A 143,822-nucleotide genomic window follows, 5' to 3' on the forward strand; every position below is an offset into this window, starting at 1 on the left:
TAACACGAAGATATACATGATGCCTTTAAAATTGATGCAAATAATGAGCAGATAAATAATGCTCTAATCTAATAAGTAATCCAAAGCTAGTTGGATTCTGTCTTTTCAAGCCGTTGCGTAGTTTTTCAATTGTTTACGCTTGGCATTCCAATTATGTGATCTAGGAGTCGTTGTAACAGGTGTTCGTGCTGTTGATATAATCAACAAAAATAATGTTTGAAGAAAGTAATTACTTTGCCTTCAAACGGTAAGTGTCGGAACTTTTTAACACCTTACGTTTTCCAAAGGACTTTGTGTTTCTATGAATAAATTAAGTCATATCAGTTCATTCTCCTATATTGCTTTAGTTAAAAAAAAGCCTAAAGGGTTCCTAGAAATTAAGATATTAAAGCCCTTTTCGTTAGAGGTTTAAATTTAAAACACTATGTTCAGGCACCCTCTTACTCCGCTGGGACGTATGTACATCATAATCCAAGGGCATCTACTAGAGAAGAGTAAACGGTGCATATGTATTGTTTTGTGGTTTTCCTTCTGGGGCCATTTTTTTGGGGGGGGGACTACACTACCTTTATAGTGAGGGTGCATGTAAGCCACTGTTTTTTTGCTGCGGGTTTCTTTTTGCGACATGCATACCTAAGGGCATACGGGGGGCACAGTTGGAACCACGTCACTGCTACTGTTATCGTCGCCAAGTTATTTTCCTTGTAGCGATTTAGTGTAATTTGCACAGTATGTCTAGTCCAGCTGGGTTCGACTTGCGCTAAGGCTTGCCTTTGAAGATTATTTTTTATGACTGGGCTAAAAATGCATACGATGTCGGCCACATGATTCTTACATTCCTTTTATGTATTATTATTCATTGATATGTAATTAGCAATGCATATTAAGTCATGTGGTATTATTCAGCCAATGACGTTGCGCTATTCCTTGCCATGTGATTTAACCGAGTATATCAGTGCGGGAAATTCCAATTCGGGTCAGTCTTTGTTAAACGCCGTCGGAAGCTGAAGACTGTAGGTTCACTTGCGTTTTCTTCATGTTTAAGATAGAAAATGTGCCCATAATGTGCATTTGATATCACTGTGTATTTATTTATACCTTTTCTTACGCGACTTTGGAAACTTTCCAAAGTCGCGTAAGAAAGTGTTGCTGTAAGGCTTACAGCAACACTGTTGTGTATATTTGTTCGTAATTTGAGGCGATGTTTAGAAGTTGTATCGTCGTATTCTGCACGGGCGTATGCACCTAAACGGGATTGTGTGTGTTTGTACATAAACATATATTTACCAGTTGTGATATGTCATTTGTGACGTTCAATTTCTTATAGTTGCTTGGTTTGTATTTTCAGCACCAGAATATCGCTGTAGACCCTGAAACCTCTCGCTAGCCCGTATTTCAGTAGCCATCTTGAATAATATTCACTGCGTGTATTCCACTTAGGGGTGTCAATCCTGCATACGATTTGTAAGTGTATAATTGAAGCATACATTGTTATGATACATGTAATGATGTGTGTGTACAACTGACGTAGCGATTAATTTATCGGATATTGAAGATGTTGTAAATTCATTTGAAGGTACAACTGCTGGCGACAAAATCTTGTTTTGGTAAAGCGGCAAAATCCTTGAATTTTTATAGAAGATTGTATGCGCGGTTAAAATGTAGTTTGGACTGAATTATAATTGGGGTTTAATTTCTTATACTTATTAAGTTCTAATCTATTTCAATGTATCAATGTTTAGTTATTTCAGTTTCACCGATTCCTCATGGAATTGTGTCATTAAACCAAGGGATTGGCATCCTACGTCACCGTATTCCATTCTTTGGTGCTTTTGCGTACACGTCAGTGACAGCCACCGAAAGGCCAAAAGTAATAACAAAGCTGGCAGAATATTTCAAAGGCGTGTAAAAAGCCACAACAATGTAGCAAAAGATTTATTTGACAATAGTGCTTTGGTTCCCCTTCACACCTGTAATTAATGAGGCTAAGCCAATCAGCACACGCCAACTTACTCGACAAACCTGTTGTAGTAACGCCTACTGCACGAAGACCATACGGGCTCGATCTGAGTCGCGTAGCGGGCCATGATGTGACCAGAAGGCGGACAACTATTTCCGTCGTTGTCGTGACACATGCCCAGACTGCGGTGAAGATTAAAAAAAACAAGATATTGGCAAGTTACATTTTGCAATGAGTGCTTTAACACTATCCTCTAAGTGCCTTAGTCTTGCTGGCTATTGCAGTGGGATATTATCGGCACTTAAAGATGACACTTTGAGTTTTAAGTCTAAGAGTCGCTACACTCTGTTTTTGTTTCAATAAAATTGTATGTGAAAAACCTTAAAGCTATTGTATTTTAAGTTCAGCGAAGCCACTTTTTGGACCAAGTCGAACGGGCCCGAGAGCAGCCTTTCCTTTGCTACTGCTGATTTCATAGTGTGAGTGATGTGAGATATGTATCTTTTTGGTTTCCAGCCACAGGTACCATCTTGAAGCAGTCTAAAGAGGGCTTATGGAGAGAACTTTCCTCTTTACATTTTTGAAGGTTGTAAAGTTATTGAAAAACATTGCCTTCTTAAGATATCGGCATTACCAGCAAAGAAGCCGAAAGCTGCCAGGAGATAGGAAGTAATTGTTTCTTGGGGGGCAATTTTTCGAAAAAGGCATTCTTTTTCTTTTGGTTTCTTGTCCTTTTCGCAAGTTCGCAATTTTCAAGAGAAAATTATTTTCGCCTCATTACGTGGGTATTCGATATATTCACTGCTGAAATGAAACATTTAATGATCAAACGGATATTTAATATTCAATAGGAAGATATACACGCGTTAAATGACATTGATATTTTCATGCGTACCTTGCCTGAAGTGATGATTATCATATGCACCAGTTTGGGAAGGAGGTTTTTTCCAGCCAGTGAATCGAGTTGAAGGATATTCTTGACCTGTTTCAAAATTGATGTCAAAGGTTGAAATTGTTTAGGCTGTTCCTCTATCTAAATGCAGCTTCCATATTAGACGTGATATCTGCTATTGTGATTGTCTTTCACTGATATATCAAGTGCCTGAATGATATAGGCCTATCTTTGAAAATCTTAGAGACCTGTTAGTCTAAAAAAATACATCTTGAAATAAAATACATCTTGAAAATAGGTCGCGGTTCCCACTGCTTCATTTGACTCGGACCGGCCAGCCGACCCCGGCAAGCTCGGTGGTCGAGTGGTTAAGACATCTGCACTAGTAAGCAGGAGGTCGTGGGTTCGAGTCCCACCCGAGTAAGCTTGTGAGGTTTTTTTCGCAAGTTCTCGGACAAGCACTGAGCATACAGTGTTTATTAATATACGTTGGGTAAGGGCAAACCCGTTATATATAATTAACATCTCCCCAACGCAAAAAATGCGCCAATTCTTATTGTTTTGCACCCGGCCGCAACTGCAAAATAGGTGACCAATTACAGGCGTGTTTCCGGAGCCACAGCGCGACCCCCAAAACACAATAGAGTTCACAGAGTTCATGATTCACAGTCAATAGGGGGCTCCGGCGGTGCATGCTCCGGCGGAGTCCTCAGGCACCGGGGGCGTTTGTTACAAAATGTTAAAATGCTTTTTCTTAAAAATTAAACCCGTTTTTAGATGCTATCTTTAAAAAAAGACATTTCCAAGAACTAAATAAAATTGAGACCCAAGCTCCGAACCGTTTGTGGCTGTTAGGTTCGCCCGCTTCCCCCTACACAATGAGCCATTGTTGGTGATATCTCCTGCAACTAACAAAGCCGTCTCATGGCGAAAGGTTGCGGGCTCGTTTTGGTGAAAATGTACCCCTGACAGAATTTACTGCCTGAACCTGCTAATTAAGTAACAAAATGATTCAGTGTTACACCTAATTTTGGGACTCAGTGTAATTCTGGTTACAAATGAAATGCTTTGGTTAAACCTCAGTATATTTATGGAACGTTACAGAGCCAAATGTCAATTTATTAGAACAACAACTGATAGAAATGATTGGTGCGACATCACAGATGTCGCAACACTGTGTGATCGGTCTCTGAGACCTAGGATACACGCCTTGCTATTGCCGTGCTGGACTCGAATAATTCAATTGCTTAAAGTTCGCCGTGGCAACAGCACGGCGTTTAGTGCAATTCGGCTCGCCGAATTGAGTTATGAATAGCCGTGGCACGACACTGTTCTATTTCAGTTTGGCGTTTAGCGCAACTGACGTGCAATTACTGTGCTACTGCTACACTCATTTTAGTTAAACTCGTCACGGCAGGAGCACGCCACTTCATCCAGTACCGGTACCGCGTTAGAATTGGCGGACATAAACGCAGTGAGCCACCGGATGTCATGTATAAACTTGATTTTGCTATGATTGGGTTCATATACTAAAAATGCCGTTGAATAAAAGAAAACAAAAACAAAGAAAAACACTTGCTTCCGAAAGGACCATTACCCCATGATGTACCAAAGCTGGACCAATGATGACCCCCTGTACCAAAGCTGGACCATTACCCCCCTGTACCAAAGCTGGATATCCCTGTTGTCTTTTAACACTAACCGCCAAGTATATTGTTTGGCTTACAATACTCAATACTACAAAATACTAAGTAGAAGTCTGAGCCTGAAGGACCTAGCGCTACAAATTACTACTTCTGGCTGGGTTACTTCCATAAGGCCATGCATTTATAATGCCACAGCACTGTATGATACATTGTCTTATCTACATGTATTGTATCTTATGGCTTCACAGAACAATAAGGTCATGTCCACTTACAAGCGACAGTCACTTTAATTGAAACTTCTGATACAAAGCTAAAATCTGGACGAAAAATTTATTTTTGAACTTCCATACGGTTGGTTTTAAGAAGAAGGTGATCTGTGACTCACTGCTACCTGTACTATGTGGTGGTATACTTCCAGTCAAAGCAAAAGCTCTTGCAAAAAGATTGCTTATGGGAACTAAACATTACACTCACTTCTAACAGGGCAAGAGGCACCATTTTGCGGTTTATTCTTGTTGGCAACGTGAGGGAGACCACGCCCAATGTCCCTCTTGTAGGCGTTCTCATCAACCAGTGGTTCAATGTACGTAAGCCCAGAGGCATGATATGCAATCGCCATCTTTGAGAAAACGACAGACAATAATCTTTAGTGTCTGTGCTGTCTTGAATAAATTTGATCTTTTTGGTCTTTTTCTAAATTGATTGAATTTTCCTTTAAATCTTTGGACATCTTAATGTTGTGCGTGTAAGACTTCCACAAATGTCAGCACCTTGATAAAGTGCCAACATTTCTCAATGTGTCAAGTCTTATTTTAGCTGCATCAGTTCTCAATATTCATGAAAATACACGGTCGTTTGTAATTTATACACATAATGCAACGAAACTGTAGAAAAGCACTGACGGACTTACCAAACCTTCGCAAATGTTGACAGACACGAGAGAGTCAGCTTCCCCGACGACTTTGCCGGTGTAAATACAGTCAGTTTGGACAGGCTCCTTGATGATGCCCTCATCAGTGTAGTACTCGGCCTCGAGTCCAGGTTTAATGCCACTGTCGTCGTGCTCCACTGTCATATGCATGGACGGTCTCACCAAATGCATTGACGTAAACGTCGAGGTACGAGGCTGTAATGGCACTACGACCCACACTGCGCTTGGTGTCAGCAGTCACATATTCCGGATATACTATCTCGTACTCAGAGGCTAAATATGGTAGGTCATACAAAATTGCAAGTCATGTTAATCCAATATGCTCCGTTAGAACACAGGGTCTGTGTTTTGTAAAAGTCACTTAAAACAATTGCTCTTTAGCCGTAAAAAAGAAAACTCACCTTTGTCGTCGCTGTCAACATCAAAGTAGCGCTGAAGTTTATCCTTAGAGAACCTGTGGTTTGGCTGTAGATAAAAACCTCGTAAGGCTATCATCTCACAACAGATTTGTTGAAAGATTTTGTTCTTTGCCCAACTTTGTCCTTCTTGCTCAACAAAAGCAAGTTTTCACCTGCAATGATCCCATTAAATGGTCTCACTATTCTAATAACCCCCCTCATTCCTAACAGGTAAATCAGAAATCACGTGCAATCGATTTTTCGGATCGAATTACAGCGCACGCGCCGGAGGACAATGAAAAAGAACCGCTAAGGGGCTATTTCGGGGTCCAACGGAAAATACCCAATACAGTAACCTAGGTCTTAAGACAAAATGGCTGACCTCTAAAACGGAAAACAGAACTCGTTTTTAAAACCAAGTGCTTCTAATAAAACAAATTAAATGAGCTTTCGAACGATAGAAAGCAATTATTAAAGATATCACACACAGTATTGTTTGAAGCTACAATCGACTGGAACGTGACGATTTCGTGTCGCAATTTTATACTGGAGTGAGAAAAAAGATGGCAACATAAATGGCTTTTGGCTTGGCCTATTGGAGAGGATTTATTGAGGGGTTCCATACAACGAATGTTTCACAGTTATCGCAATGGAAAGAATATTTTATTCACTGACATAATGAATGCTCCATTCTACGAGGCAAACCATTCCCACATAAAAAGTGTTTTTTGCATGATTTAACGTCACGATTCGCAGCCACAAAGCTAGGATACCACTAGCTGTCTACCACAGACTGAAAGAACTGGGTATCTGTGCTGTAAAACCCACACGACGGGGCCGTAGATCATGGGCCTAGCTACAGAAAAGAATAATTGGCATGTACTAAACAAAAGAGTAAACAGCCCTCGGGACAACATGGTTCCAATCCTACCAACCTTGTGCATATTTCAGCTAACACCAAGCTCTCATCAGACTGTATATCTTAGGAATGCCCGGTCAGTAAAACGTAAGACAGCTATGATTCACGATATGATCGCACAGAACAGCATTGACATTTGTGCTATTACAGAAACATGGTTGAGTGGTGATCATCGTGATAACCATACTCTGGCTGATCTTAAGAACACCCTGCCTAACTTTCAGTTTCATCACATCCCTTGCGTGAACAGGGCTGGAGGAGGGGTTCTTGTATGCCTGAGAAAGGGGTTCCATGTTCGTCGACATGAGATATCAGTTTATGATGCCTTTGAACACATCGACTTGTCCAGTAACTCGCCTTCTAATGAACCTCCCCGTCTCATAGTTGTGTACAGACCTCAGAGATTGCTCAACAAAAAGCCCACAGCTACACTCTTCATGCAAGAATTTTCCACAGTGCTGGAACATATTGTTCATGATGCCAGTCAGATCATGATAGCAGGAGATTTCAGTTTCCGTATTGACAATCGATCTGACAGAGAGGCGTCAACATTTTGTGACCTCCTTGAATCTACAGGACTGAAACAGCACGTATCTGGCCCAACACATCGTGAGGGCCATACACTGGATCTTCTCTTAACAAGATCTTCGGACTCTTTTATCTCCCACTTGACCATAAGTAATTATATGCCATCTGACCACGCCTGTGTCATCTGTAAGTTAAGCATTGGTCGCCCCGCTGCAGCTAACGTGAATGTCCAGACACGAAAACTCCGTGACATTGACTTAGATGCATTCCGTCGGGATATTTTGAATTCTCCAATGTGCTCATCCCCTTCCACAGATCTTGACACATTGGTTACTCAGTATGATTCTAATCCTCACTCACAAATGCATCCATGGTTCAGCACCAGCATACCTCCGTGAACTTATTCAAGTATACGAGCCACAAGCACCCTCCGTTCTAGTTCAACATTGCTGCTCAGTACACCTGTCACTCGCACTAAGACTTATGGATATCGATCATTCAAGTATGCATCACCATCGCTGTGGAACTCTCTCCCACACCATATCAGAACTGTCAAAATGAAAACGAATTTAAGTCACTACTTAAAACTCACCTGTTTCATTAATTGCTTTATTTCATAATATTACTGTGAAGCGCATCGAGATGTGCTATGTGATGCGCTATATAAGAAATGTGTTATTATTATTATTACTGAAAGGCCACTGTATTAAAATCTGTTCCCAACAGATATGTCTGGCAGACATATCCAAGGGGGAAGTCTTTTACGAACTACGCTAGGCATACTGGAAAACGTACCACTGGTGGTCTAGCAAGCGCCATTGCAGCGAAGTACAAGAAGAGAGAAGCTGACAGCATCATTGTGTTCTACGTCTTGGAAACCGGCAATCAGAATGAGAGACGTGTGTCTCTGCACCGGTCTTTTCAAGATTTTCCAGCCAACCCGGCTGTTTCAATTTGTTTCAGTATGATATTAACGGAGGGTTAGGAGAGCCTTTGACACATTTATCAAAACAATCCATCTGATTGGAAACATCATTGAAATGTAATATAGGAACAAAAATAAGGCCTATGACTACAGTTGAAAATAACTTTTAATATTGACGTACCTGCAAATTTCATGCAATGTTTTACACTTCGTTCTTCACTTATCTTTTGAAGAAGACTGACATAGTATATAGTTTAAAGTTATACTTATTTCACGATCTGTCGTATAGGAGTATCCTGGGACCAGCAAATTAAGTGTTCAATGTCAGGAAATACTTTCCGAGAATATAAGTTCCCGAAAATATCCTTGTTTGCAGACATTGAACCTGATATTTAATAACCAACTCATTGCAGTGTCCTCATTTCTCAGATTATATTGCCTTTGTTTGGTAGCATGTTTTTTTTAATGCCACCGGGCCAGGTACGTCGGACAGAAGATTGCGTCTCCTGTTTTCATCCATGCAAGCATTACCCAGCATTTAAAATCATTTCAGTCACGAGCCCAGAACAGGTTACCTAGGCCTATTCGGGGGAAGAATCTGATTGTGCAGGAGTGCGGGCAACAGCGCACGCCAGAAGATGAGACAATCTCTTAAACACCATTCAAGTTTGACATCTGGTAAAACAAGTTTCCTCTTGTTTTGTGTTTTCTTGCACTTCAATAATATATTTAAAACTCTTAGGAGCACTGAAACGCCAGACAAAACATCAACATTAAAAATCCTTAACCAACGAACACGATTTAAACAAATGTAACCGTCCATTATTGAGGTCTTTGATCTAGACTAGACTCGGGTAACGATACAAGTCCAGTGGTTTTAGTTTTGAATTGAAAATGGAACGATTAACCTCGACGCATGAAAATGAGAGTCGTTACATATTGAAGCCATGCACAATTAAAAATTTTAAATGAAGGATATGCTGGTAGTACCTTGGACATTTTTTTTATTTCTATCTGTAAACACTTCGTTACCTCATTATGTTTTAGTTCTATTATTTCTGAATGTTCCCAAGAATATCTTCGTTTTGCGGCTAACGAGTGCTATTTGCCTTTTTTTCTCCAGTTGGAACGCGTTCATCTGTGCATCAGAAAAAAAAAACATTCCCACGAACGACCCAAACACGGGCGAGATTTTTTTTTTAAGACGTGTCTTATTTTGTCGTAATGCTAAACCGGCCAACAGTTGACGTTTGGAGGCGAGACAATCTCTTTCTACAACTTGAGCATGGAAATACTGAACAAAAAACCTAAACAGAGTGTGGCATTTCGAACTTTCGTTGAAGTATACAGCCTTTGATCCACACTTCAGGAGCGACTCATCAAGTCAAGTACTTTTATCTTTGAAACAAAATCAAGAATTGTGGTGTACTACAGAGACACAGGCCTACAGATAAAGAACATTAACGTTGTTCAGGACTACTGTTTTGTTTGTTTTTGGTTTTTTCCCTTAGTCAATTTTTTGTTCACTTTCCAGTTCTTTTGTTCTATTTAACTGCATGACAAGGTCCTTTTATTGGATTGTAATTGTCTTGCTTGAACGCGTGGCTGTGGCTTGAAGTGTAAGTGACATACGCTATTAACAGGAAACCACGGTTCGCTCGCTACAAGCGGCGAGATGGCATGATTCCAGGGTAGAGACTCGTGCAGTCGTTTTCATTCGTCGACAAGCCAGCAATAATAGCTACACTGCGCTGTGAAACTGGAGAATTACTACGCGTGCGACAAGTCTACTGAATACGGATTGCTCCATTATCCGATTTCTTGAAGAAACATAGCTCCGTTGATTTTTCATCTTATGCCCCCCCTAATGTTTACAACTTGATGAAGGGATAAAACATCTAACCGTATTCCATGTGAACTGAATTCATCAATTTAACACATAGAAAAACATTCCGTGTGGAACAAGGGGGGGGGGGCTACTTGGAGGGGACAGAATTACTTGAATGTGAAAAATATTAAAGTGCAAGAAAACACAAATCACGAGAAAAACTTATTTTCCAGATGTTAACCTTGAAGGGTGTTAAAGAGATTGTCTCATCTTCTGGCGTGCGCTATTGCCCGCTCTCCCGCACAATCAGATTCCACCCTCAAACAGGTGACCTGTTTTGCGCTCGTGAGTGAAATGAGTTTAAATGCCGGGTGATCTTTGCTTGAGCGGATGAAAACAGCAGACACAGTTTTGTTTCCGACGTGCCTGGCCCGGTGGCATAAAAAGGAAAACCTGTTACCAAACGAATACAATGCACCTTGAGGAATGAGGACACTGCAATTAGTTGATTATTAAATATCAGGTTCAATGCCTGCAAACAAGGATATTCTTGGGAACTTGACACACTTTGCATCCAATAATTACCAGTGACATTGAACACTTAATTGGAAATTCATTGCTGGTCCCAACAGACTCCGTTGTTTCAGATCGTAAGATTAGTACATTTTTAAACTACATACTATATCAGTCGTGTTCTAAAGGTAAGTGAAGAGCGAAGTGTAGAACATTGCAGTAAATTTGCTGGTACGTTAGTATTAAAAGTTATTTTCAGCTGTAGTGATAGGCCTAATTTTCGTTCCTATATTACCATTTAAATGATATTTCCAATCAGATGGATTGTTTTGATAAGTGTGTCAATGGCTCTCATAACCCTCTGTTAATATCACCCTGAAACAAATTGAAACAACTGGGTTGGCTGGAAAATCTTTAAAAGACCGGTGCAGAGACACATGTCTCTCATTCTGATTGCCGGTTTCCAAGACGTATACCACGATGATGCTGTCGGTTTCTCTCATCCTGTCCTTCGCTGCAATGGCGCTTGCTGGACCACCAGTGGTACGTTTTCCATTATGCCTAGCGTAGTTCGTAAAAGAACACCCCCTTTGATATGCCTGCCAGACATATCTTTTTGGGAGAGATTTTTATATAGTTGACTTTCAGTGACGTTAAGTCATAAAAACAACAGCTCTTATGCTGGGAATGGTTTGCCTCGTAGAATGGAGTATTCAGTATATCACTGAATAAAATATTTTTTCCATTGCGATAACTGTGAAACACTAGTTGTATGGAACCCCTCAATAAATCCTCTCCAAGGAGGCCAAGCCAAAGACCATTTATGCTGCTGTCTTTTCTCACTCCATCGTGAAAATTGCTGTGTTCCAGTCAATTTTGGCTTCAAACAATATTCTGTAATACCTCTAATAATTGCTCTTATTGCTTGAAAGCACATTTAATTTGTTTCATCAGCAGCACTTGTGATTTTAAAATGAGTTCGTCAGTAGCGAGAAGAACAGGGGATCTGTGTTTCCTTTTTAGTTGTTAGTCATTTTGTCTTATGTCCTTGGTTACTATAATGAGCACTTTCCGTTGGACGTCAAAATAGCCCCTGAGCGATTCTTTTGCATTGTTCTCCGTTTCAATCAATGGCGCGTTATTTGCGATATTCCTATCGGGAGTGAAGGAGGTTTTATTAGAATAGTGAGACCATTTAATGTTGTTATTGCAGATAAAACCTTGCGTTTGTTGAGCAAGAAGTACATTTTATATTCGGCAAAGAACAAAATCTTTCAAGAAAGATCTGTTACGATAATATCCTTGTGAGTTTTTATCTACAGCCAAACCACAGGTTCTCTAAGGATGAACTTCAGCGCTACTTTGGTGTTGACAGCGACGACAAAGGTGAGTTCTCTTTTCCAAGACTAAAAAACAAATGTTTAAAAGCACTTTTACGAAACACAGACCCTGTGTTCTATTTGGACATACTGGATTAACATGACATGCAATTTCGTCTGACCTACAATATTTAGCCCCTGAGTACGAGATAGTATATCCGAAATATGTGACTGCTGACACCAAGCGCAGTGTGGGTCGTAGTGCCATTGCAACATCGTACCTCGACGTTTATGTCGATGCATTCGGTGAGACTCTTCATATGACGGTGGAGCACGACGACAGTGGCATTAAACCTGGACTCGAGGCCGAGTACTTCACTGATGAGGGCATCATCAAGGAGCCTGTCCAAACTGACTGTATTTACACCGGCAAAGTCGTCGGGGAAGCTCACTCTCTCGTGTCTGTCACCACTTGCGAGGGTTTGGTAAGTCCATTAGCGCTTTTCCGCATTTTCGTTGTATTCTGTGTATAAATTACAAACGACCGTGTATTTTCATGAATATTCAGAAAAAAATGACTGACGCATTGTTGAAAAACTTGTGCACTTCATCAAGGTGCTGACATTTTTGGAAATCTTACATGAACAACATTAAGACGTTCAAATATTTAAAGGAAATTTTCAATCAATTTTGAAAATGACCAAAAAGATCGAATTTATTCACGACAGCACAGACACTAAAAATTGTTCTCTGTCGTTTTCTCAAAGATGGCGATTGCGTATCATACCTCTGGGCCGACATACATTGAACCACTGGATGATGAGCACGCCCACAAGAGGGACATTGGACGTGGTCTCCCCCACGTTGCTTACAAGGATAAACCGCAAAATGGTGCCTTTTGCCCTGTTAGAAGTGAGTGCAATGTTTGGTTCCCATAAGCAATCTTTTTGTTAGAGCTTTTGCTTTGTCTTGACGTATATCACCACAGGTAGCAGTAACACATTAGCTTCTTAGCCTTATAAAAGATCAAAAATAAATGTTTGGTCCAGAATTTAGTGACTGTTTAACAGTAACAAATATGTTTAATAAAGTCGATGATTAGCAAAACCATTTAGATCCCTAAGCCCACGCCTTTTAAGTAGCAGTTATCCAGTGAAAGTCTTCCCGTAGGCCTAAGTATGCGCCGTATGGTGTTCGACCTCAGTAGTTACACGTGTACCGGTAGCTGGTCTGAGCCTTGGCCTTATGTAGTCATTTATACTATGACCAAGTTCTGTTTTAACGACTGAATATTAAGAGACCAAACCCAGAATCATTGTGGTAATTGTGTGGTAAGTGTGCTCGTTGGTTCTATATTGCTAGGTTATTCTGTCTTCCTCTAGAACAAACAAAAGGGTAGAAGGGGGTTTTCCCCACAGAATGCATAATGAATGAACTCCGTCAAATGCGAATCCGTTTTCACAACACCTTCCACGTTGAGTCCTCCAGCTATCGCTTCATATTATCAATAAAAGACAACAGGGATATCCAGCTTTGGATAGCGATTTCTTTTCTTTCTTTTTGTTTTGTTTTTTGGTTTTTTTTCAGCAGCGTTTTGAGAATAGGAACCCAATCCCGGCAAAATTGAAAGCAAGGCGTATAGCAAAGGTGTCAGTGACCAATCACACATACCGTGTGAGTGTGATGTCGCGCCAATCATTTCTATTAGTTATTCATGTAATAAATCGAAATATAGGTTTAACCAAAGCATTGCAAACTGTAACTAGAATTACAATGAGTCCCAAAATTACGTGTAACCCTGAATCATTTTGTTTCTTAATTTAACGGTTTGGAACTTCGGGTTTCAGGAAGCTTTATCAATTCGGATGCTTCTTAATTCCGATGCATTGTCGATTTGGATGAAATGCAACTTCAGATGAAATGCACTTAGGGAAATTTCATTTGCATTTCAAAAACATGTCAAGTCTGTAAAGTTTCACTGAATCTCGAAAACATGTCAGGACTGAAATATCTTATTCGGTCCTGGGAAATGACTTGTTACAGATAACATCTAAAACCGGGTTTAATTTTTAAGAAAAAGCATTTTGACATTATTTCTACTTTGTGAAGACAGCTTTTGCACATTATAATTACATTTTACATGCGACTCCTTTTTGCACTCTCCCCGTCCTCAAAAACTAATATTTTTAAGCACATGCACCGCCAGCCCAACTTTGCAACATTGATTGGGGATACAAATTTCTAAGATGCTTGTGCAGTAAATATCCTAAGTATAATTCATATTGTTTTCTTTATCAAGCATTTTAACAGCAGAGCCAAGTTATGAAATGTTAGGTAAGCTAGCAAGCAATGTCAGGGTGACAAGGAAAAACATCGTCCTTATTCCCCTGGTGGTTTTTCTGAAACAGAATGGCTCCATGTTGTGATGGGAAAGAAAAAACAGAAGAAGCACATGCCGAGAGTGAATTAAACGTAGTCTCATTTCGAGCGTTGCCCTTCTACCGATTGAATTACGTAGCAAAGTACATTACAACAAAAAAGGGGTAAACTGCAGAAGAAAGTATTTTCTCGTTTTGAGATGAAATATGATGTCTCCCCCCCCCAAATGAAACCTTTATGGTTATGCCACGCAGTTACAATAGTCTTTGCAGTATAAGGGTACTTTCTAACAAAATTCTCTGGTCAGTATTGCCTAGCATTAAAAAAAGGTTAACTTACATTCAGTTTAAAACACAATGATAGCGGATAATTGATAAAATAGACATTATTCGGTAACTGTCAACTTTTGGAGAGTTGATTGTAAACACAATGTTGGTTTAATAGAGATTAATATTCGACAATTCTTGATCAACAAGGTTCAGAGTGCATTGAAGGAGATGTCAAGCCATCGGGGACCAAGTATCTAAAGCTTGCTTTTGTTGGCGATGTTCTGTTGTACAATCTACGCGGAAATTCCACCCTGACCGCTCTGACAACGGTCTTCAACGCGGTAAGACTTCTATCTGACCCATATCATCTCTACAATACTAATTAAATGTTTTTTGGAATCCTGGGGTCTTCCTTTGATAGTGACCAATCCTGTAAAGGCAAATACGTTCTGCCTCCTCAAGCTTTTAGACTTCACGTTGCTCCTTTTTTACTCACGATATTGTTTTAGATTTGGAATTTTGTAGTTTAAATGTCAGCCGATTTTGGACAAACAGTTCTCTAAGATTTTCAAAGATATATCATTCAGGCCCTTGGTATATCAGTGAAAGACAATTACAAAAAGCAGATATCACGTCTAATGTGGAAGCTGGATTTAGATAGAAAAACAGCCGAAACAATTTCAACCTTTGACTTCAATTTTGAAACAGGTCAAGAATATCCTTCAACTCGATTCACTGGCTGGAAAAAACCTCGTTCCCAGACTGGTGCATATGATAATCATCACTTCAGGCAAGGTACGCATGGAAAATATCAATTTTTCTTAACGCATGTAGATCCTCCTGTTGAATATTAAATACCTGTTTGATCATACAATGTTTCATTTCAGCAGTGAGTGTATCGAATACACACGTAATGAGGCAAAAATGATGTTTCTCTTGATAAGAGAAAAAACAGCAGGCAGGATCCAGACAGAGTCTACAGTCAAATATAACTATATCAGAAACACCAAAGAAAAATGTGGAATAGGATATTAACATACCACCTTGCTATGGAAGCCAAATCCTAGCCAGCTCAGTGTTAAAGTACTAACTGCCAAACATCTATTTTCTTTACAGCCTGAATACGACACCAGTTGGAATCCGTATCGCTATTTACCAAGCGCTGCGGAATGGCTGGAGACGAAAAATTACCCGTCTTCTGATGATCGTCACTGGGACAATGCTGCTATATTTAGCGGGTAACTTGCTGAATTACTGGTCAGCTTAAGTTATTTAAACCGTGCGTAAATAAAGCGTGAATTATTTGGGTAAATGAATGATCTTTTCCCACTGCAAAAACATTGCAAATCCCTACATGGTTTAGGTTTTGGGGAACTCTAGGCGTATAGGCCCTTAAAACGCCCATAGGTGGGGCGGGTTAAACCCCAGGCCTGCTCAAAATTATAATTCTTCCTACTCGTGCTTGTTTTGCACCCTTGCAGAATGCCCTTCATTTACGATTTCCTTGGCCTAGCATATATTGGCGCTTGTGACAGCAAAGATGCAGCTTCTGTTTCGAGATTCATCAGCTTTGACGAGGCCGCCACCACGGCTGCTCATGAGATTGGACACAAGTAAGCTCCTTTTAGAAGGTCTGCCAGCATTTGATGACCTCATCATCACATGAGGTCTATAATTGTCTAAGTCACTTCCCTTTCAAGATATCTGCAAGGTTTGAACTCAGTTGGACATATACTTCAGGTGATGTAAAGTTTTAAATAGTACACATTTAATGTTTCTTGACTTGTCAACTGATGACGTCATTATCACATGAGGTCAATATTTGTCTAAAGCACTTCCTTTCCAAGTTATCAGCAAGGTTTCAACCCATTCAGACATGCACTTCAAGAAATACATCGCTTAGAAGCGTGTAACTTAAATGTCACGTGACATGATTATCTGATGACGCCTGCATCACATGAGGTCAGATTCGTGTATAACACTTCCTTTTCTAAACACCTGCCAAGTTTCAACCCAACCAGACACGCACTTAAGGAGATATATTATTTTAAAGGATGCACCTTTAATGTAACATGACTTGTCACCTGATGACGTCATCATCACATGAGGTCAACATTCGTCTAAATCACTCCCTTTTCAAGATATCTGTAAGGTTTGAATCCAATTGGACATTTACTTCAGGAGATATAGAATTTGAAATAGGGCACTTTTAATGTCACGTGATTTGTAACCTGATGACGTCATCATGACGTGAGATCAATATTCGTCTAAACCACCTCTCTTTCAAGATATCTGCAAGGTACGAGCCCAATTGCACATATACTCTTCAGGAGATTTAGTTTCATATAGTGCACGTTTAATGTCATGTGCCATGATCATTTCATGACGTCATCATCACATGACTTTAACTTTCATCTGTAACGCTTCTCTTTCTGGTAAATACCTACCAAGTTTCAACCCAATCGGAAAAGCCCATTAAGATATAGAGTACTTCAAAGGATGCACCTTAAATGTCACGTGACTCGTCTGCTGACAACATTGTTATTACATGAGGTCAGTCTTCGTTTTCGAACCTTCCCTTCCTAACTACCTGCAAGGTTTCAACCCAATCAGACACATGAGGTCAACATTCGTCTAAATCACTCCCTTTTCAAGATATCTTCAAGGTTTGAACCCAATTGGACATTTACTTCAGGAGATTTTGAAATAGAATTGGAAATAGGGCACATTTAATGTCACGTGATTTGTAACCTGATGACGTCATCATGACGTGAGATCAATATTTGTCTAAACCACCTCTCTTTCAAGATATCTGCAAGGTACGAGCCCAATTGCACGTATACTCTTCAGGAGATTTAGTTTCATATAGTGCACGCTTAGTGTCATGTGACATGATCATTTCATGAGGTGTAAATATGTAAGGTGTATTTTTGTCGTTGGCGCTTCATATGGGTGAAGAAGTAGACCAGTTACGCACTTGGTGCAATAGAATCCAACGCTTTACCTATCATATTATAGGCAATATGTCCTTTTTCCTATTACAGTTGATTTTCTACAGAATTTCGAAGAGTAAATATACTTTTTGTCATAACTTCCGTTCTGATGACCTCTCCGGCCCAAATTTTACACAAATGATAACAGGGTAAAGATTACCATCCACATCAATTTTCAGACGATTCTGACAAACCCTGTCACAGACATCTATTCCAATTCATTTTTCAGAATTTTAAACCTGTCGCTAGAGGGCGCTCGACAATTACGTGACGTCTTCAGAACATGAGGTGAAGAATACTATACCTCGACCAACTAACACCGTGGAAAGCAACTTGATACCTATTACATGTACCACTTTTAATTAAACAATAAGCCCACTTACGGTTTCGACCAGAAGGAAGGGCCAAGTGATTTGACACACACGAGATGAATCGAAGGCGAAATTTTACTGCGGCATTTGCCATAAACAGAATGTTGTGGGAAGCCTCAGTTGATTTTATATGATTTTTAATATTTAACGTAATGTTAAATATTAAAATATTAATAATAAATCACTTTAAACGTCATCATGACGTCATTATTTCAGTTCTATCTTTGCTTCAGGTCTTTCCTGGTGTAGCTTTGGTGACCAACGAAGATTGCTAAGGTACCAAAATGGTGCCTCGAAAACGTGTACAAAGACAGTGGACTGAAATTAATATTCAAATTTCCATTGTAAATCACTTGATCATGTCATCGTGACTCCATTCGTCTTGAACCAACTATGCTTAAGGGTCCTTTGTTGATCAAAGTTTAATGAATTCGAAGATCCAAAGTTTTAAGGGACGAAAACGTGTACAAATTATATGGGCTTTTGGCAGACGTGAAAGAAAAACAAGAGGTCTGTGTTTGTACAACCGAACAGAGGGCTTTTCGGTCAATTCAAATCAGTCCTATCAGATGAACAACACAATTTTGATATTTTGAATGCTGGGTTTAGGCCTACGCGGAATAGATTGAAGATAGTAACCTCAGCCGAAGCTTCAGAACCGCCCAGTCATTAAGAACGATAACAGTCTGTAGAAGTCACGTGTACTGCATTTACATAGAAAAAAATATGACAAATTACTGGATATTTTTACTCTTGAGTATTTGTTATCAAATGAAAGGGAAAGTTTCCCCAGTTTTCTCTTTCGTTTTTACAATAATTCCCGGCTGAAGTTAAGAGTCCCCCAATAGGATGGATAAAAACGCGTTTTGAACAACGTGTGAAAAAAACCTATGGAGAAAAATTTAATATTCAAATTCCATATTAAATCCTCTTATGATGTCATTGTGAATAACTTATTCTAAGACCACCCTCAGATGACTGGGGAGGGGGTCTAAAGGTCTGCCAGATCTGAAGTCAATACGGTGTATAAAACTGTCGAAGTCCCGTCAGAAATAAGTCTGCATAAAATCTATGGAGAAAAACTCCACCTTTAAATTCTTGTCACGGGATTTGTGTCAGAATAGAGAATTTTTCCCAAATATCCTGGATATATGTGGAATTGATCAAAGAAGAAAAATTTGAGAAAAAATCACATGATCATTTCATCACTACATGAGTGTTCCAGGACCATCTATGCATAGGGCCCTTCAGTGATGTAAGTTTGAGGGTGATCCATACATGCAAATAGACTAAAATGATGGATGGAAAACGTGTACAGAGTCAATAGAACAAAATAAATATTGAAAAATCAATAAAAAAATCACGTGATGGCGTCATCATGACGTCGTTATTTTGATATAATACTTCGATAAGGGCTCTTACTAGATGATACTTCGGTGACAATTCAATTTTGCAAATTTGCAAAAAACAGTTATTTGAAAAACGTGTACAAAGTCAATGGGACGAAAAATCAGTAATAAATCACATGATGCCATCCTGATGTCATTGATCTAGGAAAATTTATGCATACGGGCCTTTTATTGGTATAAGTTTAGTGAAGATCCAAAGTACTTAGGCACCAAAGTTGAGGATGGAAGAAACGTCCACAAATTGAATGGGCTTTTGGGAGAAGGGAAGAAGACGAAGAAGCCGGGGAAAACAAATCAGAGCAAAAGGGATTGCCATTTTAGCAACTTGCGAAAAAGTAAAACAAAAATCACAAGAAAAAGAATGCCTTATTTCAAAATGCTAGAAAACTAAAAAAGGAACAAAAAGAATGCCATTTTTGCAAAATGCGAAAAAGACCCCCACCCAAAACAATAGAACAGAAGTAATGCCCTTTTTTTGCAAAATTGCAAAAATGGAGAAAACAAACAGAGCAGAAAAAATGCCTTTTCCCCAAAACTGCCAAAAAAAAAATCTCTTCCGGTTTCTTTCAAGTTCCTGGTAGTTCCAATGTCTTAAGAAATCGATGTTTTAATTAGTCCTCACTAGCCCTCTTTAGACTGCTTCAAGATTGTACCAGTGGCCCGAAACTAAAAAGATGCATACAATTCTCACATCACTCACACTAAGTGAAAATTAACAGTAGCAAAGGAGAGGCTGCTCTTGGTCCGAAAAGTTGCTTCGCTGAACTTAGGTAAATCATTTTAATAGCTTTAAAAGTTTGTCACATACACTTTTATTGAAACCCAGGAAGGTATTAAAAAAATGTGGCAAAAACAAAGTGTAGCGACTCTTAGATTTAAAACTCAAAGTGCCATCTTTAAGTGCCGATATCCCACTGCATTAGCCAGCAAGACCAGGGCGCTTAGAGGATAGTGTTCATTAAATCCCTTATCGCAAAATGTAAATTTCCACTATCTTGTTTATATTTTTTGTCACGTCAGTCTGGGCATGTGTCACGACAACGAGGGAAATAGTTGTTTGCCTTTTGGTCACGTCATGGCCCCCTACGAGAATCAGATCGAACCCATATGGTCCTCATGCAGTAGACGTTACTACAACAGGTTTGTCGAGTAAGTTGACTTAAGCTAATTGGCTTAGCCTCATAAACAGGCGTGAAGGGGAACCAAAGAATTATTTTCAAATAACCTTTTTGCTACGTTGTGGTGGTTTTTTACACGCTTTTGAAATATTTTGCCTGCGTTGTTATTACTTTTGGCCTTTCGTTGGCAGTGCCATGGTTCCTATTGTGCCCCCTCCGGTATGCCTTTAGGTATGCTTGTCGTAAAAAGAAATAGGCAACAAAAAACAGTGGCTGACATGTACCCTCACAAAAAAGTATCGTAACCCCCCCATGATTCCTTTGGATTATGGTGTACCTACGTCCCAGCCGAATAAGAGGGTGCCTTTCAAATTAAACCTCTAGGGAAAGGTGCTTTAATATCTTCATTTTTAGGAACCCTTAAGGCTTTCTTTAACTAACGGAATATTGGAGAATGAACTGACTTAATTTATTCATGATGATTATGTCGACAGCACGAACACTTGTTATAACGACCCCTAGATCACGTGATCGGAATGCCAAATGTACATCATTGAAAAACTACGCAACGGCTTGAAAAGACAGAATCCAACTAGCTTTTGAATACTTATTAGATTAGAGCATTATTTATCTGCTAATTAGTTGCATCAATTTGAAAGGCATATGTATATCTTCGTGCCGAAGTTTCCTCAATTCAGGTTTTGTGTATTTGAGTCAAGATTTAACCTTAGGTTTCAAAACATTTCATTTAGACCTCGTACCTTTCAAAGTTGGTTAAATTACTTCTCAATTTGCAAAGGGTACGCATGAATAGTTAAATTTGTTTGTTTTTTATTTGTTTTTGTTTAGTTCATCTAGGATTTCTATTATTAACGCTAAAAAGATACTGATCGGGAACAGCCAATATGGTGACGATCACCAACGCTGTCTCTTGGCCATTTACCACTAGAAACAAACCGATTGGAAAGTCACACTCCTTACTTTTGGCATGGGACTGCGTAATAATCCTTGAATATCCTTGGAGAAAGTGAATGGCAGCCTCAATCAATGTCCCAAAGTGTCTCCGTTGAAAGAACGTATTTCAGCGCCCTCTCCGGATTCAGTCATAATTGCCCAATTGATCTTTGTCCAATCACGTTGCTCCCCCACAAATCCTTTCTTAATGACTCCTTGTCACCCTGTACTTTAGTTATTAAATTAGTAGGTTAATTACAAATACCATCTGTGCGTGGATTATGAAAGTGGTACCTTTTGGTTGATCTAAATATGACATTTTTGGGTTTTCTTGTTATTATCATTGTTAGATTGGGGGTTGTAATGCATATCATAATGTACATGTCCCATTATACATGTATGTATTCACAATCGCAGGGGCATACATTTGCAAGTAGTAGAGAACTGACAGTTCTGGATCACACGCCCTTTTCGCCGTTTTTAGCAAAAACCCCTGGGTAGTACATCGACTCAAAAAATCGGGGGAATCCCCTAAAAATCTGGAATTCCAGATTTCCCTGGGTACCTCATCGACCCAAAAAATCCGGCTCTAAAATACCGGGCGAATATATACATTCTGAGCCAAAATCTCTTTTACCCATCACTCGCTACGCTCGCTCACCTTTTGACCCCGGCTGACTAAACAACTCGTGACTTACACAAACAAAAAGGGATTTCCCCTTGCTACAAGTCTCGACTTGCCCGACCTGAACTCTGGACCTCTACTTAAAGCATGGCTCTGTTCACAACCGCCTTAAGTAAATGCTCTTTATATAAAATAGTAGTATAAAAAAAACATGTTGAATAAAAATGATAAAAATTTTAGAGATCTATATATAAATAGAGACATGAGCAACCCACAACACCGGCCTCTACTAACGAACTTTATTCGATTTAAGAAGGTGTTTTTGGAAGATTTTATTAAACGGTATAAGATCCCATTACCGTCACCTAGGCGCAAATATCATACACGATCAGAGCTAATAAAAGCTATCAGAGAGGATCAAAAACAATTTAGATATCTCCCGCGTCAGTCATATCGGCAGCTGTTGAAAACGGTACAAAAATATAATATTCCTTATGCAAACAAAGACAGATACGTCAAACAGGACTTTATTGATGCGATTAAAGCTTATACACAACCTAAAGAACTCGAGGAAGTAGACATTAAACGTATAAGGCGTTTTAAAGATAATTTTCGTAATTGGGAGTTGATTCCTCGCTTCTATGAAGACGATTTAATACATTTTTTTGATTTTTACAAGCAGTTGATAGAGAAAACAGCGTTAGCTGAACTCAAAGAAATCGGGAGTTACAAATTACAAACACATCTTAAAGTGCAGTTTAGATTGGAAAAAATTGACGGAACGATTGACTACGGCACCTTTCCCTTTCAGAGTGATCAAGACGTAGTAACGAGTAAACCAAGCGTTAAAAATGCACTTGCTAAGCAACGCGAAGAACAAATCGAACAGGTGGAGGCTCATACACAAAAAGGCTCGGGGTGGATCTTTGACAAAGTTGTCGCTTTTTACATCAACGTGGTTAAATATAATCCAGTCGGTTCTTCTTACATTCCGTTGCCTAAGGAACTGTTAGACAAAAAAGCAATCATAAATGTCCAAAATAAAGATCAAGAATGTATCCGATGGGCGTTGAGAGCAGCTTTGAAGCTGTATTCAGACGGAGTCAAAAGTCAGCTAGAAACAAATCCAAAATATAAAATAAATAAGGAGCGACCTTCGACTTACCGGTCAGAATCGGATGGTTTAAATTTTACAAACATAAGCTTTCCAACACCGATTTCACAAATTCCACGTATCGAATCGCAAAATAACTTGGCGATCAATGTGTTTGGTTATACCAAAAAAGACGGTATTTACATTCTGCACAAAAGCAAGCGGCCAGAAGAACCAATCAATTTACTTTACTTTACCCGAGATGAAGACAACCACTACTGTTGGATTAAAAACTTTTCTCGGTTGACGGGTGACATCAATAAACACGACGGTAAAAAATACTGGTGTTTCAAGTGCATGACACATTTCCTAACTGAAGAAAAGTTAGCCAGCCACAAAGAAGATTGTCAAGGCTTAAACGTTCCTACATGTAAAGTCGAAATGCCAGTCAAAGGCGAGAATATACTCAAGTTCAAAAATTATAAAAATAAGCAAGACGCGCCTTTTGTCATTTATGCCGATTTTGAGTCTGTTTTAGAAAAATTACCGCTGACTGACACAAACACGGTGAAAACACAGATTCACAGGCCTTGCGGATACTCATACGCAGTCGTCAGATGTGATGGAGTTTGCACTAGCCGAAAAACATATAGAGGCCAAGACGCGGCTGTAGATTTTGTAGAATCACTTTCTCAGGAAACAGAGAAAATAAATGAAACGTTTAAAAACAAAGAGCCGTTGATTTGGAACGATCAATTACAAAAAATTTACGAAAAATGTAATAGATGCTGGATCTGCGAAAAGTTGATAGATCGAGCAAAAGCGGATGAACGAAGTGAGAACGAACGAAGTGAGTATGAATCTCACTGTCAATGTGATATTCCAAAACCACCTGAGACAAAAGCTGACAAAATTGCTTTCTGTCATAAAAATGAAGCTGGGTTCAAAGAGTGGAAATGTTTAGATTGTGAAAAGCCCATCAACAATTTTAGAAAAGTTCGCGATCATTGTCACGTGACGGGGAAGTACCGAGGCCCAGCGCATGCTAGTTGTAATCTCAAGTTAAGAATAGTGCCCGACCAAACACCTATTCCGGTTATCTTACACAACTTGGAGAAATACGATGCGCACTTGATTATGCAGGGTGCTCACGAATTTTATGGGAAATCAATTAAGTTGATCGCTAAAAATACCGAGAACTACATTTCGTTTTCTTTTGGCCAACTCAGATTTTTAGACTCCTTTCATTTCATGGCGGCTTCGCTAGATCGGTTGGTTAAAAATTGTTCACCAGATGATTTTAAATTACTTTGTGAAAGGTTTCCAACGAGGACGAGTTTACTTTTGGAAAAGGGAATTTATCCTTATGAGTATATCGATTCCTTTGATCGATTTCAAGAAACAAAACTCCCACCAGTAGACGCTTTCTATAGTTCTCTGAAGCAGGGAGGGATAACCGAGCAAGAATACGCTCGTGCGGAAACAGTATGGGAAGCCTTTGGCTGTCAAAACTTAGGTGACTACCACGACTTATATGTGGAAACGGACGTGCTATTGTTAGCGGGTGTATTTGAGAACTTCCGGAAGGTATGCAAGAAGAACTACGGCCTTGACCCAGCCAACTATTATACGGCGCCAGGCCTGTCGTGGGACGCCCTCTTAAAACACTCTGACATCCAATTGGAACTACTGACAGACATTGACAAGCACTTGTTCTTTGAAAGGGCCAAAAGAGGTGGTATCTCGAGTGTGGGCGCAAAGCGATACGCGAAAGCTAATAGTCCAGAATTACCCGACTACGATCCCAATAAGCCAGAGTCACAGATCATGTACCTAGACGCAAATAATTTATATGGCTGGGCGATGAGCAAATATCTACCCGTAGGGGAATTTACCTGGGAAACAGACTTAGAAAAATTTAATTACTATTATATCCAAGAGTTACGGCTAACTGACGACTACGGTTACATGTTTGAGATCTCTTTAGATTACCCGGAACGTCACCATGACAAACATAATGACTTTCCACTTGCACCCGAAAACATGTCGGTACCGAACGAATGGTTTTCGAGTTACCAACAGGATTTAATTGGTACTGGTGAAGCGAGTACGAGCGAGCGGAGCGAGCGAGTTACGACCGAAGGGAGAACGAGAGTTGACACCTCGGTAGACAAACTCGTGGCTACTCTCAACACCAAAGAAAAATACGTGGTTCACTATCGTACATTGCAAAAATATCTCAAACTAGGGTTGTGGATCAAAGAAGTTCACCGGGTACTGCGTTTCCGCCAAAAGCCGTGGATGAAGAGCTACATCGATAAAAACACAAAATTGCGCAAGAAAGCAAAAAATGATTTTGAGAAAGACTTTTTTAAATTGATGAACAACTCGGTCTTTGGCAAGACGATGGAAAATGTAAGATATCGAATTGACGGCCACCTCCTAAGGGACGAACAAGACGCCGCCAAATACAAAAAATTAACGTATAAACCGAATTATAAATCGACGGTGCCATTTGGGGACTGTTCTCTTTCGTTTGTGGAGATGTATCGAACCAAAACAAAATTAAATAAGCCAATCTATTGCGGGGTAAGTATTCTCGATATCTCAAAAACGTTAATGTACGATTTCTACTACAACGAACTAAAATCAAGTTTTGGTGAAAAAGTAAATTTACTTTATACGGACACTGATTCTCTATTAGTTCAAATCGAGCAAAGCTCTGACGATTTAACTGGTTACCTAAACGAAAAGCGCCATTTGTTTGACTTTAGTAATTATCCACCGGGTCATCCGCTTTACAGCGTCAAAAATAAAAAAGTCATAGGCAAAATGAAAGACGAGTTTGGCGGTAAAACAATTTTAGAAGCCGTTTGTATTAGGCCAAAAATGTATTCGATCTTAACTACCGATCAAAAGCGAGCGTCAGCGAGCAACGAGCGAAGCGAGTATTACCGAAGCGAGTACTTTTCTTTAAAGAAGGCAAAAGGGGTTTCCAAAGTAGTAACTGAGAAAAGCTTGACCCACGAGATGTATAAAAGATGCCTATTTGAAAAAACGCATTATTGCAATAAACAACAATTATTTAGATCGGATAAACATCGGGTGTTCACGATCTCTCAGCAGAAACTTAGTTTATCACCGTTGGACACAAAGCGCTATATATTGCCGAACGGAATCGATACGTTAGCTTACGGGCATAAGCGAGTGCAGCGAGCTACGAGCGGAGCGAGTATTACTCCGGTAATTCGGTGTCCTCGGGTACTACCTGAAGTTCCTCTTTGACGAAACTCCTATTCGGGCCGTTTAATAGGTAGTACAATGTTGGGCCCGTTTTGACGCGTTTTCCTTTCACTCGTTTAAACTGACTAGTTCGCTTTTCAATTTGGTAGACGTCCACGGACCATATCGGATCTGTTGCCCTTCTGACGGTGCCGCCCTCTTGCTCACCCGGGTAATAGAGGTACCTGACGACTGCGTCTGGAGGAAGTTCTCTTTGGGTAGTTCTTACAGGTGTACTCGGTTCTTGGTTCACTCGCTTTGATTTTATAGCTTCTGCAGGAACGGCATCTATTAACCGCGTTTTTTCCTCGTTTAACGATTTCACGACTTGAGGCAAACGTTCTACCCATTCCACGTTTCGCGCACCTACGTTTAACATCTCTTGAGCGTATTGGTGGCCAAATAACCTTTCGGCTAAAGTACGGTTAAACCTTTCTACGATTCCTTGAGATCTGTGTACCCCAGGTTCACCCACTTGAATTTGTACTTTATTTTTTGTCATTAACTTTTTAAACTCACCTTTGAATTCAGATCCCGAGTCTACCATTACGAATTTGGGCCATGTCAGAGGTGATCGCGAATAAATCTTCTTTATTGCTTCACTCACTTGTTCGGCGGTTTTACTGGTCAACGGTTCTGCCTCTTTATACCGCGAACCCACGTCTACCACGGTCAAAGCGTACTTAAACGTTTTCCTTTTAACTCGGTCCCAGGGTAAATACAAAACGTCCATTTGATGCGCGTAATTAGGTTCGACCGATTCTGATTGCAACATTGTAGGTCTGGGTACGTAATGTGGTGCGGGTAAGTATATTTGCCAAACGGCCTGCTTTTTTAGCCACTTCCTAATAACTGATTTGTCCGCACCGGTCTTTTCGTGTAGACGATCGACAGCACTTTCTCCTCGCCAGTAGCCTTGCGGGCTGTAAAACAATTTTGAAAATTCTCTCTCCATTTTAAAATAAGTTACACAAAGCGGTAAGCCAACAACCCAACTATCGCAGTTCCACCTATAATCCAAACAAACTCGCGAATTTTTTGATCTTCGGAAGGCTCGTAAAAATCGGACAACTTAGGCTCTGGCGGTAACGGGATAATACTCTTACCGGTCAATTCTGAATACTCCCGCAACGCTTCGTCCACATTTACAAATGTTTGCTGACTCGCGCGTTCTTGTAGCATTCGTTCGTTCAAAAAGTCTAGCAGGTGCGTGCGTTTTTGTTCCCACTCTTGTTTTGCTTGCTCCAATTGTTCTAACGCGAGGTCGTGACGCTTTCGTTCTTCGTCGACTTTACTTTTTGATAAACTGTCAAATAAAAAATTTGAGCCTGTGAATGCCAAGGCGTTTACTATCGCCCCTCCAACCATCATTAAAGCACTAGCCATTTTTAAAATAAGGTTAAATTAAATATGGAGTACGAGCGAAGCGAAGCGAAGCGAGCAACGAAGCGAAGCGAAGCGAGTGTTACCGAAGCGAGTGTTACCGAAATTAAAGATAAATTAATCGAGATTCAAACCGAACAGGTAGAAACTCAGCTAAAGATCGACGAAATCGCCCATATGTTAGAGGGTGAAAAATATGAAGATCTGTTTTTTGCAGCGGGTTTAACGTTAGTTGTGTTTTCTTTTCTTTTTAAAATTATAAAATAAGAATTGTATTATATAAAAGTAAGATGTATACCAAAAAGCTTAACCCGAGTCGCAGACTTAAAGTTCCTCGCGCGATCAAAGGTGAGCGGCGTGAAGTCACCATTACGCACAACCCGAGTACCGTAGACGCGGGTCACACGTTAAACGTAAAATTCCCAGCCCTAGGCACGGACGAAGTCATGGTACCCGGTACTGCAAAGTTGGCTTTTAAACTCGATCTCGACGGTGCCTCGGACGACAACCGGACGGTTTATAACAACGTGGCGAGAAACCTGGTGTCGGAAATAAATGTGAGTCTCCAGGGAAACAAAATCGTAAGTTACTATGACGCGGACGTATTTCACAATTTCAAGGACAATTGGTTACCCCCGTCGCAGACCAAAAATATGGCGTATTTTGGTTTGGAAAGAGAAAACGTAGCTAAGATACGTCTAGGGGCCGACGATGCTAATGCCGCCGCAAACGATGGTAAGGACAAAGCAATTGCTGACGCTTTTAAAAACAGGTACGCGATTCCACTAGACACGCCTATGTTAACGGATCATACCCCATTTTATCCTTCGTGGTTTAAAGAGCCTCTGACGTACCAACTAACTTTTAACCGACACGACAAAGTGGTTAATTCGTCAGATACCGCGGCTGAATATCAAATTTCAGATCTGACCCTGGAATACGAGGTAGTCACCAACCGAGACTTGGCCCAAACCTTGAGAAACAAGAAGACGATGTATTACCTTTTTGACCGGATTCACTCGTGGAAGAAGCAAGCGGTAAACAAGTCAGACACGCTGTGGAACATCAGCATCGACCAGAGTATTAGAAGCCTAAAAGGGGTGTTGATTTTATTCAGAGACCCGACGATCAAAAATCCGCAAAAATTCTATAATCCGCACATCACAAAGACGGTTGTCACGGTCGAAGGTAAACCAAATCAATTGTACTCACAGGGTCTGTTTGAATATCAACATTGGAACGAAGTTACAAAATATTTCGGAGACTCGGATAAAGAATTGGCTAGAGGAGTCGTCTCGGACTTATCCTTGTTGGGAGTAGACCTAGCAGACTACCTAAAAGATAAATACGGGCTTTGGCTCGACTTCAGAAGTTCCGACGACAATTCCGCCCATGGATCGGGCAGACCTCTCGGTGGAGGCGGGGACATATCTATACAGATGGAACGAACGGCCGAAACCGCGGGACCGTTGACGATGTACGTATTCCTGGTGATGGACTCTCAACTAACGGTGGAAGACGGAAACTTTAAAAATCTTGTTTATTAAAAATGAACGAGCGAGTGGAACGAGCGAGTTATGAGCGTAGCGAGAACCAGATGTTTAAGAATCCCCACTGCGCCTTGATCGTGGGCAAAACTGGCAGCGGGAAGACTAACTGGATCTTAAATCTTTTAGAGACAGAATACCGATTCACCTTTGAAGCTATCGTCATTATATGCCCAACGCTTTTTAAGAATAAAACGTATTTAGAACGACTGTGGGTGTACACCGACGAAAACGTTTACCTATGTGACCTAGATCGAGAAAGACTAGAATTAAATGAGGCAATAGAACTTTATCAGAGAGTATTCGATGGTGTAAATACATTGTTTATTATCGACGATTGTGCAGCCGATCAATTCATCAAGTATCGAAAGAAATCTAAGAGTGGTTCAGTTTGCGCGTTGTCGAAAATGGCTTTTAGCGGTAGACATTATCTTCACAGCTGCTGGTTACTCACACAAAAGTACAATTCAGTTTTAAAAGATTTTCGCGAGAATACTGCTTGGACAGCAATTTTTCATTGCAAGGACCGTGGTTCGTTTGATCAATGTTTGGATGAAAACGACGTTGTACCAGACGAAAAGAGAGAAGAGATCAAAAGGCATCTACGTAACGTTAGATTTAGTAAGTTGGTGTTGAATACCGAACCACCCGCAAGTTACAATATGTTTTAGCTAGTTACTCAGCTCAGTTGTAATACGTTTTAGCTCGTTATTTATTTGTTTTACTTTGTTGATAATTACTTACCCTTTGCTTGAGCATAGCTAATTCAGCTGTGCTATAATAAAATTTAATTTAGTTATAGTAAATAGATAACAATGCTACAATACGTCCAGCTAGTTATTCAGCTAGTTATTGCAGCTAACTTGACTTATTATACAGTTGAATACATACGACTAAAGCATACCTACAACAAATTTAAAGAGTACTTATTATTAAAATGGACGACATAAAAAGCATATTCACTGAACCAAAAAGCGAAGCAATCAGCTCAAACGTAAAAGACCGCCTTTGCGCGATAGCTGCCTCGGGTGAATCTAAAAAATACCTCGGGAAAGAATACACGATAAAAGAAATCGAAGCTCTACCACCAAAAGAACAAGAAAAACTGTTTAACCTCTACGAAGTTAAGTTTGGCAAAGAAATTGTCAAAACTCTCGGTCACTCGATTTTAAGTTTGTACTCTCGTCTACTAGGAATAGCTACCCCGATCGATCTACTCGGATTCAACGTCAACTTAAAATCAGAGGAAGCTCTTACTAAGGATCTCAACGACGACCCGATCATCAGTCAAACGATGGGTAGACTACTTACAGAGGTCTGTTACAAGTATGGAGTTTATCTTTCTCCACTTACAACAATGCTGATTACAACAAAACACCTGGAGTTTAACAAAAGTTCTGTTATTATAAAAGAGGATGTCAACAAACGAAGTGAACCCAACAGAAGCGAGCAACAACGAAGCGAACTCGAGCAACCAAATTCAGAAAGCAGTTAAGTCAGTTACTAAAGCTAAAAATCCGAAGCGCGTAGAACAAGGTAAGAAGTTGGCGGAACATAACAAGAAGATGAAGCAACAACTCGTTAAGATGAAATTAGCGGAAGAACCGAGTGAAGAATCTAGCTTTACCCAAACGGCCTTTGAAAACAGAAGCTTGATATTCGGTGGATTGGGTATCGCTGGTGTTGTGGTTCTCTACTTAATTTGGAAAAATAAGTCGACTAGTTCACGACAAGTTAGCGTTCAACCAAAGCAAAGCTCAAATATTCCCAAACAAGAACCAGATTTAGATATGGAATAAATACTCGCTTTGCTCGCTTTATTTAAAAGTTCTTTATTATTAAATATGAGTAACGCTAAATCAATCGACGTAAACGGAATCGTCAATACGGTTTACCACGGCGCAGTTGTTTCAGGAATCTCACTCGGATACGCCATGCTGTCGAGTAAGCTATTTAAAATTAAACCACCGGACTTCAATAAGTTGTCCGCCGAAGATGCATTAAAATTAACCGCTTTGTCCAGCGGCGCACTCTTTACCCAAGGTTGGTTGGTGGGGCAGGGTATCTTACCCTCAACGTTTCCTATGGGCAGTCCGAGTTAAGTTTTCTTATTTTAAATGGATGAAGGGGGATTTGAAATGGACGACATGGGTCGAGAACGTGAACAAGAAGAATTTGAACAACAACAAGCAGACCAAGAATGGGTCGGTACCTTTGATAGAACGGCAGAAGAAAAGAGCCTTGTAGAAAGAGGGAGCGACCTTCAAGTATCACCAGATCTAGAAGCAAAGAGTAGAGATATATCAGAAATCACCGCTAAGATGAACGACTTTTACGATGAGATCGAAAGAGAAACTGGGTTGAAAGCAAAAAATAGAGATCCAAATATATTTCACCTTGATTCAGAAGGAATACTCTATGTAACCCATAACGGCAAAGAAATCCGTTTGACAAGAACAACAGGAAATAAACCCGGACAAGAGTTTTTGGCGCGATCTACTTTGCAAGGAACAAAAGGAGTAGGCATAAATTTTATTAAAAAAACTTTAGGGTTAACAAACCCTGAAACTGAAATAATTGAAAAGATGGAAGCTGTTGTAGAAAAGATCACGAGTGAAGATCCCCAACCATCTGTAGACAAATTAGATGAGGCACTCGATCAACTTCAAGAAATAACACAACAGTCTCATAACTTAAACCCAGAAGACCTCACTCTCAGAGAGATTAGAGGACTCGACCAAAGCTTACAAACAATAAGAGGGCAATTAAAACTTGTAGAAGCTAAGATCGCGAGTGTAAAAGAAAATATTCAGACAACTGAAGATGCATTAAAAGAACCAGATATCACTCAAGAACAAAAAGAATCAGAGCTTAAATTTCTTAGAGAATGTAAAGATGAGTTAGAAGCATTGAATACCCAACAAAAAAATTTAACCTCGGGATTTAGAAACCAACTTAAAATGTTAAAAGAAACGATCCAAACGGCTCTAGGTAAAGATTTGACTTTACGCGAACGAATTAATATTTTATTTAGAGAGCAAGGCGTCACGATCGTGAGCATTTTAACGGCTATTGGTTTAGCTGTGAGTACCATCGTTAGTAGTATAGTGGCTAGCGTCAGAGCTGTTGGAACTGGCGGAGCGATCAAACCAACGCCTGAACCCGCACCTGCTCCTCCTTCCAAGGGTGGGGTCACCGATTGGATCAAACGTCAACTGTGGAATTTAGCCAACGTATTAAAGAAACTCGGGTTGAGAGCATTAGGAGCTTTGCCCGGGATCATCGGTAGCATTTTGAGTTGGATTTTTAACGTAGCGAGTAAAGCGGTTGGATGGGTGGCGGAACATTTATGGACCTTGTTTGTAGGCTTGGGTGTTTTGCTTTTAACGTATGTGCAAAAAGGGTAAAAATAGATTTTAAAATAAGATAAAAATTCACCCCAAATTTGAGGTGAATTTTTTCAAACCGTTCTCGCTTCGCTTCGTTTAAGTTAAAATTTTATACAGCGTAAAACCGATGACACCCACGGCAACGGCTCCGACGGTTAAGGACAGTTTTTCTTCGTTGTGTATGTCGAGCGGCTTGGTCGCTGCGGCCTGGGTCGGGGTCAGGGTTGGGGTTGGGGATGTTGTGGTGGTAGTCTGCGGGTTAAAATTGTCTTCGGCCACCGGGTTTAAGTTTAGACCTTGTACGTATCCAGTCTGCATATCTTCAGAGGCGGCCTGTAAATTGTTGTTATATCCCTCAAACGTACCGATGCGTAAGTCCATGTCCGAGGGCACCAGGTATAACCCCGGAGCTATTACATAATCTAACGGCGTTTTAGCATTCTGTAACGAATCTTGAAAATGATCTACCGATTCAGAAAAATCGGGGCTGTTTGGATGAATTTCCGCTTCTACGATTGTTTTAAATTCTTGTTGCGCGATTAATCCTGTACCATAAGACAAAATACTCACCCTAGTATTAACTTGAGATCCTAATAACGCGTAGACATAGGCTCGAATAGATTCATTTACCTTTATAAACCCTATATCTGTAAACTGCGACTTTTTAGGAATAAAACCCCACCATCCGGTAGTCGCAACCTTTGGGTCTTGCAAAATATATTCTACTATGTATTGTGCCGTTACGCCAGAGTCAACCTTAGAGTAACCGAGTCGCATGACTTTGTGCACAAAAGAAAGGTTAGGCGTTCTAGCACCTGCCCCGAGACTTAAATTTGTTGCGGTCCAGTCTTTGTCTACATCGTCTGCATCTAATTTTGGAGTATAATCGTTTCCTGGTACGGGTAACCACTGTCTAACACCCGTGTCCATCAAACCAGCTCGGTCAAAATAATAAGCGGTACCAAGGCCATTTGTATAAGGATCGACTTTTTGCCTAAAGTTCATATCTGGGTCAACTCCGTATAAAAGACACGTGTCAGAAAACTTCCGATGGTCATAATTATTGTTAATCACGTCAAATACGTCGTCGCTCGGAATGGACATCACACAGTCATAAAATATTTTTCGTACGGTGTAATATAAGTGGAACCTCATTATAGCCGAGACATATGGGTCGTGACTAGACAGTAGATCAGAACCCACACCGCAGGCTGTTGTCGCGCAATAGACCGCAAAATTAAATTGGTTTTGATAAAATGTCAACGGATCTGAGTTCCAGCGTTCTACCACTTCGTCCGTGGTTACTTTTGGTAGTTTATACGCGTGTGTTAAATTTGGAAACTCGGCTGTAAAGGCATTGTCTTTGTTTACTCTGATATCTAGACTGCTAAAATTACCTCCCATTTATTTTAAAAGAATTTTAAAAATAATCTTTTACGGGCGCCGTTGGAAGGGTCAAGTTTTGGTACGCGGGTGGATCGCTACGCTCATACCCAACCGACTTTGTAAAACTTATTCGCCAAGTTTTTTCATAAGATCTTTTTTTAAAACCGCCGCTAGCGCTTCTGCTCTTTCGTTGACTCGACGTTCAAATTCTTGCTCGCTGTGAGCTTTGCTCGATTCCAATTTTGTAGACATACGCGATCTAATCTTTTCTTTCATCTCGTTAAATTTTTTCAGCTCGGATAAAATAAGGGCAAATTCTTCCTGGGATATGTCGCCGTCTTCAATCGCGTGAGATACGTATTCCTCGATGGTGTTTAATTTAGCGTCTGCCAACATTCGAATTTGGTCGTGTTTTTTAGTTTTGTGGGTGAGTCTACGAGATGCGTACTTTAGAACCGCATAAGCGCCAAACGCACCGATAGCGACGCCTTCCATCACGAGCCCGACGGGACCAGTGATCACTCCCAAAATGGCGGGAATGCCTACGGCCGCCGATGTGGCACCTAGTGCTTCCACGCCGTATTCTACGTACCCGAGCGCGGTTAAGAGCCGTTTGATCTTTTTATAACTAGCTTCGCGCGCGTCGCGTTCTCTTTGGATTTGAGATTTAATTTCTTCGATCTTTCTTAGCCTGTAAACCTTTGTCTCCACTTGTTCGGTGGAAGCTCGCTCGTTCTCGCTCGCTTCCACCGAGTTTAAATCAGGATATATGTTAGTCGTCATCTTATAATTAAGAGTTTTTAAACGATATTCACCTCGAGCAAAATTCCATCTCCTTCACCGCTTACCAACCTACCTTTGTCGTTTTTTAAAGAAAAGGTGAGTTCGTCTATGTTCCGATCTACGAGTCTTTTACAGGTTGGGTTTACCTCTAAATTGCACAGAGCTGTGTCTCTGGTGCTGAGTACAGTTGAAGACTTCCCGTCATAAAAGTTATAATTTGGATCGAGCTGCTCGCAGTGTATAAACAGATATTTGATACTATCGATGTTATATTTACCTTTGTATATAAAAAAGTTTTGTAATTCAACAGAAGGCAGGCCGAGCAATTGACCCACGTGCGTGTTTAGTTTTAGTTTTAAATAAGGGTCAAAAATGACTAAAGTCACCGATTTTGACTTTTCATATACTTTAAAACTCACGCCCGGAATGGCGTTTAAAATAAAATCAAACCAGTCGATTCCGTAGTACCCGGGTTCTAAGGTGATGCTGCCAGTCAATCCAGAGATACTTATAGACTCAAACGCTTGCTTTGTGTAAAGTTGGTTAAATATGGGTTTTGCTTGGCCTTTTAAAATAGATTGTACAGTAGAAGACGTAGTATCCCAAATGAACAATTGTTTCTCTTCAGTTGTCGGTGGTGGCCTGCCCTTTAGATGGTTTGCATAGTCTAATCTATCAAAAATTTGATTGAGGGCGTGTATAATGCCCGCTAGTGTCGTTTGAAAAGACAAAGAAATGATCAAACTTACATCTATTTCAGTAATCATTCTTGGGTAAAAAAAGTCATCTAGCATTTGTATTACAAAAAGCTCGTCTTCATAAGAACCGCTGTCAAGAAGGTTTAACTTTTTTTCCATTTCTTGTCGTAAAGTATCATTAGATAATAGATTAAAATATAAAGGCTTATAATGTACACCAAAATAAAAAGAAGAAAAATCAGTAAATTTGTCTTTTATTACACTTATTATAGATAACATGTGTGCTTTATATACTTTTATTCGTCTAACATTATATTCCCAATTTAAAGTGTATTTTTGTATGTTTCTTAAAAAATTTTGAGTCGCAAAATAAAATCCAAAAAAAACATCTATTAATTGTAAACTTGGTTTTTCAATTTCATATATTTCACCTATATATAGATCACTATATTTTTGCACCAAGGCTTGATTGATTGATCCATCATCACCGGGTTCGTTAGATAATTCTTTTACCCCCCACTCAATCTCTGTCTCTCTCATAATGTTAAAAAACTTTTTTTCTAGCTGAATGTTTTTGGCGCAGATACGTTTGCTCCCTTTTTCGTTTTTAATCTCGTTTTTTAGTTTAAATGTCTGTGGATTATTAGTCAAGTGAAATGTATGCGTCTCAATATCTTTCTCCATTTTATTAATAGATATCTAATTCAATCAAAATTTTACCGACGTTGTTTAAGAGTTCATCTCGCTCGTTTCTCAAAGAAAAGGTGAGTTCGTCTATGTTCCGAGATAATAGCTTTTTAGGTGTTTTATTCGTTGATTCATAAGGGATAACGCCGAGCAGGTTAGAAGACTTTCCGTTATAAAAATTTACAGAGTGCTCCAATTGCTGGCAGTGAATAAACATAGGAGTTGAGTTATACTCACCTATATAAATAACGTTGGGCGAAAGTTTGTTTTCGGGTAAGTTTAACAAGTTAGCCACCTCTCTATTGAGCCGCAATTTGAGATTGGGATCCGTAATGGTTAAGGTTACCCTTTTTGATTCCGAGTGCACCTTAAAACTTACTCCAGGGATGGCGTTTAAAATAAAATCAAACCAATCGATTCCGTAGTACCCGGTAGACACCACGATGCTTCCTCTTTGCGACTCGGGCAACGGTTGAGCCAAACTTGGAGCTAGCAAAGCATATATAGGTTCTTTCATTCCCGTCAAAATAAGTTTTAGAGCCGTCTCTTTTCTTCTTTTTTCGTTTCTGTCCAAATTTGTATCCCATTGAATGTCGGTGTCTTGCGCCACGTATAAATATTCAGCTTCAAACTGAATGTTTTTGACTCGGACTACTTTATCGCCTTTAATGTTGTTAATCTCGTTTTTTAATTCAAACGTTTGAGGATTTTCAGTCAAGTAAAACGTATGTGTTTCCATTTTTAAATTAAACTATTTTTAAACTTCTCCATAGCGTTTTCCCAGTGCTTATCCGAGACTTGAAAAAGTTCTTTAACTTTAGATTCGGTTCCCCCAGTGACGTCTTGGTAACAGACTGCAATTAAAGCCTTCAACGGTTTACCTCGAGAAATATTACCATTTAAAACTTGGTTCAATCGATATTCTATTTCACCCGCTTCGCCGTTTTGAAAAGAAAGATTATACTTCTGCAACGTTTTTCTCGATTTTGGCGGCTTAGGTTTTTTCCAAACGTGATGCTTGTAATATCGATCTCCCACGTCTGCGGCTCCGAACGAAGAAACCCACCCAAAAATTTGACCGCAATGTTTACACGCGTATCTTTCACCCATTTCAACTATTTGGTGATCGCAACTCACTTCGTTCGTTCTCGGTTGAACATTTCTCGTTGTCCCAATTATGTGTACTTCCTTTAGATTCAGCAAGTGGCAAAGTTCCGCATCAGTCATTTTATATAAGGGTTTATTTATTTAAAGTAAAAAAAAATTTAACCCCGGGATAACCGAGGTTAAATTGACTTTCACTAACTTTTATTTAACTCCCTTCGGTCGTACTCGCTCGCTCTGCTCGCTTTTAATCAAACGCGTCCAAAAGGTAAGGTTTCTCTTCAACCGTTAGCATAGCTGATATAACTCTATACCTAACACTCGCGCCGCAAGAAAGTGAACCGTGCGCGCCGTAGTAAATATCTTTAGGAGAGATCAAAGAGATCGCTTGGCATTTCTTATTTGCAAAAAGAGCGCGATCGATTTCTTTAAACGATTTATCCACCAAAGAGGCGTCATAGGCGATCTTAACGTACATCCTACTTTTATCGGTATAAGCCGGTTTAACTAAGTAATTAATTTGGTCGGGTATGTCATCTAGTTTTTGAGACACCTTAAAAGAGTTGCGCGTAATCGCAGGTAAGTCTTCCAGGGCCTCATCTGTTAATTTTTCAAAATGTCTGTAAACTGAATCATTTATACGTAATAGCAGCGATTCAGTATTGGGAGACAGTTGATAACAAATTTGTTTTTGGTCAGTAGGTTCCTTAGTACCATATTTGTAAACCGGGTTTATACCGTAACAAGGGTCTTCGAGTCTAATCAACAATCGCTTGTGTTGCCCCTCGTGAGAATAGAGAATCTTAGAAGAATTCTTTGCGGGTCTTAAAATGACTAAATTTTCAGGGTCAAAGGGACCGTAGGTAATTTTTGGGTTTTTGTTGCCGGCATTTAGACGTTTGTGATCATTTGAGACGATATACATGTTCTATTTATAATAAGGGTTTTTTAAATTTTTTATCATTTTTATTCAGGCGGGATTTCAACGTCAGCGTCATATTTAATAATTAATCCAATTTTGTATAAGCCAGTCACAAGTTCAGATCGGGCAAGTCTCGACTTGTTCGCAAGGGGAAATCCCTTTTTTGTTTGTGCAGGCCGGTGCCAGTCACGAGTTGTTTAGTCAGCCGGGGTCAAAAGGTGAGCGAGCGTAGCGAGCGGTGCGTGTGATGGGTAAAAGAGATTTTGGCTCAGAATGTATATATTCGCCCGGTATTTTAGAGCCGGATTTTTTGGGTCGATGAGGTACCGGGGAAATCTGGAATTCCAGATTTTTAGGGGATTCCCCCGATTTTTTGAGTCGATGTACTACCCAGGGGTTTTTGCTGAAAACGGCAAAAAGGGCGTGTGATCCAGAACTGTCAGTTCTCTACTACTTTTGCATGACCCAATTGGGGTTTCTTTGGTAAATTAGTAGTTATTTAATTTTTGTTGAGGAGTGTTCTGTGTTTGCTTTGGGCCTTCAACCATTTATTTAGGTTCATATAGATATGATAACACACAATTAATGTCAACATTTATAACAGCATCATATTTTCTGAGTAACTCTCTTTTATTGACCACAGTGTAGACCACAGTAGTAAGGGTCATGACCAGATAAACATATCATTCCAGCCCGTCAACCTTTTGGCCTCCGATTCCTTTTCAGTCAATGTGTAAAATATTCCCTGATATTGAATTTTCTTTTCGATAATAAAAGAAATTTTGTTCTCTTTATAAGCATTGGTTGGTCCATCGTGGTTTGAAAATTATTTTAGTTTGAAATATAATATCTGTTGACGGTCACTGATTTCTTTCTGGTGTGCATAGTAAAAGGAGTCTGCAAACAGGTAATGCTAATCCCAGAAAAAAAAGGTTAAAGGTGGTAATTCATTAAATCCATTGTAGCCTATATGGTACAACGTGTGTCACACGTCACCAGACGACGTTAATTGCGACGTACAGACAAACTCTGTTCTGTTTCTGGAATGTTCGTTACGCCAAAACACGGCGATTGGACGAGCATGGCTATCATGAGCGCGGGTATCCATGTCGACCAAGTCCTTGCGCACAAGTTGTAACTGTCTGACTTTACCGTGCTTGAACGCGTGGCTGTGGCTTGAAGCATAAGTGACCAGAAACCACGGTTCGTATAGGGAAGAAATTCGTGCAGTCGTTTTCCTCCCTTGATGAGTCAGCAATGATAGCTACACCATGCCGTGAGACTTGAGAATTACTACGCATGCGAGACGTCTGCAAAATACGGATTGCTCCATTATCCGATTTCTTGAAGAAACAGAGCTCGGTTGATTTTTCATCTCCTGCCCCCCCTTTTTACAACTTGATAAAGGGCTAAAAAATCTAACTGTATTTCATGTGGACTGAATTTATCAATTTTACACAAAATAAAACTTCCTTATGGCACACCGGAGGGGGGGGAGAGCAAACTTACTGGAGGAGACAGACTTTCGGCGCACTCTAAGAGTGCGAGACAATGGTTACACGAAGCATCATGGTCAAGAACACAATGGTGCTGTGTGAACGGTCGATGTGCAGAATACAGCAGTTGTCTATGAGAAAGCTCTATATAAGATGGCAGACGAGGTAATTTGCACCATCTTGACAAACTTTGGCCATTTAACACCAAACGACAGACCCACGGTTTTAATGAGATAATGGAAACCCTGAGTACCCTGGGATCCCTTCACACTGACACCATTAGGAATTAATAGAAGACTGTTTTAACAAATAAGTTTTTCAATAATGTCTAAAAAGTGGCCAAGCTGTCAGCCCCTCTAATGTGTATGGGAACGGCGAAACAAAGGTCCGGTCGCGAAGTGTAATGTTAGTGCGTTGAGAGAGGATTCCAACAGAGTAAGATATTACGACAACTACGAAGAATGTAGTGAGAAGAGGTCTTCTTTACAGTAAGTAGGCTAAGATAGTTTGGAGACAAACCAAGGAAGCATTAATATGTCAGCAATAATATTTTAAAATTAATTCCTCACTGGAAGCCAATTCAGCATAAACAGCAATGGTGAAACATGACAAAACCTCTACAACTTGTAAACCAGGTAGACTATATAAAAGACTGGTACAGTAGTCAAATGGGCTAAAAATGAAAGCATGGATCTATGTTTTAGTGCATCTAGTGGTTAGATATTTTCTAATGAGTCTGATGTAAAAAATCCGCATACCAATGACACATGGGTAGACTAGACATGCTTAAAATATTCTTAAAACTAAGTACCTAAATTACTTGTAATGGGAACAGGAGTAAAATAGTCTGACTACTTCTGGTCAAAGGAATACCTCTAATGATATGGTTACCTCATACCAAAGCCATCCTTCAGATCAAATAGAGAAGCGGTGACATTGGGCACCCCTGACGAATGCCTTTGGTAACAGTAAAAGGTTCGGTAATTTGTAAACCAAGATCGAATTAGCGGCTTTATTGTACATAATTTTAACTTACTCGTTCCAATTTTACTCAAAACTCCAAACATATTACTCTTTTGTATTCGATCAAAAGCTTTCTCTTGATCGATAGTTAACATGGCGCCTTGTTCATCTTCATTATTGACATAATAAACAATGTCTCAGAGGATCTTCAGATTGTCTTGAACATTTCTCCCTGCCACTCTGCATGAGTGATTGTTGCCGATGATGACAGGCATTAGTTTTTTTATGCGATAACAAACCATTTTCGAAATTATTTATAAGCTACGTTTAAAAGACTGGTAAGTCTCCAATTTTCAAATAAATCCTTTCTTCTCGATTCTTAAAAGAATATATGAGTAATGTAACGAAAGAGGGGTAGGCATGAATGCCAGTCTAAGGCATGAATTATTAAGCATTGCGTTGACCAATCAGCGTTGCGTAGAGCACTAGGTCTGGGCGTTTGCGGCGTGCTTAGAGCGCGCACAGTCAGTTAGTGAGTTTCGCTGCTGGGTCGCACAGTGGCAGGATCGTGGAGGACGCTGTGTACCATTCTGTGCTGTGACTGCGAGGTTTAGCGTGGACGCTGCACCAGGGGCGCTGCGTGTAGTGACTGTAACTGGTAGGTGTAGTAGCGAACCGTATTGGGTCTAGATTACTTCAGTGATAGAGCTGAGTGTCGTGAACCTAGGCTGGGAGCTAGTGGTCTTTGCTGTTGGATTGCTTGTCGTCTGTGAGCACTGACAGTGGGGTGACGGCTGGAAGGCAATGTTGTCATTGTGCTAGCTAGCCTTCAGGTTTACTTGATGTACTCGGATCGCTGTGAGGGTAATTTCCCTTTCGTTAGATCGACCCTGTTTTGCATGACACTCTGTGTTATTTGTGTGAGGGTTATCACTATTTAGTGAGGTAACCCTTGGGTTGTAGGCTAGCTGTGTTTAAGTTAGTCGGGTGGTTAGTTAACCACGTGAGGCATATTGTATTGCCTTGTGAGGTGTATTGTGTACATAAACCTTGTGTGATTTATATACCTTATTGATTTTTATTGCAATAAATCAAATACTTGATTAGTGTCCTTGGAAATCCTGTGTCACTGTGAGGTTTATTTAGGTTTCCCTGTGTTTCATTACTGTATTGCCAGATAAATCCAGTCTTTCCTAATTGGTGATAAACTTCCACCCAACGAACTGCCCCTAGGCTTAGTCTGCCGTTCGTTAACTGATATCCCCCCTTGTGTCAGGGTAGCCGCTCATCCTTGCTCAAAGTTAATAAATATATTTGTGGGGTTGGGCCAGGTCAATTCAATCCCTGATCCAGCCGGTTACTGGGTCCACCACAAGAGGTGTCAGTTGCATTCGCCTCAGTAATTTGTCTGTTCGCACTGGCCTTTTTGCGGCGATTTGGCTATTAGCTATTGTCAACCTTTTATTGAAAAATGTCTCGCCTTGACCCGCTGATCGAGAATTATCGACCTGTCAGTGAGCTGCAGTTCATTGCTTATCTGGTTAAGCAAGCTGTTGTTATGAATTACATGCTCATTTAGAATTGTATATTTTGTATCCCAAGGCTCAGTCTGCGTATCATAAGCACCACAGTACTGAGACGGTTTTACCAAAGGTTAGAAATGATTTATTAAAAAGCCATGGATAGACAACACGTCTTTTTCCTGGTTTTGCTCGATTTGAGTGCCACATTTTATTGAATACTCTTCAGTCTAAATTTGGGACTCATGATGGAACTGCTCCTAAATGGTACCGTTACAGTACAGTTCTTATTTGTCTGATAGATCCCAACGAGTTCCCGTAAATGGAATGCTCTCGGAACAATTCAATATGGATTGTGGTGTTCTACAGAGCTCCTGCCAAGGACCGTAATTATTCATTCTGCACACTAGTCCTTTATTTGACATTATAAAGCCCACCTTTCAAATGTTCATTGTTATACTGATGTGCGCGCAGTTGTACGTTTCTTTTAGTCCCGAAAATTCTACCAACTAATCAGAGGTCGTCAATAGTTGTCATGGAATAGGCCTAATGTATTAAAGATTTACGTAGTTGGATGGTAACTAGCCGTCTGATGTTGAATTGTTGTAAGACTAAATTTATGATTATTAGTACGGGTCATCAGCTCTCAAAAGTTAACGTTGATTATATCCATGTTGGTGATGGTAGGGGGTGTTAATTACTACAGCACGCAGATGACACAACGATATTTATTCAAGTCTTCAAAACCATTAGTAGAGTTTTGGGTCTAGAATTAATATTCAGAAATCGTGGTTTATGGCTTTGGAAATGGAAAGACAGAAAACATATACCCTGGTGGTTTCTCTTGGACTAATTATAACATAAGAATTCTTGGTATATAGTTATGTAGGCAATGATGAGAATACAAATCGAAATTGGGAACCTCGCATTGAAAAAACGGAATCTCACTTTAAAGCTATAGTAACAGTTATATTGGATCAGGTCTTGCTTATTTTGACTTGGTTAAACTGTCCTGAGTCGTACGTTCAAAAATGGAGAGTTTGAAACTGTCCTTCAGGGATAACGAATTACCATCAGCGGCCTCCCTGATAATGGAGGTACTGGTGTTGTAGATGTTGCATGTAAATTTAATGCCTTTAAATTCAATGTCTTGAGAAGGTATCAAGAAAGCCTAGGGAAATGGAAATACCTTAATTTCCGACTACTGTTTATCAAAGACCTGGGTCAAATAATTGAAAATAATAGAATCATGTCATTTTCCTGACTAGTTGACATTTGATGTTCACTCTCTTAGCGGAGACGCTTTTGGACATTGATCGAGGCATTCACTTTCTTCAAGGTTATTCAGGGATTATTTGGCAGTCCCATTTGAAGGTGGAATTTTACCAAAGGGTATTAACCTAGTTTCAAATAACGAAGGCCAGAGCTCCTCATCACACTGTGTGATGCCAAAAGTAAAGAGTGTGACTTTCCAACCTGCAACTCATAGCAGCATTTAATTCTTTGACCGGAATGCACGTTTCTGCTGGTAAATGGCCAAGAGACAGAGTTGGTGGTTGTCACCCTAATGAATGTTTTGCAATCAGTAGCATTTTTTTAGAATTATTAATAATAGGAGTCCTCGATCCGAGACCATTGAATTTTACCCGTAGTTAGCCACGGCTGATTCTGCAAATTTCAACCCGTTATTCTTCCCAACTGTAGGAACGGATTACAGCTATTGTTCCCCTGCGCACTTTTGTGTTGGCTCTTGCAGATCCCTCCATTTCCACACAAAGTCAGTAAACAAACGCAAACGCGAAAAATCCCGCCAAAAAGTCAGTGCTGCGTTTTTTAATTTCCCTTCACCACAATTAACAACATAAACACAGTGTCATTTGAAAAGCGGAGCACCTCAGTTTGGAGTTGTTTAGAGAAGCATGCTGTAACTATTACGTGGTTTACTTTTTGATACATTGGTAAGCACTAACCCCGTTTGAGGCCACAGCAAGAGGCCCATGAGCTCTACTTGTAAATCAAGGACAAGATATAGTAGTTTATCACTTCGAGGGACTTAGGAGGAAGCAGGTTTTCCACATAAACTACACTATGATTGGTGAATGGCTTAATTTATACGTATATTAAAGCGCCTTTCGGCAGTTTTGTGGCGGCTTGGTGAATCTTTGTGCTTTAATAAATTAAAGAGTAAAGCACCTAAAGGTGATTGTTTATTAGAAAAAACCTGAAAACAAGTGGTTTGTTCTTGGCTTCGGTATCTGGCTCAATTTCTGCATTCACCTATTGTAAATTTGATTTTCCGTCTATCCTGTTCTTCCTTTTTGCATAAACGTTCTTCATTTCGCTTTATTCCAATATTTTAGTACCGAGCTAAAACAAAACAAATTGAAATGAGACAAAACAAATCAACAAATTCACATATTCATGCCTAGCCTATGCAAATAAAGAAGTAATTTAACCAAGTTTGAGATGTACGAGGTCTGACTGATTTGTTTTAAAATCTAACAAGAAGGTTAAATATTGACCATGCGAAGAGTGAACTATGTTGCATTATACGCGCAAGTAGGAGCGTGACTCACTGTGAGTCACACTGTTAATTACGTAATTAGGTACTATATGTAGTATTTGTTGTGCTCCTATCTCTTCCTTTCATCAATATTTTGCCAAATAAATACAAAGGAAGAGGGTATCCCAACCCCCCAACAATCTTACCGCAACGGCTGGGCCATCTAGGGCCATCCAAACACAACAACAACAAGCCTGGCATGACTCATTCGTATACCCAGCAAGAAATAAGACCGAGGGGTACACCCCCAACATGTCCAATCCCTATACACATTCCAGACTATTGTTACTTAACACATCCCCCCAAGATGTCTAAAGTAATTCCCCAGATTCCTGCGAGACAATGACCAACACAAAGCAGGGGGGTGTTCTCCGTCTCATACCTTGCTGCATATGCTCATTGGCAAGGGTCATTGATCTTCCCAGCTGCCAGGCAGATATCTTCCCAGGAAACAATAGAACAAGGGCAATAAACCTTACTCACGCTGTGTGGAGAGCCAAAAAGCATTCAATCCTCGGCACTGGCAGTCATCCAGGGGAATGAAATCACTCCACAGTGGCCTGCTAAACTGTCACAAGGGAAAGGGGCAAATTTGTACCCAAATATATCGTCGGTGGTACCACGATCTGACCTATCTCAGTTTTTGACATTTCGAGAAAAACGCGTTTGAAGTCTGGCCTGTTTTGGACCTTTCATTTCCCTCACTACACTAACCTTTATTGACACAGATTTCTTATTTTAATAAAGTTCGACAGTTAACTTAATATATGAGATATTTTGTTGGGCAGAATTTATAGTACTGGGTCAACGTTATGCGCTAAAACCATATATGTCAGTTCGTTAAAATTTCATTGTCATATTTTATGAGCGCAAAGCGCAAGTTATCCAGATGGGTCGCTTCGTGGAACGATAACATTGTTATTTCTCTGTGGATAACAGTGACCTACGTCGTTTGCGCATGCGCGCGGACCTTTCCACGTTGATTTATCTGAAGGTTCGTTTAAAATCCCCTACTGTCTTTGTTTATATTTTTCGATTATAAACGTCCTACAAAGTAAAACTTTGCAAAAGCTGAAGGAAAGTAGAAGGTACTTGTGGAAGATCTAACAGTGTCAGAGTTGTCTCTTAGTGGTTTTACAGAGTACAATGACTTTCAAATGACATTAATGAAGGATATAGACCAAAAATTATGAATACAGTAACAGCTGGCGAACATTCTATGATACGGAGTGCCAGCACTGTAATGAATAAAAAATCTGAGGGGAAGTGCATACAAACAAACAAACAAACAGTGGTATGGGGGGACTTGGAAAGAAAATGAAATAAATAGGGTCTTAGCTCACGAAGAGAGAATTTTACGATAACACTGATCTTTAAGTCTGACTGTTTGCTCCTTAAATTCTGAGGCAAAATACGGCAGGTGTCAATGCATTAAGTAATTAATAGCTTTTCGTTATTTTTGATTTAAGAATTGAAATAAAAAGCTTCGTATGGTTTTTAACCCCCCCAAAAAAAAGTCGACAGAGATTCGATTCGAGTTTTGGTCTTGTGTACTTATTTTTGCAGTATGTAGCAAACAATGCTTTTAGGTTTTTGCATACTTTGCAATTTTAACCAGAAACGTGGCAACTGGATATAGCTTGTTACACTTCGTTGCATTTAGCTTCTTTTTAACTGTGTAGACTTTAAAATTTTATCTGGACTGGTTTACTAAATCAACCTAAAAGAAAAACACAACGCACAAAACGTCATAAACAAAAAAGGTATAAATGCTATTTTTAGTCTCGCTGACATGGGCCGGCCCGACAGGGCTCCAAAAGACGAGACTGCTACAGTTTTGTTGCCGTGACTGACTACACAAGTACGCCTCGCTCAGGATTTTATGTCATCGTACGAATGTCCATCACGATTTTGTTCGAATATCATAAGAAATATATATATACTTGAGCTCAGCTATTTACAGTAACAGAAACTGGGTTGGGATTAAGGTTCAACGTTCAGCCAATGAATGACACCGAACAGTGCTAAAGACTGGTTCTGAATCACCGAACTTCAAACAGCATCGACAGGTATCGCTTACGGTCCAGATACCAGACTGTATAGGTCAATTCGTTGAAATAAAACGTAATTGTCTTCACGTTTCACGCAGTCAGTCAGTGCGTCAGTCCGTGAAGTAGTAAGTTTAAAATTTGGAGAGGTAGGTCAACATTTTTAATTAATCAAGTTAATTTATTTAGCTTTTTAGAGCACCTATAAGTTTGAAACTTTCAGAAAATAAATATTCGCTTCTGCAGAACACGAATATGCTAAAAACAAGAATTTGCTAAAAACCGTCAAAAATCGAGATAGGTAAGATCCTGGAGTGATCGACGATACGGGAGCGCTAAGGGGTGGGTATCTTCGCGCCAAATTCGTGGCAGTACCAAACTTACTCGGTGGGTGAAACACCCTCTAAAAGGAGGGGCGGGGTCCAACGTACAAAATCAGAAATTGTGGGCCAGCTGCTGGGTTGGATTGTTGCCATGTGATACAAATCACGTAATTTTGCCTCAGGTTGAGGCACGCTCACTCTTCGGAGGGCTTTAAAGAACTTCGGCATTTACAACGCTTTCGGACTTACACAAAGATATACATGTGCCTTTAAAATTGATGAGAATAAAGAGCAGACCAATGAAGGCATGAAGATCTGTCTACTGCATTACGCATGCTCTAATCTAATAGGTAATTCAAAGCTAATTGGACTTTGTCTTTTCAAGTTGTTGCGTAGTCTCTTGATGGTGTAGACTTGGCATTCCGATCGCATAATCTAGGAGTCATTGTAACAGGTGTTCGAGCTGTCGACGTAACAAAACCAAGGAATCTTAAAAGGAAATAATTACTTTGCCTGCAAACGGTGCAATTGAAACGATATGTGGCAAAGGGGGACCCCACACTCTATTGTGTCTTCTTTTATCTTGATGGAATCTTTGGAATTCCTTTCAGATTTCTGAGGGGGGTGCAGTTGGCACAATAGCCATAGGTTATACAGCTCGTGCATCACATGGGGGGTCCCCCTTTCCCACATATCGTGCCGGGTATCAAACGGTGAGCGTGGGTACTTTTTGGCACGTTGGATTTTCCAAATGACTTTGTGTTTCTATGAATAAATGAAGTCAAATAAGTGCATTCTTCTGCATTCCTTTAGTTGAAGAAAGCCTAAAGGGTCCCTAGAAATTAAAACAATCAAGCACTTTTCACTAGAGGTTTAATTTGAAAACATTTTGTTAAGGCACCCTGTTCATCCGCTGGGACTGAGGTACATCATAATCCAAAGGCATCTACCAGCGATAAGTGAACGTTGCATATGTATTGTTCTATGCTTGCCTTCTAGGACCAGAATGTCTTTCTGGCTTTTTTTTTGGGGGGGGGGTTACGCTACCTTTTTTGTGAGGGTACATGTAAGCCACTGTTTTTGTTGCGGATTTCTTTTTTGCGACAAGCATGTCAAAGGGCATACTGGATGGAGGCGCAATGGGAACACGTCACTGTCACTGAAAGGGCAAAAGTGGTAATAACGCTGGCAGAATATTTCAAAAGCGTGTAAAAAGCCACAGCAATGTAGCCGAAGGTTATTTTAAAATAATGCTTTGGTTCTCCTTAACACCTGTTTATGAGGCTAAGCCAATCAGCACACGTCAACTTACTCGACAAACCTGTTGTAGTAACGCCTACTGCACGAAGACCATATGGGTTCGATCTTAACTTCACTCTCGTAGGGGGCCATGACGTAACCAGTAGACGGACAACTATTGTCCTGGTTGTCGTGACACATGCCCAGACTGCGGTGACCAAAAAAAAAGTGTTAAGTTACATTTTCCATTGAGGGCTTTAATTAGCACTATCCTCTAAGCGCCTTAGTCTTGCTGGCTAATGCAGTAGGATATCTGCAGTTACTGATAGCACTTTGAGTTATAAATCTAAGAGTCGCTACACTCTGTTATTGTTTAATACCTTCCCAGGTTTCAATTAAATTATATGTGAAAAACCTTAAAGGCTATTGTACTATTTAACCTAAGTTCAGCGAAGCAACTTTTCGGACCAAATCTAACGGGCCCAAAACTACCCTTTCCTTGGCTACTGTTAATTTTCATTTAGTGTGAGTGATGTGAGAATTTTTTGCATCTTTTTGCTTTCAAGCCCCTGGGTACCATGTTGAAGCAATCCAAGGAGGGCTAATGAAGAGAACTACATTTTTGAAGGGGGTTATTAAACAATTGCTTTCTTAAGACGTCAGAACTACCAGGTAAAAAACCAAAAGCTGCCAGGAGAGAGATAGATATTGTGCTTGTGTTGCGCTTGAAATGGCAGCATTGAGTTGCATGCAGGGTTTTGAAAAATGTGTTAGGAATTTACAAGTGCCTGAGGAACTTTGGTAAGACTAGTTCACTGCCTTGAATATCAATAATGGCATGAGTTTTAATGATATATTATGTGTATTTATCTCTGCTGGCAAACCTTCTGAAAGGAGCTTACTTGTGTCCAATCTCATGAGCAGCCGTGGCGGTAGCCTCATCAAGACTGTGGAATCTCGAAACAGACACTGCCTCTTTGCTGTCACAAACGCCAACATATGCTAGGCCAAGGATACCGTTAACGAAGGGCAGTCTGCAGGGGTGAAAAAAACCCGAGTAGGAAGAATTAAAGTTTTGAGCAGGCCTTGGGTTTACCCCGCTCCACTTGTTGCCAGTTACAGGGCCTACACATAGAGTCCCGAAAAACATAAACCATGTAGGGATTTGCACTGTTTTTGCAGTGGGAAAAGATCATTCAGAAACCCGAATAATTCAGATTGAAGGGCACTATTCAAGTGCAGTTTAATTAAATTAAGTAAATTCAGCAAGTTACCCGCTAAATATAGCAGCATTGTCCCAGTGACGATCATCGGAAGGCGGGTACTGTTTCGTATCCAGCCATTCCGCAGCGCTTGGCAGATAGCGATACGCATTCCAGCTGATCCAAAATCCAGGCTGTGAAGAAAACGGATGTTTGCCAGTATTTTTAACACTGAGCTGGCAAAGATTTGGCTTCCATAGCCAGGAGGTATATTTATATCCTTTTCCACTTTTTTCTTTGGTGTTTCTGCTTTCGTTTTTTTTTGACTATAGATTCTAGCAAACAGCTCTTTCTGCCTTCTGTTTTCTCTTTTATCAAGAGAAAATTGTTTTTGTATCATTACATGGGTATCCGAAATGAAACATTGTATGATCAAAAAGATATTTAATATTCAATAGGAGGAAGTAGGCGTACATTAAAATTGATATTTTCCTTCGTACCTGTCTCACAGTGAGGATTATCATATGCACCAGTTTGGGAACGAGGTCTTTTCCAGCCAGTGAATCTAGTTGAAGGATATTCTTGACCTGTTTCAAAATTAAAGTCAAAGGTTGGAATTATTCAGGCTGTTTTTCTATTTAATTGCAGCTTCCATATTAGACGTGACATCTGCTATTTTGATTATCTTTCACTGATATGTAAAGTGCTTGAATGATATAGCCTTTAAAATCTAAGAGAACCAAAATCGGTTGACATTTAAACTACAAAATTCCAAATCTGCAAAAATATCGTGAGTAAAAAAGGAGCAACATAAAGTCTAAGGATTGGTCATGGGGACGACCCCAAGATGCCCAAAACATTTAATTGGTATTGTAGAGATGATATGGGTCAGATAGAAGTCTTACCGCGTTGAAGACCGTTGTCAGAGCGGTCAGGGTGGAATTTCCGCGTAGATAGTGCAACAAAGCATCGCCGACAAAAGCAAGCTTCAGATACTTGGTACCCGATGGTTTGACATCTCCTTCAACGCACAATGGACCTTGTTGATCAAGGATTATCTATCATTAATCTCTATTAAAGCAACTCCTTAAAAATTGAAAATTTCCGAATAATATCTATATTATCAATTACACGTTATTGATGTGTTTTGGACTTAAACTGACTGCAAGTTAACCTTTTTCAATGCTAGGAAATACTGACGCTGGCACATGTTTCCCAAAGAATTTTGTTAGAAAGTACCCTTATTTACTGCACAAACCATTGTAACTGCACGGCATAGACATAAAGGCTTCAGTTTTTTATAAGAGACAATATATTCATCCCCAATCGAGAAAAATACTCTTTCTGCCGCAGTTTGCACCTTTTTGTTGTGAGGTACTTTGCCAAGAAATTCAATCGGTAGAAGGGTAGCACTCAAAAAAAAAGACTGCGTTTAATTAACTCTTGGCATGTGCGTCTTTTGTTTTCTTTCCCATTACAACACGGGGCCATTTCGTTTTAGCAAAATCATCAGGGAAACAAGGACGATGCTTTTTCCTTATCACACTGACATTGCTTGCTGGCTAACCTAACATTTCATTACTTGGCTCTGCTGTTAAAGTCCTTGATAAACAAAACCGCATGAATTATACCTAGGATATGTACTGCGCAAGCATTTTAGAACTTTCTATCCCCAATCAATGTCGCAAAGATGGGCTGGCGTTGCATGTGCTACACAACCTTAGCTTTGAGTACAAGGAGGGTGCAGAAAGGAGTCGCATTTAAAATGTAGCGGCACAGAATATTAACTGTGTGCAAAATCTGCCTACACAAAGTAGATATAATGTCAAAATGCTTTTTCTTAAAAATTAAACTCGTTTGTAGATGTTATTTAAAAACAAAGACATTTCCCAGAACGGAATAAAATTGAAACCGAAGCTCCGAACCGTTTGTGGCTGTTAGGTACGCTCGCTTCCCCCTACACAATAAGCCATTGTTAGCGAAATCTCTTGCAACGAACAAAGCCGTCTCATGGCGAAAGGCTGCGAGCTCGTTTTGGAGAAAATGTACCCCGACGGAATTTACTGCCTGAACCAGCTAGTTCAATAACAAAATGATTCAGTGTTACACCCAATTTTGGGATTCAGTGTAATTCTGGTTATAAATGAAATGCTCTGGTTAGACCTATATTTATGGAACGTTACAGAGCCAAATGTCAATTTAACAGAACAACAACTGATATAAATGATCGGCGCGACATCAAAGATGCCGCAACACTGCGTTATCGGTCTGTGTGATCGGTCTCTGAGACCTAGGATACACACCTTGCTATTGCCGTGCTGAACTCGAATAATTCAATTGTTTAAAGTTCGCTGTGGCAATAGCACAGCGTTTAGTGCAATTCGGCTCGCCGAATTGAGTTCAGTATGGTGAGCCCTTTCGCTCGACAGGGTATGCTGCAATGTCGTCGATCCAATGATAGCCGTGGCACGACACTTCTTTATTTCAGTTCAGCATCGCCGTGATATTGCCAAACTCACTTGAGCTAAATTTGCCACGGCAGTAGCTTGCCGCTTCATCCAGTGCCGGTACCGCGTTCGTAGAGTCGGTGGACACAAATGCAGTGAGCCACTGGATGTCATGTATCAAGTTTTGATTTTGGTATGATTGGGTTCCTATACTCAAAATGCCGTTGAAAAAAATAAATAACCCCCCCCCAAAAAAAACAAAAGAAAAGCCATGACCTTCAGTGTCAAAGCTGGATATCCCTGTTGTCTTTTAACGATAATATGAAGCGGCAGCTGGAGGACTCGACGTGGAAGTTGTTGTGCACACGAATTCGCATGTAACGGAATTCTCTTATTAAGCACTCTGCGGGGAAAACCCCCTTCTACCCTTTTGTTTGTTCTAGAGGAAGATAGAATAACCTGGCAATATAGAACCAACGAGCCCACTTACCTCGCAATTCAACAAGTTCTCGTAATGTATGATTCTGGGTCTGGTCTCATAATATTCACTCGTTAAAGCAGAAATTGGTCATAGTATAAATGACTACTTAAGGCCAAGGCTCAGACCAGCTACCGGTACACGTTTAACTACTGAGGTCGAAGATCATACAGCGCAAACTTAGGCCTATGGGAAGACTGTCACTGGATAACTGCTAATTAAAATGCGTGGGCTTAGGGATCTACATGGTTTTGCTATATTTATCGACTTCATCAAACATATTTGTTACCGTTAAACAGTCACTTAATTGAAACTTCTGATACAAAGCTAAAATCTGCACGAAAAAGTTATTTTGAATTTCCATACGGGTAGTTTTAAGAATAATATAATCTGTGACTTACTGCTACCTGTACTATGTGGTGGTATACTTCAAGACAAAGCAAAAGCCCTTGAAAAAATATTGCTTTTGGGAACTAAACATTACACTCACTCCTAACAGGGCAAGAGGCACCATTTTGCGGTTTATTCTTGTAGGCAACGTGGGGGAGGCCACGCCCAATGTCCCTCTTGTAGGCGTGCTCATCATCCAGTGGTTCAATGTATGTCGGCCCAGAGGCATGATACGCAATTGCCATCTTTGAGAAAAAGGCAGACAACAATTTTTTGGTGTCTGTGCAGTCATGAATAAATCAATTCGATCTTTCTAGTCATTTTCCGAATTGATTGAATTTTTCTTCAAATTATTTGGATGTCTTAATGTTTTGCGTGTAAGACTTCTATAAATGTCAGCACAGTGATGAAGTGCAAAAATTTTTCAACAATGTGTCAAGTCATATTTTAGATTCACCAGTTCTGAATATTCATGAAAATACAGGGTCGTTTGTAATTTATACACAGAATGCAACGAAACTGTAGAAAAGCAAACTTACCAAACCCATGCAAGTGGTGACAGACACGAGAGAGTCACCTTCCCCGACGACTTTGCCGCTGTAAATACAGTCAGTTTGGACAGGCACCTTGATGATGCCCTCATCAGTGAGGTATTCAGCCTCGAGTCCAGGTTTAATGCCACTGTCGTCGTCACATATGGAGGGTCTCACCGAATGCATCGACGTAAACGTCGAGGTGCGAGGCTGTAATGGCACTACGATCCATACTGCGCTTGGTGTCAGCAGTCACATATTCTGGATATACTATCTCGTACTCAGGGGCTAAATATGGTAGATAATAATAAATTAAGAGTCGGGTTAAACCAATCTGCCCCAATAGAACACAGGATCTGTGTTTGGTAAAAGTAGTTTTAAATAATTGTTCTTTAGTCTTGGAAAAGAAAATTCACCTTTGTCGTCGCTGTCAACACCAAAGTAGCGCTGAAGTTCATCCTTAGAGAACCTGTGGTTTGGCTGTAGATAAAAACTCACAAGGCTATTATCGTAACAGATTTTTCTTGAAAGGTTTTGTTCTTTGCCAAATATGAAAAGTACTTCTTGCTCAACAAAAGCAGGTTTTTATCTGCAATGACAACATTAAATGGGTTCACTATGCTATTACAACAACTCTCTTCATTTCTGATAGGTTAATCGCAAATAACGTGCCATTGATATTTCGGATCGAAACATGGCGCCCGCGCTGGAGACCAATGCGAAGGAACCCCTCAGGAGCTATTTTGGAGTCCAACAGAAAATGCCTATCACAATATAGTTATGACGAAATGACCGACTACTAAAAAGGAAGCACAGAACACCGGTTCTTCTCTTTACTGACGAACTCGTTTTGAAAATCACAAGTGCTGCTGATGAAACAAATTAAATATGCTTTCAAGCAATAAGAGCAGTTATTAGAGGTATTACAGAATATTGTTTGAAGCCAAAATTGACTGGAGCGCGGCAATTTTGTTTCGCAATTTCACGATGAAGTGAGAAAAAAAAACAGCAGCATTATTGGCCTTTGGCTTGGCCTACCCGGAGAGGATTTATTGAGGGGTTCCAAACAGTGAACGTTTCACAATGGAAAGAATATTTGATTCAGTGATATACTGAATACACCATTCTACGACGCGAACTATTCCCAACATAACAACTGTTGTTTTTATGACTTAACGTCACTAAAACTCCACTGTATGAAAATCTGTTCCAAAAAGTTATGTCTGGCAGGCATATCAAAGGAGGTATTCTTTCACCAACTACGCTAGGCATAATGGAAAACGTACCACTGGTGGTCCAGCAAGCGCCATTGCAGCGAAGGACAGGAAGAGAGAAGCCGACAGCATCATCGTGGTATACGTCTTGGAAACCGGCAATCAGAATGAAAAATTTGCCTGCCTGTGCGAGTCTTTTAAAGACTTTCCAGGCAACCCAGTTTTTTCTGTTTGTTTCAGGATGATATTAACGGAGGGTTATGAGAGGCATCGGCGCACTTATCAAATAATCCATCTGATTGGAACATCATTGAAATGGTAATATAGAAACGAAAATTAGGCCTTTCGCTACAGTTGAAAATTACTTTTGATACCAACGTACCAGCAAATTTCCTGCTATGTTTTATACTTTTTTCTTCACTTACCTTTGAACACGACTGATATGATACGGAGTTTAAAATTGTACTAATCTTACGATCTGAAAGAAAGGAGTCTGCTTGGACCATCAATGGATTTCCAATTAAGTGTTCAATGCCACTGGTAATTACTGGATGCGAAGTGTGTCTGGAAATACTTCCTGAGACTATCCTTGTTTGCAGGCATTGAACCTGATATTTAATAACCAACTCATTGCAGTGTCCTCAAGGTGTATTGTATTCGTTTGGTAACAGGTTTTTATATGCCACCTGGCCAGGTACGTCGGACATAAAACTGCGTCTGCTAATTTCATCCATCCGAGCAAACATCACCCAGCCTTTAAAATCATTTGTCGGACTACGTGGCAAGAGCTTGGCTGGGATCCAGGGTAGGAAGAATCATGGGTTTGTTTGTCAAGTTGGCAAACTTAGGTAGTCCTTTCTCTAGACACCCTGATGGTTGTAACCTAAACGGGAACCTCTGTATTTTGTCAGTTGGAAACTCTGTTCTTATGTTGATATTTCTTTGATGTCTTAATGCTGTTAACATAGTGTTAACACCATGCTCCACCATGCCGTGAGACTGGAGAATTACTACGCGTGCGAGAAGTCTGCAGATTACGCATTGCTCCATTATTTCTTGAAGAAATATAGCTCGATTGATTTTTCATCTTCTGGCGCCCTTCATTATTGAAAACTTGACGAAGGGCTAAAAATTCGAACTGTATTTCATATGGACTGAATTCATCAATTTAACACATAAAACACTTCCGTGTGGCACAACAAAGGGGGACCGAAAAACTACCTGAAGGAGACAGAATAACCAGGAGGAGTAGGAGGCGGACAGATTTACAGGGACGGGGGACACTTTTCCTAGGTCAGTCCAGGTTTACCGGGAGACAGATTTGCTGTCTATGTCGGCAAAGTGATTGGCTGCGACCGTTTTTGGTAAATTAGCCCATCGGCTGTGTACAAACGGTTGGCAGATTCGTCAAGTATCTGACAAACGGACAGACGGATGGATAAACTAAAGCTCATCTGTCTGTTTACCAACAGAGCAGAGCGCTTTTTCGCATTCCTTTTGTTAATTTGATCAGGCAATCTACTGTACAAACCTAATGGCATAATCATCTCACTATGACCATTCGGTTTCAACCCAAGCAAGCATGCATTTCTGGAAATAACATGCTTTAAATAGTGCATGTTTAATGCAATTTGACTCCTTATCTGATGGCATAATCGTCAGTCAGGCAAGTTTTCGTTTAGAATACTCACTTTTCTTGTTCTCTGCAAAGGTTGAACTCGAGGGGATGTGTATTTAAGAAGACTTAGGGCTTTACACAGTGCATCTTTGATGTCATGTGACTTGTCATTTGAAGACGTCATCCTCACATGAGGTCCATATTTGCCTAAAGCACTTCCTTTCCAAGATATCAGCAAGGTTTCAACCCAATCAGACATGCACTTCAAGAGAAATAGAACTTGCAGGAGTGCACCTTTAATGTTACGTGAAATGAATATCTGATGACGTTATCATCACATGAGGTCAATTTCGTCTTTAAAACTCCCTTTCCTAAATAACTGCCAAGTTTCAATAAAATCGGACTTGCACTTCAGCATATATATATAGTACTTTAAAGAATGCACCTTTTAGGTCACGTGACTCGCTTTGGTGATGATAATGTAATCACACGAGGTCAATCTCCGTCTATAAACCTTCCTTTCTTGACTGTCTGCCAGGTTTTAACCTAATCACTCATGTACAAATCAAAAAACAATTAAAACATATTACTGTTATCGTAAAAAGAGCACATATTAGAGATTTTAGACATTTGTCCCTTGTGGCATTCTAAACAATGTGATCTTCCCTCAGCGCCAGATGCTTGGAAATTTTGAAAATGTGAAAACAAATGAGTATATACCCTATGCACTGTGCGGTGCCTTTGTTACAGGCAGATATTGCGCGTCCACGCACACAGTAGCCAATGCACAGTATACAAATGGAATTTTCGAGCTCGCGAACATTGTGGGTTTTTGTTGTTGGCAGGTTATCTGTGTGAAGACGTTCTGCACTTCATGCAGTTGACTGCAATGTTTTACTTATTATCTAATGGACACTTCTGACAAATCTGTAGATGGTTGGGTTTATTAGCGAGTTTTGAAGAATAAATAAAAAGCACTTTTTATTATATCCTCTTGTCTGATGACGTCACCGGTCCCACATTTTACACATGTATTAACTGGGTAAAGATCACCTTCCTTATCTCTTTTTTCATGGGATCTGGACAACTTCGCCACAGACATCTATACAAAATCCATTTTTCCGAACTTTTAACCTGTCGCTAGAGGGCTCTCGACAATTACGTGACGTCATCGGTAGATGATTTGAAGAATACCACACCCGCAATACTACAAGAGATTGACACCGTTGAAAACAACATGATTACCACATTTGAACAATAAACCAATTTCTGGTTTCAACTGGAAGGAAGGGTCACGTGATTTAGTTACCCCATATGAGATGAATTGAAGAAGAAATTATACTTTGCCCCTTTACACAAACAGAATGTTGTGGAAGGCCAGGGTTGATTTTATATGGATTTTTAAGAATTTAACACATAATTTAAATATTCAAAATTTCAGATAAAGTCACTTGATGAAGTCATCATCACGTATTTCTTAGTGTGCTATTTGCTATATGGTCTTTGCTGGCTGTAACTTGCAGGACGACTGAAGGAAGCATAATTACCAAAACGTTGCCTTGAAAACCTGTACAAAGTCAGTGGGCTGAAATGAATATTAAAAAATCGAGGATAATAATTCACTTGCTGACGTCATCATGTAGTCATTGTTCTTGGACAATATAAGCGTAAAGGACCTTCATAGGTGTAAGTTTGATTAAGATCTAGAGTTGCAAAGGGACCAAAGTCGATGTTGGAAGAAATGTGCACAAAACAAATGGGCCTTGGCCCAGAAGAAACATGAAGAAAAAAAACCGAACAAAACAAATGCATTTTTTGCGTAATTGCGAAAAAGTCAATAACGTAAGTTGCATGAGAGAAGTGCTCTCCTTATTCCATGGATTTTGTTCCTTTTGGATGGTCATCGAACTCTTGGTTTGTGTATTGGCCAGAGAATGTAGATCACATATGGTTAGTTTTTTGACTTTGTGTTTAGCACTTTGGGCCGTTTCTGACCTGAATCCCTTGTCGCAGTGATACAGAAAGGATCGGTGGCAGCCATATTGGCCACCAAGCAACAATACATAAGAAACGATAGCGTCAAGCTAAGACGACTGAACACAATTAGATTCAGTGTAAGACACGTGATATAGGAAACAGTCGCACCTGAAGTAGTCCATGAAGGCATTGCAGCGTTTTCTACACAATTACTTGAATTATTTGCATTTATTTCGTTTAGTGAATTTAGCTTTCAGAATCTTCATTTTTAACTTTGATGACTTTTTCATTTCCAGTATATATCCTGTTTGCCTTTTCTTAGACACATTAATCACTACATTTTCCTTGTAAGAGTACACGCACACAGTGTCTTGTACAGTGTACATTGCTTCCGCCTATTTGACCTTGTTAGCCCAGAGGCTGTGGTACACTTCAGCATGCTTCATTTAAGCTTGTACTATCATCCACCAAGGACTTTGTTTTAAGGTGAAATTATTCATTCACAATCATTGTTCTAAGAATCCAGCTAAGACACGTGACTAAGACTTTCCTTTCTTAAATTTTGTGACTTTAACTACATCCTGTTTCTAACCGTATATAAGTCCTGCATCATTGTACAGCTCCTCAGTATCCAGTATCCAGTATTAGTCTGCTTTTCAATTCTTCAATTCAGTCAACAGCTTACAATTCTATCGCAACCGTCTCGGTCGTTCTTTCGAATAAAGTTGGTAACAACACTGAATTAACACTGACCCTCATGACGACCCTATAGCATCATCAAACGTAGGAGCGGTGGACTCATTGAAATGTATCGCAGCCTTCGAAAATGAATGGTACACCGTGACTTTCAGCGCACGCCAAGACTGCGAGACAATGGTTACGGGAGGCATGGTGCCGATTGAACGGGTCATTTTGCATAATATAGCATCTGTCTATGCTGACAGCTCCGTATGAGATGGCTGACGGGGTATAATTTGCACCGTCTTGACAAACGTTGGTTCTGGATTAAACATCAAACGACAGACCCACGGTTTTAATGACTGGAAACAGGAGTCCAAAGCCTGTTAATGAAGAACATCAAGATTCCTATTATGCCAAACTACGTCAGAGTTGACCCTTTTGCCTACTAGTTCGTCATCATAAGGGCCAGCAAAAGTCATGTATAATCTGTGATCAACCAGACTGTATGATGTGACAAGTACATACTAATGTGCATTAGACGACCCCAAATCTAACGATTATAATATAGTGGCATGTAGTTACGCCAGCGCCCTTATCGGGTGAGAGCTAATTAATCATGCAGCCCGCAGGCCACATTTTGCCTTGCGCGGACAGAGCCTCAACATCCGCTGCAACAAATAGTCTCTCGGACTCCACATTTCATTCTTTCAGTTGGGTTATACTTCTTTATTAATCCTTGAGTGTAAATGACTAATTTATAAGCACTGTTTTGTTGATAATCGATGCTGATTCAAGTGTATGCAATAGTTGAAGGTAATTACACTTAGCGTTTTTATGAATGGCGGAGCAATATGTTTAGGCCATGTGGCTGTGCCTATGGCGTTGGGCGTTCTCGAACTTTCTAGAGTGCCGTCGTTGTTGCTGCTGCGAACTGAGCAACGCCCAGGTAAGAAAGTTGCCCCCAAATTCCTTGCTGTCAGTACCTTTTTCTGGGTCATGTACCTTCATTAGACTTGTATCATGGTAACCACTGAACAGATTAGCTGGTATTATACTGAGGCTAATCGTATTTGTGACAATCTTTCACGTTTGTTGTGCTGTACACGTTACGGCAAACGGTACTGTACATGTCACATTGCATCAACGCTATACATGTATCCTGCCTGGTAGACCTCGTGAGTGACACGCGCTGTGTATTATAGTACGGTGCGTACGTGGGGCTGTAATGCTTTGCGTTGATACTATACGGCGTTACGAACGTGATTGAACGTTTAAAGTAGACTTTTGTACATTTAATATTATGCAAGGTGCATTCCTGTGCGGTTGCTCGTTCCTCCATGCTCATACTGCCATTCCTCAACATATTATAGTGATTGATATTTGTCATTCATACTTGTATGTACATGTGCCATGTTGTGTTTGGGCCGCAGTTCAGGAGAAATAGCTGTGGGAGCCTGCAAGAGCTCGATCTTTGCTGATACGTCAGCAACTCTACTGTATCCATGACACCGGGGTAATTTACCATAGTACAACTACTGTAATTCGAGTGCATGTTTTGTCCGACCATTTGTATGACTTTATGAGCAATAATTTCACAGTAGTTTAACTATTGTGTCAGTATGTTGTACTTTGTGTACAATTTTTCTTCTCTAAGGCTTACAATTACGTAAATATTTTGCCAACAGGGTTTATTTTGGTCTGAAAAAGATTCAAGGGCTGAGATGAGACAAATGAATCAGCAATTAAAATAAACATTGGATTGTCCATCTGGGGTCTGACTCACATGTTCTTGGTGCCAAATCATCACCTAACACGTATGGACCTACCACCCAAGTACCAGGGGCGGCTTTAATATCAAGAAATTCCCCAAATATCATATTTAAACCAACCAAAATGTTCTCGCTTTTTGATCATCCACACACGGGGTTATTTGTTATTAACCTGATAACTGGAACAACGCGATTAGACATAGATCGAATAGACATAAGGGCTGAGTTCGGGCGGCTTGTTCCCGTATGTTCACGAACAGTTCGATTTGTTGTTCGTGGGTCGGCAGCTCAAACGCCGGGAAAAAACAAACAACATGCAACATGGCGGCGTCCATGTACATGTACGTTACTCGAGAGTTAAGTTTTGGATGGGTTGAATTCTTTTCTATGTAAGCAGGAACATTCATTTCTGTGTTTGGGAAAATAATTAATGTTAATGTTGCAAAAATTCCCATTGTCTACATGGTGTATGGCTTTGGAAGCCACCTCTCCACTTTTGCAGCTGTTCAAAAATCAAAATCGCATGACTTTTTCCGTGTGTTCCTGTGAAACCCTGACGAGGAGGTGGTGTGTGATCCTGTTCCGAGAACAGTGCTCTTGAATCCTGTTCCCGCCGTTCGAGCGCGAGACCAAGAAACCCGTGTCAAGAACGGACCGCCCGAACTCGACCATAGATCGATAGGGCAATTATGACTGAATTAGGAGAGGGCGCTATTTTACGCTATTATAGGGGAGACGCTATTGGATACTGATCAAAGCTGCCATTCACTTTCTTCAATGTTATTTAAATTATTTTTAAGGTGTGGTTTTATCAAAGGGTAACCTAGTTTTCAAACAACATGAAGGTCAGAGCTCTTTATCAAGCTGTGTGATGCCAAAAGTAAAGAGTGTGGCTTTCTAACCGGAAACTCACAGCGGCATTTCATTCTTTGACCGGAATACATGTTTCTGCAGGTAAGATCCAAGACCACTGAATTCGCCCGTAGTTGGCCACGATTGATACTGCAAGTTTCAATTCGTCATTCTTCCCAATTGTAGGAACGGATAACAGCTATTGTTTCACTTTACACCTTTATATTGGCTCTTGCAGCTCCTTCCATTTCCACACAAAGACAGTAAACAAACATGAAAAACGCAAAGTGAGTGCTGATTTTTTTTTAATTTCCCTTCACCACTAATGACAACAATAAGACAGTCCTGTCATTTGAAAAGTGGAGCACCTCGGTTTGGAGTTACATGGAGAAACATTCTGTTTAGAAACATGCTCTAGCTAGTTACACGTGGTTTGCTATTTGATGCACTGGTATGTACTGACCCCGTGTGAGGCCACCGCAAGACGCCCATGAGCTCTACTTGTCAATCAAGGGCAAGATAAAGTAATTTACCACTTAGTGGGACTTGGAAAGAAGCAGGTTTTCCACTTGGACTGCATTGTGGCTGCTGGATGGCTTAATTTAAACCCGCATTAAGGCGCCTTTAAGCAGTTCTGTGGCATCTTTCGCATCCATTGGTGTAAGATTCATTCAAATATAAACGAAAGCAAATAGGATATTTTATCGTGCTGCTTACCTTTTCAGTTTCCAATAATAAATTATAATGTAACATTAAAGCTCTGAAAATTTTCGAAATCTGGCAAACTTGGGGTCATCTGAAAGGGCACATGTTCCTGCATCCATTGGTGTAAGTTTAATTTCAATTGTTGAAATCTAGCTCAATTTTCACTTTTAACGTATTCATTTGATTTTGCATCTGTCCTTTGCAGACCGTCTTTAGTTTATTGCTTCACATATTCTTACTGCCGGGCTGAAAAACTAGAACAAGACAAATAAAACAAAAATAAACTAATAAGAAATAAACAAACTTTGAGACGAACGAGGTCAAAATGTAATCTTCTGTAACCTTAGGTTAAACCCAGACTAAAATAGACAAAAACATGACTTTCAGAAAAAAAGCATTCACAAAAAAAGCATTTACCACTTTTTGCACTTAGGCCTACACGAAGATATACATATGCATATACATAAAATCTTTTAGAGACTTAAAGATCTGACCTACTTTTTCACGCTTGCTCTAATCTAATAGGTAAATCCAAAGTTGGTTGGATATTATCTTTTCAAGTCGTTGCGTACTTTTTCGATGGAGCATTACTTTGCATTCTGACCACGCGATCTAAGAGTCGTTGTAACAGGTCATCTTCCTGTTGACATAAACCAACAAATGTAAGGAATCTTAAGATAAAATCATTACTTTCTGTGCAAACAGTGAGTGCCGGTACTTACACCCTGCGTTGCTCAAAGGCCTTTATGTTTCTGTGAATAAATTAAGTCACATCAGTCCGGTCTCCTGCGCTCAGTTAAAGAAAGCATAAAGGGTTCTCAGAAATTAAGACAATGAAGCTCTTGTCATTAAAGTTTTAATTCGTGAAAACTATATTAAGGCACCCTCTTATTCCGCTGGGGCTGAATACAACATAATTCAGGGGCATTTACCAGCAGAGAATAAACGGGGCATATATATTAGGTTTTGCATTCTCGGGCAAAAGTGTCTCTCTTGGTTTTTTGGTAATTACGCTTTAACTAACAACTTTTAAGAGAGCGTGCATGCACGCCACTGTGTTGTGTGCTACAGGCGTACCCAGGGGCAGACCCCGAGGGGCGCAATAGGAACCATATCATTGCCCCCTGAAAGGCCAGCATTAATAGTAATGATGGCAGAATATTCCAAAAGCGTGTAAAAACCACCACAATATAGCTAAACCTCCCAGGAAGCCTTGAAAACTCAATATTATGCAGACTCCATAAAGACTAATGAAAGCCATGTTTGATGTTATGTTATGTTGGTTATGTGGAAAAATGGTTTCGTCCCCCCTGTTTGTGAGGCTAGCCAATCAACACACGTCAACTTACTCAACAAAGCTGTTGTAGTAACGCCTACTGCATGAAGACCATATTGGCTTGATCTTTTCTTCATTCTCATAGGCGGCCATGACGTAACCAGAAGGCGGACAACTATTTCCCTCGCTGTCATGGCACATGCCCAGGCTGCGGCGAAAAAAATAGAGCAAAATGGTCAGTTGCAACGAGGGCTACGCCGTCTAAGCGTTGCAGTCTTACTGGCTTATGCAATGGGATCGGACATTACGTGGCCCTTTGAGTATTAAATAAAGAATTCACTACACTCTGCTTTTGTTGAATACCTTCCCGGGTTTAAATAATGAAACTGCATGTTGAAAACCGTAAAAACTTTTTTATTGATGAACCTCAGTTAAGTGAAGCATCATCTAGGACTAAGGGAACAAAACCCCATGAATACTGCGTCGAATCGATTGGGTTCTCACCGTCCAAAAAAGTGGAATGGGTCCAAGAGCACCCTCGCCTTGGATACTGTTAATTTTAATTTGGTGTGATTGCTATGAGAATTCTTTACATCATTTTGGTTTTGAGCCACTGTTACTGTCTTGAAACAATCCAAGGTGAGCTAATAAAGAGAGCTTGCCTCCCTACATTAAGGTCATAAAGTTAGGGAATCATTGCTTTATCAAGTCATCGGAACTGCAAGGAAAGAAAATGAAACCCCAGCCATACAAACGTCTTCACCCGGGAGTGAAATGGTAGCTGCCAGGAGAGAGAAAGTTACTGCGCTTTAGTAGCTATACTATGGCCAGAAATGACAGCAGAGAGCTGCATGCAAGACTCATTAAAACAATTGCAGGGAATGTTCATGGGCTCGATGAGCCTAGGTAAGAATAATTCTCTACCTTAAATATCAATAATGGTGTAAGCTTCACAAATTTTTTGTGTAAGCTAATCACTGCTGGCAGACCTTCTGAAAAGAGCTTACTTGTGTCCGATCTCATGAGCAGCCGTGTCGGTCGCCTCATCAAAACTGAGGAAGCTAGAAACTGACACTGCCTCTTTGCTGTCACAGGCGCCAACATATGCTAGGCCAAGGATACCGTAATTGAAGTGCATTCTGCAGGGGTACAAAAAAAGCATGAGTGAGAACTTCACGGATAGTTTTGAAAAAGGCATGGCTTTAGAGAACGGGTTGGGGTTTAACCCTGCCCCACTTATTGATATTTTAGGTGTCTTTGTCTAAAGGTAGAAGAGCTCCATAAAACCATAAACCATGTAGGGATTCGCACTGTTTTTACAGTCAGCAAAGGCCATTTCAAAGCAAATTTCTTCAAGCGTAGTTTAAATAAGCTGATCGGTAATTCGGCAATTGACGAGCTCACCCGCTCAAGACAACAGCATTGTCCCAGTGGCGATCGTCAGAAGACGGGTACTTGTTATCATCTAGCCATTCTGCAGCACTTGGTAGATACCGATACAAATCCCAGCTGATCCTATATCCAGGCTGTGAAGAAAATAAATGTTTGTCGGTATTTTAATTAATATAAGTTTCCCCAGCCAATGTCGGAAAATGCACTGTTAAATAGAAATTCAATTTGACGTGGATTTTGAAAACGACTTGAAACTTGGTTTTATTTTCGCAATAAGAACATTCGACATCGTTTTGCATCCTTCAAACAAATGAATGTACATTACATTTAATTTAAAAGGTTGCAAATAAGTTGTAAGGATTTTGATTTGACGTATTCGTTACCAAGTGTTACCAATGTGCAATCTTATCCACCAAAAATATGTCGTTTACCGTAAACCGTCGGTATTGAGTATTCATTTTCATTTGCTGTAACTCAATTTCACAAAATTTGCTTTCAATTTGATTAGAAATGTACAGGGTTACAGAAATCGAGATACCAATTTGATAATGGATGTAGTGTCACTCATGAAGAATTACATTGTGGTTGTTATCAAACTTATCAAACATCAATTAAAGTCTATAATTCTTCTGTATTTTCCTGTTCAGCCATTGCATGAAGGCCATGTGTGAACTTTTATGTGATTGTGGCAACAACGTAGCCCGAGAAGGAAATGTTACCTCAGCGTCAGTGTTTGTTCAGGAGTCCTACGATAGTTGGTATCGTTTTTAAAGACAACACGAATGGTCTATTTGACTCATGAATATTCAAACATTTAATCATTCAACTAAACACTCCTAAGAACATAATTTTCGTTAGCACAAAAATGAATTCCAACTCTTGACCAGGCAAACGTTAAATAACACTTTGGACTGCAGCGCTACACTCGTGTCGCGCAAAAGTAAATGTCAACATTCTTAAAACCAGTGCAATATCGAGAAATTGAACGCTGACTTCATTCGACTGCATTCAACCTCACTGAAATATTTATAACTGAAACGAGGGTTTGAATGTTCATTCCGTTTCGCTCAAAACTAAAACTAATGCCACCATTACCAATTCATTTACACATTTTCCAAAATTGGCCAGGAAAACCTATATTGAACTGCACAAGAATTGGTTTCCATGGCACGGTGGTATATTAACATCCTTTTCCACATTTTTCTGAGGTTCTGCTTTAGTTTTATAAAAAGCATAAATTCTACAAACAGCTTTTCTGGATGCTGCCTGCTAGTTGATTCTATTTCTTTTCAAGAGAAAATTACCTTTTGCCCCATTACAGGCATTGGTATTCGATATACTGACTGCCGAAATAAAACACTATCTGATCACACGGGTATTTAATATTCAACTGGAGGAAGTAGGCGTACAATGAAATTGATAATTTCATGCTAACCTTGCTTAGAGTGAGGATTATCATATGTACCAGTTTGGGAACGAGTTTTTTTCCAGCCAGTGAATCGAGTTGAAGGATATTCTTCACCTGTTACAAAATTAAAGTCAAAGGTCTAAATCACTTTGGCTCTTTTTCTATCTAAAGGCAACTTCCATATTAGACGTGATGTCCGCTATTATGGCTTGGTCTTTCATTATCAAGTGCTTGAATGATATCACCGCCGGCTGCCTTAAAAATCTTTAATGATAAACTGACAAAATTACAAATTTAAAACAATATTGTCCGGAAAAGAGAAACATAGTTAAGTGTGATAACTTAAAGGGGTAGAAAAGTCTTGAACTATCATCGATGGTTAGAAAATGGTCTGTTAATTGGAGCCTCAACCCAAAAAAGGTCTGACTACGTCTGACTATCACTATCAAGAGGTCAATGGAGAGATGTCTGAGATATTATACTGGTAAAGTAAAGATGACGTGGGTCAGAGAGAGGTCTTACCGCATTGAACAGCGTTGTCAGAGAGGTTTGGGTGGTGTTTCCGCGTCGATAATACAATACAGCATCACCAACGAAAGCAAGCTCTAGATACTTGGTGCTAGACGGCTTGATATCTCCTTCAGTGCACCTCAAACCTTGTTAATCCAGGATTATTGAACATTAATCTCTAAACAACGCCTTGTTTTAATGATAATATGAACCAGTAGCTTAGGACTCGACTCAGAAGTTACTTTGTACACGGATTCGCATGTGACGGAATGTACTCAAAAAGCACTCTGCCGGGAAAACCCCATTCTACACTTTTCTTTGCTTTAGGCACAGTTACCATACAATTAAATCAAACAAGTCCTCATAATGTTTGATTTTGAGGTCAGGTCTCAAATCTTTACTCTTCAAATTAGAACTTTGGTAAAGTATAACTGAACAGTCAATAAACATTTTGGGCCGAATCCCAGACCACCTACACGTTTAAATATTGAGGTAGAAGATTACACAGCGCATACTTAGTATGTGGAAGGAGCGTCACTGGATAAACGCTACTGAAAAAGCTTCAGTTTGGGAAGCTACATGGTTTTGCTATGAATCAACTTTACTATACATTTTGGTTATTGGTAGGGTGTTTGTAAAACCTCCACGGAACATTCATTATTGAACTCTTTTCAGCGAAAGTTTTAAGAACAAGCTGCTACACCTGTGGTGATATACTTCAAGACAAAGCACGAAACCCTTGCAAAAATTCTTTCTTATCGGAACTAAACATTGTACTCACTTCTAACAGGGCAAGAGGCGCCGTTTTTGGGTTTATTCTTGTAGGCAACGTGAGGGAGACCACGCCCGATATCCCTCTTGTAGGCGTGCTCATCATCCAGTGGTTCAATGTATGTCGGCCCAGAGGTATGATATGCAATCGCCATCTTTGAGAAAACGACAGACAAAATTTTCAGCGTATATGCTGTCATAAATAAATCAATTCGATCTTTTGGTCATTTTTTCAAGTTGATTGGATTTTCCTTTGAATATTTGGACGTCTTAATGTTCTGCAAGTAAGACTTCTACAAATGCCAGCACTTTAATAAAGTGCAAAATTTGTTCAACGATGTGCCAAGTTTGTAGTTGCATCAGTTTTGAATATTCATGAAAATACACGGTCGTTTGTAATAAATCCACAGAATGCAACGAAACTGTGGAAAAGCACTGATGGACTTACCAAACCCTCGCAAGTGGTGGCAGACACGAGAGAGTCAGCTTCCCCGACGACTTTGCCGGTGTAAATACAGTCAGTTTGGACAGGCTCCGTGATGATGCCCTCATCAGTGTAGTACTCGGCCTCGAGTTCAGGTTTAATGCCAGTGTCGTCGTGCTCCACTGTCATATGGAGGGTCTCACCGAATGCATCGACGTAAACGTCGAGGGACAAGGCTGCAATGGCACTACGACCCACACTGCGCTTCATATCATCGGTCGCATACTCTGGATACACTATCTCGTACTCAGGGGCTAAATTTGGTTGGTCACAAGAAATTGCGAGTCATGTTAATCTAGTAGGACCAAAAGAACATAGAGTTTCTGTCTGTGTTTCGTAAAAATGGTATTGAACAATTGCTCTTTAGTCAAAGAAAAAAAGAGATGTTTACTAGGTCTCAGACTCACCTTTCTCGTCGCTGTCAACACCAAAATAACGCTGAAGCTCATCCTTGGAGAACCTGTGGCTAGGCTGCAGATAAACACTCAAAAAGCTAAAATCTTAACAGATTGTTCTTGAAAGATTTCAGTCTTTGTCGGGTAACTAAAAAGTAGTTCTTCCTGCTTAAAAAAGGAACATTTTATCTACACGACAAAAATAAACGGCTTCACTATTATAATAAATCCCCCATCATTCTGATCTGTTAATTTTGAATCACGCGCCACTGATTTCTTGGATGGAATCATGGTGCGTATGCACCAGAGAACAATGCAAGAAAACCATTCAGGGGTTATTTTTGGTATGATGCAAAATTCTGCACTAACGCAGCTTTCAACACATAATGACTTACCCCTAAAAATTAAATACAGACCATCAGTCCTCTCTCCCCTGACGAAATTGTGTCGAAATCGCGACGATAATTGTAACTAGTTTAGATATCCAGGAATACTGTTTGAAGCCAGAATTCATTGGAACGTGACAATTGCTTGTCGCAGTTTCATGCCGGAGTGAGAAAAGGAGATGGCCGTTGGCTTGGCCTACTTGAAGAGGATTTATTCAGGGATTTAATTCAACAATGCATGCTTCACAATTTGCACACTGAATGTTATTTATTCGGTGATATATAAAATGTTCAATTCTACTAGGCAAATCATTTCCCTCATATCATAAATAGTTGCTCTTGGTAAGACTTAACTGAGCTGCACGTCCACTGTGTGATAAGCTGTTCCCAGAAGAATATCTAAGAGGTATTCTTTCAAGAACAACGAGGGGCATAAGGGAAAACCTACCACTGGTGGACCAGCAAACGCCATCGCGGATAAGCACAGGAAGAGAGAGGCTGGCAGCATCATCGTGGTATACGACTTGTAAACTGGCGATCAGAATGAGAAATTTGTCTGTCTGTGCGAGTATTTTAAAGACTTTCCAGCCAACCGTTTCAGTTAGTTTCAGGACGATATAAGCGAAGGGTAAAGTTGCCATAATTTAATACTATAACGTTAATGTACCAGCAAATTAACCTTCAAAGTTTTACACTTTGTTCTAAAGTTACCTTCTAAAATGACACGGCATGCAGTTAAGAATTGTGCTAATTTCACGATCTGAAGCATATGAGTCTGTGGGGACCAGCAATGCAGTTCCAATTAAGTGTTAAATGTCACAGGTAATTATTGGATGAGAAGTGTGTAAGGAAATGCTTTCGAAGTTCCCAAGGATATCGTCATTTGCAGCTGTTGAACCTGATATTCAATAACTAATTCATGGCAAGGTGTCCTAATTCCGCAAGTTATATTGCGTTCGTTTGGCAACATTTCTTAAAATTGCCACTGGGCCAGCTGTACGTCAGAACTGAAATTGCGTCTGCCATTTTCATCCTTGCTAGTGAACACCACCCAGTATTTAAATTCACTTCGCTCACGAGCCCAAAATAGGTCACGGGGGGGTCTGATTGTGCTACACTGAAATTCCGGGCAATAACCTGCGCCATAGGTGACACAACACCTTAAACATCCGTTAAGATTAACATGTGGAAGAATCGTTGGTTTCTTTTTTGTTTGTTTGGGGTTTTTTGGCACTTCAACAATGTCATTAAAATTATTCTGAGCACGGGAACGCCAGAAAAATAATAAATCAATCAACAAAAATGAAACAAAACTTTAATCGAACAAGATTTATTTAGATTGCAACCGTGTGTAAATGTTGTCTTTGACCTAGACTTGACTCACGGAACGATATAAGACCAGGGTTTTCATTTCTGAATTGACCTTGGAACGACTAACCTGACAGTTGAAAGTGAGATCTGTGACATACTGAAGCTTTGCACAGTTGAAAGATATTAAACGAATTATATGCTGGTAGTATATTAATCATCGACGTATCAGCTTGAAGAGCCCTAATGATGCTGTGAATAAAATTATTTAGCTGCAAACTAAAAAAAGGCTACTTTATTTAAATAATACAAGATCATACCAGATAATACAAGCGCCTGACATTATCATAACATGCATGCTGAAAAAATAACAGTGCTTATTATTTCCAAAAACGACGACCCAATACATGACTCAGAAATGAAATACATAGGCCTATGTTACAAATTCAGTTAAACCAAAATATTTATGTCTGTGCCCCCCTTTTAATCTGTTTTTGGCTAATTTGGTGTCTCAGTGCACGCGCTGATAAATTCTGTAACTGACGGTTTACTTTTTTTATTTTTCATTGTTTATTTTTCATTTGTTTCAGCCAACCTGCAGTCATAAATACCTATTCAACAACACGTAACGTGACCATGTATCAACATTTCATTATGCCTGCTGGGATTTGATAAAAGTTTCGTTTGTTACAATAGATTGTGACCGTTACCATCTGGTGTACCAATTATTTGTTATGCGGAAAACTCATTTCGATTTTTGGGACGATGAACTTTGCATTGATCACTTGACTAAGCAGTTTTGGTACGACTGCGCGTGTGCAAGATTTAATGGGGTCACGGGTCATTTGGATCGCGTATCGGCATCTTTGTAATCAATTGGGAATATTCAATGAGTTAGATGGGCTCGATTTAGCAGTTATTGTTTGGATATCATCAGGAAAGAGGAATTTTTCCTGCTGTATGATATCAGCAGGCCCACCATTCATGATTATGTATACTCCGATTATGAAGCTTCGGATCTGGACAACTTTAACGTGATGAATGCATCTCGTATTTCAGTTAGGGAAGGCTATCGTTAGCCAAGTTAACATTAGCAGTGAGTAGCTTGCAGTGCATGACAGAGGCCTTCATGGACGTAGTGCGTTAAATTGGGAAATATTCCATATTCATTGACTTTTTTTGTAACCCCAACAGTTAAAAAAGGGCGTCGATAATTTTGAGGGGCTAAAGATGTGAAGGGGGTTTAGTACTAATAGTAGCTAAGTTTAGGGAACTAAAAAGGGCCCCTCCTATGTACCAATTCGCAGAAAAGGCGTTTTTCCTTGATATTGTTCAGTTTGGTTTGTATGGTGGTCTCCAACCTTACCCCACACAGTTCTATGTGTATTTTAACCTGACGCTGATCGTTTAAAAAAGTGCTCAAAATCATTCCCAAATTTATCTCCAAAGACAGCGCGTTCACTTTCCTTACAATTTCAAACAATTCGCAAGAAAGTGGCTGACGAGGTAGGAATTAATTTTGCTACATATTAAGGTTTATATCCCTGAACTAATGGTTATGAACCTTGGGGTTCTTGGACATAAGATGACTAATTTTAACTGAAAAAAGCAATAAAGAAAAATTAATATTAAGTCCTGCATCGACAGTTAAACCATTTCGCAGTGTCTGTGGGCATACGATTCTACACACCCGTACCCTACCCACGCCGTCTGACTTGCATTTCCAATGGTCCTGCCAAACCGTAGTTCAGTTACACTTGTATACAACTTCGCCTCTCTATAACTTTGTCTTTTATGTGTTAAGCTGCACCTTCTTCTAACCCACATTGAACTTTGATAAAGAGAAGTAAGCACAGTAAATCACCTGTCCAGTTTGACTGTCACCCAGACCCCCTGTTTCCCGTCCACCTTTTAATAAACTGTTGACCCCAAATATCACATCTCGTAGACACTAGTAAAGTCCATGCTACCATCGACTTGATATTTAGGGAACACAATATTATAAATGTCACTGTGAGCAAGAAAGCAAGAAAGAAGTCTATAGCAAAACTCTTGTGACAGCTTTCATTTGAGATTTTTTTACATTGGCCTGCATTAAAATTATTTTTGAACCAAACAGTTTTTTGCCGCATAAATACACTCATGCAGAGTATTTTCAATACTTAACACATTTAACAATTAATTTTTTTTGCAGAGGAAGCCTTGGTTTAATTTAATTTGTATGCCAAACAGCATCGTAGTGGTGATAAATAACCATGCATGGCAGGTTTTGAATATAACCCTTCGGGTCATGTTCTAAAGACAATCTAAGATGTAGCCTTTTCGGATCCTTTCGCAGCAAATGGCCAATGGGCCTAAATAGAGTTTAGTGTTTAACATGTTAGATTGATAATTATTTTGGTATCTGCTATTATATGCATTGAATAACAAACATTCCCAACTACAGAGATGACTTCATAATTTATCACATGCATAACACAATACAATACACATTGTAGTCATCATCTACTCAGAGACTGCAAAGAGCAAAGAGCTTATATGAGCATTTGTGTAATAATGTTAAAAATTCACCAAAATACAAACTGCTTACTGTAGTAAAGCTTGTGAACAGGAACAGATAAACACCAGCCTCCTTTTTGAAATGTCAATAAGAATTTCTTGTTTTTAGTGTGAACAGAAAATATTTAAACAAACATTCATTTCAAAATGTTGATGGTATAACATGTGAACTACATTAAGTTATGAACATGAATAGCACGTAAACAAGTCTTAACAAACCAGTTTTGATGTATAAATTTCCTTCATTCTCTTCAAGAGTTGTCAACAGTTTTCTACATTGCCATTGTCATAATCTGCATCTGCTGTGCTTGTTGTTGTATGAATTGCTGCTACTAAAGGAAATTCAAACCTCAGATTCCTTTGTCTTCTGGCATTCTTCACCATCTTGTGTTTCCTAAATTCTTGATGCAGTTCAATCTTCCTCTCTAAAATACCAAAGGCCTCTGTATAATTGTTTCTTCTCTCTTCCTCAGTGTGGAACATGTACTTTCACCATGCTGTTTAAAAGAGCAATTTTTAAACAAAATAAATTCACATGCATTACAAAGACAAGCTACAATAACATGGGATTATAATATTATGCGACTTCATTTTTGGATTGAGAAAAATATAAATTATTTATCAAATTAACATTCAGAAAGTAAAAGAAAGTAAAATTGTTCTTTACCACTCAAAATGTACCTCTTTTTTGGTCCCAGAAAATCTCTCTAACATCAGCTTCTGCACCTCCACCCCATCTGATTTTCTTCTGCTCCTCATCCTTTATTAAGGTGGTACGAGCTCAGCATCTAACTTCATTTTCTCCAACTGCTCATGTAGTTCTTTAATTTCTTTCCGTCTACCTGTCTCTTCTGGGCTGATGCCAGATGCACCCTTCACAGTTTTAGTCAGGCTTTCAACCACTTATTCTTATCTCTGACAGTTCTTTGGCTGAGAGTCATGGCCGTCTTGAATGAGTAAGAGGTTGGAGAGCTGTGGCAACCTGCTGCCATACCTTTCATCTCTCCATGTTCCGTGTCTGTACTTGAATGGGTTTTGTAGAACAAGTTTGTGGAGTGAGCACACCTCCAGATCTTCAGTCCCTTGTGACTTTCTTCTGCAATAAAAAGCAGTACATGTAGTATGAAGGAAATGTTATTTGCCAATTCTTGCTTAAGGGTATAGGCTTTTTAGTGCTTTGCTACGTTATGCATATCTAGCCAATTTCACAGTTTTGCACACATGAACTGAAAGAAAACAATTTTTTGTACCCAAATTCATTCAGATCACGTTTTGTACACTGTAGGCTGGTCTTTAAATTCAGGCCTTGTCTTAATTTCAAAGTCTAGCCTTGGGATCTTGAGACAAAATCTAAAATTTAGGGACTAGAAATTTCAGACGCCAATTTTAATTTACATTGAACATGTATTTAGGCCAATGTACTTTTTGGTTCAGGTAAACTTATGGGAAAGCTACTTGATGGTAGTACATGTAATTAGCTGTATTCTAGTGTAAAAAGGAAAGAGTTCTAAGTATTTTTGTTGTGTGCAATGTGAATTTTAACGCTACTTTCTCTGATTCCTCCAGAGTCCCGAACAAGTAGATATTTTGCATGGGCATTAAAAGAACCAGGAAAGGAATTTTTCTTAGAATCACTTTTTGTGTATTTTTGTACTCTTCTTCCTTGTATGAAGACTGTTTGACATCATTTTTGAGATACGTGAGCTGAACGGTGTACTGTTTCGAACATTAAAAATTGCCCAAGCATTTCTGGACAAGTGAAGGCGCTTTTGCTTTGATGTAAATCACGGAAGACATGGCTCAGGTTGCATGTTTTCGTGTTCAAGTCGTGAACCCCAAATTTGCTATCTGGGAACATTTCTGTGAAAAGGATTTTCGCTGGATTATTGCCATACACTTACACAGCATTAAACTGCCAAAGAAAATAAAATCTGCCATAGCAGTGGTTAAAAAGAATCTAGAAATTTTCCGTGCACAAATCAGTGCAACATTGAGATCAAGTGCCTTGGATGACATCAAAGTTCTGCTCAATAAAATGGAAATATGAATTAGCATAAAAACTATTAAAGCATCAACACATCGGTTAAAATTGCAAAACAAAAATTTAAAATCAGGTAAATTGAAACCCAAAGATGCAATTTCAAGGGTTTTTAGTAAAATTTATAAAAATGTTTCTATTTCCTGGTTCCTTCAATGTAGCGGCAGCGCTTGCGCGCCGTCTGGGATGGAATCTGAGTCTCCGCAAGATGGAGAATGAACTCTCGGTAAGGGATGGATTGGACGATTCGACTTTGATCGTAGATCTAATTTGTTAGAGCTAGTTGATCAGTCAAAAGAATAAACCTTTAAGTCAATACAAAACACAATTCCTACTTTATTACGTGGTACACAAATTTAAGTGAAAACCAAATAATCTCTCAGACAAAGCCATGGTTGGAACATAAATACTGTAGCCACCTACGGCCAACACAAGTGTACATACAATAATAGGCTTCACAAATTTGTAAAAAAAAATCTGGAACTACACAGGGTCATACAGTAAGCCTACTGTCAGTCGTTCCAAGGATATGACACAACTAGTTCACAGAAAATTCCAACCAGTTACACTCTAAATACAGTGAGAATCAAGGCAAATAGACAAAGTGCAGAGAAAAAAGTCTTAACATCAAGCACAGCATCAAAGGCATATCTGAATGTCAACAATACCAGGGTCTGCAAACTCAGTCATTGATATTATCGTACCAGACCACATTCTCCATACTAAAACATGTGTTCGCAAAATTGGCTTTAATTCAAAACTGTATCCAAAATATTGGCCAAATGGCTTAATCTGTCCCAATGCAGATTTACGAGAAAAGGACACTGTTTGCTCAATAGAAACCACTTCACACATGGTAAGAAGATGTACACAATTTAAGCAAAATTGGCTGACTATGATCGAATCGGCTGACACTACTCAAAACTTGAACATTCTGAAACGGCCCTAAATATTTTAAGTGGCGCTGAATACCAAAGGCGGTGTCCCTTAATGACCTGGAACCCCCGAGATGAGGTTGCTCCTGGCCTGCTCGATCAGTTGTAACTCAATGTGGACGGCTTAAAAAAAAATAATGCAGCAGTCAGAGCTGACCCATCACGCAAGGGTATCCAGTGTGTCATGACAAAACTCCACATTCATCCCATCCTGTCTACGGCGCCAAGAATTTCTAGCGGCAGCGCCGGCTGGGGGCGAAACCTGTGTCTCCACGGGGGAGAATAAACTTCCGGTAAGGATGGATTGGACGATTTGGCTTTGATCACAGATGCAATTTGTTTGAGCTAGTTGATCGGTCTAGGGAAGTACATAAATCCCACTTAATTACATGGTACACAAATTAAGTGAAATAATCAGATATCAGTTGACCATATGTGAACAGCATTAAGCGGAATGTTAATGTTTATGACACTCAAGGGATATCGCAGATGTACAATTTAAAGCTACGGCAGCGAACAATTTCGATATCACAATGGGTTATGCAATGGGTTAGACCACGTGACTATGCAAGACACAGAGGCCTTTTGTACACAGCTGAAACTTACAAATAATCGAGTTCACAAATCATAAATTACCGGCACAAGGACACCCCCAACTTCATAAATCCCAGACCCCCCGGACACCTTGAGTCCCAGGTCCCAAATGAATGGTCCACATGCCACATGGCCCAGGCCTAAAGCATCAGAGTAGGTTGACGGAAAGTCAGATTGGAAGTCGGACCTTCCGCGGCACAAGCGTCGGCCATGGAAGAGGAGCGCCCGCGGGACACAGTGGGCTCAGCAAAACGAGCAGAGAACGGCGCATCCATGCCCGGTATAAATAGTCAAGCATACCATGTCCCTTTAATCACTTTGAAACTACCGTGAGATTAAATCCAGAAATCCGACAAGGACTAAACAAAAGTGTATTTGGGGAATTCCAGCTGCTTCAAGTATATTCATCACAAAAGAACCAGAACTGGTTTCAATATAGGCTTAGAAACACATCTGAGTTTGAAAAAGTTCGGAGATGTTGCCGTGCAACAATATAAAAGTAAAAGCCAAAGGTTGAGGGCGTGCTCGACTCACGATCAACCACGGGCAGCTCCCAACATTGATATTTGCTGCATTACGGCATAATGATGTCTGTATATTTTTGAGGAAAATTTTGATTTTTGGGGTTAAAGGTAATTTCCTAACCATGTGGGGCTAATTATCGGCTGTTTTCTTTACAAATTATAAAAAAGAATCTTGATTACAGATATAAAATGGATTTAAAGGCAAGTGTTGATTTAAAATTTATTAAAACTTTTAAACATATGGGGAAATTACACCTCTCGGAAGCATAAAAATGTGATTAAAACAAAGTTAGTTACAGTTGACATGTCTAGATAACGATATTAGGAACATGATTGAGATTAACATGTTCATCTTTAACTTTATGTCCGGAACTTACTTCTTTTGTGAAGGCTTGCTATTTGATTTGACTTCAGGCTTTTCACTCTCACAATCACTTGTCATTATTCCCTGTTATGAAAATAGGATTCAAATAGTAATCAAACTCTCCAGTGAAATTTACATGACTCGTTTTTTCTAACAGTAGTAATAATGTTTACCAAATTCACAAGAATCATGGAATAGGATCAAAACAGTACCTAATTTTTCCAACCATCTCAAAAAATCAAATGGATTTTCCATCAATCGAAATTAAGTTTTGTTTTTGTTAAATTTGCTGTTGGAACTTTACACAGCCACGACTCGACAGTGAAGTACTTACGCTAGTGCTACGCCTAGCATCAAAAACGGCAAGAATTCAATTTCCTAAAGCACTCAACACACCTTAGTTGCTTAAAATTTTAAAGGATATTTCAAAATTCATCAGTCATAGTTCAACAATAAGCTATCACTTATTTGCATTAATGATTTAACCAATTCAATAACGAAAACTTATCGGAAACATAGTTTCCAACACTTGTGTAGCATCCATCTTCCGGTCAAAACTGTAGGTTTGAAGGTCGGGAAAGTGCCCACCAACCGTTGCCATTTTCAGCACAACGCAGATTCACCACAAGTGCTGTCGTAGAAACCGGGGGGGGCACGAACCGTCGGAGTCGACGCATGCGCAAATGACTACACGTCTTATTTTCACTGTCCAAAACGAAAGCTCCTAAATGCCCGCTGCTTAAAACCGCGCTGAAGCCTAGATACCAGACAGTTTCATCAATACCCACTGGTAAAGTGTCTGTGTACGCTGCGGCACGCATAACTTGCCACGTGCGTGCCATGTCCATATAAGAAGATTCCTCTGGACTACTTACACCAAGGGTATACCATAAAATAGACGGGTTTGGGAAAATAAAAGTAAAATTCTTGACCAAAATCCGTGGAAATTTATCGTACATTGACTTCTTTTGACTCTCGCTAATTATGGAAACTATCCTTTAAGACCAAAGGCACATATTTATTTCCGTATTAAAAATACATGAGGTCTGTCCTTGCTGGTAGTTGGAGACGACAAACGCCACGTTTAACATCAACGACAGCCCTTGACTCAGTTTCAACAGACCAATTTCGGAAGGATTATCCACGACTATTTTGTGCATAGATCTGCCATGAAGAATTGTTTCACTGACTTGATGTAATGATATTATTTGGGTTTAGCACAATTATCAATGGGCATTGTGTTTCAACAAGAATGACGCTTTTTGACAAAAATCCCGTTTTTTCATGTTGAAATGACTTCAGGTATGAATTTGTGATACTGAAGGGGTTCGAAGTAAAAACCCTCTCAAGATATCCTAGCTAAGTTTACGAGTGGAAAATGGAAATTACGTGTTGTCCATAGATTGTTTTGAAATATATTCTTTGAAATCTTCCTATTTGGGCAATTTTAATGAAGCTAGTGTTTGGAAGCTATTCTTAAGTCTGGTGTATATTAAATTGAGCAGTCTGAAAAATTCTTAATGGGCTAGGACGTGCTGGGGAGGAATGCAGAAATGAGCACCTAAATTTCCACTGAAGTACCTCATTAATAGCACAGCGTCTCTCCATTAGCCTGCCCTAACCAAATCCTGCTGTCTGGCTTCTCGTGCTGACCCTGTTGTCACTAAATGACAGAGGGTGTCAGCGAGTCAACCAGGTCGGAGCAACCTGGGGCTCGTTGACTTGAGTGTCAGTCCACCTAGCAGAAGGACCCCTCTGATTTCAAATCCGGGCAGGTGGTGTCCGTTAGCCTTGGCCGGTAAACTGCCTGGGAGAAGGTAAACTTTCATTCCAAACCTCTGCTGCCTTGTGGCTATACCTGAACACAGGAAAGGCCTTGGGAGTAAACTTCAAGGATAAATCCAGAGTGGAGCTCTATCAGGCGGTTGACAGATACTCAGTACTACTTTCCGTCAACTCCTTCACTGGAACTGGTCCTAATTTGTATTGGATCATCCTTTCCTCTGGACTCAGCCAGTGGCACCGAGAGGTGGACACTGACGTATGGGCAGCTCAGTGTCTCCATACGACCCTGTCCGAGCTTTTTAGCGCAAAACGGAGAGGCTACAACGGCGACGTCGCAAGATTCCGGGGGAATGCTTGGGGTCTCGTCCGACGGTTGGAGAAGCTTTCGCAGCGTCACTGGGCTGCTACTGCCCACCCCAAGCTGGGCAGCCCCCAGCCAGTATGTGCCGCCCCACCATGGCTTGCCTGCTCTACCGGGTGCGTAGAGCTTAGGGGTCTCTCCCGACAAGCAAGCGCCAATCTGCACCAAGTAGTCAAAAGCAGAATCATACAAAGACTCCAGCTCTTCGGTTTGCAAGCTGGAGCGTTCCCACCACGTGTCCCGGTCTTAAAGCAGATCTCAAACAAATGGAGGACTCCCGCAAGACCGCCATCACCAATAAGGAACTAGCACGATTTAACATCCACGTTGCCTTCAAGAAACCCGCCTGACTGACAGCAGCGCTCTGTGAGAAAACGACTTCACCTTACTTATTAGCAGGGCCTGTCCCAGGACGAGCCTAGGCAGCATGGTGTAGGTTTCAGGTGAGGGACTCGCTGATTTTCACCACAGAAACCCCTGCAGGGGGGTCCGAAAGAACCCTCGCCCTCCGCATGAAGACATCTTCCGGCTTCGTAAACATCCTTTCTGTGTATGCCCCGACTCTCACGTCTTCCCCAGAAGCCGAAGATCAGTTCTACGAGGCTCTAGAGGAAGTGCTATCTAGAATCCCTCGCTCTGAAGGCTTATTTTTGCTAGGCAACTTCAACGCTTGCGTTGAAGCAGACTGGCAAGTGTGGTCATTCTGTCTTGGCCACTTTGGCATAGGCAGGATGAACGCTAGCGGACAGAGGCTGTTGGAACTCTGTTGTCATCACGGCCTGTGAGTTACAAACTCCTACTTCAAGTGTAAAAGGCTGCAAGAAGTATGTTGGAGGCACCCCCGTCCCGTCACTGACACCAACTAGATCTTGTTATCACCAAAAGAGCGGACCTCAGCAGTGTTCTCCACACGAGAAGCGATCACAGAGCTGACACAGATCCTTCCCTTGTAGCCAGTAATGCCTGACTAAAGCCAAGGAAGATCCACCATGCCAAGACCAAGGGTTGCCCCCTCATCAACACTTGTGGAACGTTCGATCCGATCAACGCTCAGACCTCCTTTGCTGACAGCTTTCAGAGGAAACCTAAAGCTCACCTCCAGTCCGAGATCCCAGGTGACGTGGACGCCAAATGGAACCATCCCCGCGACGCCATCTACGACTCAGCTGTGACTGCATTCGGAAAGCACGCAAGATTGTTGACTGTTTCGATGCTCACTGGGACGACATGCAGCCAGTCAAAGAGGCCAAAAGAAAAGCACTGCTGGCTCACAAGCAGAACCCTTGCCCCGGCACGTGCGACGCCCCTCGAACAGCGAGGAGCAAAATCCAGCAGATCGCCCGCCGTTTAATACGCCAATAAGTACTGGAAGAACCTGTGCGCCAACATCCGGATAGCTTCCAATTGTGGATACACGAAAGGAATGTACGTGGGCATCAAAACAGCTATCGGCCACACAAGTATCAAAATAACACCGCTCAAAGCTAAAACAGGCGAAATCATCACTTACAAGAGCAAGCATTTCCAGCGTTGGGTCGAACGTTATCTTAAACTGTACGCAACCCAGAACATCGTGACAGACGTTGCCTTCGACGCCTTGCCTGGCCTTCCAGTCATGAAGGAGCTTGACGAAATGTCCACGCTGGACGATCTCAGCAAAACCATAGACTGCCTTTCAAGTGGCACGCTTAGGCTCCACGGAAAGACGGTATCCCTAAGATGTTCTGAAACACGGGAAAAATGCCATATTGCAACCCCTATCTGATCTCTTCTGTCTTTGCTAGGAGCAAGGACACATTCCCCAAGATTTGAGAGATGCAAACATAGTCGAACACAGTGACTGCAACAATCACAGGTGCATCTCTCATGTGAGCATAATTTGCAGAGTCTTCGCCTGGTTCACCATGTTACGCCTGCAGAGCCTCGCTTTGCGAGTCTATCCTGAGTCCCAGTGTGGCTTCAGTGCCGAGAGGTGCACAGTGGATATGATTTTATCCCTCCATCTGCTGCATGAGAAGTGTCGAGAGCAGCAGCAGTCATTGTTCCTTGCATTCGTGGACCTGACCAAAGCCTTTGACTTTAGTTAGTCGAAGCGGGCTCTTCTAGATCCTGCGACAGATCGGTTGTTCCCCAAAGCTCCTTGCAATCATCTTCTTCCAAATACCGTTTGCTTTGATAGAGCCATCTCAGATGCATTTCCAGTCAGCAGTGGAGTGAAGAAGGGCTGCGCTCTAGCACCAACCCTGTTTGGGATTTTTGTTCTCAATCCACCTCCGATACGCCTTCGCCGACTGTCCTGAAGGTGTCTACGTCCGCACAAGATCAGACAGAAAACTCTTCAACATCGCAAGACTTCGTGCAAAAACCAAAGTCTACGAGGTTCTTATGCGCGAGCTGCTGTTTGCAGACGGCGTTGCTCTAGCATTGCACAGCAAGAAGGGCCTGCAGTACTTGGTGAACAAACTGTCCCACGCCTGCAAGGAGTTAGGCGTTTTAAAGATGTCTGTAAACGCAAAATCCGGTGCGAGGAGATCCACGCCAATAACTGGGAGGTTATTGCTAAAGATCGAATCACCTGGCCCCACAGTGTCAAAGAGGGTCCAGATGGCGATGGAGCGTGCGGCGAGGAAAGAACGTGCAACATCGGCACGTTTACCATCAATCTTCATCGGCGCCAACGACTGCCTCCAAAGACTGCCACTCAAGGATTGGGCTGTACCGCCATTGCTTCTTCGAGGGAAGGATGCCAGAGAGAGAGTCTGAAAATTCCATTGTGTACTTGCTATATTTGATCATTTTCACGTTAATAGTTACGAGAACTTTAGGCAAGACTGCATCACTTGAAAAAAATGAAGAGATACTACACCAACCAGTTTATGGTGCAACACAAAGAAATGAGTTCAAAGTGTAATAACATTGAAATGGCCGTACCTTTGCTTGAGGTACAATTTGTCAGTGTGACGTTGCTGTGAATTTTTTCTTAAAATGTGTACTGTGTAGCACTGTTCAGCATTTGTTTAATTTATAATACAGTTTAAATGAATGGAATTCAGTGTCTTGAAGTGGTCATTGGTGATTAAAGCGGCATGCTCTTTACCTTGTTGATAAAAAATGTGGGGTTCTTTCTCTACCAATTAATCCAGATGAGGATTAATTACATGTAATATAACAGCACAATCACCCACATAAACAACCACCTCGCTTATATCAAAGAGCTTATAAAGTATTTTCTTTACCCGGCTAGTGTCTTTGCATGAAACAAGTTGAATGATTACAAATCACACTGTTTTATCTTATACAAAAATACAATTTAATTACCTTTTTCCATTGAACTCGAAACGTACCCAAAAATTGGTTTCTTCCCATTCTACATTTTTAATATAACAAGCTCTTAATGTAGATCAATTAAGGATATGAAACAGAAGCACCCAATAGTAGCATGCAATCATGAATACTTAAAAGCAATCAAGCGTTAGTTAAATCACATTGCACCTGCTTAGTGCAGAGTTTACATCTTATAAAAAGGTTTAACCCGTGGGCAGAATTCAACCCCCACCCATTGCGATTTCCTCCAATAACACTTGGGCATTTTTTTCAGCACCAAACTCTCACAGGTATTTTTTTAACTTCCTGCCGTCATTTTGACACCATTTCTATTAACATCAGACATAAGCGTACTGTTCTATTACTGTTCTATATTGTAAGCCTATTATTCTTATTTTGTTTTTACTGAGACTGGTCAGCAAAATATTCAAAGTATTTTTACTGACGTACCAAATGCACGAAGGCTCAGACTTATGTGGCCATGAACTTCGAATGACCGTTATGACTGAACTATGCACTGGAATGTTTTAAACGTCAACTTTTTTTCTGAAAGATCATGCATTAAACAGCTGAATACTGGGACAGGATCTACCCTGGCCCTTTCAGAGTTGAGCCTATTCGTAGCAAGGGTAATGTGCATAATGTAGCTTTGATCTTAGCTTTGCCTGAATATATTTTATTGTAATTCAATACATACATTTATAAAGAGTAAATAAAGTGCAATTCCAATATGTATACTAGTTGACGCTCATTTAACGCTTTTAAGGTGAAAAAGGTTTGGGAGCACGACGGTGAAGTTTGAATATAGAACATCTTGGATATTGTTCGAATGTTTTTCGGTCTTCCCCGATTCTATTTCTTTCACCCGAGGATCAAGTTTTCAAAAATCTCTAATAGTAGAAAGCGTCGTTAAAACTTCCATCTCTGTTTCCTACCTGAAACAGAAAATACATTTCATGATATAAATGCACTGCAGCCTATGATTGAGTTCAAATCTGCTCATTGCGAACAGTTTTTGAACGCTTGATATTTTTAACATTTAACTAAAAGTAATATAACTTACAAATGCCGGACCAGGAACGACGTATTGTCTGGGGAAACTGTCATCTTCCTGACCGTAAAATTGGATCTAAGAAGAAGTGAACACGTTGAAATTAGTGTTAGAGGTCTAAGCTTCCAAGTAAACTTCCGAGCCAATTTTCTGGCGCAATTAACTTGCCCTTCAAACGAATTAATTTTTTGGGTCAATTTTTAAAAATCGTTTTGGGCGGATTACAGAGAACGTTAACTATTGCGAATCAGTGGGCCAGGCAAGCTGTCAGGCGGGTTACAAAGATTCCCATGGGTTAGTCTGGAGACAAGGACTATAGACCCACATCAGTGGTTAAAGTAGGGTAAAAATCCATAATGAGACTGGGGACAGAGCATGTAATATTTTGTATAATTTTAAAGCCTCAGTAAGTCTTGTGATGCATTATATCATTTGTCCAAATGGCAAATATCCTAGATTTTATTCATTGAAACTGGTGACAAGATCTTGCCTTTTTGTCAACTTTAGTAACAAATAGTACTTTCAGTCCGTTTGATACCGGTAGGCTTTTCAGTCGAAGGTAAATGCTATTTATGTTACGGTTAGGTTTTAATAGCCCATACGTGCTAAGATATTCTTACATCGTATTTGGCTGAACGACGGTATTCACGAGGTCTCTCCTCCCACTCAACATTCTGGTTAGAAAACGAGTTCAGGACGTTGCTGAGTCCATAGCCAGGTACACGTCGCATCAAGTGAACGCACATAACACCAATGGCAACAATGGAGCCAAACACAACGGCGCCAGTTGAGGCAGCAATGGCAAGAACAGCTCCATTAATGTTACTCTCTGTTGGAATTTCAGGAGGATTTTTTTCTCAGTTAAAGTCGATTGTTATTAACAAAAGCAATTATAATACAATATTCTACTTATAGCAAGGTCATTCGTACGTCCCAGTCCTGAATTGTTCATGATTGTTTTCCTTTCTGATGACATGATTTATTACAGTGACTGAAAAATTGCAAACAAAATCAAATCGAATTTTATTACATATGTGCATATCATTTTTGTTTGATGACCATCGAAGCGGCTGTTTTCACTTCTGAATGTGACGATAGGCTCTGACCTACTTCTTGCAATCAGTTCTGCTTATCTGTCACTGAGCTGCCTTTTCATTAGCATAACGATGACAATAATAACTGATAACTGGGAATAGGCCTACTCTCAGTCGAGTTTCATACTATACCGGCTACTTCGATGGTGAACTGGCACGATCCGGTGTTCATGGCACCATCGGTTACACTGCATATTACCGTCGTCGAGCCAAGTCCATACATTCCACCAGACACCACAGTAGCGCCTGCATTGTTTTCGCACCGGATGTCACTCAATGTCAGGCTATCAACGTTGTCATTGGCGGACAGATATTGAATCCACGTCACAGAAGCTGTAGACTGGCCTCTCTCAGCACTCACGGAAATTACTGAATCAGGACAAGAAATACTGGGAACTTCCGTATCTAAAAAAAGGTAAGCACAGACGTACAGAATCAAACATCTTTTCTGTAAATCATTCACACAAGCTGGTGACTCTTCAGGAAAATATAATTGAATAATGACATGCTATTATCTCATTGAAATTGTTGACAATCACCAATGACATCAATGGTGAATTGACACGATTCTGCATTCATGGCCCCGTCAGTGACGGTGCAGGTCACTGTTGTTAGGCCCAACTCGTATACTCCACTGGACACCACGACGGAGCCTAAATCATCTGAACACAGTATGTCACTTAAAGTGAATATGTCAACATTGTCAGTGGCTGATGGCATCGATGACCACACGACAGCTGCATTTGGCATGCCAATGTCAGTGCTCTTTGAAGTGACTTCGTTGGGGCAGGTAATTTGGGGAGGTTCTCTGTCTGCAAATTGAGTAAGAAAAAGCAACGATAGTAAAACGCTTTACCTAAAAACGAATCCACCTAGGCTAATGGTTCCAGCTGATGCAGAAAAATGTTCGAAGAACAAACGAAAGTAAAAAAATAAAATAATAATAAAACATTGTGCATGTTTATATTCTAGCATTACATCTTACCGACAACTACAATGGTGAATTGACATGATCCAATATTCCTGGCAGAATCGGTTACACTGCAGGTAACTGTCGTATTGCCAACTCCATACAATCCTCTAGACACTACGGCAAAACCTTCGCTGCTGACACATTCTATGTCGCTTAGAGTCAAGTGGTCAACGTTATCTGTTGACTTTGGCAATGATGTCCATGCTACAGTGGCATCTGCTCTACCAGTGCCAGCGGTCATAGTTACGGTGTCAGGACAGGTAACGTGCGGAGGCTCTGAATCTGCAAAATGAGCATTGAAACCTGAAATTAATCTTTGCCGACTTTAAAGTTTGGTAACACCACTGGTAAAAACATCGCAAATTGGGACTAAATAACAAAGTAGAGCCATGCAAAGCTTCAACGACCAAAACTGAGACTGTCAATGCTCCATGAATATTGCACAAGAAACTAACTAACAGTCTCGGTCAATTTGTTAACTATTTCCGCCGAGAATACTGTTGTCTTGGGAAAACATAACCTTTGATATATTTGTAATGGTCTGCCGGCCTTGGGTAACACTGAAGGCACTATGCTAGTAAACTGCCATGACAACGTGTAAACTGATTTGAAATGATGGTGATCGCGCACGCACACGTATATGTCATGGAAGTGAACATTTTGAGTGGACAATATTGTCGAACAGGCAGATTACGCTCAAGTAAACAAATTCTTTAAAGGGAAAGAGCACTGGTCCATCTGCAAATTGTCCCAGCCAGTGTGTTGTTGGCCCACTTGTAGCTCTTCAATTTTTCAGTTGAAAAAGCAACTTTTTTCTAGATTTTTCTGAAAGCACAGTAACTTAAGATAAAACAATTCAATTGTAGGAAAGCAGCAATAAATTTGCAGCCCCAAACTTGGCCAATGTACGAAAATGGAAACAAAAACCTCACGGCGTTGCTTTTCTGAAAAAGATCACTTCTGTGACTGGGAGTCAGTGTGTGCAAGTATCCCCTCAACATTGAGGTGCAAAGTGGCATGAAAGACACATCAAAAAACCTGTTGGAGGATCATACTTACGCTAGAGAGTGCGTAAGGGAATATTGTGATCTAGGCAACATATTTTGCTGGCAAGCAGCTATCTCAACTATAGTTTCTGTTACAAAAATAGTACCAGGGTCTGGTTAGCCCCCTTTTTTCCAGGTGTTCAAAACAGCAGTGTCTATTAAAAATGTGCAAATAACAGGAAACATTGGACTTGTTAGTTCCCCTTCAAGAGCAACTTTCTTTTTGGTTTTTTTTTTTTTTTTGCTGTTTTTACTTCAAAATATGGACACTTAATATCACTGCAAATGATGGGTAGGGCAATATGGCCACCCTTTTACGGTAAATCAAACAGTTCTGGATGCAAACGTGTGGGACAAATCTTTTTCAAATTTGTGTACATGTGCTAAAATGAATAAAAGTTTCACTCTCAGCGTCTAACACAATAAGCTACTTACCAACAACTTCAATGATAAATTGACACGACCCTGTATTCAAAGCTGCATCACTTGCGCTGCATGTAACTCTCGTTGTGCCTAGTCCATACATTCCACCAGAGACCACCACGTTGCCTGCAGTGTTGGTGCAACGCACGTCGCTTGAGGTGAATGTGTCAACATTGTCGGTGGCTGAGGGAATTAGTGTCCATGTCACAGCAGCGTCTGCTCTACCTTTGTCAGTATCCATAGTCACTGTTATAGGGCAGGTAAGCGCGGGAGGTTCTTTGTCTACATTGAGAGTGTTTGGGAACAAGTAGGATATTAATTGTTGTTCAAACCAGTTCTGGTCGAAATGGAAAGCTCAAGCAGTTTGTTTGAACACAGCAGGTTCAAAATAGAGTGGGCCACCAAGAAGCTGTCCGAGAAAGGCTGCCTTTCGCCTAGTCTGTATAACAGACCCACTGATCCCAACTATTCTTGATCGTCGATCGAGTCAAGGGCCCGGCGTCACCCAATGTCTACGTGACCAAAACCGGAGGAATTCCCCCAGTTTATGAGAACTGCCGAAATATTCCAAAATCATCCCATCCACATTCGTTCGTATGGCATCGTTGATGTTCGGGTATTTCCAGCCGTGTATGTAGGCATAACGGGAATTACCTTTCTTCTGCTTGTTGCCTACTTGCAACACAATGCCCTTCCAACGCATTTTCAGAGTTTCTTGCATGTTTTCAGAGTGACTGCCAACTTTAACAGCCTCTGTGTGCATCTAAACGTAGGATCCACCTAGGGTTTTCCTTGTTACCCTTGACATGCTGCGCCATGATCTATTTGTACCTTTGGGTGCTACCTGACAGAAGATTTTATTAAGAGTCGTCAGGGAGTCTTTAGTAGGGAACCAGACTATTTTTCGACGAGCATTATGGGAAGTAGTCGACAAGTCGTATTGGCTTGCTGCACAGGAATTCGAATCATTGCCTATGTTTCTCTTTTTAGACAGGGAAGGAAAATAAGTGTGGACCGAGTAGCAGTTTTAATTGATCCTTCTTTCCATTGAATGGAATGCCCCAGAATCTATCAAATAATTTTCCTAAGACTGGCCAAGTTGTTTGTTGAGGTTTGATCGGTAGTCATCTTGCAGGGCAGTTTTTTGTTCCAAAAGGAACCCCTTTTGTGCATACCTTGTGGAACAGAAAACTGGCCTCCGAGATGGCAGCAGTGCAAACCCTCTCTTGACATACTCTCAGATGCAAATCTTGGCAAGGCAGCCATGCATTTGACGACGGTATAAAACATGAAAAAACCGCTGTTGCAACCTCTTGGTGGCGCACTGCATTGTAAATTGCCCCTATTGTAAGAGCCTTACTGGTAATTGCATTGTAACACTTCTTGCAAAACAGGCCCATTAATAACACAATCAATACATCGATGTGGTATTTACCAATAATTTCGATTGTAAATTGACAAGATATTGCATTCATGCCAGCGTCAGTTGCATTGCATGTCACTGTTGTTGTGCCCAAGTTATACACTCCACCAGACACGACAAAAGAACCCGCATCATTTAAACACTGTATATCGCTGGAAGTAAATATGTCAACATTGTCAGTGGCTGATGGCATCGGAGTCCATGTCACAACTGCATTCGGCATGCCAACATCAGTTCTCTTTGAAGCAACTCCGTTGGGACAGATAATTTGAGGAGGCTCTTTGTCTGCAAATTGAGTAAGAAAAAGCAATGGCATTAAAGCACTACTTACAAACGAATCAACCTAGGCCTTTGATAATGGCTTGTGTAGAAACTTTCAGAAGAATAAAAGAAAAAACAAACAAGGATGAAACAAATGAAGAATTCTGTATAATCAAAAAAGCACATCTTACCAACAACTTGAATGGTGAATTGGCATGATCCAATATTCCTGGCAGCATCGGTTGCACTGCAGGTAACTGTTGTATTGCCAACTCCATACAATCCTCTTGATACTACGGCAAAACCTTCGCTGCTGACACATTCTATGTCGCTTGAAGTTAAGAGATCAACGTTATCCGTCGATGTTGGTAATGGTGTCCATGTCACTGCGGCATCTGCCCTACCGGTGCTAGTTTTCATGGTTACTGTGTCGGGACAGGTCACATTCGGAGGCTCCGAATCTGTAAAATGAGTAATAAGCTTTAAGACCTAATCTTTCCTGCCTGGGAAGATCGTTTTACTGTCTGGGGATCCATGTAGAAATAATTATTCCCTAAACGTTGCACTACAACGTGGGTAGGCAGCATCACACTTGGTGGCGAATGTTTCTAGGGATGTATCGGTGGTTTAGGTGGCAAGGTTTCGTAGAAGATAGGCTGGCCTGGATTTCCTTTTGGCTACAAGAGGTTGGGTCATAGCATTGCAGAACGTTAAAAGTTCATTTTAGTGATTACTGAAAAGTAAGAAAGGGTGGCCGATTTTGACTAAAGCTTTCCACTACAGTTCCCCCTTTACCCCATTGGGTGTGCGTAAAAATCAAGTTGAAAGCGAGGGATTGAGGTCTCTTTGGGGTAACGACAGAAGATTCCTTCTGTAATTACTATCAATACAAAATGATGGCAATATGGTAACCCTGATCAAACGTGGGAGAAATCTTTTTGGAATCTGTTATACGCCAAAGGAAAATACAATACGTCCAGCCTACTGGTACTAACCTACAACTTCGATGGAAAACTGGCATGATCCATTCTTCCCAGCAGCGTCACTTGCACTGCATGTTACTCTCGTTGTTCCCAGTTCATACCTTCCACCAGACAACACAACATTGCCTGCTGTGTCTGTGCAACGTATGTCGCTTGAGGTGAATGTGTTAACATTGTCGGTAGCTGATGGCATGGATGTCCATGAAACCGCAGCATGTGCTTTTCCCTTTTCAGTGTCCATGTTGACTGTGTTGGGACAGGAAACAACTGGAGCTTCTCCGTCTGGAGAAATAAAAGAGTGATCCATAAACCTAGTTTTAATCACATATTACATTACTCCAGTATGTCAAATGGGGTTCAGCTCACAAATGCATCGATATCTTTTGCTTGTCATTTTCCACGCTTTCGGTTGCCCTTCCTAAGGGCATTTTCATAAGCTTCTAATCTCATCACCAGAGCTCAAATTCTACGAATTCTAAAAACAGGTCATTCCCAAATGTAATGAATGGGGGATGCCCTGGCCGTTGTTGACATCGGTAGCTTTTTGAGAGTGCAGTGTTGACTGACCTGTCTCGGAAAATCTTGCTTTTCGTGAAAGCATCATTATCTGAAATTTTTGCAAAAAATGGTTTCAAAATTACTGCAAGGCATATAAATTTAAAACCAGCGACGATATTGGATCAAACGATGAAGAAGATCCCCTGGCTGTTTATTGCAAAGGCTTTTTTGAAAACTGGACGACGTACTATAAAGGGGGTAGTTTACAAGTTCGAAAGATACTCAGATACGATATCACTTGGTTTTCCTGACTTGAGTGTAGTTCCTATTGTGTTGAACTGGATATACTCAAAAGCAATTTGATATCAACCTACTGTTTCCACTTTGAAAAGACATAATCACAGAGGTGTCCATCACGGAGCTCTAATCACTATTCCCTCCACTTTTACCAGAGCTTAAAATTTTCGTTTTGCATGTTAGATATCTCTTTAAGTAAATGCGTCATTAATTTTTGACTGACGCCTTCGTTTTTCACATTGTGGCAGAATTGGCAACCCTTTAACAGTGATTGGGAACCCACATACTAAGGAGCTTTTGTTCGTGGATCTCTTTTAATTTATCCGTTAATCCAAAGTGACCTGATACCCTGCCGGCTTCCATGAACGATGTTTTCTGACAGATATGTATTATGTTAATCTTCAATTTGTTACAATTAAAGAAGAGTTGGAAGAAATCCAACTTTTTTTCATCAGTTTAACCAAAACAACTCCAGAGTTGGAAATCTGCCATTTGCGGGATACATAAGGAATTACTAACCCCGTATAGTAATGCTGAAATTGCATGATCCAACATTCATGGCGGCATCAGTCGCATTACACACTATGTTCGTTGTGCCTAGTCTATATACTCCACCGGATACCACAATATTGCCTGCTGTGTCTGCGCAACCTATGTCACTTAAGGTGAATGTGTCTACATTATCGGTAGCCGATGGTGCCGATGTCCATGTCACTGCAGCATCCGCTGTGCCTGTGTCGGTATTCGTGGTCACTGTGTTGGGACAGGTAACAACTGGAGCTTCCTTGTCTGAAAGTTGTGAGAAACAAATGTACAGAGTTTTAGATAACGGTGGTAACAGTTTTTCACGTGTATAAGTCGAGCTCAGCTAACATAGGCCTAGGTGCACTATTCAATTTTCCCTTCCATGCTGGCTAACTCGTAAGTTACTTATTTTGCGAATCAAAGTTCAAATTTCATGAGTTCTTAAAGCAGCTCATCTCCATATTTGTGAAGAGGAATTGCCTTAGCTACGGACATCTTTATCCATTTTCCCTGTATGTAGTCTGGCTTTGCGTGTAAATAGTGAAAAATAACCACAAGGCATTACTTAAAATACAAGAAGACTGAGCACATGGAAAAATAAGCACTACGACGATACACATAAGGGAGTCTTATGATCAGGAAGATCCTGCCTAGCTGTTTTACGGCAAAGACTTTTTAAAAGCTGGCCAATGTACTACAAATGGGGCCGTTAATAATTTGGAAGACACCGAGATGTGATTGTAAAGGGTGCTACAGACGTACGTATCGTAATTGAATGTTGCTAAATTTGGCATACTCAAAAGCCAGTAAAATACCAGTTAACGTCCATGCTGAAATACATATTCCTAGATTTATGTCCATCATAAACCTAGCCACCATCCCTTCCTTCACACAAAAGCACTTCCCACCAAGCAAAAATGGCCCATGAATGGACAACGTTATTTTAAACAACCAATGACAAAGTGAACACCTGTTTTGTCAAAATGATGTGCACGAGTGGTTTCTGTATAGGGAGCCATCCTTACTGACTACACATACACATTATAGAAAAGTAATGATTGTGACTTCTTTATTTCGTCCTGTGACATTGAAGGTTCATTCTGTTACATTCTTTGACTTTTGACTCAGTAACCAAGTTGCTGTGCATGTCAATTTCTTCTTTGTTATAAAGATAATCACTTGCTTTTGGGCATGTGATTAGTAAGGGGTATTGCGGCATACCTGTGTACAAAAAATTGGTTATTTCTATGGAGTGAATGTGTGGCGTTTGACAGAGCAGGCAAGTTTCTTTTGCTGTCTAGTGTATATTATGCCCATTTTTATTGACAGTTATGAACGTTCTCTATAGTGTTGCGAAGAAATATCAACTCTTTTGCCTTAATTGAACCACAATAATTCCTAATGTTTTATTTTGTTACATGACACGAATAATTACTAACCACGAACAGAAAGGCTGAAACTGCATGATCCAGTATTCATGGCTGTATCGGTCGCATTACATGTTATATTCGTCGTGCCTAGTCCATACATTCCACCAGATACTGCAACATTGCCTTCTGTGTCCGTGCAATGTATGTCACTGGAGTTGAATGTGTCAACATAATCAGTGGCTGATGGTGACGATGTCCAGGTCACAGCAGCATCCGCTCTGCCTGTATCGGTCTCCGTGCTTAATGTGCAGGGGCAGGTAACGACTGGGGCTTCTGTGTCTGGACGTCGTGTAACACGAAAAATGGAGGAAATTTCAAACGTTGAAGCATGGGTTATTCTCGTGTATCAAATGGAGCTCAGAACACATCGGCCAAGGTGTCTCTTTTCACCATTCGGGTGTTTCTGAAAGCAGATTCTTAACGTCCTGCTTTCACAGCTCACGTTTCACAAGTTCTTCAAGCACTCCATTCTCCAAGTGGAGATGTCCTGACAATTGACATGTTTCGTCATCGTCGTAGCCATCGTCCTTGTCGTCGTCGTAGGGAGGAGGACGAGGACAGGGGGACATTAGTCTTTCTTTGATGGATTCGCAACCTTTGCGTAAAATGGAGGACAATTGTCCCAACCGATAATTTTCTTAACAAAACGATGAGCATAACTACCCCTGACAAATTCCAGATCTTTTCAGAGTCTCTGGTTTACAGATACCAAGTCTTAATTAAACAGTTGCAAAACGTGCCGCCCTTCATTCAATCGATATATCCCAACAGAGGTGGTTAAATGAAAAAAAGAGATAATGTTTACTTTTTCTTTATGCTTTAAAAAGAATTACCGGTAGTTAATTATCTTACGTTTTTTCTCTTTCTACTTCCAGTACCTCACAAAGTGGGGTCAGCCTTTCTGTAATATGAAATGTTGCAATACTTGAAATCAGACATACCTATATCGGGCGAAATTTTGATATCGTCGATTGAAATATCTGACTGAAAGGATGTACCACGTGTTGCTTTAATATAGACGGAAAAGACCGGTGGGGCATTTGTTACTTCCACTACTGCTTGAAGCCACTCGTCCGCATCTGTTTGTTGGCCCTGGACGACAAACGCTTGCTCAGAAGTATTGGATTCCGCTGATTCCACAAATAAGCGAAGAGCGCCTTGGGGCATGGTAGTAAAAATAAGAATCAAAGTAAATGCAAAATTACACGACATGACACTAAACATTTACAAAGTTAGAACTTGGGCGTACACGATTTGCATGGACTGCAAAATTGTCGAAATTTGCTGATTTGGATGTTTGTTGTTCACTTTTTATGTCATTCCACAGACTTGTTTCATTTTGAGTTCGTTGCCTTGAGAAAAATCAAGAAAAGCACTGATTATTTTCAATACTCAAAGCGCAGCTTGTGAAATGCGGACGCACTCAAGTGCCTTGCAAGGTTTATCTGCAAACCAATAATGGCCCATTAAGATGCATTTTGTTTTCAATGGCACGAGTGTGGCAAGCTGTTGGAAAAAGGCATGCTTTCTCGCTGCGAATTGTTGGAATTAAACAAGACGACATCCCCCAATAAAATGACGCGGTTATCACAGTCGCTGTACAAATGTAAGATCGACCACACAGTCACAATTCGCTCTGTGCACCTTGTAAATACTTCATAAATGAAACTAATGTAAACCTGCATATTTGGCATGGAAATTGTGAGATTGGGAAAACGGAAAGCAGGTTGTCTCAAAATCGCAGACTTTGCCCAAAAGGAAAGGGATACCATTTGATATTACAGACGAAAGGTTCATACACGTTTTTACAGACATTAATCACATAAATGATATCATGAAACAGGACAAGCATCAAACAAAATATGATCGTCGTGTCAAATTGTATCAGCTCAAAAAATAGCCTTCACGGATTAAAGAAAAATCATGTAACAAATTGCTTTCTGGCCACAATCACAGTTTGTAATTAGAAGCCTCATTTCTTTTCATGAAAGTCTGAGCTCCTCAAAGTATGGTCTTCGTAAATAGGTATGCAAGGCAAGTTGATGTGCTGTGTCTTACCCATTCCGCCGCCGTACATGTTGTACCAAAAACTGATTGTCCTGTTTTGAACAAACCGGGTTTCCACCAGGGGACTGACTATGGTCCCAGATTCTCCGGTTGCTGAATCAGATGCCTCTAAGTACAAATAGGTTCCACTAATATCTGAAACGAGAATTAATTTAGAGATACGCTAAAACACATGCCAGTACACAAATAGATCAGTGGACGTACCAACTAGCAGTAATTTAATCAGTTTACCTCCTTTGGTCTTGTCAAAATCGGGTCCAGTGCCAACTGACAAAGTGTCTCCTCGCTCTGTCAACAAATACAAATCCTCTTTGGAATGCATCCAGCCGCACAGCGTGCCATCTTCAAAGTCACAGTTGAAATCCAAGTTTCCTATCCGAAGAAATACAAACCTTAGCACGGTCACCGACTTTCACCCAAGCCCTTTTAACGATTTCATTTCTAATCTCGGTCCCTTTTGTAATCTTGTCAAAGAGATATATTTTCAGGATTGGTCAAACAGGTGAAAAATTTGTTTTACCATAGAGCTATAGACTTCACAACTCATAAATAGTGACATATTTTGTTCAAATTATGATAATCAAAAATATTCTCAGTTGTACATACGTTGACAGGCTCCAGAATAAATTCCAACATCATCAAATGCCATATCTCCCTCATCTCCATCATTGGTCTTGATGCCTCGGAAAACCACTTTGAAATCGGATGTTTGATTGCTGATGTCAATCAAAGCTCGTTGCCACGACCTCCGCCCTGTGTGCTGCCCACTCGTAGTGAAGACAGGTGGGTCGAGAAACATCTCCGCTTGATTTTCAGACTCCAAATAAACAGTCAGTGAGCCTATAAAGGAAATTGGCAGGATGTCGTCAAAGGGCATTGCAACCTCATCGTGAGGAGACAAATGCTGGAACATATTACCGATGTGCAATTCTTTACATTTACATTCTTTACATCAAATCGTCTCCTTACAGTTAACGGGAGACTTTGATGAAAGAAGTTTGATTTTGTTTTGCATCACAACTAAGCTGAAGCACGCTTGCCGTGCCTGGCCAAACAACAATTAACCGATCACGTAGGACAGTTGTGTTTATAGCCATCGAGCCTTTAACCTTAAAAGAGCTGGGTTATTTTGGGGCCCTCTCAAAGCAGGGTAAAGGCAGATTCTACTCAGTAAGAATTCGGATGTACCACCCCTAATTTTGTGAGACTTAGCATGCATATAAACACTCTTATCATATCAAATATGAAGTCTGAAGTCAATCAGGTGAACTTTTTTGTTGTTAGAGTGATTTGAAGTCCAAGGCTACACCATGCCAGCCTGCCTGTATTTGACCCCACCGTAAAAAAAGGTATACACATTTGGCTAACCCGTCTCGGAAAAAAATTAGCGTTGTGCAATAACAGTGGGATCAGTTTTAAAAAAAAATGGTTGCAAATTGTCTGCAAAGAGTTCTTTTATGAACCCCTAGAGGCTTGGCTTTTTCAAAAAATGCACAGAGGAGATATCTGAAGATGTCGAGGTACGGGTGGATTCTGCCCTCGACTCTTTTACGGTTAAACGTCTCTGAATTCAATTAAAACAACTGCGACAAAACATCCGGCAATGGCGCCGTAACTACCACTTTAACAAATAAGTAAAATCCAGTGTCCCAGATGGACTTGCTCCCTTCTTCTTCTAAAACAAAGATGCGCCACTCTCTAAAAATTGTTTTGTTACTAGTAAAATTTCTTCAAATCAATTTTCTTCGGAATGGGACCTAGGGCTTTAGAAATGAAAAACAGCCTTTATGGACCATTTCTGTCAGACATAAAATGAAGGCTGCGTTCTTATTCAGCTAGGATATGCTCTCATAATCAATTTTGTGCAGTGGTGCAACTTTTCTCCAAGGCACATATTGTCATTTCTTGTTTGTTTTTGTTTTGAGTGAATTGAAAGCGCCTTTGTTTAAGACAAAGATCTACCTCCCTGCAGGAAAGGGATGCATGGGCATTTCTTCACTGAGGGATATTTCTTCTAGAGAAAAACATTCCACTTGGCCCTGCTCCCGCCCGAGGACTTGAATCACCTGTTGACCTCGGCAATAATTGCACCAAATCCACTGAAATATGTGCTGCTAACCTTTTCAGAGATTGTGAATTCAACAGTAGGAAAGCAGTACTCCAAGATAGGACAAAAGTATTGCTGGAGAATCGAAAGGGGACTCAATATAGAAATGAAATGTTTGAAGTCTGTTATTTCCGTGCACATTAAGTAAGTAAATTAGGTGTTCAGGAAAATCATTACGGACGTCGGACAACATCGATTAAAGTAACTTGATCACGGCCATAAAGGACGCCTCAGAAAGCCTTTATAGGAATTCAGCTGATATGAGTCAGTATTGTGACGCATTAATCCGTACCGATATCTGCTCCAAACATGCTGTACCAGAAACTCAGGCACAAGATTTCTTCACTATTCTGTGGCTCCATCAAAACAGTTGGACTTAGCAGCACTGCATCATTGCCTTCAGTGTAGTCCACTTCGAAGAAGCAATATCCTCCCGTGATGTCTATGAGTTTCATTAAAATACACAAGAGACCATGAAATCCATCATTTCAACATTTTACACTGAACTTGCGCTACGACTGTTTTAGTCACTTGGGGACCGTTGTACGAGCCACTTAAATGTCGACTGACTCTACCCTTCCCCATAAACAGTTTACGGCCATGAAAGCACCACCCTCCCTGGTTGCATCTGAGAGGACTGGGATGCTATAAAAACTGCGAAAATAGGGGTGTTAAATTGAACAGCCACGGTGTTATCAATGGACTACACCAACACTTTCCACAAGTGTTAAAAATTCTGGTGTTATTTGGTGATACATTTAACATCCTCAAGTGCATTGCAAAACTTATGTGTGCAAAGTAACACCAGTGGTGTTAAGTAACACCCTATGGTGTGGTCATCTGATAACACCAAAAGTGTTGATTTTAACACGGTAGTTTTTGCAGTGTAGGTGTGTACTTCATTTTCATATTTCAGATGGTGATTTGAAGAAACTTGAAAGAACAAGGGGTGAGCCTCCGAACCCCTTGGGTGCTCCACTGTAGGACTATAGGCCTACCCCTACCGAGTCGCTATACCATCACATCCGTTGCAAACATTTGTGTGATATTAAGGCTAAACGCTTAAAAGACGTACCACCTCGAGTGTGATCAAATTGAGGTCCAGTGTAACTTGACACAGTGTCTCCTCTCTCTAATGCCCAGTTGGCGCCATCATTGTAGTATTGCTCCCAACCACAGTAATCCTCGTCAAAGCTACAGTTGAAGCCAGTGCTAGTGGCTAGGTCATGGGAGAATATTGAATGTTAATATCGCGGTGCAAATGAAATGACGTGTTTTTTCTTTCTTTTTTTTTTTTGTAAAAACACCTACATTGCATACAATGTGCCAGTTCGCTGCAAGAGAGATGTTATACATATTTACTGCTCTCTTAGGGATCCTAAGTTGAAAAGACCTACAGGTCAAAATTCATTTCCCTTCAGATACATTTACTTCAATAAAAAGTTTGCTCACACAAAGTCAAACATATTATCAATGATACTGTCGATCTGAATAACCTTTCCCACTATTTTCTATTTTTAACGTTTGGGATTTTCATGGCGGGGGGAATTAATGTGGATTGTATAATATAACAGTGTCGACCCAAACACTATACCCATGAACGCAACCAAGGTTGCTCTATAAAGAGCTGACTTCGGCTTTCGTGCTGAGGTAGTTTTTCAACATATACAAAGTTAAAATAAAACCAAATACTTATTCAAATGTACCTTACTTTTGCAAATATTACAATTGGTTTAACCATAAAAAGCTGGGTTGTTCGGGCCCATCTCACGGTCAGGGGTCGATTTCACCACCCCGGCCCTCCGAACCCCACTGTACCACACATGTACAAACACTCCTTTACATTAAACATGTGAAGTTTAATCTCAATAAAACGTGGTTTTGATGTTACGGTCATTTGAAGTTCATGGCAACATGTGTGCCACTATGCATGCATTAAAAAGAGCGCACATTTTTGGCTGACTCATATTGAGAAGATGTTGTCAATATGACTGCAAGGAGTTACTTTAGAAACTCCTTAAGGCTAAACTCCTGAAACAGTGCAATGCGGCGACATCGGAAGAAATGTCGGGGTGGGATTCTGTCCCGGCTCTTTTTGGATTAAAGCTGGCAGCAGCAGCAAAGACGCTCTAAAATAAATATTAACTCATTTTGAACTGCCGTCTAACATAGTACTACAACCTTCCCTTAGTGACCTACAGAACATTCCGCTCTTTGAACCAGGAAATATAAATTGCACTGTTAATCTTTTAAGGAGGCTTGTTTTAATACGCAGCTGGAGGTAGGCAGTGTAAATGTAACATATACTGCAAAAACTGGGGTATTAAATTTAACACACCCGGTGTTATCAGAGAACTATACCAACACTTTCCATTAAAAATTGGTACTATTTGGTGTCACTTTTAACACCCTCCAGTGCACTATTATATGTACAAAGTAGCACCAGCGATGTTAAAGTAACACCCTTTGGTGTGGTCATCTAATAACACCAAAAGTGTTGATTTTAACACCAGAGTTTTTGCAGAGTAGGCCTATTTAGAATAGCTCGCGGTAGTCCTATAGGTCAATCAGCTCACACAGGTGCGGAGGGTATGTTCTTTAATTAACTACTTACCAGCCAGGCAAGCTCCTTCGAAAATCTCTAAGTCATCAACTGCAGTGTCACCCTTTGTGTCTATTCCTTTAATACTTTGCAAGGCCACCCTGAAGTCGGAGTTTTGATTTCGAATATCGACCAGTTCATGAAGCCAGACTCTTTTGCCGGTTTGCTGACCAGTGATGTTCAAAAATGGAGGTCGAGCCCCAGGTGACGTTTCATTAGCTGGAAAAGCAAACACCTGAAACGAACCTAAACAAAAGCCGGTGAAGATTACATTTCCAGATTATTAACACCCCGCTGAAGGAAACTTGCAAATTTATTCATGTATATATTAAACTGGTCCAGGATTGTCCCTCGATCATCTCAAATTCCTATTCTGAACTTAAGTAACGATGTATCATTGCTGCTTAACCGTTTAAAAAATCATCAAATCTGGACGGCGGGAATGTATTGTGGTAAGATACAAGGACGGAAAGCAACGTGTTAGGCCAGAAAGAATTTACGGAGATATTTTTGATAATGACTGAATTTTTGAGGCATTATTTGTAGTTAGGCGCAAAATTTCACAAAAATAATTTAATAACCAAAACCAGCCTTGGGGAAATATGAATTTTGGATTTTCTTTTGCTCTGTCCAACGTGTATTGTAACACTTTATACTCATGCAGTGGGGAAACGTAAATTAACAAACAAAACAACTATCCTTTGTGGAAAATATACAGGAGGGCGTGTATTTCCGACACTACAGACTTCAACTTGCACTTGACAAAATAGGTTAACGGCTCCAGGCCCTCATAAATATTTTGAACGTTTTTAAAAAAGTGCATTTGAAAGGATATACAACAAGTAGATGAGAGAAGCGGTTAACAAGATAAAATGTACTGTTATGCTGCTATAGATGCATCAGAAGGCCTGTAAAAATCGTTATGCCACAATGGCTTTTCTGTAAAGTGTGGCATTATAAACAGAGAATCTTTGTAACGGACACACCCTGTAACAGTTCATTGATTTTGTTAGAGTTACAACAGAACTCCGTGACAAGCTTTGTAAATGTACAGTCTTCCTGTGTTACACGAATTAACATAAATTTACATAAATTTACATATTGACTTTGCACCAATCCACTTTCATAAAGCTGGTTTTGCCATTTTTCTTCTGGTTTCCTGTTATTTTGTATATAACATAATATTTTGAGGAGAAAGAATTTAAGCCATTTGCGAGCCCAAACTAAGAACTGCTCAATCAAACATAATTTTAATCTACCATCCTGTCAACTGTGACTAAACTTGAAAGAAAAATCGATGCAAATATAGGCAAGCTTTGTGCCACTATAATAATATCAATCTAGAAGCAACTGTGATCATTCTGCGTTTATTGGGTAAGGAAATAAAAATCAAATGCGTCAACGTCATCACCCGCGAAACGCGTCAGTAGCCCCCCTCGACGTTGTAAGCAGCCTTCCTCAACCTCGCACCCCTTGCTTCTTCAGACATAATTGTTTTAGTCGGAAAAAAGCCTTTGTGAATAAAAAAAAGCATTTCAAAGACAAAAGGAACCTCTGTATATAAACATGAAAGTTGTAATAAGAATTTACATAAGATTCTATGTAGAAATGTACAGAAAAATTTCTGAAGGTTTTTTAACAATCCTTTAGGCACTTTAATATTTGGATAGCTCAAAAATATTTCCCTGCAGCGCATTGATAGTCCTACCATATTTGTAAGTTACACAGTTCAAGTAACAAGTTAGTGTTTTTTATGTCCAACTTGGCGCCCAACTAGTGATAATCAACTCCATTGATTAAGCATTATTTCAACCTAGCTAGAATAAATTTGGCACTGTGCAATTTTGGTTGCAAAATAGGGGACTCTAGAAGCTTAAAAATTATATTTCTCCGTGAAGAAATTTGGTTGAATTTTTGAGGGTGTTCATGACAACGATATGAAAGCTCTGAGTAGAAGTTAAGTTACTTCAAAAATAATCTGGGTAGGGCTCTTGCATGTCAAGTGGTAGTATTCTATGTACAAGTACCCGATTTGTCCAGTTTCTGGTGAGGTACGGTCCTGTCTGTATTTCAACATACCAGCTTCCTGTCCGTACACGTTATACCATAGGCTGAAGCACCAGTCCTGTTGAGATTGCGTGACTTCAACAACAGGACTAACGATGACACCTTTGCCTCCTAGCTCCATATAGTAATAAAAACCGGATGAATCTGTGCAATAGGTGCGGAAACATTATTTTCGTGTTATTTTGTTCAGTGGCTGTTTACCATTGACTTTACAAGGTTATATGTTTGCTATGGGGCTTCGCGATGGCGTTTGCATAGGCCCATAGGACATTTGATGATATCTATAAAGTCATAAGTCAAAAGGTTTTCTAAAAGTTCCAACACAATTAACACAATTGGAAAGGATTAAAAAACATGGGTGTAAAGGCAGGTGGTGTACGTGCATTACATGCATGCCTCTTCGACCAATGGTTAGCCCTGATTTGTTCATTAGCACTCATGTTTGAAATTGCGCACGGAGATCAGTGCTACTGCAGTCACATCTCCTCCAGGTTAACTGTGTAGCTTCGATCTCGATTTGGACAAAGAGAGATATAGAGAGGGGGCAGGGGGGAGACGGTAAAAGTTTCTTAGCAATGGGGGCGTCTTTGGTCCGAATGGACTCCCTACTTCGAGCACCACTATGGAATGCATGCGTTAACGAGGTCGTATAGCTACATGCACCATCAAAATGAAGACTCCTGACAAATATGGCTCTTTTCAACCGATGAGGGGATGCCTCTGCCCCAGGTAGATTCATGGTGAGCAACCCCAAAATAAGTGCCTTTTTAAAATTCTAATCAGTGAATTTTATTGCACAAATAGAATTTTTGTTTGACCTTTCATACGTGATATCATTGAAAATGCCCGCAAAGCGGAGCTAGTGATATTTATGTTCAAATGGATTGGACCTTCACGTCTGTGGAAAATCAGAATCGCTCTTATAATCAAATGAACATGTTAGACCTGTGTCGGGGCAGGGAAGCCCGGGAGAGAAAAAGGAAAAGAAACAACTAGTAAAAGGAATGACGTTGAGGAATAAAGCCAATTTCTTCTAAAACGATCAAAATCAACTTATCTTTCAGTGTTTTATCGGTTAAATTATCAGTTTGCTGATGATGATTGTTCTGGACCTCCTTTTGGAAAAAAGTTGCTTCGCCCCCTGGAAATGTCACCCAGGACATTTAATTTTTCCATCCATCAGATACAAAGTACCCTCCAATTATGCATTGTAAGTTAAATTGAAATTATATATAATTCGATAGATAAGATGGTGAATTGTACGAAAAAAATACTACATATACCTCCCAACGTGTGGTCAAACTCTGGTCCTGTGTGGCTCGTTAAGGTATCTTCTCGCTGCAAACCCCAATTGTAGTCGTCATCATTGGATTGGGTCCAGCCACAAGGTCCTTGCTCGAAACTGCAGTTAAAACTCAACAAAGGACCTGTAATCCATCAAAGGCCGGATTTCAGTTGAAATTTCACTACATGGAGTTTACGCCTATTCACTCATTAAAACATTAGTGATGAATTCAACGACCAAGAAAGGTGCTCCTTCACATAGTCTCAAACCTTTGCACTTTCAGTGACCAGAGGACCATCTGTCAATCAAGTGGAAGCATGTGGCTTATAATAAAGTTATTTTCTCAAAGGCTGATTGCAAAACGTACATGAAACACTTAAAGTTGTACTTTGACCGTTCCCGTTTATCTGAGGAACATCACTATTTTCATTTTATGACATTAAAATAAAACATACCCGCTTACCACTAACCTTAAAAATGTTTAATTTAGAAAGCTAAATTAAACCGGTAGTTTTAATTGACTGACTTTGATATTAGCCTACGGCGATCAATGCTGAGCTCCTATATCAAGCCTCCAGCCTGTGAGCTAATGTACAATAAATCTTATATGTTCTTCTAGAACAAGCCATTTTGAGAACGGGAGACCTTGAGACGCATGGTGGCAGCATCCACAACGGTCCTTTTCGTTGATGTGGGTATGCGCGTTAGCTCTGAGCACGTGCACAGCAGCAGAAAAGGGCCGGCTCCAAAGTTGTCTACCGCCACCATGCGTTTCTTAAGTTTTCCCATTGACTGAGCATTTCTTATGCATACTTGGACATTCGTCTTGCCGTATTGACAGGTCGTCAATGGCTGTGTCTGACTTCGAACCGTCCCCTCTGATGACTTCCATCGCAACGATAAAGCCTGCGTCCAGGCCGGAAATGTTAACTAGTGCCTGCATCCATGCTTTGTCACCGGTTTGTCGGCCACAGACGCTGAAAACGGGAGTTTTCGTGCTGATGTCATTTCCAGAAGAGGTCAGGTAGGCAAACACGTTGATGCAGTCTGGGGATTATGAATAACGCGATGAACACTGTATTTTAGGAGATTTTTGATACGCGTGAAGTGGCAAAGAAACGAGTCCCATATTATGACACACTTCTGCAGTATTACATTGTCCATTTTACACACACATGCGACGGACAAAAATAGTGCACAGGAAATGAAGCATGACGGGTGTGTTTGCCGCCTGAGGAAGCCTTAAAAGGGTTAAAGAAAGGCAACCTTTTCAGTAAGGGTGCAAAAGTAAACAGCTGCCTTGCTTGTCTTTATCAGTCTCAACGAAAACAGCATCTACATAGTCATTGAGATGATATCTATTGCAGCCACACCAGAACACACAAAAAAAACATTTCAAGCTGAGGACAACGAAAGCATTGGAGATGCCAACGTCAGCACCCTGCGTGTCTACTTTAAAAATACGCAGGCCGACGTGCCAAAGTTGCTTACCTATGTGTCGGCCAAACATATTGTACCAGAAACTAAAACACCATGACTGCTGCTCCGCTGTCCCTCGAACCTCTGGACTTAGCAAGACTGCCCTGTATCGTGCATTTCCATTAGAACCTTCCAAATAAAGGTACGTGCCTGAGTAATCTGAAAGGAAGGACCACGTGGTTATGTAGAAATCAAAAGCTTCGGTGAATTCCTTATTAGCAAACCTTCCTGAGCTTAAAATTGATGGCGAGCGGTGTTATGACCACAAAAGATGAAGCTTTGAAAAGTCAATGAATATTGATTTCTAACACGTATTACCATGGGGAGGATTTATATTCATTATTTGCAATGGGGCTTTGAAATAGGTTCGAAATCAGGACCTGTGTTGATACCTATAGAGTCATAAGTCAAAAGGTTTTCTAAAGGTCCCGACAAAATTGAAAGGATTCAACAAACATTTCTTTACATCCATTGGATGTAAAGAAATCGCCGATTAAAGGCAGATGGTGAGCGCGCGTTACATGCATGCCTCTTCGACCAATGGGTTGCCCTAATTTGTTCATCAGCCTAGCACTCAAGCTTGAAATTGCGCGCGGAGTGCGGTTCTACTGCAGTCATAGCCTCTCCCGTTGGATTGGACCTTCGTGGACCTGCATGTTTGTGGAAAATCACAATCGCCCCTGCAATCAAAGCACCATGGTAGACTAGGCGTTGGGGTGCGCGAAACCCGGCAGAGAAAAATGAAAAGAAACAATTAGTGAAGAAAATGACGTTGATGAACATTGCCAATTTCTTCAACAAAAAAAAAGATCAAAATTGACTATCTTTCAATGTTTTATCAGTTTATCAGTTTGCAGGTGATGAGTTTTCTGGACCTGCGGAAACCCCTCAATATGTCACCCAGGACTTTTGTTTTTTCCATCCATCAGATAAGAAGTACTTTCCAATTATACATTGTAATTAAACACAAATAGATAACTCAAAACATAAAGATGTGAATTGTACGAAAAAAATATTACCTCCCAACGTGTGGTCAAATTCTGGTCCTGTTTCGCTCGATAAAGTATCTTCACGCTGCAAAGCCAAATTGTAGTCGTCATCATTGGATTGGGTCCAGCCACAAGGTCCTTGCTCGAAACTGCAGTTAAAACTCAACAAAGGACCTGCAATCAATCAACATTCTGGATTTCAGTTGAAATTTCACTGCGTGGAGTTTACGCTCATTCACTCATTAAAACATCAGTGATGAATTCAACGAACAGCACAGGTGTTCCTTTAAACAGTTTCAAATCTTGGGACTGTTACTATCAAACTGATAATACATGAACAGATGACCGTATTTCAATTAAATGGAAGCGCAAGGTTTATAAGAAATTTAACTTATTATGTCCTGCAAGGCTTAATGTAAAATGTACATGAAAAAAATTGATGTTGTACTTTGATCGTTCCCCTGCTTCTGTGGAGAATCACTACATTCCCCTTATGGCATTAAAATAAAATGCCCATAAAATGAATACGGCTTTAATTAAAAAAAAATTGATGTTGTACTTTGATCGTTCCCCTTCTTCTGTGGAGAATCACTACATTCCCCTAATGGCATTAAAATAAAATGCCCATAAAATGAATACGGCTTTAATTACAGTGTACGAGCTAAATTAAACAGGCGGTTTGAATCGAATGATTTTGATGTTAGAGCACTCAATGCTGTGATTTCATATCGAGCCTCCAGCCTAATAAGTTAATGTACGATAAATCTTAAATTGTCTTCTTAAAGTAACCACTTTGAGAAAACCATGAATCGACTGAGTATTTCTTAAGCATAAAGCATCAATTGCATGCTTACTTGGACATTCGTCTTGCCAGATTGACAGATCGTCAATCGCTATGTCTGATTGCGAACTGTCCCCTCTGATGACTTCCATTGCAACGGTAAAGCCTGCGTCCAGGCCGGAAATGTTAACTAGTGCCTGCATCCATGCTTTGTCACCGGTTTGTCGGCCACAGACGCTGAAAACGGGAGTTTTCGTGCTGATGTCATTTCCAGAAGAGGTCAGGTAGGCAAACACGTTGATGCAGTCTGGGGATTATAAATAACGCGAGGAACACTGTGTTATAGGAGACTTTTGATACGCGTGAAATGGCAAAGAAACGGGTCCCATATTATGACACACTTCTGCATTATCGTCACCCAATACACACACATAGAAAATAGTCTATAGTTGCGGAACTATGGTAAGTTTAAGTTAGCAAAGCTATCGATTTGACTGTACGGAGCTGGGGACCTTTCATCACACCAAGCACGTTTCTCGAGTGACTGATTTGGGAACTGTAGTTTACTGTCTCTTCAAATGAAGATTACGTTTACAACATTGGAAGTATATGCTTCCTCTTTGAAATCCCTCCGTCACCAAAGGAAATTCTTTCGATTGGAAAATACACGCATTTGGAATATCATCTCATTCATTCTTCCGGGAAGTATCATACGTCAGTTTCTGAAGGATTAATCAGTTTTGCAAAATTGTACATGAATTGTGATTGTTGAAGTTGTTTTTAAAAAATGTTTAATAACAGAGAAAGAATTTTAAAATAAATACACAAAGAAAATAATAAAAATAATAAAACTTAGACCTAACTATCTGAATATAAATCTAAATAAAAATAAAAAATAGATGGAATAATTCTAAAATGGAAGGGATATGCTACTTGAAACTAAAATGTAGGAGGCACATTAAAAATATTACATAGAGCAACGTAAGGAGCGGTTCAAATCTAAAATTTTGAGTGTTAACCGTATTGAACGTCTATAATAATCTACTTTATTTTTGACAGCGTTTCTCACCGTGTTTGACGTTGTAATTTAATGTCACCAGTGCTTTTTCTGTGTCTATCAAGTCAAGTTTGATCTAACAGCTTTTGAAGAATGTCCAAAATGTACATTCTTAAAAGCTGTACATTGTTAACACTGGTAAGAATTAACTGTACATTCTTTTTTAAAATTAAGAATAATCGACTCTTTACTGGATAGGATTGCGTCTCAAGAGTGGTCTAACTCAGAAGCTCAAAATGAAAACTGCATGCGTAGATAAATGAGATGGTGCTATTGCTGCCATACCAGAACACAAAACGAAAATGTTCGTAAGCTGAGGACTAAGAAACTATGATAAAAAACTTGCCAATGGAAAGCTGCTTACCTATGCTTCGGCCAAACATATTGTACCAGAAACTGAAGCACCATGACTGCTGCTCCATTGTCCCTGGAACCTCTGGACTTAGCAAGACTGCCTTGTCCTGTGCGCTTCTACCACTGCCTTCCAAATAAAGGTACACGCCCAAGGAATCTGAAAGTAAGAACCGTGCGGTTATGTAGGAACCACCAGCTTCAGTGAATAACCTATTAGCAAACCTTAAATATCCTTATCTTAAAGACAGAGGGTGATCGGTGTTTTAACCCCAAAAAGATGAAGCTTGAAAGACAGAGGGCAATTGGTGTTTGACCCCTGAAAGATGAAGTTCCTGTGGTGTTTGCTCATCGTTAAGTGTTGTAGTCGCATGAGGGCGCTATTATGACGTGACAGAGGGCGCTAGTAACTAGGCGCGGTGCAAAGATATAGATGGCGCTCTGCCCAGTAACAGAGGCAGATGTTAGGCGCGCATAGCTGTGTATTAAGCAAGCGCGGCGCATAGGCTCCGCCTTGTGCATTGTGCGATAGGCCTGTGCAAGGGTTAAAGTCACCTAGCCTAGTGTGACTGTGCCTAAGTCCGAGTGGTGTGTGTGCTGTTGAGGGGCTCGGTAGGTTGAGGGGCTGATTGGTGGTGCAGTATAGTTCCTGATAGGAGCTTGCGGTCGATGCAAGGGTGGATTGCTATCTCTTGACGTGAGTTGCGTGTAGCGCAGCCCTGACAATAAGCCCCGTAGACTCGCTAAAGTCCCTGATTCGGCACTGGATGCCCACAATTAATTGTGGTGTTCACTGCTCTGGGCGAAGTCCAGTCACGTATAATCACGCAGTTTCCCCGTCAATAGCGCCCTCTACTGGTGAATTGGTTGAGCGTGTTGAAGAATAAACCAGCCGCTTGTTAATTGTTGTATATAAGTCAGGAGTCCAGGCGAAGTTTATTTCAAGTCAGGTCTGTCCAGGTTACGTCATTAAGTTTCGACCAATCAGATTAAGCCATCATCTCGACGAAGACCAACTTTCTTGGGGGACAGTATACTTTGGTCCCAACGGACTCGTCCCTAGCCGCTCAGGCGTGCCGTCCGACGCACCGCGCCTCGAGGAGGAGGGCGCCCTCGCCTTCGTCGGAGGGGCGCGGCGCCACACTATTCATGTTGTCCATGAACCGCTCGGTACGTTGCTGTGTAGTAATCTTGGTGTTTTGGACATGCTATGCGGGCACGAGAGATAGTTCCAGTTTTAATAATACATTAATCTATAAAATGTTAATGCAATCAGTTCAGCTCCTGTGCCCGTGAATATACGTGTAAATTGGTCGTTGGCTGGGATCTTTTCCAAAACTTCTAGGCAACTCTGTAGTCGTCAGGTTCAGGGCCTGGAATGGTCCTGTGGATTTGCTAAATTGTACCAGCAGGGTTGGGGCCTTAGGCTAGGGGCAGATTGGCTACATCGACTGGTGAGTTACATGTATATAGCAAGTTATATAATAGCTAATCTAAGGTCATAAAAGTGGCTGTATGTAGCAGGTTGCAAGTTGAATGTCAAATTTGCAATGTGGTGTGCACGTACATTTACCTCCACCTTTGTTATTGTACATGTAGGCTACATGTACAATATTATGCCTATATTACAAGTATATTGTACATATTGTACATGTACATGTACAATATATTATGCATGACCTTGAAAATCCGCAGCATGTACATGTTACATTGTAAGTTACATGTAGCATCAGCAATACCCTTCATTGATCATGGGAATTGGAATTGGAATTGGAAGACTCGTGTTTGTTTAAATTAATAATTTTGTACTGCCAGGTCTTTTCGTGAGCAAAATGGAGATCTCCAATAAACATAAATTTGAGAGTGACACAGGAACCCCAAAATTTGGCCTCACTGTCTCACTTTCTCTCGTCACCGGGAATTACACTACATTTCTAAACGAAAATAACCATGGAGCAATAACTTTCGTGAGCGTGGAGTGTGATACTAGCGACAATGAAATAGTTGATAAATAATGTCAAGAGTTGACAACAGTTGAAGAGGTCACAGATTGTACATAAACATGAACTCTGTGTATGTCCTGCGCTCTCGAGAATCAGGCCATCTTTGAAAATTGGGAGGCTAGCTTTGATTCTGCGCGCGTTCCGCTGTCACTTCTATTATTTGACTAGACAAAACACACCCAGGTTCCTGCACTGCTGATTTTTTTGCCTTACTCTTTAAATGTAGCTGGACCCCCGCTACTTGCAATTAGCAATGCTTTGAAACAGTCACTGCTTGGAACTACCTTGGAAAATCAGAAGGGTTTCATGCTTGACTCACCTCCAAAGGTGTGATCTTCACTAGGCCCTGTGTGAAGTGATGGGGTGCCGTCAGAGTCCAAAATTAAGTCAAAATCATCAGTTTGGGACTGTGTCCACCCGCAGATTCCTGCTTCGAAGGTGCAGTTGAACTCTGCATGTATTGGTGTAAAAACCAAAGCAGAGGAATTGCCAGTAGAAAATGGCTTGAGACATTAATTTGGACAAGTTTGGGTTTTACTTCAGCAGCAAAAACACAACAGTAAGGGTCCGCCAAAAGTGACGTTCTGTTATGTTCTGGGCATCATCAACAATAAATCACAATGCATTTATATATTCTTTTTAAGTTGAATTCATTTTCTGGCCTCCCTCTTACCTTGGCATTTTGTGACGGGCAAAATGCAGACAACCAAGATCAGAAGTCCACAATAGTGCATTCTGAAAAGTCGTATCTAACAGAAGAGGCTGTAACAGAACAACTTATATCAAAGTGAAACGTGTCATTGACTTTGACCTCGATCTACGAAGTGAACCCATCCTGCAAGTCACAGTGACACTTTCTATTGCTTTATCCTGGTGGCCTATGTTAAACTACCGGGGGCATCGCGGGTACTAAAATAAAATCAGTAAAATAGCAAGCAAACTATCAAACAGCCCGTTACTCCCCTGCCCGAGGAAACGTAGAAAACCTCGACTTTGACTTTCCTCATACTACTTGCCAATCCTTTTTGCTGCAAATCTAGAATTCATCTTGTTAACTACCGGTACCTATTCTTTTATGGTATGTACGACTAAGCCTTTGTGAACAATTTCCTCATCATGAAATTCTGGCCGATTCTGGCTGTATTAATTTTGAGCTATGTGTATTCAGCCAGAACTTAAGATTCGTAACATCAAAAGAAAGAATAACAGCAATTTATCGCGAACTAACGAGCCTGTGATGGTCGTGTATCCGCGTGTATTCTGTGTCGAGTCTATGGGCGCGCGCGACGAAGTTCAGCACAAAGAGCCTCGATTTCGATGATGATATGCGCAGAAAGCGCTAACGTCAAATCCCTCTATCCGTAACTCCTGGGGTGTATTCAATGTCGTAATGCTGTGCATATACAGGGTACTGCAATTCCGCCTAATACGTATTGTGCTGTAGGTTGAAGGCGCCCCGGGTTTTTCGATGTACTGTTAAACAAACACTTCAGTTTCGAGTCCAAGTCACAGAGACCGGTTCCTTAAGTTTACCCGATCTGCTTATGTAAGTTACGACGTTTGAAAAGTTGAACCACGACGTTTACTATTTTAGAACACTACATCCAAAGAATGTTGATGGTATATCTATTCCAGAATCTTTGGCATGAAAAAAATGTAAAGACAACCAAACTAGCTGTGTAAATCTTTAAAATTATTTTAAGATAAAAGAGTGCAACCAAAACGCTACTAACCGTGCCAGTCAACAAAAAATTACTGAGTTGCTGGTGAATAACCCAAGAATTGACATGACGGTGAAAAATAACAAAGACTTCAACTGTCTACAATTTGCGGTACTCAAAAAACCAGTTCATGATGGGCTGGTACAATTAAGCTATTTTATCGACCTTAGCGATACAATTCATTATACTCTAGGGGAAAAAAACATGTTTATGCCGAGTGTAGATTGTGTGTTGAAATTCGAAGGGCGCCTGTCGTGTAATAGTAGCGTCTAGGCGAAATGGGGTGGAGCAATGAGCCAGAACGAAGATCCAGAGATTTTCAGTCATTGCGGGGGGGGGGCAGCCCGCCGAATTTGTTGGCCATTGAGCTCAACGGGTTTATTAGGTCAATGCAAATGAGCTGATCAGTGGCTTGCTTCGCTCATGCTTCGCCAGCCACTTTCGTCACAGCTTTGAGCGATCAAACCACGTGGATTTTACCTTACCCACCTCCTCCCCCATACTGGCCTCCCCGTGGCTGTTGTTGTTGTTGTTGTTGTTTTTTTTCTGCCTTCTGTTTTATTTATGGCTTGGCAGTTTTTTGATACGGAATAAGAACGAAACACCATTTGTTTATTAAAAATGATAAGCTACCTGGTCTAAACATCAACTAAATTTTGAGTTTTGTAAGTTAATATGTCTAAAGCGCCGTGATGTTCCACACGGCATGACAATGGGGAGTTGAACATCATAGTTCAACTTATTCACACCAATGCACGTGTGTATCTTATTAATGGCCCGTGATGTGCCACACGGGCTACACCTGGCCGCATGTTCCAGCGGTGGGAAATTTAGATTGCATGATGCTGTAAGTTACTGACTTAATTATTACAGTTCTTAAGTAACAAGTACTGAGTTGCGTAAAAGTTTCTTCCTTCATGATATGCATGAAAAACTAGCGTTAGTTAATATCATTATACTCTTACGTCCTTTAGGTTGATAGTACCTAATTATCATATTGTGCCTGGTATTAAATAAATCGAGAGCTGTTTGGGACGTTCTCGACTCAGTGAACGTGGGTATCATTGACATTCTCGACTAACGCCCTTAAGTTTTGGCGTTTACTTGGAACTTCTGCCTTGGGGAGTTCTCGTGGTCATAGGTATCACGTTTGTACAGGGTTCAGCTCAATGTGCATGGTTTTAGGCGAGGTGGCTGCAGGTGCTGCCTTGTGTACCGGTTTGACCAATATACGTATGTTGGTATTCCGGTGAAGTTGGAGAATAAATCCATATCGAAGCTCACTCACTCACACAAATGGTTTGTCCACTTTCCTTCTTTTCGAGTTTGAGTATAAATGTATAAGTAATGTTAAGTAAATAGAACACTCAGCTGCACGAAACTTACCCTGTTCCTATGACGCTGAATACGATGTTAGAGATCAGTCGCACGAGAGGCCTGTCAGCACAAACGCATCTGGCTACTGACATCTCCACACACCGTGGCAGCTGCAAAGGGTAGGCCTATTGTGTATGCGTTGGAGGGCATCCAAACCGGCTCCTGCTGACTACTGTTTAAAACTTTAAATTCAAGGTCCTCCAGGATGCACATTTCCACACTGACATTAGATTGCAACAAACGAGGTCTGTATCATACCGGTCATGCGGAACAATTCATTGTGGACGGCATCGATGGACCGTATAGCAAAGTCGTTATGGTATTGCATAGTATTACGAATCTTTGGAACACGTCTCTCCACCAAAGCATGTTGATTGATGGATAGACAATTAGAACAGTAGGCACTTGTTGGAACCTATAAAAAAAATCAATATCCTGTATTAGCCTGAGGGTAGGGCCAAACAAGGTCACTGTTAATCCAGAAGGCGCAGACACAGGCAAAAACACGAAGGAAAATTTAGTTTTTGTCTTCTTGTTCTTATTAGTACATCCTTAGCAGTTCTTTTCCTCTCCGAGTTAATATTGAAAGAGCAAAAATTATTTCCATCATTGGAAATGCCAGTACTTCAAAATACTTTTGCGAAGCGCATTTGTGCATCGCAACCTTACAGCGAACAATTTGTCTGCTCATGAAACTTATAAAAAAATACAGATGGCCCCTGTAATTTCGGTTGACCATCCGTTCAGATAGGTTCGTGAAAGATTCACCGAACTGTTCGATAGCCTTGATTGCGATGTTTTGAAACGTTTTGACAGGTTGTTTACAGTTAACGTCTATTCATGTAGACGAAGTCGGCGGATTAATCATCTTTACAATAGCGTGCAGCCAAGGTCGCGACGGAAATATTGCCAGGCTCTGCAAAGACTTTTACAGGTTATTTACAGTTGATGGGTATTCGGGTAGAGTGGATAATTATTTGGAGCAAATCGATGTTGCTTATCGAAGAGAGTGGTGGTCGGCGCACTCTTTACTTGTTAATAATTTGTTAAAGCATAGCGAATTATCTAAGGCAGGGTGAAAAGGTAAGCGTAGACTAATACCACGGGCGGATCCACAGTTGGGGGGGGTCAGGCCAAATTTTTTTAATGTCTCATTTTGTTGGACAAGTAGGAACAGTGATGAAACATTATACATGATATGCATTATGTACATTGGTATAAATGCACTTACTTTAGGTATTTTTATCATATTCCCCACTTTTACCTTAATGACCCAGACCCACTCCTGATAGGCCCTGCATACAAACGACTCGTATCGAATAATAAAAACAATTAAGTAGAGAAAGTTTTAATCATGTAAAGAAAACTACGTTTTCATTTGTAACAATTCTTTTTTTTTCATAATTGCTTTGTCACAGTTTCTTTCCAATAGGAGAATTAAAATGGTTCTGCAAAAATGGCTGAAAACTACCAGATTGTGCTAAGGGCCTGGTCCTGATTCCTCCACTTTATCCATACTTGGGTACATAAAGACGATTTGATTGACATGTTTGCTTTGTGCACATCAAACTAGGAATTTCACGTTTCTATTCAAAATCATACGTTTACACTGAAGCGTACAAGACTAGTGAAAACCCTGACAAACGTAGGTAGACGTTAAGAGATTATTGAGACTTTATAAGTTCTGCTTCTGTTTCATGGTATTGCACTGTTTTTCCCCAAATACGAGTGCCAGCCGAAAGCTAAACTCACCAGCTTTCTTTGCAGTTTTCGTTTTATGATGGCAACAAAAAACGCCTCCTTATCCAATCTGATAAAGTATAAATGAAGTTTTGTGAAACCATGCCCATAATATTTTAAAGGTGATGTACACCATCTGTGCGATGTGAGCATTTACTAATCAGACATTCTGTATGAGGTTGAGGAAAAATTGGACTATGTCGACAATTTCCCGGAAGAGACAAGAATTTTCCCCTTTTGGTCACCGTGGTGGCTTCCGGACCAATTGATGTCCCCAAAATAGTCGGTATCTTTTGGTTTAGAATCACAAACTGAACACTGACCGCAAATAACACATTTTTGGGGACGATGGTTTAAAACAGTGTAACGTGAGAAAAGCTAATACCGTAGCTGGTGTTGGAACAAACACGCCGTCTGTGGAGGTGGAGGAGATCATCTTTTTACCAAGTGCACTCTGTTGGAAGTGTCCGTATTATTTAACAAAAATACGGAAATCATCAGTACTCTTAAGTTCATAGGAAAGAGGCTGCATTTTCAGATCAAATAGAGGGAATACCCATAATTTCAGGAGAAGAAGGTTTTTCAATTTACGGGCAATTCTCTAAAAGCCAGTTATTTTATTGGGCTTCAGGGGAATACTCATTTTTTACTCCACCCTGTGAAAAATATCCGTACTTTGTGGTAACAATAATACCGTACTCCACGTTGACAGCTCCTGAGGTTATATAAGTAAAACTAGTGCATATGCCCAATGTCTTAATTACCTCAGGGGCGTGATTCCCTTTCCGAACACCAATCGTTGTCGACAGGGACTTTTAGTGAGGAATGACACTTGTAAAGAGACTACAACGCTTTAATACCAAATTTTGAAAAATGCATTGGAAGTGTTTTCATGAGATGCAGCAGTTCCATAACACCACTTATTCTGGGGTTTCGTGACTTTCGACCGTAAAGATTGTGGTGGTGTAGTCGTATAACAAGCAGAAGATCAGTGTAGCAGGTGATTTAATACCATGAAGATGGCATTTCTGAACAAAAGCGACAAAGTATGAAATTCATTACAATTGAGGAAAACCGGTGGTTGGAAAAAATGGACTATGTCGACATTTTTCAGAAGAGACAGGATTTCTCCCTTTTTCCCCCACAAACAAGCCTTTATTCAAGTTTCTCTTGCATGCTACATTAAATCAGGAAAAGAAAACATACAAGTTTTTGATTTATACTAGTTAATTAAACAGCAAGGAGAAAGGGTCCCATCTAGTGTTTTCGTTTAACCTGGATAAATAAAGCAATTAAGAAATTGATATATTATCATTAAAAATGATGCGCAACTCAAGCCAATATAGAAACGTTACGGCTCTTTGAGCTACAACGTTTTGAATGGATGAAATTCAGTAAAGTCATAAACTGATTGACAACTAAACACTATAAATGTTGGATTTAAACGAAACAAAGCTTTTCTGATTCAAAAGGGTTGTTAAGATTTAAAGAGTGGTCTAAGTGTGCAAACACTGTTCTGTTTGTAATATTCTTGAATACCAACTTTATTTTCGGTCCAGCTTGTAATTCTGATCATCTGGCTTGAAGAAAACGCAAACATAACATGTTTTATTTCGCATTAAAAACGGTTAATTTCGACTTCGTCACGAATGGTTTGGATCACATCAGAGGAAACGACATTCTACAATTGACTGGAGTCTTCATAACTTGTCACCGTTTTTACGAAGGGGCAAAATGGCTCCAAAACAAATTACTGAAATCACCCCAATTGCAATGATCTCTGCAGGGCAAAATGATTTAAACCGCGTATTGTGTTTTCGAAGAAAGGTTTATACACAAATTTTAGCCTTTTCATGTACACAAGAAAATGTTTGTTTACACCGTAAACAAATTTAACTGATTTCTATGACGACTATTTTGTGGGTTTATGTTACTTAATAAGATCGCTTAAATTCAAAATATGCGAAATACTGGGCAAATAAACGTTTACAATGATGACGAATTGCAAATTTCAATAAATTTATTGGAAATGATCTGAAAAACTCAACAACCTAGATTACAGAAAAATTGCCAGTGAAGACATTCTCCCATGACACTACGATATACAGTTATTGCCTTTGAAAGGTTGTGAATAAACAGGAAATAAATGCAGGCGTGTATATTCAAAAGGTAAAATTCAGCAGGTTACCCGAAGCCCATTACCAATTTTTATTTTGCGTCGTTACTTGATGTATAGATAGATCAGGCTCGGATCCGGATGACATGATCTAAGAGTCGTTGTAGCAGTCTTTGCTCCTATAAAAGTTAAGCAAACAGATTAGACATTCCAATGAACTCTGCATTCTCAGTGCATAGTAAGTCCCTTTGTACATCAGGCATTTCTCAATCAATGGTTGTCTGTTTCCGTGGAAATACAAGTCAAATCTATTCAGTCACCAACTGCAGACTATAGAGCTCATCAGGAGAAACCCAACAGTGTTTACATTCACTTTGTAATTTTCACGTGCGCTGTAAATATTTTAAATTTCCCCTCTTCTTCCAGTGTGCTTATCATACTCCAACCACAATCAGTGGCTGGGATACACAGTGAAAACAGTAAAGTGCTGTTTAACTTGAGTAGGCCTGCTTCACCTGTTGCCTCTGGCTTTGGACAAGCAGTGTAATACGTTTTGGGGCATTAATGTTGTACCGAAAAGACCTATTGCGCGCGCCAAGTTACGACATTAAATATCAACAAACACAGCATCCACAAAATGCAAAGTAGGTACCGTGCTCAGACTGCTGATGTGCTGGGTACTTGTTACAAAAGCCCTTTGGGGGGGTATAATTTTCTTCTTCTTAATTTATTTATTTTTTGGTAATTTGTTTGCAAAACTTTACAAAATGAAGGTTTGTTACGCGGGCACTTTATAATGTAATAATGTACATAATGTACAAGAACGATTTCAGATCAGAGAGGAAGTGCCGTTTCTTGGTCTGTGATTTCATAAAGGCCGCGCAGTATATTTTCTACTAACTTGGGGGGGGGCATTTCCCTCCCCTCGAGTTTCCAGAAGACATCATGGCTGCCGCGGCTTCAGACACACGGAGTCTGCATTTGATCACGCATTACTTTAGTTATGAAGAAACAGACAAAGTTATGAAGAAATAATTGCTTCTCTTGCTTGTAATCATATTATCAGTCTCAGCAAGCGTAACCTACACCGTAGATTGCGAGAACCTGGCCTTTATTGCCGAAGACAACACACAGACATTGTTGATGTTGCATGTTTTAAAGAAGGGCAGTTGAGTACCTTAGGGCAATTTTGTGGTTACTGGTGGACACACCTGAGGTCCCCTCAGAATGGCCTCTGTATAAGCCGACAAACGTTGCGCCATCTTCTTGGATTAATTACTATAGACCCAGAGGGAGTCGAGCAAAGAAGGCAACAGCAGCTACGGAGACGGTAATACAACGGCAGAGCTCCCACCCAAAAAAAGTTACAAACGGCAATGCCCGCTTGCCAAACCTTCGTTTCGTAAAGTTTCCAAAAACCCACAAAAATACAAAACAAATTACCCATAAGAAATTAAATACCAAAAAACGAACACACAAACAAACAAAAATACTCAAAAAAGGTTGGCACTAATGGGCTTTCGTACTATATCGTGATTTGGCTGTATTGTTTGTCAACAACACTCAAAGCACACGTTGCTATGGGGTTGATACCCACTATAGGTCACGTGATTTAGTGGGCGCAATCTATTGATCGTGGCAAGATCGAGTCCCCGATCTTATCTTTGTATGACAAGCATGCACAAGCATGTTGTGACCTGCGTGCACGTTGATATTCTGCCTCTGTGCGTTAAACCTGGAAGGAGGGCAAATGTATTGAGGGAACTTTAGTTCCTTAATGCTTCCCCAAAGGTTCGCTCAGAAGTTTGTGATTTTTTTCTGATTTGTTTGTTGGGCAGTAAACAAATGCAAGCGTCTGCCAAAAAGTCAAAACCATAAAATAAAAATCTGATAAAATGGTTTTCAATTCAGGTGTTGTTTGGTAATAAGTTCAGAAAGTATATTACCGTGACAAAGATTTTTGATTGAGAGCTCTTACAATATGGGAGAAGGAATTCTTGCCCTTAAATAAATACACAGGCTCTCTAACTTACGCGATAAAGTGGTTGTAGTAACGCTTACTGCACGAAGACCATTTGGGCTTAACCCTGACGTCGGTCGTTTCGGCGGCCATGATGTATCCAGAAGGTGGACAATTGTTTTGAAAGCTGTCATGACACATACCCAGACTGCAGTGAAGAAAATTTACGAAAAAAAAAGAGATGGGACACACAAAGAATTTCAAACCAGCCGTCTTGGTGTTACACTTTACGGTCAACCAATAACTTCATCAAAAAGGAAAACGTTCAGTTAATTGACCTTCGGAGTTTAAATTCTTGAAAAATATGCCCTCCGTGTACGTTACCTCCCTAGGCTCAAATAAACACTGCAAGTACTTGTACGTGAAAAGCTGTGAATGCTCTTTATGCATATATCAGTTGACCTATTTTCGGCAAATCTACTGTTGAGCTGATAAGAATGAACATTTTCGAACGTTATGCTGGTTCCATAGACCGAAATTGGGGAACCTCAGTTGTGCCTGTGTTATTTTTTTCAGTGTGCTTAATGGGAGAAGTTATTTCCATTATTTTAGTCACAAATTGGTGGTAACCAACTTACACGTACTTACGAGGTCATGGTTCTTGACTTAATCGTACCTGAATAGGGCTAGTTAAAGGTTTTCCTCGTTCCATTATTTGAAAACAATAGCATTGAATGGTTGTACGTGAGAACTGCCCTGTCGAAAACGGGGGTATAAAAAACTTGACCATGTCAGCTTTACCAGTATATGCATGTATAGCATTTATACTGACCACTGTTTGAGGCATTCTATGAACTGGCTTACTTGTGTCCGATTTCATGCGCAGCCGTGTCGGTCGCCACGTCAAAACCGAGGAAGCTTGAAATGGAAACTGCTTTTTCGTTGTCACATTCGCCCAGATTGGCCAGGCCAAGGGTATCTTCTGTGAAGGACCATCTGTTGGTTCACCAAAATGATGATTATCCATAACAGTTGTGAGACGTACTTTATTTAAACATAACTAGAGTATTCAGAACATTTGTCAGTAAGTCTTTGTGTTTTCGAAATTCCTATCGAATATGTTTTTAACGACAAATCTTAATACTGTTTGAAAACTTGAAAGAAAAGCTGAGAACATTCTGCATGATGCACAAAATGTGCTGGCAGCCAATATTGGAGGCCCAAAATAATGGACCTGCGACCTCTGGAACCGAGTATCAGACTTCAGCCTATTGGACTACCAAGCCCCCTGACGTGGTTCATCATGGGACGTTAGCTAGAGGCCTTAGATTCCGTGCACCATGTCCACCAGTCATCTTACGATGATTATTAGCTTTGCACCTATAGTCAGTTTGAATCTAAGTTTGGATCTACGTTTCTGTGATTATTGTATCCTCTTTGCGTAATCTTCGTCGGCCAAGTCCCCTCTGGACTCCATATGCCTGATCCTTTGCTGTTTGGAGAATGATTTAATGGCGTCGGAGTTTTTGCTAATAAAAGGCACCATTAATGGTGGGCTTGCCACTCGGTTCTAAGGCAACACTCCTTTTTCGGAACAATCCTTTTCTGTTTATTTTTGGCCTTTGGTATAGAAACAGTGTGTCAATTTGGTGAAATTACCCGCTCATCACGGCAGCATTGTCCCAGTGACGCTTATCCGAAGACGGGTACCTATTGTTTTGCAGCCACCCCTCGGCGTTTTCTAAAGACTCTTCAGGATCTGAGCTGGTCGTAAATCCAGGCTGTGGAGAAAGCAGGTGTTTGTCAGTGTGTGAATCTTAAGGTGGAAAATAGTAGGCGAGATCAGCGTAGTTGTGTATTATCCTGCGTTTTCGACATCTGTTAGGGTTGAAGTATAGTTTCTTTCAAGGTTTTCAACGGTTCATTCTGGTCTTATATGTTTATCCCTTCGCTAGGATTTCGTTTTTCTTTATTTTTACTAATAAGGATCACATTTCGTATGTGCATAAGAAAACCCTGAATTCACGACTTTGGTAATTCGGGCGTCTGTCTATTGTCTACAACTTTATTGGCTAAATTGTACGGTAGACAAGACTACAAAACTAGCATTTTTGTAGTGATTCCTCGGCGTTGAAATCTCCTGCATCTCAATAAGATTACTGCACCCTCTTTAGGCAAGAGAGTGAAAATCGCACTCTTTGAAGGAGTGAGCCCCTTACAACGCTACTCCAAAATAGTGGAAAGCCAATTCTAAAACGAGTGAAAAACACTCCAAAAGAGTGAATATCATTCAAAAGAGGAGCCATATAAAGGACAAAAACTCTTTTTCGCTCGCTGCCGTCCTATCCTAGCGAAATGATACCTTAATAAACTGGTTTGACAAGCCTTGGAATTACATGGAACAGCCTAAAACGATATTGCTGTAATAGCAGTAAAGACAGGCTCCTACAATAGGAATGGTTTAGTAAAAAGAAGTAAATGCGCACTTTTAAGCAGTTGGCATAAACTGAGCGATGACATTGTATGTAGGCCAATACCTGACTTGGCGTCAAGATTACCATGTGCACTAGTATGGGGACGAGGTTGGTTCCAGCCAGCGAATCGAGCTGCAGGACATTCTTCACCTATACCAAAGTGAATTCCAAAGGACTATCACTGTTTTCCTGTCAAGAAGTACGGGCAATGATACCACTGCGACCTACCTTCCCTTCCAATCTCAGCGAACTAATACTCAACAAGGTGGGTTGAACAGACTGGGAATTGAATACAATATCCTGAAAACAATATCCCCCTTAAACAGTAAATACTATAGCCTTAGCCCTATGCATGAGGAATTGTTTGGTAAAGAACAGACAATTGAAACTTTTGTCTATTGAGCAGAACCCCTTACTGACGGAATGTGATAAAGGACCATGTTTCAAAGTGACCCTGCGTGCTATCCAACTGAGGCCAGTCGACATTTAAAATTGACGACTTTTTACATGGCCAAGATGTTTTCAGCCACATGAGGCACCGGTATTAGCCCTCCTCTGATTGGTCACAACCAACAGGTAAAAGATGTCTTCAGCAATACATGTACATGCATATTGGTATGGTTCACACCTTATTGATCAGAAATTAATCTCACCGCATTAAAAAGTGTTGTGAGAGCTGTCTGGGTATTGCTGCCGCGTTGACTGTACAGCTTGGCGTCACCAATGACAGCAAGTTCGAGATACTTGGTGCCTTCTGGTCGGGTGTCTCTTTCAGTGCACCTGTACTCTTGCACTAACGTTAGGTAAAATACGACATGTTGAAAGGAATGGGAGAAAATTCATGGTCGACCGTTGTTGGACGATAAGCCAATGCATTTATTTGGTGAAAGAAATTAATCCTCACAACTAGTGGGTAAACCGCGTTCAACAATATGGCAAAAATAAATGACCAGTAATTGGACTATTTGTGGCAACTCCAGCTCCTGCCTCTGCTAAGTGCGTGTACACAAACGTTGAAGATTTGCTTGTGGCCTTGTTCAGAAACTGTATAGACTGATCCAAGCTAGTATGATAACAATGCAATAAAAATCGTAACTGACTTTGGATCATTTTCTTCTAAAGTACCTTCGAATTATAAAATGTTTATTCTCCCAAAGTTTGATCAAATCATGTAAAACTTGTCCAGTAAAATCACTGGACCAAGCCTCGTATAAAGTGTTCTCTCAGTTTTGCTGGTCACATGTTGGTCAGTAGGGGTAATTTCAATGAAACTTGTAACACACATTCGTACTTACATCCCTCTCCTGATTTTGAAAAAGGAGATTGTTTGGGAGACTACAATTGAAGGATTGTGAAAATATAGGCCAGGCGCATCTTTGGGTTTGGGGACTTCCAACTCTGGCACAGACACAAGTGTCATATTTTCTACTAGACTTCAGAAGTTCATATATTTTATTTTCTCAAATACATTGTTTTGATATAATATTTACAAAATTTGTCTCCACGGCTGTTTTATGTACTGTTTTCACTTGTTCAGTGCGTGTCGTAGGTTAAGAAAAGTGTTGGAAAGGCTATTTACGGGTGATATCCATGTTTTGTGAAGCATGTTAGCTCGAGTTGGAATTATAATTTTGATCAAATTGCTGTGGAAAAAAATCGATTTCAGAAGGGACCTCAAAAACCATGCTAAGGGTCGACACCCATTCTCCTTTACTGAAAGCATATCTTGCAAGGATCGCCTTTTGGAACGTACTTTTAATATTGTAGCGGAACAGTCAATTATTAGACAGTTTTACGCATTAGACAAGTTTATGGACGCTGGTGCACGTGCTCAAGCTCGCCGTGTTGCGCACAAATTGCGTAGGGCGGTGGTACCCGGCGCGGGTATATAAGCCTCTTCTGTCCCAGCGCTCTTTCGGGCTGCACGCTTGCTGACGCTGCGCCGCACTTTCCCGCTCTTCTTGTGCCCATCCTCCGCGTTTGTGCTCTGGTGACTGGGTTTGCATCGCGTGGAGCTGAGCCGAGCCGTGTACCAGGGTGAGTTGAACCCTTAAGTAGAGGCAAGAAGGAGGAATCTGCCCTGTTAGTTATCGTTGAGTTGTCCGCTACCCAGAAGCAGAAAATACACCTGATTAGGGAGCACCTACGTGTCTAATAAATAAATACATCGGTCTGTCCCGAAATGTATTGGCTTGATCCGTTGGTTATTTGTACCCGACCCCCTTGTTCGTGTGTGGTGTGAGCGCGTGAGAGTGTGCCCTGGTGCCTGGTGGTAGACTGCCCCACAACGAGTCTGCTCCCCCGGCCTTCTTATTAGACCGCTCGTAGGACGGCCAAGGCCCTACTCAGGGTACGTCCCCTTCCCAGGTTCGCCCGAAGGAAGTCGCCTACCCCATGTGGACGGCAACGTTGGTGAGTCCAGGGGAGGATTCCGCCACAATATTCATATGTCAGTATATTACTTAGTATACACATTATGTCTTTTTTGTCTTGTTTTGTCCAAAGATGAATCAATTAGCATAACAAAACCAGGTCTCAGGGGTAAAATGGGACATACAACACATACAAGGGCACTGACTGCTTTACAGGCATATCGTCAGTAATGACCTACTTTAATTTCGGCCACCGTATCTTATATAATTATGTCAACTTATTTACGGCTATTCTAATTACAGAGTAATTGCTGTTATTTGATTTACGTTTCGCTTGAGCTCAAGAGGAAATAAAACTTGGTCCTTTAACGTTTGCATATCAAGTCTCGCACTGAACTTACCTCGGACAGAGCACGAGGCACCTCTCTCTGGTCTATCTTTATAGGCAACGTGGGGGAGACCACGCCCAGTGTCTCTCTTGAAGGCGTGTTCGTCATCCAACGGCTCGATGTACGTCGGTCCAGTGGCGTGATTTATAACCGCCATCTTTAGGCAAAATGAAAAAAAGAATAAATGAACTTTGTTATCGATAAATCAATTTGATTTTCTCTGTAATTTGTTGTCTTTTTCTTTTTTTTTATATAGGGTTGCACAATGACCCTCTCCTTTCTCAAAATTATTACGTCGTGCGCTTTTTCTCTTTTTACTTTTTGACTCTTGAATAGAGTGTGGAATTTAAAAAAAAATAGTTGAAAACCTTTGCCTGGTAGCCACATGGGCTTGATTATTTATTAAAATTCACGGAAACTGTTTTTTGTTACCAACAATGCTTTGCAGAAAAAGCTCGTCGGACTTACCAAACCTGTGCAAGTGGTGACTGACACAAGAGAGTCAGCTTCCCCGACCACTCTGCCAGTGTAAATACAGTCGGTCCGGACAGGCACCTTGATGATGCCCCTGTCAGTGACGTATTCAGCTTCGAGGCCAGGTCTGATGTTACTGTCGTCGTGCTCCAGTGCCATGTGCAAATTCTCGCCGAATGCGGTGACATAAACGTCAAGGTGCGAAGTTGAAATGGCACTTCGAGCTACTCTGCGCTTGCTGTCAGCAATTGCATACTCCGGATACACTATCTCGTACTCAGGGGCTAAAAAATTGGGCAACACAAATTAAAGGTTATATAAACTCAATTATACTCCTTGAGACTCATAGTTTTGCTTCAGATTCGTAAGAAATAGCGTTTCTTGGAGCAACAGTCATTGTTCGAAAAATTTAGTGTAGTCCTTGGAACAGAAAGAACTTTTGATTTGATCTCACCAGACTCACCTTTTTCATGACTGTCGACACCAAAGTAACGCTGAAGTTCTTCGTCAGAAAACTTGTGTTTTGGCTATAAAATAAAAAGAGAAAAACTCAGAAAGCAGTGTATTATCATCCGATTTTTCTTAAAAGATTTTATTCTTCACATGTGAACTCCGCAGTCGCTCTCACTGCAGTTTTATCGGTTTTATTTTGAATGAAAACATTAAACGTTAATTCTATCCCAGGTAAATCACCGTCCTGCTGAATAGTGAATTGCAGATCACGTGACAGGAACTATTCGGTCAAAACATGGTGCGTGTGCACTGGCAAAAAAGTACCAGTGCAAAAGAACCGTACAGAAGCTAATTTTAACACAGACAATGAGTGTAAATGCTGACCACGTTTACATATACAGCTCAAGTCTTTCAACTACATGTATATGGATCATTTCATGAGGTTGGGGCACAATTTGTGACGGTGTGAATTGTTACATGGGTTCCGTGAAAGTGAACAGCTATTTCTCTGCATGTGGATTCCAAATTGTCATTGATATACATCTTGAAATGCTGAATACAGAGGTGTGTGTTAATTTACAGAGTAAATAACCTACTCAACAGGTCATAACAGATGGTAAAAGTTACCCATGTAACTAGGACACCGTCATAAAATTGTGCCCCAACTACATGGAATGACCTATATAGCAAAGACGTTTCTGATCTACGGCTTGTCATACCAACATAAAGACAAAAAATGAGCTTTCTTTCAAATAAAAGCAATTTCCTACGCATTCAAAAATACCTTATAAAGCATGAAGGTCATAACAATTTCTGTCTCATTCACTCTTTATGCTGGAGTGAGAAAAGAACATAGCGATTTGTAGAAGAGGATATATTCAGGCGTTGTAGAAAATAAGCAATGAATGCGCCACAGAAATAAGGAAAACAGTTTCATGTGATGACAGAGAAGAGGGGAACCATAGACATTCGTTGTTTGTATACTTAACTTTGCCCACTGGTAACTCTTTAGGTAAGTGTGCTACAGGCCTAGCTTGGCACATAAAAGCAGGCATGTGTTGTAAAAAACTAACGTAGGCGGATGCAAAAACCTACCAGAGGCTGTCCAGCCAAAACCTTTGCGGCGAGGCACAGGCAGAGAGCAAATGAGAGTATCATCGTAGCACGTCTTTGAACTCGGGATCGAATAACAATTTCAAGTCCACACAGCCCTTTTAAGGATTTTCTAGCCATATCAACAGTTTGTGAAAAAAAGTGTGCATTAACACACTCATTTAAACAGATCACTTGAGAATGTAATGAAATTGACGCTCTCTCAAATACAATGTATTAAAAAAACGTTTTCAATAAGTCTGGATGAGCTTTTCACCTGCAAATTTAACGGCCCAAGTTACAGCTCGTAAAATTTATTGGACTTTTTCAATAATTTTTAGAATGCATTTTTAAAGCCTGAGGGAATTGGTGCCCGCAATAAATATTTCCCATTAAACTTTTCGTATAAATTGACAGTGAGGAATTATTTTTGAAGTCTCTGAAAATTTCCTCGTTTACAGGAATTACCCATGATATATGGATCATTTCTAAAACTATAAACCTTGCATTTCAACCAAGTGACCTTACCTGGCCGGTTCTTCGTCCAAAATGACAAGAATTCTTGTTAGCCATGTTGACAGTCACCAAGCAGCTTCTTCCTGAAAGAGCCGCGGAGGGGAATTTTTAGAGGAACTCGTTGCGGTTTTTCTGAGACCATTTTGCAAAACTCGAACGTTCTCGCTCAGCGCGCAGTTTTCCGAGACGGGTCAGCCAAACAAATATACCATTTCCAGTGCGGTGCTCAATGTACGCGGGCTGGCACTTATATAGCCATGAACTTCAGATAACTTGCAAGAACAAAACCAAAGCTTTGATTGAGGTGCAACTTCTCATTTGTAATAATAAGGACGAGTTGTATGTGCATGTCGAGCCTTCAGAAAAACCGAGCTTGGCCAAGCCCATAGGGGGCGGAGTCCACCCCTGGCTGTGAGATGGGCAAAATAACCCAGCTCTTTGACGGTTTAAATCACCTTTATGGTATTCTATGGCTTGGTTAGCCATGGGTTTTGTGGCGTAAAGGGAAAATAATGGGTCACATATCAATATGCCAACTAGTGGGATGTTCCACTCTGTGCTGCACTAGGTAGATGGTTGGAGTTGTGAATTTTAGATGCAGCAAAAAAAAGGTTGATAAAATTATTGTCTTGTACATTTTTAGGGAATAAATGTAGGGATGTGAACTTTCTGTTCAGCATGAGACGATTAATTATTCATTAAGAGCACATATAATGTTGTGCTGTTCTTGCATCTTCTTTTTAGGGTTCTTACTCACTCGAGATGACCCTTTTTGAAAAAAGTCAGAATACATTTGGTTAAATGTGGAGTTCTGAAGAGTGTCCCCTGTAGAATTGTTAATTTATTTTGCCTCAATGTCACTTTCGTTCGAATCGTCAGAAATAGTGCTGTTTCTTCTAATTATCTTTGACGAATCATGGGGGGTTGGATGTCAACTCAGAAGAGTACGCGCGTGGTTTTGTCTCTCTTTCCAATGCGTTAAACCACTGAACAGGAAGATGAACCAGTGCATTCTTCACGAAAGTTTCGGCATTTTGGGGGTAAGTCATGTTCAAATTAGGCATGAGGTAACACTGTAGGACACAGAGAAGACGTTAGTTGATGTCAGTATTGTATATTTAATCAGAGTTTATAGATTTTGGTATGCACCATTCGTATGGAGTCGTCAAAGCTTTTCGAAGTTGAACGAACATGTGCACACTGGTGGCATACATGTACAGTGCTTGGGCTACATGTGCGAGGGCAGTGTAAATGAAACCCTAGTAATCCGCGCGCACAGTACAACTTGACTTCGTGCTGTTTAAGTGGACGCGCTGTGTTGACAGAAAATTTTTGTATCAGTTGTCAAAATATTTTTTTTGATGTTCATTCTGTAGTCCACAGCTAACTTACATGCACCGACAGCACTTTGGAAAAAGAAAATTAGCCAGAGTTGTACTGGGTAAGGCGGGCTTATTTAATCAGATTAACCTGTGTTAAACCTTAATCTATTTTGAATTAAAGGTATTTCGTTGACAGAGTTATTTTTTTATTATTGACCGGGTCATTCCTTTTCGTCATGAATTGCAATAAATCAGCGGCAATCAACAGCCACCAATATGAGTGTAATTACTTCTCTTCACGAGTGTGAACCATCAGCCACGGCATCGGCACATATAGTTTATCTGTGGTCCTTATTTGCGACGGAGGGGACAAAACTTTTTATGTAGCCTACCATGTCTGAAACTCCACCGAGGAAAAAAGATAAGCTACCGACCCGGTCTAGAATTTTCTACAAAGAAAAAAAATGATCTGCAGAAATGCCAAGAGAAAGCAAATAATTTCAACCCACTGTTTCCTCAAAGTAAAAAAAAAAATGAAAATCTTAGAATTACCAATACTGAGAAGGTCTTTTCCAAAGCTGAGACTGAGCGGTTGAGGAATCCCTAGGACTATCATTTATGTGTATAATATTTAGGTAACTTGGAGTAATTGATGGGGAATGAGTCAGTGATTGATGGAGAATTTATGTTTAAGTGGTTCGAGTTTACAGTGAATTAAGAGCTATTTGGGCTGGTTGAAATTTCTCTGAAAGTTGACACTTGTAAAGTGATGACCATTTAAATAGCAAACAAATCTGCAGTAGTTTGGGAGAAGTCGTTTTGTAGGGATGGGGTCAAAATAGAAAGTGCAAAACTCAACAACTGACAGACTAAAGTGCATATTCTTGGATTCCATTCAATTGAAATGCTAGATTGCTATGGGTCTGTAACTACTTTATGATGAAATGCCTCGTACTAAGTCTGTTTTTTTCTTGTTTTGAATATTCATTAGCTACAACTAAAATGATTGTCGATTAATCAAGGCTGACAGAGAAGTTAACGCAAATAATTTGAATGTGGATTTCTTATTAATATGTGACGTTGAGGTACAAGGCATGGTATTGGAATGCAGGGGCTGGTTGTGTCTGGTATAATTAAATAAATGGGGGAAGAAATTAGCAATTGCACGAGTTGAAGCTGATACTACAGTACATTGTTAACATAATGGTCGAAAAAAAGTATAAGTTTAACGGCAGGTTTCACTTTGAGTTTTGATATGAAAGCGCGTATAAGTGGGCCTACCATGAGAAACAGGAAGATATTTGCAGAGTAGTCTGAATGAGGTCTGAACGGAATTGAAAGAAATTTGCAAGTGGTTTGCTGGTTCATGTACCACGGAACACGGAAGGGGCTGCTTTAGTATACTTATGAAAAACACTGATTTGATTAAGTACCAGCGTAGTGAGAAAGGAAGGTGTTGTAGAAAACAATGGATGTTTCACATTCAGACCGCAGGAATACTTTCATCCGGTGAAAGATTGGTCGTTCCAGTCAGAGAGGCGAGCCATTCCAATAACCATTCCAAAAGCATTAGTTATTCATATTCTTCATTTGGCCCACGGCTACCGTTTCCATAGCTCGCAGTTGTGAAGCAGACTTCGTTGGGCGTATGCTATTCTTTAAGTAAGTACGATGTGCCTCTAAGAAAGCTTAGCAGAGGTGGTCTGACAAACGCAATTGCAGTGAGGCACGAAAAGGCCACGAGTTGACAGCGTCATCGTGCACTGCGCGTCTATCAACTCAGGATAGAACTTCCATCTATACGTGTGCCAAACCGTTGGACTTTCCAGGCCTAATAACTATTTCAGTTCATTTGAGATAAGAATTACAAAAACAGAGATGAGCACTAACACACTTTTTAAAACAAATCACTTGAAAATGTAATTAAAAATTCCATATTCTCAAACGCTATCTCAAACGCTAAGTAGCAAAAATTGCCAATAACGTCTGGAGTAGAGCTATACGGTCAAAGTTACCAGCCAAAATTAATATCTAGTTGACCTTGATACGATTGGTGTCAGGAGTTAGTATTTCAAATTAAATTTTCAGTATGACTGGTAGACGGGAATTGCTTTTCAAGTTCATCAGAATGTCCTGGTTTGCAGGAACTGACCATGAAAATGACCATGCCTCAAGTAATAATCCTTATATTGCAATTTCGCATCCTTATTAGCACTAGGCAAGCTGTCAGACAGAATTCTTGGTCAGCAATTAGCCGACTCGGAATCCCAACAGCACATGCCCAAAATGAGGCGCACCTGAGGTCATGCGGACGTGAGAATGAGGTCTGTCCAATCAACGCAGACCTACGCAGACTCGCGCAGTGCTTTATCCGGAATGACCTTGCTATAGGGCATGAAAGTAAAAGGTCACACAGCGAGCTTCTGGAACCCTTGCGCGGTCCTCTTATGGGGATTTTACGTTGGGCCGTCCTATCACGTTTAATAATTTTTGGAAGAATAATTCCTTACTGAAACCGCCCTATGGAACGCTCATGTTGGAATTTTACCTTTGTCTTCCTCAAGTAATATCTGGGAAAAGCTTTATTCAGATATGTAAAAACGAGTTTTCTTAACAACCTTTCACTTCCGGTGATATCGTACCTTGGTCTCCATGTTCATGCACGTTTGTTTTCACTGCCCGTGCTTACGTGAAAATGAGATTGTATAACGTTGCAAAGATTTACCTACTTGCAGTCGATGGGTTCCAGATTTTGTTGAGTTGACATTACGCAGTTGCTGTCAGAAAAGGTTAGATAAAAGATCAGAATCTTTCGTAATTGAAGAAGAATATTGCTTCAGGTTTACTACTTATAAATTATAAGACTGTTTCGAATATTTTGATCTGTTTTTATTTCGGTTTTTACCGACGGACTACCATAAAATTTCAAACCATAAGTATTCAACTGTGTACGAGACTGGCGCATTGCACTGTTCTTCATGTATTTTAGATTTTCGGAAGTGATGGGTCAGTTTTTGGCAGGATATTTCTCTTTTAGGTCTGGTGATTTTTCAGTTTCTATAAATTGATATACTAGCAAATATTTTCCAAAGCCCCTTTTCCGAGTTGGATTTTTTAAGAAGTAACTGAACGAAAAAATTCTAAATTTTTTTTAACGTTGTTTTTCCTATCCAAGGGTTCCGGAAGCGCGCCATCAGGGGTCAACTTTTAGGCTCTATTACAGAAATATCGAACTGGCGATTTTCGATGTGACAGGTGCCAAGAGATTGATCTAGGGGGTCCTTGTACCTTTTTTTTCATGTCCCTCCGTCACGATGGCAAGTGGACACCACGCCACAAAGAACAGTCTCGGGCAGCCGATGATCCTCCATCGTAAGGGCCAATATATTTAAACTTCAACCGATTTTCCCGCCAAAATTCATGTTCAAAGCAATTTGTTTCCAGAAGGACCTCTTAGTGCAATGATGTTTCAGTAAGGACTTTGCAGCATCGACTCAACGAAATGTGGTTTGATGCCTCTGAAAGCAAGGAATGAAAGCTAAAGAAGATGAACAAAGGGTTGTAGAGAACAATCAATGCCTCACGTTGAAATGGAAGACATAGTTGGTGACCTTAAAAGAGGCGAACCACTGCATCCAAAAACATTTATTTATTTACTTAGACCTGCTTGCTGGCGAGCTTTCTCTCCAACACGTTAACAACATGCAGTTGTTCAGCAGGCCTAGCTCAGCATATGCAAGTACGTCGTGGGCCTTCTCTCACAAAAGCTATGATAGGCCCATAAGAAAGCAACGAGGAACAACGAGAAAGCGAGTGATAGGGTCATTGTGGTACTTCTTCCACCTCAAGGTCTAAGTAATCTAGCTATCCCGAACTTTTCTAAAGGATATTTAGCTGCACCAAGTGTTTTAATGACATCAGTACACTAATTACACGAAAACAATTGAATATATTTAAAACGCTCACGCTATTTTAAACGAAAAGCATCAAAAAAGTTGTGAAGCGTTATACCAGCAAATATACCAGCCAACTTTAATACCTTGAAAACTTTATTGAAACCTTTTTAATGAAAAATTGTGAGAGTCCAATTTCGACAACTCTAGTCAACTGGCGCCAGCAATGAATAATTACAATTTACCTTTCAATATTAATGGTAAAGAAGAATTGCTCTTGAAGTTCCTCGAAATAGCGTTGTTTACTTGAATTGACAATGATATCAACAATTTATCAAGTTTTAATTCCATTTCAAACAACCGTTGTTTATCGGCACTGGGCTAGTTGTGCATCAGGTAGGAATCACCATGTAGCTTAGTTTTACTAATAAATATTGGCCTTGGTTCTTGAAGGACTCCACAACGTAACGGTGCAAAGGAAATGGCGCATATATAAAAACCCAAATAAGGTGCATATTCTCGTATTGCACTGAAAAACATTAAACCTCTTTGGTTCAGTAATCAATACATATATATGAGATCGGACATGGTTCTTTTCGTATGCTTTGATACGTTGTATCTCATGGTGCTCTTTATTAATAAGCAGCCTCCCACCTACGTCCTTTAACATCCTCCTCTATCTCTGTTCCTGTCGGCTATCGTCTTGCCTTCTTTTTAAGATGTTACAGTTAGACCTAAGTTATTTTTTAATAAATAGCAACACTGATATTTTATGTTTAAAAATCTGTTCAGTGTCAACTGTGGAATTGGAACAGTTGAGTTACGAACCGTATGGGAGTAAGAAATCAGCAGTGATCATCATGTGTCTGTAGTTGCACCAGCTGGGTTAAACTGAAAGAGGCCCGAATCCTTTGATATTCCGTGACTGTTTTGAAAGAACTTGAGAAATTGTACAGAAACTCTTTCTCACAGAGAAGACATGGAGTGAGAATTAAAAACAAACGACCACGAGAGGCTGCCGAGATATTTTTCATATGCGCCAACCAATATATCTAGACCACACCTCTTCAAAACTCGGCCAATTATTGCATTTCAAGGGACACGTTCGTGGGCGTAAGTCCTGGGGGTGGGGGTATATATTTCCCCCAACATTTTGAGTTGGAGGGGATTAGCTACTGAATCACCCTCTCTAAACTTTTATGGGAATCAAAAATCAAAATATTATAAACAGCTTGTGAAGACTTTTTCCGATTTTGTCTAAAATGGATTCAGTATCACCCAAGAAAGGACAACATAAAATCCATAAACATGCCATTCATCCATAAACATGCATATAGGCCCTAGTAGCCTACAGATGTACATCAATATCATAACATCGACCATATAGTCATATTGTGTCACCACCCCTTACCCCTTGCTTTTCAAATTTTCACGGCCGGTCAAGTCATCCCTCCCCCTTTTTGCCGCACCCACCCCCAATTTACGCCACTGGACACGTTTCTTCATACATTTATTTGGGGTTTATGAACATAGATTTATTCAGTGCTTTTGGATTTTAATACATGTACTACGCATGTGCGTGACTATTGCACTTTCAGTGGTTTAATATTAAATGTTGGCACTGGAAATCGGTGATGCCAATTGCTCACTGATTGACACAGTGTACTCTGCTGTAGGGTTCTATGGTTGTTAACTGTTGCATTGTTGGGTTGTCATTACGTGGTTCGAGTTCGTGAAATCTGTGCCGCAGAAAAAATGGCACAAGACTTTTGCGAGTTAAATTTGAATAAAATCTGGTACGTTGAATTATCTGATTGCAGAAAAACATAACAATTTGAATTCTCCATAATGAAAACAGTAATGCTGTAATGCGTAATTCGGGGCAGGCTTTTGCTGAAGTGCTTCAAAGGATAAGGGGGCACAAAGGAACCAGTCCATTCCAGAGATGGTGGTCGCTATAGGCAAAAGCATGTGGTATAGCAACAGTATGGTGTACTATTTACGACACGTATTAAACGTCTAGCCTCTTCCAAAACGAAGCAACTACACGATGCGATAAGAAGGGCACAAATGGAGCAAGGCCTGCTACCCATATCATGTACTATGCAAGCAAGGGGAATGGAAATGAAAGAAAACAGTAAAGGCGCCCTCTATAAACACCATAAAGCAAAGGGTGACAGCACAGGACACGTTGCGTCATGTCGTGAATCGCTGCGTGCTTTAGGAGACGTAATACGCGGCACAACACGATATACGACGGTGCAACGCGACGGAAAGAGCGACGTTTAGACAGAAAAAATTACATCATAGAAAGGAGGTAAGACAGCACGACGCAACGGCACTACCGACACACGACCCGACGCGTCGTGTGTATACAAACTTCAATGGCAAGAAGGCGACGGTGCAACGCCACGGCACGACGCAAGGGGGCCATCGTACAGTCGCTTCGTGTAGTTCCGTCGACTTTGAAGAGCCTAGAGAGAGGCAGAAATGTGTCATTAATAGTACACCATAAAACAGTGTCTTTAGTGTCTGGGGAATTTAAAAAAAAAGAACATGGCATAATTAATTACCTAAATCCGATTCTACACAATATGAAAGGTCAATTAGAATGTATACATTTCCAATGCCTTGCTCAATGCACACTGGCTGACATCTCTGGTTTTGCACTTCAAAGGACTTAAACAAAAGAAATGGTGAATTAGGTTGAACCTCCACACTGTACTAATCGGGCGTGTCTCTCTGTAAAGGGCAGGGGACGGGAGTTGGGGCGGGGCGGAATGAACCCCCGAAGGTGAAATGGTACAAAGTAACCCGGCTCCATAAGGTTGAACTTATTCAAAACTAGATCTGCGCAGATAAAATTCGACTGAAGTTCACCGGCAAAGCTCAACTATCTATAGACTGTCATATCCGCTGGACAAACGGTTATTCATTGTATTCAGTGCCGACCACAAAACACAGGGGGCTTAAGGCGGTGCACTGGATCGTCGCTAACCGTGCCTTGGATAAGATTTCTTCAGATATCGCCACACTACTGTTCTTGCCGGGGTAAGCAGTAGCGAATCCAACGTGTAATGGGGGGACACCCTCCCCCAGGGTATTCAAATTTCTATTCCTCCATCTTCCAGGAGTACCCCCAAATATCGCATTTTCCCCGATTTCTGAGACTCTTCCATATTTTCCTTTAGTTCTCGGCGGTGAAGATTAAACCTTTGTAATTTTTAAAACTTATCTGGTGATGAAAATGCTCAAGACCCTCCTAGCCAAAAGCTTGAAGTGCGAAGGGAGATAAATGTTGTGTACGGGGGACATTCATTAATGACAAAAAATGTCATTTGGCATCGTCCTAGACATCAGTGTTATTGTTTAAATGAGATGTATCGATTATTTTAACAGATAGCAATGTGCAAAGAATCGCCTTGTCATGCGCACCCATAGGCCTACCTGTTTTACCAAAAAGTGTGGACATTCCTTTGTTCTCCTGTGGTTAAAGAAACTTGAGGAAAATGCTCCTTTTTCTCCAGCTAGGATAACTCCTCCTAGCTGCATTTTTGATAATGATTTCCTGGACTGTTCCTCTTCATGTTGCCATGGATAACCTTGACCCTAAAATGCCTCTGAAACTGTTTTTCAGAGTGGGGAAAACATTGTGTGGACGTGTGCAAGTCCACAACGCCATCGTACCCTACATTATGTGGACTTCTTTTGAGCAGAGGTCCACACTTTGCATGCCACACCTGCACAGCTCCGTCTCTCCGTCTGGACGGCCACCAACAAAAGCTACTGCTATTTTTAAGAGCTAATTTCAAGAAAAAAAAAGACATCTTGAAAATAGCTCGCGGTACCCGCTGCTTCATTTGACTCGGACCGGCCAGCCGACACTGGCAAGCTCGATCGAGTGGTTAATTAAGACATCTGCACTAGTAAGCAGGAGGTCGTGGGTTCGAGTCCCACCCGAGTGAGCTTGTGAGGTTTTTTTCGCAAGCTCTCGGACAAGCACTGAGCATACAGTGCTTATTAATATACGTTGGGTAAGGGCAAACCCGTTTTATATATAATTAACTTCTCCCCAACGCAAAAATACATCTTGAAAATATCTAAATTATTCTCAAACGGACAAATGTATATAGGCCTTTATAAAGGACAACCAATGAACTTTAATGAAAGGTTAAAACGATCGTTTGTGAGAAACTTACTGGAATTCATCATACTAATTTATTATAAGATCTTCCTTGACAATTTTTCTCCCTTAAAATTACTTGTCTGCCAGGAAATCTGGTACGTTTTACTTGTACTTAAAGTTAGATTTGTATTGTGTTAGTGTATTGCTGTTGCCATGAAGACAGAATAATACAATTGAATTTCTCAGATGAACACCAACGTGTAGTTTATCTGATAGAAGCCAGCCTTTAATTCCAAATTTCATTACTCATTATTTATTAAAATTATTTATACATTATTTCGACGGTACCATAGACTTCTCATCTGCAAATAATGAGGAAATATGGATGTTTTTCGAAAAAGGGACGTAAGTATACAGTACCATGCAGTCAATCCGTGTGTAGTGATTTTTTTCATTATTTTCTCTTACTATTTGAATATGTCAACGCTTGCATACTGCCTTCTTTTCTTATGACGGATCCTCTATCAAACTGTCCAGTTGGAGTAAAACTCGTCTCGGTCCCTAAATTATGCCTTAAGTACGATGAGTTAAATTTCCTTCTTAGGAACTCACTAGTCCAAACAACTTCAATCAGTTGACTTATTTTATGATATTATTCATTATTCTGAAAGCCTTCGCGTACGGACATGTCGCGCAGCGCTGGGGTAAATTGAAAAATGTACGAGTGTAAAAAAAATCAGTGCCATCCCCCTTAGCTCTCTGTGTCTATTGCAGTTGAATACGAAATAGGTTGAAAGCTTTGTACTGTTCCAAAAAACCCCTAAGCCTAGCTCTGCAGCGTTCATAGCGCTTCGGAATGCGCGTGACGTGCTACTTGCACACGGTATTAGTCTGTACACATTGCAGTGGTCATAGATCTTTGACCGTGCGCAAGAAGATAGCTAAAAAAGACATTCTAGCACCTCACTCACAGATTCTGTATCTTGATCTGTGGAGAGCTAGTCACATGTCATTCGCTATTTGCGACGTGTTCAACTGACGAGCTTACCCAGTGACCACGGCGGCACTGTCCCTAGTCTTGCCCCAAGACCGGTTTAAGGTTTTGGCCGGTGCACCGTGTAGGCGACATGCGCTGGCGAGCACAGCCGAAAAGTGGTACCAGTAGAGGGCGCTATGTTCACAAGAGATGAACCGCCTGGAAACCAGTCTCGTAAAACCTGGCAGCCTTACCCCCCCCCCAAAATCAGAGCATACGTAACGCACTCAAGTTACCATGAATAATTGTGTATGCGCACTGCCGAATACCGCGCGCCATGCAGACTGTGGCTGACCGATTTTTGAGCGGTATGGCTCGTGCAAAATTGACATTTCTTCCGAAATATATATGTGCATGTATATCTCTTTAAAAATAGAGATATCTTCTCTATTTTTAACTCTATATTTTTTAACTTTGCACGCCACAACAATAAACGTTCAAGGTTAACATTTAGTAGTGAAATAGAGATATTTGTAACACACCTTTTCCTGGTTCTTTGTCCTGGTTGGCCGAGATACAATGTCACGTGTGGTTCACTTATGTAGGGGTAGTAAATAAATTTGGCGTCAGAGTCACTGACATTGAGCGCGCAGTCAATACCAGAGATTATAGTACCCTTGCAGGTACTGGCCTTGAAATTTTTTGACTGGTCATTGCGCTCTCTTGAGGTTGCAAGGGCTCATTTTAAAACGTTGAATTTAAACCCTGAAAGAATATTTCATCCAGTTTGAGATGTGTTATAAAACACATGGACTGGCAATGGCCAAAGTCGGTCACGACTGCACGTCTGTGTCCCCGAGAGACTATGATTGACCAGAAGAGGGCCCTATTCCCCGAGGCCAAAGGGAAATATGACCCTCTTTTGGTACATTGCCAGTCCATGTATGTATTATTACAGATATTAGAAATAGAGATATGACGATAAAATGTTAACGTTACACTTCTAAATATAGAAATGTCTCTATTTCACAATTAAATGTTAACAGGTCACGTCACAGTATGGTTCGATATCGTCCTTATGGTGAAGTGCGCGAAACGTCCAAGTAGCTCAGCTCGAACCTAATGTGGTCTGAACTGGCCCAAAGGGTACTAGTTCATGCAGCTGTAGCCTCGGCCGGGCAAGCCCTCCCACCACGGCCCAACCGATTTGAGTTGCAAGAGTTTCGTACTGTGCCCTCTCTGTTTGACTAGAACCCATGGTCCTGCCTCCCGTAGTCTGTAGCTGGTCATCAATCTCACCACTTAGGTGTAGCGCCGTGATTCCGAGATGCTAAGTAACTCCTCCTTCAAAATCACATGAAACAACGAGAGAGAGTTCATACCAATAAACCAGCTCTGTTAGACGGTCACCTAAACCCTTCTGTATGCCGTTAACTTAAATTGTTGATCTGAATATCACTTGCCAAATAATTTAAAGAATAGTCATGCTACCACGAGCGAACGCAACAATATAAACAGAGGGTCCAATCAAATTGTGATTTTTGAACCCTCAAAAAGTCGGGTTTTAGGTTCATCTCACAGTTTTTTTTGGGGGGGGGGATTCCGCCTCCCCCCAACTCAGCTGTTCCACAGTCGATTTTTTTAAACCTGCCATACATTTAAAACATTTATCATTACAATTGTGTAGCCTGAACTCTAAAGGTACCTGTTTCTTTATATGGGCTCAAGCTAGACCAAGGGAGGGCGCTATTTCCTTGACAACAGAGGCTTCTTTGGGTGGAACTGAACTTAGTTCACGAACGATTAACAAATGAACGCGTCATGGTCGTGTAACAGGAAAAAATGCCACACTATGGGGAATTCGCAAAATGTGATTTATGAGTCCTTAATAATATAAATATGATTTGGACATAACTTGGACAACGTGTCGCACAGGTGCACAAAATGGCACACTGCCACCTCGAAGTGTTTGACTAGTGGCTCATGATGGGTGGGCCATTACCTTCATGTATCACATTAAGCTAAATGACACAAACCCTCGTACCATTGTGCTCTTGAATGTTCACGAACCCAATAACTTTTCAGTGTATGAGATCTGCGCTGCTCACGAGCAGATGAAAATGTAATTCTTCAGCCTTCGATACAGACGACAGCGACCCTGCAAATCATAGGGAACCATACCATCTTTTTTGGATGCGTGACTGTTGGACTAGGAGGCCCAGCACTCTCCGAAACACCTTCCATCTTCCTTAGAGCATCTTCAACGTTGGCATAAGAGGAGTGGAACCAGCTACAAAGATTGTTTCAACCACAAAATTAATCCTCTTTTCATAAGTTATTATAGTACTTGCTGCCGGTTCTGAAGGTCGTGCATTTGTTGTGTCGCCGTCAACGTCCTCACAGCCGTCATCATGTTGTCATTGATGGAAAAGTCTATTTCTAGGGATGTAATTCCTGGCCATTATGTAATCAACTATTTAATGGGTGAAATCATGGATCCATGAACTCTGCTCAGACGGATTGCCAAAGGACAGAAAATCATTAGGAAATTTGGCGATTCCTTCCAACTTGTCGAATGCATGTGTGCAGAAATCTATGAGATATCTCCATTGTTGAAGTTATCCATGATCTTTTTCTTTACTGATGGAGCAGAGTCCCTCTGTCAGAAGCGCTATCCACTTTGATCTTTTTGTATCTTGAGGCAACAAACCTCTCTGCGATATAGTGTACATAGTACTATTCCTTACAACCTGTCAGCTGCAGAAGTCCCACAAGCTCTGGTACTGTTTGTGTCTACTACCATTTTTCCCACTAAAAACCATCCCCAATACATACAATACGATGCAAATCCTCATTTTACCATTTTGACTGGGAACAATTTAACTTTTAATTGCCAAGTGCTCGTGTCCCTAAGTTCCCAATATGCTCCAGGATGATTGTTATCAGTGTTTCGAATCATACCAGTTCCTAGGAGATGACGGTGGAATGTGTCTTGCGGGACATATATCTCACCCTCCACCTTATTTTAGTCAACTCCATTCTTCACAACAAAGAAATACCCACATTCAGAAGTCACTGTACACGGCGATTACGGTCTAATGCCTGGCAGTGGTGTGGACTTGAACATTGTCCTACACAACGGTGTCGTCAAGTTTCGCGATTTACAACAAAGCCCAGGCATTGCGGCCGATTTGGGGTATTCCAACAATGAGCAATGAACCTCCAAATCTGTTTTTTTTTACTCGCATGCTTCAATCACAAAAAGGAACGACCAGATGGCACAAACATAAGGATGGAAATAAACATCTGAATTGGTATATATCTCCAAATGAGAGCTGGTCCCTTGCTCTTGACTGAGATATCAAGAGGTCACTACGACCCTCTTGATTGTCATATGCAGAATGATGATGATGATGATGGTGATGTTGATGATGATGATGATGATGCTTGGGGCTATACGATCTACATGCTGCCAACTGTATTAAAATACCAGTTCTAATCTAGCATACACGTACCCAGCCACCAGTTGGATCCTGAGTTAGCATACTCCCCACACCTCACTGCCCTCTACATACTTTATAAAGAAGAAGTTAGTCTCCCGGCGACGGACAGAGCATTCTGTCCGAAATATTGAGTACCAGCGGTTTTCTTCAGTTTACCACATACTCAAAAAGGGATATATCCATGGTGCTACCGCAAGCTTATCTAGTTCACTATCTAGTTTACATACATGTAAAAGTGACGAATGTGCTTGTAGACCTATGTTAGTATTAAAATACAGATTTGCAAATTTACAACTTTCACCCTACAAAAAGCTTTACTACTGAGATCACTCTAAAAGTCACTAGTTGAAGCAGTTTAACCACCCCTTGCCAATGGTATTCCTGTCAGTAATTCAGAGTTATTGTAGGCTCGTTCTCGCCCTGAACAGGGATTTCCAACCACAATATTTACTCACCAGATATTTGATACAAAAGAATAGGTTCGAGGTTGTGGCGCGGAAATCCGATTACCCGTGAGCATAGAGAACTTCAACCATACCCCACCTTAAATTCCCTGTTACAAGGTGTTCCATATTTGCCTATATACATATTTAACAATATCCCTAGCTCTGATCCAGAGATGATACATTAAAAAAACATATGAATGCATTGACACCCCCAAATCGCTAGGAAATAACTGGGCCATCAGTACTCAAAAACATCCATTTGTGGAGTCCATCTATAGGGTCATGAATACCGAATCACCTCAAATACCTTCATGTCGCATACATGACAGAAGTTGGCACGCAGCCTCTGAGGCAAATCAAGGCGAAGCATCTTCATTGATAGAACTCTGTGTGCTACTGCCTGCACCTCGTCAAAATGCTGGAAGTAGGAGACTTCACTAGAGAGGAAGATTGTGCTACACCCTCACACTCCCAAAATGCTCGATGTTAAACGTGCTTGGGGAATCAGTGAACAAATTAACATCTGGATCAAAAGCACAGCCATTCTACACCCCGGGTTCAGCCCAGTGAAACAAATTACTCCAAAGAGGACTCATCGGTGTCCTCTGGCAGAGAACTGCCACGAGTCCTTCGTAACCTTACTGCTTGTCCTGATGGTCTCGCCATTTCCCTTGCAAACATCAAGAGCATGAAAGCACCGGATGGGTCTCTGGTGGCACCCGTGTGCTTGCACTATTCCACTGACAAACATCCTTACAGGAGACCATGGATCATACTATTTTCTTGAATAATACCCTGCTGTGACTTCGTCCATGTTTTCAGTCTGTAATCAGTGGATGGAGATGTGCTTTAAGTTCCATAGAGAGTCGGGTGTTTCTCCGATCATTCTGCAAAATCTTGCTGAATTCCTTTTTTAGTCAGAGAACTGCTCCTGGGTGGATATAAGCGTGCCTGACTAAAGACTAAAGTGAAAGCAGACAGATACGCAGCTGCACAAGGCCACGGGTAAAATTGCCGAACGAGTTCCAGAGAAAAGCCATTTCCTCATCATCTTGGCCAATTGCAAGGTCAATGGAGCGATAAAAATCAAAGCGTGGTAACAAAGCTTATATTGATGAATGAAAAATCTAAAGTAGTTTTTGTGGCTGAAGGCCTAACGAAAAGTATCTGATCGCGGGCAATTCATCTAACGCATTGTGCCCTTCAACGATGTTTTGCCCAATGCTTTCTGCGCTGCGCGAGCGCACCTCACGGTTCCAACAATGACAAAAATGCCCATGCAAAGCACACCACATACTGAGGCCTATGCTTTGTGTCCTAATCATAATACCGCAGCTGAATCGCTTGACTGCGACTTCAAGTTGCTTTGTCATTCCTTTGACGTTTGTGGAGCCCCCGTTGGGTTCTCTCCATTGTTCCTCTGTTTGTGGGAAGGCAAACAAGAAATTCCTTAGGCCATTCCGGAAACTTTAATTAATTCAGAGCTAACATTAGCTGAATAGTTTGCATCTGTTTGTGGAAAAATGACAATGCCCCAATGTTCCACTGAGGACCAAAGTGGAACAAAATCGAAATTTTCTTGATACGTATGCTGAGTGTCTGTCTTTGCATTTAGAGTTTTGACTGACAAAAGACACTGTTGCTGTAACCTCGTTATTCGGGAAAAGCTTTTGCTTATTTACATAATTCAGACGCCTTCCACCTATACACTGTTTTCAATGGATAAGAAGGGCACAAAAGAACCAGTCCATGCCAGAGATGGCGGTCGCTATGCAAAAGCTTTCCCTGAATTACGAGGTATTGCAGTAGTGTCTTTAGTCTTAGGAACTCACGCTGCTATGTTTATGTTCAATCAGATAACTAAGTGTGCCAGGATTTATTCAAATTTATCTCACAAAAGGCTTACTACTGCGTGTTTTAGCTCGTGATTATCTAAATCTGAACTGAATTTTTGTTTTTAGAGTGGTAAATTTATTTCTGTCAATTTTTTTGTACCGATGGCCGATCATCGATCACGTGATATGCCACAACTTTGCATGTATCGGATCACGAGAACATGAGTGTTGTTCGCTGTGGTACAGGGGTGATAACGTCTCTAGTACCTCAACTTGAAACTTCTTCACGATGGCTAACAACTGAAGTCGTATATAACACTAATAAATAAAACACATAAATTGTGCATAATATGGTGTAATGGTTATCTGCTGCTTTAGCATATTCTGTTTCAGGAAACCACAGAAATTTAGATACTGCGAAATGGTTGACAGGAGTTTGTGCCGGTGCAAATATTTGCAGGGGTCTGTCAAGGTAGCCTTTTTCGCGAATGAGCATCTTGGCAAGTTTGGTGTGTGGAAAATGAACAGTTGCCTGAATGCAAGTATCAGAGCACCAAGCACAGCTTTCTCAAATCCGCAGGTGGGCTACAGTCAACTTGAGTATGAAGATCATAATTTAAAAAAAAACCGAACAAGCCTGAGACAATCTAAAAGAAATGGAAAGAGATGAAAATGTGCACAGCCTGAAACGAAATGCACAATGATGTGTCTCCTCTCGGATGCTTTGCCAACTAAACAAAATTAAATCCAAGTCAAATTCACTGGATAATCGTGTGAATTAATGGTTTGTTCATCAAAGTAGTTTTTGCCCTGCCGAATACAGTTAAAATTTCATTTATTGTTGGAAACAAGATACAGTTGTGAGGTGTGGGATTTGATAAGAGGTTGATTGTAAAGAAAGTGAAAGAATGACTGAAGAGTTGGATATTGTTATAGGGGCTTACGTTATTCTGTGAATGTAGATTGCCTCTATGAATTCCACCGTACTTCTCAGGTTTCTACATGTTCGTTCAAGTGAGAGGTTGAAGGGAGGGCCCTGCAGCTACAAGAGTTGGTAAAAAAGGGACACGAGTTCAGTGGCTGATTGTGAGGGCTAAAAAGGCATTTAGGCGTTGATTCCTTTGGTAGGAAGGGCCCCCGTGTCTGGCACATTGATGATGGAATCCATAAACTGTCAAAGAAGACACCGGCAAAGAAAATCCCAGCGCTAATCGCCGAAATTATTTCTGATCAAACAGCTGACATTTCCTGAGATAACAGTACCAATGTCCTCTCTTTGGGAGTAAACACAGTATAAGCGTGGCCTTTCCCCTTTTTGTTTTCATTTCTGATGCCTGCTGGGCACTCTTTCTCTTTGTTTCTCACGTTTTCCGGATTCCCCCCCCCTCTGCAACTGCCATGACCGACAGCGACCTGAAAATGCAATGACAGTATGGTCCAGCAAAAGGTATGAGGTGTAACTTGGATAAGCGAAGTCTGGTTCTTTTCTACAAGCTGCATTCTAGCACGGCACGGAGGTCCCAATAGCCTGAGGGAGTAATAGAGTTTTTGCATGGGAGCCA

General features: G+C 40.5%; 5 protein-coding genes and 2 pseudogenes across 7 annotated transcripts; 1 reads left to right on the plus strand and 6 right to left on the minus strand.

Moving 5' to 3' along the window:
• Positions 1–4,955: 4,955 nt before the first annotated feature.
• LOC147796406 (zinc metalloproteinase/disintegrin-like) lies at positions 4,956–5,924 on the minus strand. The gene is given in 4 exon segments (XM_087147586.1): positions 4,956–5,117; positions 5,409–5,579; positions 5,581–5,702; positions 5,831–5,924. Coding segments are annotated over 4 exon segments (549 nt in total).
• A 5,060-nt stretch (positions 5,925–10,984) lies between these two features.
• On the plus strand, positions 10,985–21,781 carry LOC110985280 (zinc metalloproteinase-disintegrin-like atrase-B). Of its 2 annotated transcripts, XM_022246205.2 has the most exons (10): positions 10,985–11,083; positions 11,863–11,926; positions 12,055–12,344; positions 12,627–12,771; positions 14,715–14,848; positions 15,216–15,302; positions 15,624–15,745; positions 15,989–16,120; positions 20,301–20,429; positions 20,893–21,781. In XM_022246205.2, the coding sequence occupies exons 1-10, from the start codon at positions 11,021–11,023 to the stop codon at positions 20,918–20,920; spliced, it is 1,194 nt and encodes a 397-aa protein (XP_022101897.2). In that variant the 5' UTR covers positions 10,985–11,020; the 3' UTR covers positions 20,921–21,781. The 2 variants fall into 2 exon arrangements, with proteins under 2 accessions (XP_022101897.2, XP_087003594.1); XM_087147468.1 differs by lacking the exons at positions 20,301–20,429; positions 20,893–21,781 and adding an exon at positions 17,730–18,497.
• A 22,254-nt stretch (positions 21,782–44,035) lies between these two features.
• Positions 44,036–54,889, minus strand: LOC110985284 (zinc metalloproteinase/disintegrin-like; annotated as a pseudogene). Its single transcript, XR_015428014.1, has 10 exons — positions 54,740–54,889; positions 53,870–53,933; positions 53,460–53,741; positions 53,021–53,165; positions 50,511–50,644; positions 50,106–50,192; positions 49,678–49,799; positions 49,306–49,437; positions 48,477–48,611; positions 44,036–47,627 (listed from the first exon to the last, which is right to left on the minus strand). The product of XR_015428014.1 is annotated as a zinc metalloproteinase/disintegrin-like (transcript).
• A 6,963-nt stretch (positions 54,890–61,852) lies between these two features.
• Positions 61,853–69,896, minus strand: LOC110985234 (zinc metalloproteinase/disintegrin-like). Its single transcript, XM_022246107.2, has 10 exons — positions 69,340–69,896; positions 68,518–68,581; positions 68,075–68,364; positions 67,637–67,781; positions 66,868–67,001; positions 66,373–66,459; positions 64,950–65,071; positions 64,553–64,684; positions 63,619–63,753; positions 61,853–62,909 (listed from the first exon to the last, which is right to left on the minus strand). Exons 1-10 carry the CDS (start codon positions 69,400–69,402, stop codon positions 62,882–62,884), a joined length of 1,200 nt encoding a protein of 399 aa, XP_022101799.2. The 5' UTR covers positions 69,403–69,896; the 3' UTR covers positions 61,853–62,881.
• A 389-nt stretch (positions 69,897–70,285) lies between these two features.
• Positions 70,286–73,889, minus strand: LOC147796407 (uncharacterized; annotated as a pseudogene).
• An 8,465-nt stretch (positions 73,890–82,354) lies between these two features.
• LOC110985253 (uncharacterized) lies at positions 82,355–112,691 on the minus strand. Its single transcript, XM_022246155.2, has 29 exons — positions 112,583–112,691; positions 110,149–110,237; positions 109,795–109,926; positions 107,486–107,632; positions 106,138–106,371; positions 105,314–105,457; positions 104,307–104,453; positions 103,629–103,862; positions 102,814–102,957; positions 101,543–101,674; positions 99,476–99,709; positions 97,937–98,080; positions 97,154–97,303; positions 95,361–95,594; positions 94,986–95,126; positions 94,746–94,889; positions 93,629–93,844; positions 92,697–92,966; positions 91,252–91,521; positions 89,950–90,219; positions 89,146–89,415; positions 88,706–88,978; positions 87,283–87,552; positions 85,814–86,083; positions 85,368–85,640; positions 84,961–85,233; positions 84,355–84,563; positions 83,747–83,812; positions 82,355–83,618 (listed from the first exon to the last, which is right to left on the minus strand). The coding sequence occupies exons 2-29, from the start codon at positions 110,207–110,209 to the stop codon at positions 83,574–83,576; spliced, it is 5,397 nt and encodes a 1,798-aa protein (XP_022101847.2). The 5' UTR covers positions 110,210–110,237; positions 112,583–112,691; the 3' UTR covers positions 82,355–83,573.
• Positions 112,692–115,419: 2,728 nt separating this feature from the next.
• Positions 115,420–125,771, minus strand: LOC110985271 (A disintegrin and metalloproteinase with thrombospondin motifs 14-like). Its single transcript, XM_022246181.2, has 10 exons — positions 125,647–125,771; positions 124,562–124,625; positions 124,093–124,382; positions 123,637–123,781; positions 121,517–121,656; positions 120,927–121,013; positions 120,049–120,170; positions 119,254–119,385; positions 118,463–118,597; positions 115,420–116,608 (listed from the first exon to the last, which is right to left on the minus strand). The coding sequence occupies exons 1-10, from the start codon at positions 125,707–125,709 to the stop codon at positions 116,581–116,583; spliced, it is 1,206 nt and encodes a 401-aa protein (XP_022101873.2). The 5' UTR covers positions 125,710–125,771; the 3' UTR covers positions 115,420–116,580.
• Between the last annotated feature and the right edge of the window lie 18,051 nt (positions 125,772–143,822).

This window comes from Acanthaster planci, linkage group LG16, assembly GCF_054643075.1.
Source record: "Acanthaster planci isolate LZ-2023a linkage group LG16, COTS_SCS, whole genome shotgun sequence".
Taxonomy (NCBI): domain Eukaryota; kingdom Metazoa; phylum Echinodermata; class Asteroidea; order Valvatida; family Acanthasteridae; genus Acanthaster; species Acanthaster planci.

Coding starts and splice junctions, on each gene's coding strand:
- LOC110985280 (XM_022246205.2), top strand. CDS start 11,021: ATGATGCTGTCGGTTTCTCTCATCCTGTCCTTCGCTGCAATGGCGCTT. Junction 11,927..12,054: donor TGTTGACAGCGACGACAAAG/GTGAGTTCTCTT, acceptor TACAATATTTAG/CCCCTGAGTACGAGATAGTA. Junction 12,345..12,626: donor TCACCACTTGCGAGGGTTTG/GTAAGTCCATTA, acceptor GTTTTCTCAAAG/ATGGCGATTGCGTATCATAC.
- LOC110985234 (XM_022246107.2), bottom strand. CDS start 69,402: ATGATGCTGCCAGCCTCTCTCTTCCTGTGCTTATCCGCGATGGCGTTT. Junction 67,782..68,074: donor CCACCACTTGCGAGGGTTTG/GTAAGTCCATCA, acceptor GTTTTCTCAAAG/ATGGCGATTGCATATCATAC. Junction 66,460..66,867: donor TGACAACGCTGTTCAATGCG/GTAAGACCTCTC, acceptor ATTTTGTAACAG/GTGAAGAATATCCTTCAACT.
- LOC110985253 (XM_022246155.2), bottom strand. CDS start 110,209: ATGCACTATTGTGGACTTCTGATCTTGGTTGTCTGCATTTTGCCCGTC. Junction 98,081..99,475: donor CGAAGGAGCTTGCCTGGCTG/GTAAGTAGTTAA, acceptor CCCATGACCTAG/CCACTAGCACTGGCTTCAAC. Junction 83,619..83,746: donor TCGTTCCTGGTCCGGCATTT/GTAAGTTATATT, acceptor TTTCTGTTTCAG/GTAGGAAACAGAGATGGAAG.
- LOC110985271 (XM_022246181.2), bottom strand. CDS start 125,709: ATGATACTCTCATTTGCTCTCTGCCTGTGCCTCGCCGCAAAGGTTTTG. Junction 119,386..120,048: donor AATGCTGCCGTGATGAGCGG/GTAATTTCACCA, acceptor GTGAACCAACAG/ATGGTCCTTCACAGAAGATA. Junction 118,598..119,253: donor GCGCATGAAATCGGACACAA/GTAAGCCAGTTC, acceptor TCTTCACTGCAG/TCTGGGTATGTGTCATGACA.